The following is a 114,183-nucleotide window of genomic DNA, read 5'->3' as shown; positions in this document are numbered from 1 at the left end:
AACTCGGTTGTATATAATAAACATAATTTATTATATAGAAATTTGAATTCAAATGGTTTAAATATTTCAAAGCCATTTAATAGACTGTTTTTTTTCTCTTGATTTGTGCATTACTATAGAATAGGTTTTGTTATTAAAAATGCTCATAAACATTGATGTCTTCAGGATGTGCAAAGGATATCTGAAAAATCTTGCTTGTTGCATTTGTATAATTGGATAACTTGTAAATACAGCAAGGCTTAGATATAGTACTTTCTTTTTTCTTTAAATGTACAAAGCAATAACTAAACCAACAATAATGTACTTATTAAAAATAGTCACATGTTGACTTAAGCAGAACTATATGTGGCATTTACATCCCTACAGCTCAACAACAAATATAGTTATTTTAAAGCACCATGGAATGTTCATCAACTCATCAAGATTTTTAATTACGAAGATATGAACCAACTAAAAGGGTTTTCATGTTGAATCTTCATTCATCTCAAGTAGAACAAGATTTTAGACAAAAAAAAGAAAAATGAAGATTTTTAAATCTTGGTTAATATTATATAAACTACGATTCTTAAGATATATGATAAAATAAATTCTACAATTAACTTTTATTTCAAAGAAAGTGATTTATATATATTCAGTATTTAAAATAAGGTATAAATTCTACTGTATAGGTGACTACCTAGCGTTAAAACAGGACCCATGTTTTAGTTGAGATTAGGGTTGAAATGGGGTCGAGCGAGCTTTGGAGTGGACTTTTAGCTTGAATAAAGAAAAATTGGGTTAGAGTTGAACCTGAAATTCAAGCTCAAAAATTGGCACAAGACAGAACAAGCTCTGATGCTAATTTAATGAAGGATAGAACAAGCTCTGATACCAACCGATGCAAGACAGAAGGAAGAAAGAGGAGAGAGAGAAGAGGAGGAGAAGGTAGAGATGGAGAGAGCAACTGGACATTCTGTACTACCGAATCTCAATAATGCAATCTATCTTCTCGATTAACATAGTATTGGATCTATATAGATAACATAAAACCCTAGTAAAAGTCTAATCCTAAAGTCCATAAAATTCTAGTACTATCCAAATACAAATAAATTTTTCTAATTTTAATAAAATATTTTTTATAATTTTTATATTTGCCTCTAATAGAAGTGTGCCTAAATTTTTTATTGAATAGTCCTCTATCAAAAATCTTTTAGGGCTCCAATCTAGCCTCAGCCTATCGATCTTGATAGTAGGTTCAGTTTGAACACAAAATAGACGTACTTGTCCCTTCTCTCTTTGCTCGCTCCCTGTGCTTCCTTTCTCTCTCTTTCAACTCTTTCCCTCTATCTCTCCCCATCCATCTCCTCCATAATCTCTCTCTCTCTCTCAGACTCTTCTCTCTCTCCTTTCCCCTATGTTCTCTATACCTCTCTCTATATCTCTTTCATCTTTGTGTTGGACAAGCTTTGAGAAATTAGTCCAATTCGGCTCCGGAGTAGGTTCGAGTCCAAGGTTGGACCGGAATTGAAAAAAAAAGAGTAAATTATAAAAGCCTCCATGAGGTCAATGTTTATTTCACTTACACTTAGGGCTCGTTTGGTTCGCAGGAAAAGAAGGGGGAAAAGTGTGGTCAACGGAAAAGTAGTGAGATGCCTCTTGTTTGGTTGGAATTTTCAAAGGAGAGAGATGGAAAAGTTGTATTCCCATGGGAATATGATTCCCACATTTCATGGGAAAGTCTTTCCCATGAGAAACATGGAAAAAAGAGTAAGGGGCGTAGCGAGAGAGAGATAGATAAACTAGACAGCTAGGGGGAGAAGACAGCTTGGGGGGGGGGGGGGGGGGGAGAGGGTGTTACATGTCGAAGAATAGTATAGAAAACACCCGTTACGCCGACAATTGATAGTGCTAGCACGGAACTAGCTTATCAACGCTGCTGTTACACTAGGAAGAGTCTCTAAGACCTATAGGCCAATTAGACTGAATTAGTCAGTCTAGCGACTACTTGTGAGATATGTCCATTAACTGTTTTCCTTGCTAATGAGAGGTTAACCCGATGGTAAGAAGTGATTGGATGAGCGTGTGGTAGCATGAGAAACATGGAAAAGTTATTTTTATTTTTTTCCAAAAAGACCCTTCAGCATTAAAGTAGCATTAAAGAGGCATTAAAGACCTAATTTTTATTAAGGGCATAATAGAAATTATACATAACTTTCCCAGGAAAGTGGATGGCCAACCAAACATAAGCACTTTGGAAATTTGTCACTTTCCCATGGTCAACCAAACATACCAAAAGTACTTTCCTAGGCATTCTCTTTCTAGGAATTTGTTTCCCATGAACCATATTCCTAGGAGGAAAAATACTTCCAGCGAACCAAATGAGCCCTTAATACTTTATAAAATCTATATTTACACCTAGTTAAATTAATGACGTTAGTAAAACCATTTACTTCAAATAAAAAGTTAAAATTGCCTTTAAGTAGGGAGGAGGATGCTTATTTTTATTTTACAGTCTTCGGTGGTTGACCGGCTGTCATGTCACTTAAGATTATTTTGGTTATTTTTAAAATTTTTTATTTAAAATTAATATTTTGACTAATATTTTGTTAAGTTATGAGTTAAAATGTTGGATAAAAATAAATTGTAAGTATAAGTTATTAAACTATTGTATATAAGTATAATTTATGTTTAAATTTTTTTAAAAAATATAATTTAATTTAGAAAAAAAAACTGGGTATGGACCTAGTCGGAACCTGAATTTTCTTTCCGAGCGAGACCTGGACTCCATACAAACCCAACCTGGCCCGATTCAAGGCGTAGCGGAGACCGGGAGAGGTTAGATGACTCCACATGCGGCGCACGTCATTGCAAAGCTCCCGAGTTGCGCCGCCCGTCCGAAAGAGAAACTAAAACCCTAGAGTTTTCCCTTAGGTTTCTCTCCGGGGCGATCGGACCACCGGCGTCGAGAGAGTAGAAACCATGGACTCCTCGTCGGCCAACGCCGGCGTCTGGTCGGGACCTTCTCCGACTCTAAACCCGGAGTCGCTGTCCTTGCTTCGCGAGGGGATCTCGCTCGTCCTCTCCCAGTGGACCGCGCTGCGGATGGCCATCGAGAACGAGTGGGGCGGAAGAGACTCCCATCGGAAATCGGAGGAGCTCGTATCCACCATCCTCTACTGGTTCACCCAATCGAAACGTTAGACCTCGATCTCCCCTTTTCCTATTCCAGCGTTCTAGAATTTTGCTTTTAATAACTTTTTCTCTGTTACAAATTGTTCCCAAGTTTTTTTTTTTGAAATATAATCGGGTCAATTTCTTCTTGGTTGAAATTTTCACAAGTTTCATATATAAAGCATGCTTTTTTTTTCTTTTTTCTTTTTTTTTCCTTTGAAGAAACTGTTCTTGATTATACTTCTGCCTTCTATCAGTAGATTGGGAATTTAAATCAGACTAATAGAGATATGATTTTTTTTGTTTTTCCGTTAAGATGGCCAATTGTTTGCTAACTCTTCATAAATTTTTTGTTTCAAGCTCCGCTTTATATTGATGATCTGGAAAACATACTAGACGAGAACTTGGTGCTTTCTTTCAACACTGAAATCGAGGATGGCAGCGTCGAGGAGGTATTCTGCTTTTCTCTCATCATTTTTACGTATTTTCATTTTTTTGCTATTGGAGCAAGCTTCTTTGAGTTAATGTGCTGTCTTCAGAGCGTAGCCTGAAGTGTATAACTCGAATTGATGCATCCTATGGGCAATACCCCATACTGAATGATGCAAGTAAGGAACCTGATTTACATGCTATATGATTTGAAATCCATGTAAAAAAAATGTTGAAAGAAATGAAAGAGCACACAATTTGTATGCATTATATGCAAATCATTGATTGCTTGTCCAGCTCATATCTCCTTATTTCACATAAATTATAACAAGCAAGCGTTGCTTATAAATTTGGTATATGCTCTTCAGTATATGCTCTTCACCATCCATATACTGAAAGTCTTACCCTTTGTCACGTTAGTTTCTTAAGAACCATTTGTACAGCACTATATTGAATTTTTGCTAGCTATCCTCCGCCCTCTATATTAATTTCTGCACTTAATGCAATATGAACGTCTGCATTTCACCTCTCGGTCTTCTTTTCTGCATATAATTCGAACTCTTGCCTTTCAGATGTGGACATCGTCCTCAACACATTCCTTTCATCTATTCTATCTTGTATCTATGCATTGTGTTTTCATCTGCGTCAAATATTGTCAGTTGATTCTTCGTTGCACTTCGTGTTTTGTTTATATTTCTTGCCTTTATATGCTGTATGTAATATGAGCTAGGTTGTCAGGAGGTAACTAAAGCTATTCCCGAAGTTTTGAACTTTACATAATGGTTAAATATTTCCAACATTTTCATAAACAGGTAGCTGAACATTTGATGATTATGCATGAAGATTGTCTTAAAGGTAATTTTGAACCAATTGAGAAGCTGAGGAAGTTGGGTCCTGGGACAAATGCTATTTCTCAAAGTAGACGGGTAACTTATTTTTGACTTCTATTTTCCTTCCTTCTGCAGTATACATACGAGGAACTGTCTTTGATTGGACCATTTTTACATGACTTATGTCATGCCTGTGCTGGCAAGGGGGAGAATTACATGTTATCACAAATTATGACTATATCAACAGATGTCTAGGATAATTTCAATATATATTTTGGAAGAGGGGGGCAAAATGTTATCATGATTAAGTTGTCCTGTGATACTAATTTTAAATTGAATTTCTTTTAAATGTTACATTGAAGCATTTATGTTATAAAGGAAGTTTTTTTAATATTCCACAGATGCAAAATACAAGCATTGGTTCATTAAGTAACAGTCATATCATATGTTGATGAAGATGCATAGAGAGTTCAAATTCAAGCTTCCTATCTCTTGTCTAACTAGATCTTAATATTTGTTTACTATTAATCAGGAGAAAATGCTCTCATACTTTTGCTAGTTAACAGCTACATCACGTATGTGGCACAAATGCCATGACTTGCTAAATAGGATATAATTTATTTTTTTTCACACAAGAAGATTTGAAGCACAATATGAAGTTTGTTTTGGAATGTGAAGAAAACAGTTATGTTTTGGGATGAGAATTTAGGTTGTGTTTACTGGGTTTGCTTTGTATGGAATTTATTGTTAGTTTCTTTATGCCATTGGGTGATGCTGGATGGACATGCTATTGATATCATTTGAACTGTTGCTAGACTAGGTTAGATCTGCATGAATGACAAGATATGATAAATAAAATTTTACTCGTCATTTTGAATAATCTTGGTTTTCAGTCATAGGCACGAGGCTGTTCTCTCTGCTGCGCTCATTTTTTAACTAAAGAGCGGTATGTGGTAAGGATGCTCGATGGTGTTTATCAAAATTAATTTTGATCCATCGTATCGCTTGCCCATGGTGTTTAAACATAAGAAAAAATTACAGATATGGAATGGAGCACATAGTGGTCTTCTGTAAATGGTTTCGGAGCAAATGAGAATAGCTTTATATCCTGTTCATATTTTGTACTGCTATGTTCAGTAAGTTCCATCCCTACCAGAATGATGATGCTAGAACATGCTATTTTTAGCTGGGAACTTGGTCTCATTCTAATCACATACTTAAACAAAATGTTGAAATTACAATAAAACTTTTTTTTCTCGTCCAGATATTTTTTCAACTAGAGTTTATTGCTGAGGGTAAGAGGGTAGGCCTTGGCGCAATAGTAAGGTTGCTTCATTATGACTTGGATATCATGGGTTTAAACTATGGAACCAGCCTCTCCATAGGTAAGGGTAAGGTTGCGTGCATTTGACCCTTCCCAGACCCCATAGTGGTAGGAGCCTCATGTATTGGGATGTCCTTTGAGGTATTGCTGAGAGTTGTGCATTTGTTTTGTGAGGTTGTTATGGTTATCTATGTGGACTAATTGTTTCAATTTTGGAGATTTTAGGGGTGCTTTAGCCATACGTAATTTTGTTGAGGCAAGTTCTTAGTGTGCTTGCATCTCTTCATCGTGTTAGAATGACTTGTCCTGGAAGATATATTTGCTCAAAAATATTCAAGAAGTGGCTTTATAGCTTATAAAAATCTTTAAATGATCACACAATTGACATTCATGGGTTGATTTCTGCTATTAAAACCCTTTTCTTAATCTATCTTTTTTTTCTCTTTCTTTTTTTTTTCTTTTTGACATTTCCTAACCTTACAATTGATGGTTAACTTCTGCACAGTGATTTTAATAGTGCTGACATTGGTTAGTTTGTTCCTCATGCTACAGGTGATTGATGACAAGGAAGATGAGAGTTCAGATGAAGAAATATCAGATATGATGGTGGATGAGCCAAAGCCAAATGAAATGGCTGTGGATAAGCCAAATAAAATGGCCATGGACGAGCCAAAGCCAAATAAAATGGCCATGGACGAGCCAAAGCCAAAACAAATGACTGATGAAGAAGGATGGTCTGTCGTCCCTCCCAGGCGTAACAGAGGTAAAAGGTCGGGGTAGAATAATCCAGAGAATGCGAGCAATCATATCAACGCCAGTGCATGAAAACATGCAAAGCTCTCAAGAAGAAGCATGAATTGCTGTAATCCGTGACCTGATCTTCCCTGTCATTCATGAATAAATACTCCGCCAATTTTGGCTAATAGACTTGTTTCTCTCCTTTATCATAAAAACTAGAAAACAGTGGGTTGTATTTATTCAAAACGCGAGCAGCTGTAGAGATGTGGAGGATGGAAATGCATGAAGTCGATTTTGTGTGTTATAGTAGTAGTAGTAGTTTTGGAGCCGTACATGTCCATGGTGAATGCTTTTGTTTCTGGGGCCTCTGATTGCATCTCTTGCTATCCCGCTCCCTCTTTTCTTTGATGACAGTAAATTTGTTGCCATTAAACTCCTTTTGCAGTTCCTTGAGTTCAATATTCATTTGAGCAAATATATCTACAATTGCAGCTCTTGTATTGAAGTTCTTTTACAGGAGGTTGCTTGTTCCAACTCAGCTGTGTTTCTTTGCTGCTAGTTTATTGTTTGTTTGGAAAGTTGCTGAACAATGTGAGAATCACCCATAGAGACCGGGCTGTGCTCGTTAATATGTATTAGGTGATAAAGGATTGAACTAGTTAACTTGCCAGTGGAAGTTAATGGAATGTAGATTAATAGAATCATGCAGGTTTGTTGCAACCCCTCCCTCAAAACAAACAAACAAAAAAATGAGAAAAGAAAAAAAAATAAGCAGCAGCTTATCAATTGTGCAGAGATATAGCGCATCAGTTGTTTGTTGTGGCTGCTCGATCCGCCATGGTGGTTCATGAAAATAAACAAAAAAGATCATTTGAATCAAAAAAAATTGATAATTATTTATTGCAATCATGCATCTGTCTTTAGCTGTCCATGTTGGGCTACCTTCCTGGTGGAACTTCTAAATTGTAGCAGATAAAATTCTCGGAGACTAATGTGTAACAACTGACTTCAGAACCTGTAACACGTTAGGTTGTTCTTTTTTTTTTCAGGACGGAAAGAGACCCAATTTTGGTAATGGAATTATAGCAGATTAGTTGTGTGAATCCTCAACTTTGGTTGACAAAGTTGCGACGGAATTATGCCTTGTGGGTGTCACGAATGTCATAAAGTCGGCAGCGCCCACCGATTTTACGAGGGCCCAATCCTCCCTCCCTCTCCCTCGCCCCCCGCGCCCGGCGCGACTATTGAGGGCTCGATAGGGTTCTAAAAAAAGCAATCCTGGTCTCTCTTTCCGGCGATTCGGGGGCTCAAAATCCAAGCCTTATAGGGTTCAGGCGGCTGTTGCAGCCGTTAGGGTTCAAAAAGAGCAAGCCCTTCTCTCTTTCTGGCGATCCGGTGGCGGAAATCCGAGCGATCTAGGGTTCGGGCGACTGTTGGCAACTTCGTCGTCAGGGCGATCGATTAAATTCGGTGATGGGCTTGAATAGATTGATACCCCTCAATCTTCTTTTGAGATTCACAGTACGTCAGTCCGGTTCTTTAAAATTTGGAATTTTTGTGGGAGCAAACGCCATAAACTCGCCTATAAGTGCATTAATGCCTCTTTTCTTGATTATTTTGGGGCAGCGGTCGAATGCCATCAGAAGATATAGCGCAGTTGCTGGCAAGGATCCTTCAATTGCCGGTATCGAAGATATCGTTGCTGTTGCTTCGGGGAAAGGCGGCGTTGGGAAGTCTACCACGGCAGGTCTTATTCCTGCATTCATTCATTCTTTTCCTTTCCTTTCCTATAAACATGAATTTTAGCCTTTTTTTTCTTCTAATTAGATTCTTGGGGTTTCCTTACGGTGTGAAATGACGGTGGGTTGATGCTGATAGGCTTATGACATTATGTGTTGTCTCATCAGCAAAAGAGATATCCATCAAGAAACGGGAGGAAGAAAGAAAGATGATTCAAATATAATACTCACTTAGATGTTTTTAGAAAGAGAGAGATAAAGAGAGAACCATCTTGTATGTTTTTTAATTGTTAAAGCATGATAATCTACTATATGCATGTCATCATGGATTTAGTAATTGAATTCCAAGTTGTTAGATGGACGATGAACCACTGTGATTTAAAAATCTGAAGGTACATAATAAATCCATAACCATTAAAACAAATCCCTGCTGCTTGGTGGTGGCTTTGTGATTTATCTTCTACAACTGTAGCCTGCATTCATTGTTGGTGTCAGCCTTTCTGATTCCTTTTTGGTAGTGGTTATTTGTGTTATTTTTAGATCCATCCTCCAGTTTTCTTCAATGTTAAATGCAAAACTAACAAGCTCAAGAAAGTGACATTAAAAGAGGCACCATCCTGTTGAGATTCCATCTCTTTATCGCCTCTTTGAATACCATTTTGTTGAAGGGCAGAAGTGAACTGGACAGTTACCATTCCTTTGTTCTTGGATCAATTTTTCCTGAAATGGACCAGAAGTTCATTTGTGATGCTTATCTCGATAGCATGTCAAAGGGCAAAGAACATTTAATGGTAGTACTGTATTCTCTCTTATTAGTTATTTATTTTATATAACTGTAATTAATCTTAACAACAAATATATATCATATTTATGCATCTATGCATACAATTGAACTATTTTGACCTTAGATGTTTGGCTATGTGTTATCTTGGTGCACATTCGATATTTAAGCATTTTTCTTCTGAATCTACAGTTAATTTGGCCGTTGCACTTGCGAAAACATGTCAGCTCAAGGTGGGTTTACTGGATGCTGACATATATGGGCCATCTATTCCTACAATGATGGATCTATGTGGAAAGCCAGAAGTGAGTGAAGGTGTTGTTCTCTTGTTCTCCTTGATAATTTGTGTATCTTAGATTATTATACTATAGTCATGTCGTTGAAATCATAATATGTTGGAATGTGTTTTTTGATGTTTTTGTGTTCTATACTTTGCATTCAAATATTCATCATAGTTATTGTAGTACTTGATTGATATGGTTTTGCAAAATGAGGTGTTGTGCCTATATGTGCTTGTGTTTTGCATGCATGCTTGAATCTTGCTAGTGTAAATTAAATGGTAGCTACACAAGTTACATATTGACATTTTTGACGACGATATTCAGCATAACAGTGGCACAAATGTTGCAAATCAAATGTTTTCATAGTTTATCAGTTATGTTTCAACTGGTTGTGAAACAGTGACTTTTCAAGGGCAACATACAATGATTTTATGAGATTTCTGCATTAGAAGTAACCCAACATACTAAATTTGGTCCATATGTATTTTATGATGTGTACATCATGATCCACAGTGCAAATTTTTGATTTGTATGAGCTGTGATGCATTTTCCTGATTTATCATAGTTTTTACCATTCATATGAATAGATAATGGTAAGATCTTCTCGCTTAAATTTTTGGTACTCTGATTTCCTCTTTTTCTCTTGTTCTCATTCTATTACATTTGAAGAGAAGAACTTTTAGTAGAATTTTATTTTTTACATGAAATCCAGAATCTATTTACCTTATTTGTGTTATTCTGTCTGTGTCTGTAATTATAAATATGCATTATCACTAAGTAGCAATGCATTTAATGTTTGTCTAACCAGCTATATCAGTGATTTTGCTGGCCCTGCTAGGTTATTTCCATAATTTCAAAGCTTTGTGCCCACTCATTCTGGACAGTTTGGTCCTTTTGAATTATATTTTGTAATAATTCATAACCAGCTTCTTTGGGCTAGACTTTTTTCTTTGTTGCTTTGGCAACATCTTTTCGATTATAACTGCTCTCTGTTGACTGAGCATATCTGAAGATTGGTTCTATCGAAATCCATGAGAGAATTATTAGTAGAAGAATCTTTCAACAGAAAATGTCAGTTGAATCTACCTTATATGCTTTTAATTAATATATCTGTTCTATCATTTGGACTCATGGTTGAATTATTTGCCTCATGTGGGCTATATTTTGTCTTGTAAAGTTGAAGCAATTCACTTCTGAGGATTTTTGGCTAGAATTTTTGCTTTTTGTTTCTTTAGCCACATTTTTTGTAAATTTAACTAATGTCACCTTGCCTTAGCAGATCTGAAGATGGTTCCAATTGAGAACCATGGGGTCCGATGTATGTCCATCGGGTTTCTTGTTGACAAAGATGCTCCAATCGTATGGAGAGGTCCTATGGTTTGTCTTTGGCATGTGTCTTTATTTTCCCTTATTTTACTCCATTCATTGCATAATTATGATATGTTTTTTTATATCTATCATTGTTTCCTATTTCGCTTCGATCTGTTAAATCATCTTTATTGAAGTATTAGTTTTTGATGACTAATTTGAGACTATTTCCATCTGGCATCCTGCCATTTCCATCATATCAGTTAATCAACATGATATTTTGCTAGTTCTGTTTCTCTTTCCATCACCTGTTGTGATAGATTGACTCCCTGTAATTTTACAATGTCAACTGGAATATTATATTATCATGAGGGAGCAACTGTCTAGTTTGCTGTTAAAATATAGTTTTAAAAAGTTGTACCTTGAATGTTACATTGTTTCTAGGCTATATGAAACTTCTCCTGTCAATCTTCCAGTCTAATGATGATTTGAAGAGATGAACTAAATTTACTTAATTTTTTTATTCTATATAATAAAAAACAACAGAACCCAAAAAATGTATGAGAAAGCTTCTTTCGTCCAACATGGATTTCATTCCCATATCCTATAGGTCCATTTTCTTTTTCCCTAGAAGGCTCACAGTCCCTGATGTTCAACCTAATTCAATTTCAGGTAATGAGTGCTCTTGAGAAATTAACAAGGGGAGTTGCTTGGGGAAGTGTTGATATTCTAGTTGTTGATATGCCCCCTGGTACTGGAGATGCTCAGCTGTCTATATCTCAGAGACTGAAGTTATCTGGTAATCAGAAAGGACTAAAAAGCTCTCCAAATGAATCATGCTTCATTTTCTCTCTCATTTTCTATCTAAATGGCTGGATTCCAAATTCTGGATGCAGACTATACGAATAAAATACTTTATTTGTTCAAGATGATTATAAAGTTCTGATAGAATCAATATAGAGAAATTCAAATAAATTTGCACTATTGCAATTGTATTGGTGCTTGATATGTCTTTTATTATTGAATTTAAATTTGAAGCAGCAGTTTTAGTAAATCAATGCTAAGTGTACCTTTACATTTTGTTCGCTGGACATTGCTCATGTCTTGTGGTTTCTTTTTTCAGTATGAGCAGTTTCATTTGCTAATTCATCATCCATAGATATATGTCTCAAATGTCTGTGCCGAACCACATAATATTTCTGAAAGAGATGAACTGTAAATATTTCTATTACTTGTTAGAGAACTCTATTATAATACTATTACCTGTTACAGGGCTCTCTTCTATTACTGAATAAAATGCCTAGGAGCTGGCAAGGTAAGAACTTATCTAACACTTGCTTAGTTGTTGGGAGAACTCAAGGCACAAAAGTTTTGAGGTTACATATTGAAAAACACTAAGAGCGGATTGTAAATAGTTTTCAATTAAGAGACAAGTAAAATCTTTCTAGAATTTATATTAGTAATAACTGTGGAGTGCTGGTCATATGCGGCATGTTGTAGACATTCCTCATACTAGGGGCTCATACTCAAGTGTAAGTTGATCTGATAGTATTTGCCAGCAATAGTACAGATATTACTCATGGAATTTTTTTCTTCCAGAATTGTAATTTGAAAACGCAATTATCTACTTTCAAGTGTTACTTTAAAAAAATTTCTTCTATTGGTAGGAAGCGTTAATTGCATGTCTGAGGAGAATTGTGTGACTCATATTAGGACCATTTGTTAAACTTGGGTTCTTTTTCATAAAAAGCAAATCCAGGCATTTAGTTTATTTTCTTAAACTTATATATCGATGCATGTGAAATTTCTTGTCATAAAATCTTGATATATTTGCACTAGTTGATCCATCATCATAGTAACTTAAGAGAGTGGATACATCCTGTCTATCCAATCAAGAATTTTCAGATCTGAACTTTGTCTTTTTGCTCCACTTTGGCCCCTGTTCACAGTATACTAAAAAAAAGTTTTATGGACTTTATATGAGCACAAATCAAGGAAGATATATCGGTACAAACAATTTATTGCTAAATCTTTTAATTAAGTTGTATATGCTTGTATCTTGGTTCTAAATAATTTCTTGCTCATTGCTACAGGTGCTTTGATTGTTTCAACTCCTCAAGATATTGCTTTGATTGATGCACGAAGAGGAGCCAACATGTTTCGTAAAGTTGAAGTTCCTGTATGGATATCTTTTGGAACTATCTTCTGTATAAATTTATAGATTGAAAGTTTGTTGGGGCTTGAACCTTTAAATGAATGGTTGTATCATATCTTTTGAATACTGGTCAACATGTTAAAGTGCATATCATGCCACCTCCTATGATATATCTTTCAAGTATTTCAGTTAAGAGTTTTTCTGATATCAATACTGGATTATGCGAGTAAAAGATATCATTCCTGCATAAGAAAACCTGCACCTCATTTTAACCTTGCTGCCTCTTCAAATTACCTTTGATTTTATTTATGCAAGAAGCTAGCAAGAGGAAGCTTCCGGTTGAGTTAGTTAATTAATCTCTAAATTATTTTCAGGTATATGAGCTTGGTCTTTTCTGCTAAATTTTAGTTAAACTTTCTAGTAATAGACCATTGATCATTTAATCTTGGTAAGTTCTTAGAATTCTTAGGGCATATCTGCAATAAGATTCTCTGTTTATGTTGACTCTTTAGTTTATTTCGCAACTTCAATAATTTTTCCATCCGTGGTCTCTAACATGACATCGGAATCCTTGTGTCAGTTTCTATGTGACCTCAATTCAGTTGTGAAAGCAATAATGATTATGTAGTGAAATTATTTTAAAGGAATGCTCCAAAGTCATCACAAGGGTCACCACAACTTATGTTCTAGTAAATCATGAGACCCTTGCCTTATCCATTCAAAAGTTCCATTTCACGGTGCAAGCTCATGAACCAAGTGGGCATATAAAGTGGAGAAGTGCCTCTTTATATCTGCTGCCTAGTACTTCTGGAATATCGTTATAAGATGGCAAGTTCTGCTGCTCAGATTAGAAGTTTGGGCAATGAACGTTGCACATGAACAGGAGTCTCATAAACAGGAGGATGTTGAGGCGGATCTGTGGTAAAACTAGGAGAGATAGACTTACAGATGAGCTTATTGGGGTAGACTAGTGGTCATACTGAAGATGAAGGGAGTACTGTATGTAGTGTTCTTCCATGTGCCATTTCATGCTAGAGACAGGTCCAAAGGAGGGGGTGTCTTGTTTCCAAGTCATGTGGAGTAATATGTATTATCTTTCTTGCAAGTGAAGATATCATTTCAGATGCTCATTTTCACTTCTTTTAGTGGGATTGAATTCTATGTGTCTGTAATAATAAACACTGAGCCTGGTCCAAGCCATAACTTTCTGGCAGCTGTTCCTATAATGATTACTCTTTCATTTATATGAAAAAATTGGACAGTCTAGTCCTATAAACACTGAGCCTGGTCCAAGCCTTCTATCTGGCCTGACATTTTAAGCTGTGTTACATCAGGCTGTGAATTTCTTTTCCTTTCTTGAATTTTTGCCCTGTTGAGTTGCTTAAAAGTGTTACATGAATTATTATCAGAGTGCTTATAATTATGGACTTGCTGCATTAAGATCTGTGAAAGGTGGACTGTAGTTTTGGGCGGCAAAGTGGTCGAGTTCTACAAATTGTTCCCTTAAATATGCGAGCATGTGATCTTGATAAAATTTGATGTTTGGATATTGGCATATATCTTTGACATAGCTGCTTAATTTTCTTACTTTATACAGGAGAGGCAGTTTAATAACTTTTATACATTATTAAACTGCCATTTCTGTGTAAAATACTTGATATTCTTTTGTTGCTTAAAAGTTATTTTCTGGAGGTTTAAGTGAAAGTTACATAAGGACTTATCATTATCAATATGGTTCAATAGATTAGTTGAACCCTGCATCTTATCTTTTAACGTGACATTCAAATTTGGTATTTTTGCAGATTTTGGGTCTACTTGAGAACATGAGCTATTTTAAGTGTCCTCATTGTAGTGAGAAATCATATATTTTCGGACATGGTGGAGCACAAAAGACAGCTGAAGAGTTGGATATGAAATTCCTTGGTGAGGTATGGTTATTGTCAAACTCTATACGCTATAGTGATATTTATGCAGTGTAATGTGCATTTTGGAGTTAGCCATCTTGAGGCTGATTGTTGCTTTATCGTCACTGTCCAAAAATTTGAATATTTCATTCAAGTTATTATGGGAGAACAATTGAGAATCTCCTAGTGCCCATCATATTTTGGCTTGATAGATGGTGGGTCCATGTTGGTTTTGAGTTGTGTCACTGCTGCAATCTGCCTCTAGCCCACGTATGGTTTTGTTTGTGTATTATGACATGTCATGTGAATCATGGTTTATGGTACGGGACACCAGGTGTATCAACTCATACTGATATAGAACCAATATTCGGTACATTCCTCATATCAAGTATCAGTACCAAGAACTGGACCGCACCAACATAGTAACAGTTGGGGATATTGGTATAGATACCAAAACTGGAACTGTAAACCTTGATATGAATCAGTTTCAAACTTTAGGTTTGGCAATCACCATGTTCTCTTACAGTATAGTCACAGTGCACAAGTTGCAACATTGATATTGAATTCAATTGCTACTCTGTCTTCCAGTTCTATATACAGTATTGTTCGTTATATGTGGTCCATTAAGCTTGGTTTCTTTGTTAATGGCGTCCTATCACCACGCATTTCTGGTATCTTCTAGGGCTAGGCGCTCTCGTGAGATGATTAGCCATGAATTCGAGGAAAGGGGCATATGATATAGACATTATGGATTCTTTATGGACATACTTGTGAAGTGTATTAACTATGAACTTACATACAAAGTGATGATATACCCTGAAAAATTAATTTTTTTCATTATTACCCTTTTCTATAGACTGAATGTTTGGCTCAAGTATTCTTAAATAATTGATTTAGTCAAGCAGTTTTCAAAGATTCACAAACTGTACAAGTTGTTGATATATTCCATGAAGATTCGTGGATTACAAATTGATGATGCAAACTGCTGTTATTAGTGCTGGAGCTTTTGTATTTTTTTGCAGTTGTTCCCTCTTCCATGATTCTTCTTTACATGAATATGTGTATATATATGATGGGTTTGCATTCTCTTGTTTATTATAAATTTCTGATTCTGATATTTTGGTGAGTTTTCTGCTCAAGTTTATAAAATTTCATGCTTATACCAGATACTGCTTGGCAATTTTACTGATACCTCATTGTACTGTCTCAACATTTAGCACATCAGACGCTTGCTTTATGTTTCAGATAAATGCTTGATTCTTATAAATATTTCATGCACAATAAATCGTCTTGTATTTTCATTTGTAATCCTATTAAACATCATAAAGATAAAATAGTATATTGTATTAACTAATCTGGATCAAAAGTTATCAGCAGAACAGTTGGGAAGCAAATTTTACAAAATTAAATTCATCATAAAGATAAAATAGTATATTGTATTAACTAATCTGCATCAAAAGTTATCAGCAGAACTGTTGGGAAGCAAATTTTTCAAAATTAAATTTCTAATTAGTTTGGGTTTGACATGTTCATTGAAATGTGCTGCTGAGGGGTTTGTTTGACTGATTCGTGTCATCAAACATAGTGACATTGGTTCAGTAGATCAGTGAAATAATATATATTTCAAAAGATATGGAGCCATGGAGGGCATGTATTGCATTGGTGAGGCGCTGTTTTATATGTAGTTTTGTAATCCATGCATTACCTCTTTTTCCCCACATTTAGTGGATACTTAATTCAGCCTTTCTACTGAAACGTCTCTCTTACTTTAGCATCATGTTTGACGGGACAATTTTCCTCTTTATTAGCAAACATTTGTTTTTTTGTTTGCTATCGCATTTTGTTTTTCCTCTTTTAGATACCTTTGGAGCTAGATATCAGAAGCAGTTCAGATGAAGGCTGTCCAATAGTTATATCGGCCCCGAACTCTTCCGCTGCAAAAGCGTACACTGATGTGGCTGAAAAGGTGGCGCACAGACTAAAGGAGTTAGCCGAAGAACGACAGCAAGGTCCGCAGATCATGTTGTGAAACTGGGCAGCCCAAAGGGTATCGAAATGACTTTAACTTTGTCTTATAGACGTATATCAAGATTTGCCATGCCATGGCCATCATTTACCTGATCGGTACTACTGGAAATCTGGCACTAATCATGATGCCTTAATCTGACACCAATCTTGCATTATGTATTAAACTTCTATCTTTGTTTATTGATTTCGATTCTTCCATTTTTTTAAAAAAAAGTGGGGGACCGAGAGAGCTTATTGATGTAGATTTAAGAGCGCCCTGATATCGCCAGAAGAGCCACAATTGTCAAGAAAATAAAGCAAGATTAGTTGGTATTTTAGGTTGTGTCGTGTCTTCCTACATCCTCTATGAAGCAAGATTAGTTGGAAATGCTTCCAGTTTATCCGGTGAGTTTCACCAGTGATATGGTCCATGCGACACGACGTTTTCGATTAAACTACGACGGCACGTACATCAAACTGACGGGAGTTACGATAACACAAAACAGAGTAAACCAATTGGGTTACTTTGGGCTTTCCATCAACAATTCCAATATCAAAAAAATCAGGCATGTCTTTTTTGGCCAGAAAATGATTAGTGTTCTTAGAATGCTACACGTATTAGCGCGATTACTGAAGGTGATGACAAGAAGCTCTGTGCCTTCGATGATCTGCCCTGCGTCAGGATCCTTGAGATTGCAATCCGTACATAGTAGCTAAAGCACCTACTTACCGGAAGAACACACGTCACAGAGGCTTACATCAACATCGAATCTATATAATGCACAAATTCTGACACATTGTAGATTATAACCGGAAGCAAAGCCATAATATCGTTTGCTAGTGTCAAGTATCATGACGTGGCACGAGCCTTCTGGTGTGCAAGGCATTTTGAACTAGGAATTTGATGCATGCCAACTAGGTTCGATATACATGACGACGCGAGTAACGCGCCGCGGCCGTGAGATGGGTCAGGGTCCAAACTGACCCTCCCACACCCTAATTTCCTATTACAAAATGCCCTCCTAAGGACGGAGAAAAATAGGCGAGTGGCATACCCTTCACTCCTCGTGCGACTTTACCCACTTATTTCAGCGACATGCAAGCCCCTGACTTGCATGATATTTTATTGCCCTTCATACATACAAATTTACATTTTTAACCTCCAAGAAAATTGCCATTTCACTTTTAATCCCTAGACATTCACCGATACTCCTTTAAATTATCGGTTGTGACATGATAACAAAATCAAGTTTTTACCCTTTAGGTCGGTTGATATTAATTGTTGAGCATGCTATGGAAAAATGGATAAGATATGATCTTAGACTCAAACAGTGTTCCTAACTTAGTTTGGATCCAACTCACACGATCTTGGCATGAAAATAGTAGCTCAGACTCATCTTAGTCAATGCTTATTTCAATCTATCATTTAATTTTCTATTTTTATACGAAGTTAATAGTTTCCCAGTAAACTTGCAGCAAAATGTAAGTTTTCTATGCTCGGAATACCTTTTAGAAATTATTCGGTATCATGTTATGATTTTTTTTCTACTTTAATAATATCCATGTACCAATAAAAGAGGTATTAATCTATCAAATCGACCTATTGCACCAACATGATGCTTATGCCAACTTGGCGTTTGTTTATGTCATTCTAGAAATTTAGCATCTGAATACACCATAGTAAGTTGACTCTTGTTGGCTATTTAAAATGTGAGTTATTTACAATAGTTTTTAGGTTTGGAAATAAGCGCAACACAAGAAGTGAGAACAAGAAATATTTGATGAAAATTTACATAATTCAAAAAACAGAAAATATTATATGAAATCATAAAATTATTAATATATTTATTTTAAGGCACAAGAATTATATCTTATAAAGTTTTGAAAAATTTTAAAATCTTTAAAATGGTCTACATCATCCTTTCCTAACCACCGCACAATACTTTAATGTAAAAGATAGAAGAAAAATTCGCCAAAAAAAAGATCAATAAAAAAAAAAATCTTTCTTCAGCTTCTTCCCCATGTGTCTTTTTTTTTTAAAAAAAAAATCATGCAAAGAGGGTAAATATATTTTTCTTTACATATAGTGATTAATAAATTTTCTTTACTTAAATATGATTTTATATTTGTAAAACTTCTAATCAAAGAAAGAAACTTGAACAAGACTCTTGTATGAAGGGGTATCTCAAAACTCTGGAACGGATTTTTTCCCCGGGGATGGGACCAAAGCGTAGGGGGAGAGAGAAAGAAAAGATGGTGGGACCCGATGTGTGGATAAGCATATACTTTTTTCTCATCCAACTGGGAGAACACGAACATAAATTTAGGTATCAAACTTAACTATGAAGCATGCCATGGCAAAACAAATAAGATAGCTGTGGTTCTGGGTTCAACCAGCATTGCTGAATCGCTAACTTAATCTAAATCCAAGTCGCATGTTCTTGGCATCAAAATACTAGGGCAAACTCATCTTTATCCAAAGCTTCTTTCAACCTAACTACCATTTAGTATCTATTTGTACAAAGATAATAGCTTCCCAATAAAACTTGTGAGAATTAGAAATTATATTGAGTGTCATTTTTTTGATTTTCTACTTTAAAATGTGAGTTAGTCACATGGTTGCTATGTTAGGAAAGAGTTCAAGAAATGATAAAAAAAGAGTGGAAAATAATTGATCAAAACTATATAATATGGAAAATGGAAACCAGATAAATTTTTTTCATATATTAGTCTTTAGTAGAATAAACAAGAAGTACATCTCACATAGTTCAATAGAAACTTGTATCTTGGTGAACATCATTCCTCCCGGCCGACATAAGAAAATTCAATAAAAAAAATACATGAAAAATCCTCTAAAAATGGATATCAATAAAAAATCCTTCTCCACTCATTGCCTATGGATTTTTTTTGTTTTTTTTAAAAAAATAGAAGGGGTACATACTTTTCTTCATTTTTTTCATGGGTATGGATATTTGCTATAGCTTCACGCATATTTTAGTAAATAATAGATTGTTTTAAGTTAAAAATTTATATTTATAAGACTTCTAATAAAGAAAAGAAACTTGAATAAATGTCTTATGTGGAAAGATAACTCATAAGTCATGTCCATCTAATATTTTTCCCTTACTTACTATACAAGATGGGATTGAGGCTTACTGAAAGGGCAGGTGGAGAAGAGAATATAGGAAGGATGGTACTTGAGGGCTAATCTTAGTCCGACTCGAGAAAATTTTGGAAACCAAGGTGCGTAAGGAAGAGAAACACATAGAGCACATATTTTTTTCTCACCTGGGTCTGCAAACATGTTTTCTGCATTTCTTAAAATATGCTTCACATTTCTTTTCAAATTTAATTTCCTAGCAAACCTTTTTGGAGTAAGAAATAGGATTCTCAGCATCTAAGCTTAGTTAAGCTATTACAGAGTAAATTGATTTGACGAGAGTAATAATGGTCGATTGCTTTCTTATTATAGATATTGCTATTATTTTGAACATTCCATGAACATAATGGGACATATAAATCATTGTGTTTTTTTATTGAAAAATATTTATGAAAGTGGAATGCTTGCTTTTTTCTTGTTTCAGATATGAATATAGAAGGAAGTGGGTTTATGGCTTCCAAAATTTTGCTTCTTTGGTTTTCTAGTCTTACATGGAATCAATTTAGGTGGCAATATATTGTGACCGCAATCTCTTCCTGAATATCAAATATGTGGATGCGAAAAAATCTAATGTCCAAAAAAAATACAATTAATAGGGCTTAAATTTTAAGTAGAGATTAGTGCCAAATTTGGGCAGTTGTAGTGAGAGTGTCCTAGAATTTTAAATCATTTTTGTCTCGGAGAACTAAGAGATGTATTGATACTGTTATTTTTTTTCTTTTTTGGTATTTTAATTGCATTAGGATTTCATTAGAGATATTATTAATCATGACCTCTCAATTAAAAAATTTTGGCTACAAAAAGATAGTGTATAAATAAAAGAAAAGTATGACCATAGTAACTTTTTCCATCAAACTAGTATGGCTAGAGAGAGATTCACACACAACATAATTCGTGTGCGCTTTCTATTATCGAAATTGGACACATATCAAATCTCATTTAATTTATGCTAACGTGGCATTTCATGCAACACGAGAAGTTCATATGATAGAAGAAGAAATATTATTCGTCATACATGATAAATTCTTAATTGCCTTGTCATTTTCCAACTCGTAGAAATTTAAACTAATTGGCATCAAAAGTACAATGCATAAATTAAGAAAAGGTAAATCAGCTTGAAATATTGAACCTTAAAGCTTGGTACAATTGAGTAATTTTAATTCTTTGACTAGTTAGCAAAGCTGATATTCTTTCTCAAAAATCTTAATTATACTAATTTGGCTTAACAAATTAGTATTCCTCTAAGTATCACGAAGTTAGTATCAAATCTAGTGAAATATCCTGGAATTTTAGATCATTATTTTTCATGCACAAGCATAACTAATTTGAAATTTGATGTCTAGATAAAAAGAAGGCCAGTCACATATTATCGTAGCGGATATAGAGATCACTTCAAAATCAAAGTTTTACTAAATGTCCGTACATTTCATCGATCTCATTTGCTAAAAAAAATAAAAGGTCAAAATATTAGATTATGTATCATATTGTTGACTCCTTGTTAGCTAGCTTTTATCCACCCATATTAGATGCATTGAACTCTAGCTTTATAATATTGACAAAAAACCCACCAATTTTCAGCTATTTTTCTCTATCAAGATGGTCCCACCATCCTAATAAAAGCTCCTATTTACTAATCCATCCAATCTCAATCAAATTGTCAACACACAAAAAATCAAACACCAACTTTGCTATAATTAGACCATGGATTAGAGGGTAGCATAGAAAATTAATGTTAGAATTGTTCAGATTGTGAAGGGCAAAATGGTAATAAATCTATAGGAGATAAGGAGGCGATTCGCGAGGTTGACCTAAATACCCTCTTTTTATTCACCGCCGCGGCCTCCCTCTTCCTTTCCCAAACCCTCTTCTGCCCTTTTGCCCCTGCAACGCCTCCCCATCTCTCTCCTCCTCTCCTTGCCCTTCGCCAACTAAATCTCTCTCTCTCTAATTCTCACTGCCCCTCCTTCAAATCTCTCCCTTCTCTCCCAGCACCCGCCAAGGCCAACTTCCCTTCTCCCTCTCTCGGTTCAAAAACAATCTCATCTTCGGCCTACTCAAAACCTAGTTCTTGGTTTCTTCTAGATCTCTTGCTCCTCCTTCCTCCTCCCACCAATTCGTTTCTGGGATTCGTTCCTTGAGCTCTCTGCCACTGTTTCCCCCCAGAAATCTCGTGTTCTGATATCGGGTTTCGCTGCGGACGGGGTTCGCTCCTTTACTCCATAACCGAGGTATGGTTTCTTCGTCGACTTTTTTCCTGATGAACTTTGTGGACTCTTTCTTCACTTTGTCGTTGGTTCTTTTCTTTTCTTTTCTTTTTTCCTTTCCGCGAAAGGTGGAATTTTGCTGTTTGAAATGAGAGAAAATTTTGGACTTGTGTGAGCAGGTTTTGTGTTTTCTTGCCTATTTGTTTCTCAGTCATGTCGAGTGGAGCATAAAAATTTGATTTTTTTCTTTTCTTTTGCTGGTTTGCTATTCAAGGATTCGGTGATCGACGAGGCTTTGAGCTAAAGGTTGTTTCTTTATTGGATAACTTATACATCGCCACCAAGGTTTTGAGCTAAAGGTTGTTTGATAATTTATATATGGCCAACCATGATCTGGTTCTCGGACAGAACCCTGATCTCGCCCTCGGGCAGAGCCATGACCTGGTTATCGGGCAGGGCCACGGCCTTGGCCTGGGGCAGAGGCATGGTCTCGGTCTGGGGCATGCCCATGACCATGAGCTTGGTTTACGGCAGGCACATGAGCATGATCTTGGACTTGGGCATCACCATGACAGCCGTTTGGTTCTCGGCCACCACCATCCCCATGACCATGACCATGATCACAGCAATGAACTGGCTCTGGGTCAGAACCATGATCCTGATCCGGATGCCCTTGCTGCACAGAACCATGAGCTGGGTCTATCAGACAACCATGAATTGGCTCTTGCTGAAGGTCATGATCTTGGCGTCGAACACAACCTGGACCAGTTGTCTGTTGAGCAGGCTCAGGAGCTTGGTCTCCAATCCAGCCACGATATATCACAGGCTCACATGTTAATTCCTCAGGTCCTGCAGTCTCGCAGGATCATTGTGAACCCCGAACAGCAGCTCACTGTAGGCCAGGAGTTCCCAGATGTCAAAGCCTGCCGGCGGGCGTTGCGGGATATGGCCATTTCTTGCCATTTTGAGATACAGACAGTGAAGTCGGATAAGACTCGTTTCACTGCAAAGTGCGCAGCTGAGGGTTGTCCATGGCGTGTTCATGCTGCCAAGCTTCCTGGAGTGCCCACTTTCACAATCAGGACTATCCATGAGAGCCATTCCTGCTCTGGAATTAACCATCTTGGGCATCAGCAGGCGTCAGTTCAGTGGGTTGCAAGTTCTGTGGAGGATCGGCTTCGGGAGAACCCACAGTATAAGCCCAAGGAGATACTGGAAGAGATCCACAGGGTGCATGGAATCACTTTGTCCTACAAACAGGCATGGAGAGGGAAGGAACGGATCATGGCTTCTGTCCGCGGGGCCTTTGAAGAAGGCTATCGTCTCCTACCGCAGTACTGTGAACAAGTTAAAAGGACAAATCCAGGAAGCATTGCATCAGTTTATGGAAATCCAGATGATAATTGCTTCCGCCGCCTTTTCATCTCATTCTATGCTTCCATATATGGTTTTGTTAATGCATGCCGCCCACTTATTGGGCTCGATAGGACTCTCTTGAAAAGTAAATATCTCGGGACCTTGCTCCTTGCCACAGGGTTTGATGGAGATGGTGCTCTATTTCCTCTAGCATTTGGGGTGGTTGATGAGGAAAACGATGAGAATTGGATTTGGTTCTTATCTGAACTGCATGCTCTGCTTGAGGCCAACACAGAGAATATGCCAAGGCTCACAATCCTGTCAGACAGGCAGAAAGGAATTGTAGATGGGGTAGACTTCAACTTCCCGACCGCCTTTCATGGGTTCTGCATGCGCCACCTCAGTGAAAGTTTCCGCAAAGAGTTCAACAACACTATGCTTGTCAACCTCCTCTGGGAAGCTGCCCATGCTCTCACAGTTATTGAATTTGAAGCCAAGATATTGGAGATTGAAGAGATATCACAGGAGGCTGCCTTCTGGATCAGACGCATTCCTCCTCGTCTCTGGGCTACAGCTTATTTTGAGGGAACACGGTATGGGCACTTGACAGCAAATATTGCTGAGTCACTAAATAGTTGGATACTTGAAGCCTCTGGGCTTCCGATAATTCAGATGATGGAGAGCATCCGACGGCAGTTGATGACCTGGTTCAATGAGCGTCGCGAGACAAGCATGCAGTGGACAACAATCCTTGTACCATTGGCTGAGCGGCGTGTATCAGATGCCATAGAACGGGCACGGGGCTATCAAGTAGGACGAGCAAATGAGGCGGAGTTTGAAGTCGTCTCCCCTCACGAGGGAACAAATATCGTAGACATTCGCAACCGCTGCTGTTTGTGTCGAGGGTGGCAGCTCTATGGTTTGCCTTGTGCTCATGGGGTGGCAGCACTCCTCTCTTGTCGACAGAATGTTCATAGGTACACTGAGAGCTGTTTCACCGTTGCCACTTATAGAAAGACCTATTCGCAGACAATACATCCCATTCCAGATAAGAGCCTTTGGAAGGAACTCTCAGAAACAAATCACAATGGAGGGGAAAAAATTGAGATAGTCATAAACCCTCCCAAATCCCTCAGGCCTCCGGGCAGGCCAAGGAAGAAGAGAGTTCGCGCAGAGGACCGTGGTCGAGTCAAGCGAGTCGTGCACTGCAGCCGGTGCAATCAAACAGGTCATTTCAGAACAACATGTGCAGCACCCATATAACAGCTGCCTTTGGTGGCTACATTCCTGTGGAAGTGTTTGGTGTGCTTTTCCTATATGAGCTTCCAGTGAGCAGATTCCTTGCAGATAGGGATAATTTTTTATCTTCTTTGTTGTGCCTCTAGGAAAATGCTCTTGGTTTTAATTTCTCAGAATGCTTTGTCTTAATAATGTTGTGATCTTCAGTTTCCGATCAATTTGGCAGCATCTGACAGTGAAGTCATTGTACAGTATAATATGAGATGACCATTTTGTTCTAAGTGGTTCTTGATTTTTTGAGTCTTCGTCGAACTAAAAGTTATTTCTTAGCTTTTTCTTCATCCATTTTCCGCTTCAGATTTTGCTGAGTTGACGATATCCTACAATATAGGCATATAAATCTTGTTGTGTATTGGTAGTTTTTAGCCTGTTTATTGAACTTTATTTCTTACTAAATATATTAGAACTACTGCATAACTGCTCTGCTATAATCTATGCTGTTTGCTTGTTCCATTGGCTCTGTTACGGAGTTAAGTCCTACCTTTTCAGCTGCGGTATAATATGCTGAACTACGAGGAAGATAATGACTCTCTACGCTTACTTTTTGATGGGTACTGATTGTACCTTCAATTAAAAAAGGTTTATCAAAACAGAGTAATGGTTTCATCGCAGGTAGAGGACATGCCCCAGCTACCTCATTTTTTTCCTTGTCATACGAACCAAATGTATCTTCTCTCATCTGCGCTAGCTAAGAATATCTGCATGTTTATAATATAACTGGGAAAGTTCAGCAGGTGCTCTTTTAGTGGAACCGGGTAAGATGGAAGGCCTTATTGAGGTTACATACTGATGCTTTAACACTATTAATAGCTGATAGCTATTATCTTGCTTAGAAGTAAGACGGAGGTACCATTGTCAAACCATTCGTCCTGCGCTTTAAATCATCTATTAAGATCATTATCCATTTCTCCATCAAAGCTTATGGATGTCATGAGTATCTGTTAATCTGTGTGAGAGAGAGAGAGACTTTAAATTCCAATCGCTCTCTCACATTTTAAGATATTTACTGAAATGTCATAGATAGCCACTTCAAGGTGCCAGCCAATATATCTCGTCAGATCATTTAGTATCACAGAAAATGTATTTTACTGTCACTTCTTAATGTGAAAATCACCAGGGCGACATAGTTTGATCTGCTTTTTGACCTTTCGTTACATCCATAGATCAAAATGGTATTTGGATGGTCTGAGAGGCTATGGACTTCACTGACAAGGAAGACCTTAACGTATCTCTTTGATCAGATCGTCCATGTCTGAGGTTCAAGCACTTGCTTTTCAGATTTCAAACCAGGAAACTGACCAATATCATGACCAGCAACTGCATGAAACTCATTATGCAACCCAACCGCAAAGTCATCAGGCTGAGCTCCACCACTTTGGAAATAATCTGCAATCTGCATGGCAGACGAAAAACCATCAAGCACATCAGCTATAAACAACATACCGCCTGGATTTGAGAAATATGACCTGTTTCCCCTATATTTACAACCAAGCACTGTTCTTTTTTTTTGGTGTAAATTGTAAGTAAACAAAAAAACAAAAGGCTACTAGGCCAATAACCTAGTTGCTATTGCTTGCTAGTGAGGTTTGACTCCCATGAGGTTGACTTCTGATTTGTCTTCTTTTTTTTTTGATTGTAGGGGGGCTGCTGAGTGTCAAACACAAGTAATCTGTTGTAGACTGTTATTAATCACAATGCAGTGCAGCTGCACAAGTCATGGTCATGGGTGTGATATCCTTGGCTCCACCGTAGTTCATGTTGGAGTAGTTTTTCACCTTTTCTTTTCTTCATCACTGACAAGAAAAACTTCTAAATCTGTTTATCCTTTCTTTTGGAAATAGATCTATTTATCTTTTAAATAAACAAAGAAATGAAATATAGTCTTCCCACAACTGAAGATTTTAACACAGGTAAGATCAATACTCTAGATGTAATAATCATTAAATCATGAACATGCCTTTTTCAACCGCATATCAAATCATCAGATGACGTCTTATTCTAGATAAATGAAATATAATAATATCACACCATTTTTATTAAAAAGCCATTGAATTAAATGACCCAACTTGGATTCCGGTAGAAGTATTACCTAAATTAAGTACAGCAGCTTTTTAATGATCCAATCCACATAAACTATGCATTTTGAACCAGCGTAGAATAAAAAGATATGGCACTTACATGATTTGCAAGAGACAATCCACTAATAGCTGCAGCTTCCACACTAGACCCAAGTAGCCAGTCACCACAAATTCCTGCCCGCCCATGTGGATCGAAGATACAAGGAATCCCAGGAGTGTTGGTTGGAAGAGCAGCACCCCTAAGAGAACCAAGCATAGAATATCAATAAATCCTTAGCAATCTTATATAAAGATTCCATGAACAACTGTGAGAAAAGAATGAAGCAGACCATAATTGGACTCGTGTATAAAATGGACACTGAAGTGATCCCTTAGACAGTCCAAGAGCAAATTCTACATCGTTAAGCAAGTCCTCCTTTACTTTTTCTGCTGTGACTTTAGGGATATTCTCCTGATGAACATGATAATTTCCATTAGAAAACACCTAAAACATTACCATGGGATTACAATTTCTCAAAAATTCGCAAAACACTAGCATTGCAGGATTATGGATTTTTCCTTGCCATTAATTGTTGTAAAATAAAAGGAAAGATTAGTAAATTGCCAACCTGTGGCACTTTATTCCTTTTTCCATAAGCAGCCGTGCTGAAAAAAGTCCAACACTGAGGCATGTCACTGTGTAAAGGAAAAAGTTTGCTGGTGTTGTTGGCCATCCATGAAAGAGAATCAACACCCTTTACAAAAGCTCCTTCAAAGTCTGTAAAAGCTCCATTATGAGGAATTGAAAGTGGATCTTTAAATGCTGCAAGAAGTGCCCAGACAGCACTCAGTTCCAGCCTCTACAAACACCAAAATTAAGTTGAATCAGAAATATTTGTTTATTCAGTTTGAACGCCTGTTTAACCCTAATAGTTTGTAGTATCAGAATGCTTCCAGTAAGTTGTATCCTTAGAAGCTAAGTACCTTCATCTGTCTTGTTAGCAGTGGCAAGCCAGATGTCGAAAGCAATCGATTTGCACATTTTCCTGGTGATGAAGAACGAGAATGATCAACTATCCTAACATGCATAAAAAATATGAAACACTATTATAGTTAATAATAATTCGAAGAAGGGAAACAATCATATATCTAAATTAAGCAAGTCTACGTGGTCCAATGGTAGTCTGATATGGTTAATCTCAACAAGCAAGCATTCAAACTTCTGCCATGAAGTAGAACAGTAGAAGCACAAAATTGCATCAAGGATTGTACATAAACATCAGTTCATAGCACATCGGAGGTGAAGAGAACAAGGGTCAAGATGAGAATTAAAAAAAAATGATACACTCCTGTAATGTGCATGAAATGTGAATTGTACAGACCTGTTAAAATTACTTTCATCATTATAATGAATTCAAGGAAATAAATTGAAAACAATCTAGACAACAATTTTCAACAGCAGAGGGGCGCACACGTGGGGCTGCATCAACAATTAGCACCTTATTATGATAAAATTGACAAGAAAGAGACTTTGCTGGAAAAATCTCCTTCCCCTTTGAATCTTTTCCAATTATATAGAATACAAGACTTAATTACAGCTATAGAATCTCCTCAATCTAAGCATCAATCTAAGCATCTAATAAATACAGATCTAGCCTAAGAATGGAAAACGAAAATACAGTTCAACCCTATTTACAGCATACAATGAATGTGCTAAATCAGATCTCTCGTTTTCAGCATACAACAAAGATGCTAGCCTGTCGTGTAACAGCTAGCATCGACAAAAATGCCTTGGTTTAAGATAGTTTCATGACTAGTCCAAAGATTGTAGTTAAAATGACTTTAGTTGGGAAGAATGCATGTGTTAGCAATTAAAATTGCAACTTACATGAGGAAAAGCGGAATCTAAAATTAGAAAAAAAAAACAAATGAAATTAGTCTCATTGAAATCATTTTAGTCAAAAGCCACGTATTTAAGTGAAATATGTGCTCATGTCCCACATGCACATGTGATAAACAACACCGCACCAATTTTAACTTAGAGCTTTTAAAACTGAGATCCAATATGGTTTTTAGTCGTGACAAAACTCAAATTCCACTGCTGAGTGGTGAATGGAATTCATGTTGTAGCAGCCAACAAAACCACTCCAGCCAAACATGCCCCATTCCAAGAAACCAGAATGAGTTGTTAAAAAAATGTTTCAATGTATTTTGCACAAGGAAAACATCAGAAATCCTCTTCACCAGTGATGAAGAAACCGAAACCACACTACAGAATCAACAATTATAATAGTAATAATTTGATCACTTAAGATTCTTGATGATACATATAAAAGAAATCCAAGAACATCTATAGTGAAATATAGTTACCATTGTGTGCAATAACTATTGCATCAAAGTGGCCATGGGGTTTCTCCTTCTCAGTTAAATACCACATCCCATTAAATGGCTCAAGCTTACTTATCCAGCAAGGCCTCACAATGTTAACCCAACGATTCTGCACTTGCAGTTGAAATGCTACTTAGAAAAGTGGTAGAGGCATACCAACCTAGCACGGAGTGCTTAAAAGAAGGTATTAAATGAGTCATAGAAAGTCAGTCTTGCTGAATCAACAATTATAATAGTAATAATTTGATCACTTAAGATTCTTGATGATACATAAAACAGAAATCCAAGAACATCTATAGTGGAATATAACTACCATTGTGTGCAATAATTATTGCATCAAAGAGGCCATGGGGTTTCTCCTCAGTTAAATACCACATCCCATTAAACGGCTCAAGCTTACTTATCCAGCAAGGCCTCACAATGTTAACCATACGATTTTGCACTTGCAGTTGAAATGCTACTTAGAAAAGAGGTAGAGGCAATGACAGAAATCGAAGTGCTTTAAAGAAGGTATTAAATGAGTCCTAGAAAGTCAGTCTTGCTGACATTCTTGGTAAATACCATCTATGCACAAATGATTATTTGAAGAGAAGATAAAGTAGAAAAAGATAAACATTGATCAAATTTGAAACTCCAGATTGTTGTTCGCAGTTAGTCTCCTTTGATGCAGATTTATCTGATGTTCAGTATAATATTGTTTTTGATCATTATATTCTAGGACCATTCAACACTTAGTAACTAAGAATGATTTAGACTAACAAAGATTTACAACTTCTAATATGAATTAATTGTTGATGTGGGACCATTGTTATAGTATTCTCAGATTTTCTCCCCCTTCCTGGTCTCATCTGTGAAAAAAATGTTTCCATGCACTAAGATCAATCATTTTCACCATGAATAAACATAGTTACAAACGAAAAGGTAGAATCACTGTATGAACATGTATGTTTCATATGCATGGCCGTGCACTTTAAGGCAAGATGTAAATAGTTTTTTTTTCTGCTGTGTAGAATTACATAAGTTTCATGAGTGAATACAATAAGATCAGAGAAAACAAAACCTCAAAGTCATGCAGTTAAGCATCATTGTGAAGCTGAGTGGAAGGCACCCGTGCTGATTAATAATTTAATAATGCCGACAATCCAGGTTGTATTCCCAATTCATCAATGGAAAGGCAAGTCTAGGACTGAAAGAATTAAGAGACAAGAAACTGGATCTTTTTCACTTCAAACTCATGCAACATAAACTCTATAACTATGATAAGGACATTACAGTGTGCTTTGCCCAAAAAATAAAAAACACTTCTAACCTGGCATAGAATTGAATCTGCAAGGGGACGCATTCCTTTCATGCCTATATATCTTGCAGTAGAAGAAGATATAGGAGTAAAACGACCACCAGCTTCAAGCTCTCCTAACAGCCCCTTCCATTGGCGTACCAACCCTTTCTCCAACCATCTGTCAACCAGCTTCTGAAACCTTGGATCACTTGCAGTAAAGAATTGAGCTGCATGATCAAATACAAGTGGCTGGGGATCAATCATTCTTGTCGCCATCCTACCACCTAAGCCATGCACACCCTAGACAGGACCAGAAAATCCAAGGCAAGTCATTTCTTTCCTGATAATAGAAATAACAACACTAAAATTACAATGATGATGCCCTTACATCTTAATAACCTCAAAATGAATGCTCGCTTTCTAAATTCAAAACAGAAGGAAACAATAGAAGCGAAACCACCGGCAATCAGATATAGATCAACAAAGTTATGTAGCAAGACATTGCAATCGAAATTCGCATCTCAAATATGTTAGTAATTTTTGTTTAAAATAATTTAACATGCAGCAAAAAAAAAATCAATAACTTAGTCGAACATTAAATCTCGTGGTTGGTCGTTTTCAATCATATCTTGATCTCAACATGGCTGTCTGAAATGCTCTGGCTATCCATTAAACGCAGATCTTTTGGATGAAAAAAATGGAATCTTTTCGATTAGCTTAACTTCATAAAGACAAAAATGCACCAAAGACCGATAAAAAAACCTCATTTTTCTTGTTATAAGTTGACGAAAGAAACAAGCCCTAACCGTATCAAAGACCGTGGAACGGATCCCCCTTTCCTCGAGGGTGGAAGCACAGATCAGCCCCGAAATGCCCCCGCCGATGATGGCGACCACGGGGTCCTTGGCCACTGGGGTGGCGAACACGACCTGCTCCTGGGCGAATGACTTCTTGATGACCGACCTCCGGGAGGTCCCGTACGAGCTCTTTCTAGGGTTTCTTCTTCGAGGGGCGCCGCCGCCGCCGACCTCCATGGAGCTCCTCCTTTCGCCGCCGCCGTTCTTGATAGGTCTGGGCTCCGCCGCGCAGATAGTGATTGAGGAACGGGGGATTCTAGGGTTTCGGTGGAGGCGGGGTTTCAAGGGTTTGATGGGTTGGAGGACGAGGAAGGAGCCCAACAAAGAGGCAGTCATGGGTTATAGGAGAGGAAAGGAAGAAGAGAGCGCGCGAGAAGCTCTCCGTCCGCGAGCAACGGCGCTCGCCTAGTGTTGCCATCTCAATCGTCTCGAGGACAACATATACCGCCGCTGGGACACGTGCGTGATTTACCAATGAAGGTTAAAATGGGGAACCCCTTGGTCTATGATTATATACCGGTGCTGAGACACGTGCAATACACGTGATTTACCAGAGAAGATTAAAATGAGGAGCCCCTTGATCAATGATTTATTGCCTTTCCATAAGGAAACTCTTTTCTTGTGCTGCACAAGTCGGTAAGCCAGGTTCACATTGAGCGTGTGAACAATCATTTCGAGGCTTATTCCAAGCATGTCAGTAGTCGACCATACGAAAATATTAGCATTGGTGCGGAGAAAGTCGATGAGTTTTGCTTGATTCTCCTCGTCCAGCTATGAGCCAATCTGCACAGTTTGGTTAGATTCTTCCTTTACATCAACTCTTCAGATGGCTCGCCTTACTGCTTCTTCAGCTCGTCACTCATGTCCAACCTCTCTATCAGCAATGTTTCCACTAGTTTTTTTTCTTTGAATGTGTCCATATAGCATTGACGAGCTAATATCTCGTTGCCTCTGACCTCTCCTACTCCATTTTTTGTGGGAAACTGCATGAGCATATGGTAATAGATACTACAACTCGAAGAGAATTTAGACTAAGCCGACCTAAAATTGCATTATAAGTATAGGAGACTTGGACCACTAGGAAATCCAACCTCATCATGCTTTGCCGAGGCTCATGTCTCATGGTGACAGGTAGGTTGATTACACCCTCCACAGGAACAGAGTCTCTCGAGAACCTGACCAATGGTGAATTGACTTTCTTCACATGTTTAGGAGGTAACTTCATTCTTTAGAAAGAATCGTAGAATAACACATCGGTTGAACTTCCATTATTAACCAAAATTCTTTTTACATCATAATTTGAAATCATAAGAGAGATAACTACAATATCATCATGAGAAGTATAAACTCCTCACAGGTCGGCATCAGAGTAAGAAATAATGTCTACTCAGTAGTGGCCTCTCGAAGTGTTCAGCTCCCCACCAACACCCCCAGTAATAGTGTTGATAACCCCCACCGTTGGCCGGTTATCAATCGACTCCATAGGTGGACGTTGATCCGAGGCAGGTTCTTCTCGACCTTGCCGATTGTTAACATATTGATCTAACCGGCCACATCGTATGAGTGTTTCGAGCTCATCCTTCAACTAGATGCACTCCTTGGTATCATGGTCGTGGTTCTGATGAAATCAGCAGTACTTCTTTTTATCTCTCTTATTTGCCGGCATCTTCATTCTCCAAGGAGCCCGCAAATAACTTTGGCTCTCGATCTCCATAAAAATTTAAGCCATTGGTGCATTGAGAGGAGTATACCTCTCAAATATCAGAAAAGGGCTCTTCAGCCAATGAGAACTTCCTTCATCTCGGTGAGTGTCCCTTCCTGGAGCATCCCTTTTATCTCGTCTCCTCTTGCCACCTTTGTCGGGCCTATCCCAGGCCGAGTCTCGCCAAGATGCCATAGCTTTCTCCATGTTGGCATACTTTTCTGCTCGGTCCAATATCTTTACAAAGTTCGTGCGGAAGCACTTCTCCAAGAAAAACAGAAAATGAGACGACTTCAATCCACTCTTCATGGATGACATCGCGATCGACTGGTCTAGGTCACAAACTTCCAATGTCGCCACATTAAAGCAATTGACATAATCACGGAGGGATTCTCTTTCCCTCTATTTAACGTCGAGCAGAGCATCGGAACCTTGGCACTATCTTCGGCTGCCGACAAAGTACACTGGGAAGAAAATCCAAACTGCTCAAAGCAGTGAATAGAACCAGGTCAAAATTCTAAATACTAGAATCATGCCACTTTGCGAAGGATAGCTCCATGTAGCATCATGAGAGCTTTGCAGCTCTCCAAATGGTCCAGAAGGTCCGAGGTGCCATCATACGGTTTCACTTGAGGCATTTTGAACTGAGGTAGAATCAGCCCTCCATGATCTATCAACAAAAAGGGAGATCAGTAATGAAATTGAGGTCATCATTAAGCCTCGAGGTCTATCCTTTCAATGCCTCAATCTGACGTCCCATCTCCTCGATCTTCCAAACGAGGTCAGCTTCTTGCTTTGAGGCATGCTCTAACCAACAAGGTGATGAATGCCTCAAAATGGAATCTTTGTCGGAATGGGGACTAGGAGCGCGTCGCCTTTTGTCCCAATCAGCATTTCTCTATCAGGTATACCAACTTTGCCTGGAGCATTCGGGACTTTATGGACCCGACTGATGACTAGGGGACGCATTTGGTGCATCAGCTGTCGAGAATGCTGACTTGGTTGAGCAGGCACGGGCTTCTGTTGGTTCATCGTCGTCCATTAGAGCCCTTTAACTACAACAGTCAAGGCCTGCACCTGTTGCACGAGCATATTGAATTGCTCGAGATTGATAGGCACAGTTAGTTGTGGTGGATGTGACGGGTTCTATAAGGAAGCATGTAATGCGGGTTGAGCTTGTCGTTGTGATGCATTAGAAGCTCCATGACTCCCCTGAGACTTCATGGTGATTTGTTAAGTAAGGTAGTCTACTCTCTTCCTTCCTTAGTGTGGGTGTAAAGCCCTTCCTTTAGTGCCAATCTATTGCCACTAGATTCTAGATTGAGGTCGGATTCTGCCTAAAGTGTGCTGAGGTCAGTCAGAACCGAAGATCGGGTGAGACCGAGGTACTCTGAGGTCTGTTGAAAGCGAAATGGAAGACAAAATCAACCTATAAATAAGTCTACTTGCCGGAAGGTTTTCGGCGGAAGACCCTTCGATGGTTAAGTCAGAGATCTAGAACAACAGTGGAAGAAAGAGAATGAGTAGAGACAAATAGTATATTGCTTACGTAAGGGTCCCCAAATTATTCTTATATATAGAGGATGAAATTAGTATCCATTACCTAGTTTATCGGACAATGCTATAATTGCATAATAACAACCGATTGTGTATTAACTGCATAATAACAGCTTGCCATAGTTAATACTTGGCGATAACTGTGCGGATCATGTGTCAATAGTTGTATTGATACAACCATTACTAATGCCATTATTGCCATTTATGCAATGATATTTGGCATCATTCTTGTGCCGGTCAAAAAGGTCGGATAAACCCGAGGTTAGGATACCCAAATTCTCCCCCATCGTATACAAATTTAAAAGTTTAAAAATAATGAGACAAGTGACCATAGCCGTTCATTCCTCTTCGCCTACGCGTCGTAGTGCCAAAACTTTTCCTATTTTACATTTTCAAACTCCCACGCGAGGGGCCGTGCGACATCCATTTCTCCATGGAAGAGAACAGGTCGGCTTGGTAGACTGTAATTTCTTACAGGAAAATGCTTAAAGATCACTCACCAGATCACGACTCAATTCACCAATTAAATGCAAAAATTGTTAATAGATTAAGCGGTAGGTGGGGTCCACTGGTACCATCTGATGTCACCCTGTACTGTGCTAATTCCCAATTAGTACATCAAAACGGGAACTAAACAGTGATCTGACAAGTCCTTGCAGCAGAACTCTTTGGTACGATGCGAAGATATTTAAATAACTGAAATTGCCAGCCACGGAGATAGGCTATGGTAGATCCGGATGCTTCAAGAATGCCGACCACTAGCAAGGAAACTCCAAAACCAAAACCAACTGGGTTTCAAGTGATGATAAGCGATGACATATGAAAGCCAGTCTGAAAGTATTCAAATGGCTGAAACTAAAAATATGGTAGATCCGGATGCATGCCAACTACTAACGAGGAATACCAAATTCAAGATCAAAATCAGTCGGTTTCCAGTGATGATAAGCGACGACATGAAAGCCAATATGAACGTTGGTGGGTTGGTATGGTAAGAAAGCAATCAAATAGTTGAAACCCAGTGCAACTAGACAGTTGTCTCGTACTCGATCGCTAGGCAAAGAAGAGAGATAATGTCACTGAGGTGATAGCTCAGTAGAACGAGGCCTTACTTTTAACCCTGTGATTTCGAATTCAAAATGCGCAGGCATCGATTAAATTGAGGAGACTGGATGCTCCCTGCTCGGACACGTGGATTGGAAGGGCTCATTGGTTCGCTGGTAGTCTCGGTGGTGCTGGGGTGACGTACTCACACGTGTATGTTGATCACAGTGGAGGAAGCCCACGAGTCAGAGAGGGCATGAAAAAATTTGCGACCCACATTAAACATTTTTTGATGGAAGGAAGACCCAATAGAGTCTTGGGTGGGTTCATCCCTTCCCCCTCTTCTTTTAACCAAAAATTAAAAAAAAATAAAAATAAATAAAAAAAGAAGAGAGATAATAAATATTGCCGCTCCCTTGCCCGCTGCTGACGTTGTAGTCATTTTATTTTTTTAACAGGGAACAGAGCGGTGATAGAAGCTTTACGCTATCAACCATTCACAAAAACAGACCATTTGGTGTGCTTTGTTGGTAGTCGCACTGGTAGGTCTTCTTCACACTATAGCTTTGTTGTGAAGAACTATTTGTGCCTAATTAATGGCAAGCTGCTACATGAAATGCTTAATAACCGATAAGAAATATAAAAGGGAAAAGCAATTCGAATCAGAGAACCCAGTTCCATGGAATCACAACACCAAGAAGCATCGTGCTTGAGGCATGAACAAAACCCAAATGACTTGCATCGTTATTAGAAGACTAAATATTTAGATCATTCTGCCAGCAGCATTTAACACCTAAATATTTAGATCGCATCCATATTTCTGTAACAAATATTTATACCATGAAGGCGTCAAGATGGAGGGATTTCCCAGAATTCTTGCGTTAAAATATGACATAAAGCTTAGAGACTCAGCCACACTTTTAAAGAAGAGTCACTCCAGTTTTTACATAATTGCAGAATCAGTTGTTACATCACACTTTATAACTTACAAAATTTACAGCATGATACATTATAAAATCTCAGTCACGAATTTCTCACATGGGGGGGAGAACTTTTGACAAACACGTGGATGTCCTGGATAAAGTAAGGGCCATTCGTGTTGTAAGATAAAATTATAATTTAAAGAACATGAAAAAAAATTAACTCATGAATCAGGTTTCCACAGTGATATCGGCAGCTGTCTGCTCTGTGACCTCCTCAGCGAGAGGCTTGGAACTATTCCTCACAGATTTTGGCCCCTGTTTCCCTTTAATTGCATTTCCAGCCTTAGGACTACTCTGTAATTTGTTGGTAGCTTCTTTATAATTGCCTAGACTGTGGCCTTGCAACCGATCGCATACTCCACTGCTGTTATCTACTTGGGATGGATCGACTGCATCGCCATAACTCTTCCTTCGACCAAACTTGGGTGATTTTGCACGAGTTGGGGGCACCTTTTGTACAAATAAAAAAAATGGATTAAAACAAGACAAACTCCAGAATCTAACCAATGCCAGTGCATATGGCTATCAAGTGTTGCAGTGAGGAAAATCCAAAGCAAGGATTACTTTTTTTTCTGTCAAATACAATCTGATTGATAAGCAAATTGACATATTTCATAGGAACAGAAAGATGGAATCTAGAAGTAGTATCACTGGGGCTGTGCCCTTTTCCTCTTTTCCTTAACTGGATCTGTTCTGAACCTGTTTCATGTGTCTCGCTAGGGATCATCTCGGCATCACCACTGAATCAGAACATCAGAGAACATCCAGGCAATACTAAAAATATCTTAGAGGATTACATGCATCAGGAACTTAAGATGAAAAATCCATTAACATTCTCAAATTGCATAATGAAATTGACAAGTGCTGCAACTGCAGTTGAATCGTTAAAAAAGGTGCCATAAATCAGAAAAGAAAATATACTAGGAAAGTACGAACGCACTTACACTGAAACATCAAACTCAACAGTAGGCAGTCACATGTGCCTCTGCCTATAATGTACCAGACAAACACAAAACTCAGGCTTTCCGAAACTAAATAACCATAAAAGTGGTAACAAGTCAAGCATTACAGCCTGATGAAAACCACATTTTCGTATCATGTATTTATGTCTAAGTTGAACTTTCTGGGCCTTTATAATTTTTTCATAGATAACAAGGCAGGTTTAACATAATCAACCATATAACCACATCTACTAGATTCTAGCCACCACTCTGAAGGAAAACTCCCCATCTTACATGGAATATGTAATTAGACCCAGTGGATAAGCTGTTAACGACTTGCTCAACCACCAATATTGGCTTGTCGACAGCCATAAAAAGAAAGTATGTTAAGCTTTCATACATTTAACTTGAACATAGCCAGCATTAGAAAAAATTCTAATTTAAAAATAGCAAATTAAGTAGAAGCTCAAGTAGATTACCTTCTTAAGTTCCACTTTAGGAGGAGGACCCTCGTGGTAGAAGCTTGGCATTGGGTTTGCTTTGAAAATCAAGTTCTTCCTTAGTTGCTTTAAAGCTGCCTCTTCCTCTTCCTGGAATTGATGGGAACCAAAAATATTAGTGATGGATTTCACTTGCCATGTCTGCAACAACTTGATTGGTTCAATTTTACAAAAGCCACTTACAAGCATGTCATGATAAAAGTATAATGCATGATGCCAAAACTGCAATACAATAAGTGACTATCATCAAGCATCTCAATCTTAAAGCAAATATAAAAACCTGTTCTAACATAGTACAATATATGAGTCCTTCTTTACCTTCATCCCCATGAAGTACAACACCCTTTGTTACTATAAGTTTTGACATATTCTAACTCAAAACTTTCAAACAAGTATCACTAAATCTTCTCCCCCCTTGTTTAATCCTACAAGAGGCCTTCTTATATAATGCCACCTCTAATCTACTTGTGGATGAACATAGTGTCACTCTACCATTCATTAGCTATCAAACTCCTTACTTTGCTTACCAAACTACTATTTATCAATCCACAACAAAAATTGATGTGTCAACCACTTTAGAGCCTGATATTCCAGATTCACAACATTGTCAGTCTTGCCACTATTGATCCACTTACTCTCATCATGATGCGGAAAGGACAACTATGCCCAAATCCACCTACTCTAATTCCAATTGGATATTTTCCCTACATCTGCTTGCTACTTCCTCAATAGCCCAAAATCTGTTTGTTCCTTTCCCAATAGATCAGAATAAAACAAGCGGTTACTTTGTTATGTTTTTTGGCCATCTTTTATGAACGGGGCCTCAATGGAGTATCCCCAATTTCTCACTAGATAAATTGTAATGCAGAATGTAACTAAAAGCAATGTCAAAAAAGACTGATAGGTCCAACATCTCTGGCTTGTTGGGGAAAAAAATGTGGTTATCTTATTGCAGCAACTACCAATAATGTACCAAATTGAAGGGGCAAAGAATATTTGTAAGCCAGAAAGAAGCTCAATGACCTAATCTAATGGAAAAAATTAGACAGCATAAACAATTCAAACAATGACATCACAAACTTGAAATCTTATGGCAAACACATGGATAGCCTGTTCTGAAGAAAAAATCTTAAGGCTCATATCAGCAATCAAAATGGGCAAGGTATCTTAAAGAAGACGCGGGGAGGGGTGGATATTCACAATTTGAAAAGGGGCAACGCTTTGTGACTTTGCAACATAGATATTTGGTAAGTTCTTTTAACAGCAGTATCTGGAAATTTGTTGCGGAGTCTCAGTTTTAATTGCAAGGTCTTCAAATAATGTCAAACTTCCAAATGACTAGTGAAATAAATCGAACAGGGAATACATTGCAAAATGTTAACCTATTTGCTGGATATCTAATTTTCAGCTGCAACCTCACTAACAAATTGTACTGAACAATAATGTCAGAGATTTGGGTATTGCACTTCAGGCATAACCTTTGATGAGTACAAGAATTTGAAGCAAATATACTCTTATTCTTTCCAGCAAAGAAGAAGGCATAAAGATGCAAACAATGGTAGAAAGACTCATCGTGAAAACATTGTACTCGATAGCCCATATCTGGGACTTGAAAAGCTAGGCAGTGAATATCAATCAGGGAACTGAAGAAGATAAAATGTGGCATCCAATATTATAAAACGAGCATAAACTTGGTCGGTGCTTCAAGCCTTCAACACAATAGATTAAGAATCTTCATTCAACATGAAAATGGTACTCGCATTGTAGAAGACTACCATAGTAAGTTCTAGCAACATGGCAAGTGGGAGGATCCTTTTGAACCATGCATTGTGAAGCGACCAGATACAAGAGGTCTCAGCAATGTCTGCCAAACCGGGCCAAACTGCTCGGTTCGGGCAATGTCGAGCCGACCCGATTTCGCACCAGGTCGGTTCGTCTAATAAAATCGGTTCTGGCTCCGTACCGGCCAGAATCCCTACCGAACCGGAACCGGCCGGTTCGGTGCAAACTTGGAGCAAACCGGCCGATTCACACCGAGTCAACCGGGTTCCAAACTGAGTTGTTTCTGTGGAGCCACCTGATGCTTTTGAAGCATTAGGTGACTGTTGGGAAGGCCCGAGAATAAGGTTTCACTATAGACTTTAATGGTGAAATACCATGTTCAGAAATTTCCACAGAATATGTAATGATTGCAAAAGAAGATAAATTCAAGGTTCAACACCAAATGGAACACCAAGATAACAAAGGATGGGCATGAACTTGCAGAAAGCTGAACTTTCTCATGCACCATTAGTCTTAAGAATTGATAGAAGGAGAAAAGGAAAAGACAAAAAACATACCCTTGTCCTAGCTTCACAATGCAGCCTCTCTGCCTCCAAAGCATGGTGCTTCTCTTCTAATTTAGAGTAAAACTAAATAAAAGAAGAAAGGCAATATTAACCTTCTCGTTGAGGATTTAGAAAAAACCAGAATATTTCATACAGCAAGAAAAGGCAGTACCTCTTTCCGTTTCTCGGCGCGTTCACTGCATTTGAAAATAGGGGCAGTTGGCACTGTTGTCCTAGCTTTCGAAATTCTTACAGATGCTGCAGTTCTATTCATAGTTCAGGAAAAGTTGATACCATCCCATGTAAGACAATTAACATATCCATAAGCCCCACAGAAGTATAAAAAGGATACGAAGAAGCCACAGAGCTAGAATCCTCTTCATCTGTGTGTACTGTATTATCAGAATGGAAAGGCTTCCTTGATGTGAGAGGTGAGTTTCCCTGTAAAGCAATGCAAAAGTACAACCATCATAATGGATATACCACGTCTGCTAAACAATTTTTCATACCAACAAAATGCTTTTAAAATAAGTCACTTTCTACCAGAGATTCAAAAGCTATAACTTGCAACCTTCCAATAAGATTCAGAAGAAGGTGGGCATTCTGAAAGCCTTCTAAGAGCATACCATGAAGTTATGCAAGTTAGGTTGGTGTTTCAAATCCAATAATATAGAATCAACAACAACTAAGGGGCTTGAGGATGGAAGAAAGCCCTTTATCACGGAATAAAACAAACATGAAATCTAACATCTATTAAGATCAGAAGTAAAAATGGAAATGTGTTGACTGCAAGAAGTATTTTTCGAAATAAAAAGACAACAAAGCATGTTAGCTGACAGATGTATATATTGCCACAGGACTGGTGTTTATATCAACGAAGACATGACAGATGAATTAAAAGGAGTCAATACAAGAAATGAGACAACAAAGCATGTTAGCTGATTGCAGATTATTTACCTTAGCAGCTTTATCTCCATCACCAGCTGCATCAGCTGCAAACTCACGACATCCACTGGCAGCACGCTTTTCAGTTGCAAGCTCAAATGGCTGAGGGACAGTGTAGTTAAGCCGTACTTGTTTCTTATGATTTGGTGACTTCTGAGCTTCATGGTTCATGGGTTTATTTTCAGGTGTGTCATTATCCAAATTCAAGTTTCCGATGCTAGGTACTTCTTGCCCATTGTGAGAATCCTGAACGTCATTTATAGCCTCATCTGACCCATCATGTGTGGAAGTTTTACAGGAAATATCATCAGTTCGATCAGGATTGCCATTAGATGCACATATAACAATATATGATTCTTCATCTGTGGACATTTCTAAAGCTTCCTTACCCATTGCACTGCAAGAAATGAAGCAGATATATTAATTTTATTCCAGATGAGGAACTGATCGAGAACAGGGAAAAAAATAATATAAATGAAACATAACCAAATATAGATAACATATTTCCCAATTGCACACAATAAGAACGAAAGAATTGAGTCGTAGAAGATCAATTAATCAATAAATGGGCTGTTTGGATGCTTGAAAATTGACACAAATCTTACACAACCATAGATAGCATATTTCCTAAACACATATGTATACACAGACAACCAGTTAAGGGGTAGAAGATAGATTAATTAATAAAGGGATTGTTTGGATGCTTGACTAACAGATACTAGGTCACCACCCACAATTTGTGGGAGTTGGATGAGAAGTGGGAGCAGGGGAATAATGTAGCTAAAACTGCAACACCAACAGACCAGATCCAAAATTTTAACAGATACCAAAATCCAGCTAAAAACATGTTTTTCAAGCATCCTAAATTGCCTTCATATTGCAGGAGTGATCAGACTCAAGAAACTCCAAAAGTACTGTCTCTTTCTGCAGCTGACTCCCACCTCATGGGAGATATCCTGCAAACATGACAGCTAACCACTCAAACAGGCATAGACTATGAGGTCATGAAATGTAAAAAAGGTTTTTGTACTGCCCAGTAGAGAAATTGCAAGAGCCTAACAATCTGAAACACCATAGCATATTGCATCATTTGAATGTTGCAAACCTCCTGAAAGATCCCATGCTTGCTATTTCCTCAAATTATGATCGTAACATGTAAAGAAAGTGTCTAACTTAATCAGCAGATTTATGAACTCAGAACAATGCAAATGATGCTGTAATTAAATTTCTGCAGTTTGACTTCAGTTAGAAATCTAAGGCATCTACCTTTACCATGCCAAAAACAAAATTGTAATCCCTCAAGACTAAATCCTCAAACCCCAATATAATAAGAAGTTTACAAGGGTATCTCAATGTTCACCTCTAGCTTGTGTAAAAGTAAACAGTCATGATCTTCAAACAGAATTTATTCCACATATGTTTTTTCTTGAGGGAAAAGTAAATTATGCATAACTTTGTACACAATAAAAATGTAATATAAACAATGCTGTTGACCCCCCATACTTTTGGGTTGGCATGAACTACAAATTCCCATTAGTATGGAACCTCCTTTCCATTCGTGCAACTCTATCAAATTGTTTCATGAAGGTAGTTGGGTTTCCATAAGCGACGGCAGTCTTTTAAGACTCGTAACACTGAGTAATCAACATTTCTTCACCTCAGAACAATATAGTTGTGAGGGAAAAAAAGGGCTGCAGCAGAGGAAATACCTGTTAATACTCTAATCTAGTGGAACTACAAACAGTTGTATAGAGTTTGCAAACTGAAAATTAAGAATGTTTGTGATTAAATTTAGTCAAGTAATTAAAAGAATGTACTTCAAAGAATTTAGTCCTTATGTACATTCATCATGTGGCTCCGTACCATCCAAACAAGAAATAAAAATGAATCAAGAAAATTTATGAAAAATAAAAAGGAATTCAAAGACACAACTCATTGGGCAAGGGATAATTATTTTTGAACCTGTAGCTATATGCAGCTTCCACAAAACATAAGATGACAGAGCATATTCAACCCCTTCATGCACAGGGGCTTTATACGTATAACCTATCTAACTTGTAACTGGAATAATTGTTGACCAGAACAAAATATTAAAATAAGATTGAAAATGGTTACATTCAATTGCAGATAATCTAAAAATACTGTTGTATGTGACTGAAGAATTATCCAAAAAATGTACACATCATCAATTGTAAACAAAACAGGTCCAACAAGCATGGTGCCTATCACATCACATTTAAGATCTCCTCATTCTGAAACATTAAATAATCTCCAGAGAAAAACAAGATAAAATCCTAATTCTTCTTTTATACTATCATAACTTGACTTCATCAAAACTAGCATTTCTTTTCTATGAGGGTTTTTCTGAAGGGAAGTTAAATTAATCAAAGAACCGATGGCCATCCAAGAATCGATCAAGAACATGCAATCATTCTTTCATAAAAGAGGCTAAGAGCATTGCTAGACGAAAACATCACGCTGAAAGCATTACCTTAACAGGAACCACTTCTACATGGATCCGGACAAATAGAATGCAAAGAAGAACAGTGTATAAAATCAGTCTGATGAAAATAACAGCTCATGCATCCATTTATTTAAAAAAGAAAAAGTAAAAAACCGATGAGGATGCTTGAATTATCACCTTATTTATTATAAATACAGCAATCAGGAGAAAAAAAATGGATACAATATTAAACGGGAGGCAGCGAAAGGACACAACTGGCATTACATTATTTAATTTTTTAAAGGCAATAACAGACTATGTCATATTGAATTATTATATTACAAAGAAAACGACATTCCAATTGAAAACATTCCAACTGAATCAACAAAAAAACTGATCTTTATCAGATAACAAAGAATCAATCAGCCCCCCCCCCCCCCCCCCCCCCCCCCCACCCAAAAAAAAAATATATATATATTAATAGTGGAATTCAAAAAACCTAACTCACTTCCCACCAACCAATCAAATATACTGAAGATTTTTTTTAAGAAAATAAAAGAATAATGGACGGGAGAGAAAAATATGAATTTCAACCTAATTTGCCTGTAACACCAACAAAAAGCATCAGATCCCAAACTTCCACCAATGGATTTTCCACCTTTTTCTTCATCGAATCGCTCGTGCATTGCGTTATTTATCGAATTAAACAGATCAAGAACCCAAAGACAACGATAGTAACAGAAGAAATCGCCACGGAATCCTTACAGCTCTTCGAATCTCCAATCCGACAGAGATCTCGAGTTCCTCCGAGCGATCACGCGATTCCAAGAACCCTCCCCCTCTGCCTCCTCCTTTCTCCTCCGCCCGCTCCTCCGCGTCCGCCTCCTCGCTCCGCCGCCCCCGGAAGAACGACGGTCCCTGTGGCCGTGTCGCAAAATTTATAGCTCCCCGGCTCTAACGCCGTCAACTGACGGCCAGTCGTAGGCGTCAAACCGTAGTCGCTTGGTCGCGCCCGGTCGTGCGCTCGAGTCAAACGGTGCTAACCCGTTTCTTGCGCAGGTTAGCTTACCGTCTGCCGGACGTTTGCATTTGACAGACTTCTGGTTGACGGAACGGAGGTTAACTTCCTGTGATTTGTATCCCCCTACTAATCCGCCGGATCACCCGACACAAACTAACCCCACTTAACTATTTTAACGCACGCCATCTCATCCTCTTAATCGTGCCGGAAACCGATCAACTTCCACCAAAATTGCTAAAATACCCCTTATTTCCTTTACTCGTACCCAGATCATACCCGCCAACCGCCTAAAATTAAGTAGATCAGAGCCGTCGATAGATACCCTCTCTTGGTTCGGGGATTTAGATATGGACGTCTGTGGTGTACCAAACTGGCTGGCGGGAAGTGGAGGCCGTACGATCGTGATTAGGTGGGACCCAGCTGTTGCTGAGGGAATAGGGCAGCCACGTCAGCTGCAGGATGGGGAATCGTACGACCAGTGCCCGCCATACGGGGGAAGTGGATAAATTTCACCTGGGCGCCGTTTTACCGAGCCCACACTTGGGTCTTCGATATGAAGCCCGGTGTGAAAGCGATTTCGCCTTATCGTCTGCCGAAAGCTCCTATGAGGCCACTAATTGGACCGTCCCAGATTGAAATGGAGGTCTGGAAAAAACTCTAAAACGTCAACCACAAATATTGGTGAAACAACAGGTGCAGGTTCGGAGAGTAGAGGACTGCGATTGGTCGCCGTAGTTATCCCGTGAGAAAAAGTGATGGCCGTCTCACGGCGAAAGGAGTCCAGCTTAATAATTGCGCACCCATCTTTGATTTGTTCTTGCTAACCTTTTTGACAAAAGAGTTTCACCTCCGTGATCATACCCTAATCTCCACTTTTTAGATGGGAGGTGTTTTCTAAGGCAAGTGTAACCTGCTCATCCATCCAGTTCAGTCGAATCGTACCTAATAGACCGTCCTGGGCTGGGGGCAGGAGTTGCTGGACACCTAGATTGCGTGGTTTGATGATGTTATCCTATGCAAATGCTGTGATGTTGATTGACACATGTTTGACAAAATTTAAATCCAATAAATAATTATCAATCTACAATTTAGGAGTCACATGTCCCTCATTAGAGTCATCTGCATTCCAATTAGGTGCAATGGAATGGTGGATAGCACCATGATGATGCTCTAGGTAGTACCTAAACTTCATTAAGAGTCTGGATTTTGATTTGGAAATTACCATGCGCCAGGAAATATACTTGAAAAAGATATTACTTAGGGTTTTTGGAAAATTTTCGATGGTTAAATTTGCTGTTTGGCATGTTCTAGGGCATACATAGCAATGATCTTTGATTTATACAAGTTTGTTTGATTCTATGCACCGCAAAACTACATGCCATCCAATCTAATGCCTTTGCTGCTTGTTACATCCGTTCCAGAAACAGAGTGATGTCCATGTCTGTTGCACCCATCTGCTTTCTGTTAAGGATGCCGCAGTGATACAGTCCAGAATATGCTTTTTCCTATCCGTTTTCGTTGGAATATAGAACAGCATTCTCATCAATCTAGAGATTGGTTTCATGATATCTATCACTCTTCTTCAATCAGAAGCTGTGTTTCATGTTCCTGGATTCCAGTCTCAGAACCCATTCAAGTATAACTCAAAAAAACCAAGTTTAGTTTCCAATGGATGTAAACGGCCAGCTAGTATTTATTTCATCATGCACCTCAGATTTCGGTGTAACACCCGAAATGCAAAATTGCTAGTTTGCTACATGCCATGTACTACAGAGTTCTTCCAATGTAATCTAAATTCTTACATCCATTAAACATATATATGCAGGTGCTATGCGGCGCCACAATATGTAGCTAGTGATAATTTAGCTAGGGTCAGGGCTAATACCTTGACCCCATTTGCGATGTCATCGATTGAGGCATACTCTTCAGGCTTATGGCTGAAACCTGCAACAAGCAATACTACAGGTCATGAAAAAAATATGGCTGCAACAGGTGCTTTGCACTGTTATTCAATGAGCTTGAGAAACTAGATATGGTAAAGCCAAAGCCTCCAAGAAACAGAGCTAAATTACCCTGCGGTAGAGAATTTAACCATATACACATCCTCCTGCATACAGGCAGTCAGGCACATACACCAGTATACTAGCATGTGCAATCGGATTTTGGAAACATAAAGTTTGACATTTATCAACAATATAAATAAGTACACTTAAAAAAAGTTTGGGGAGAGAGGAAGATTGGTTTAACTATGAAAAGGTAGTTAAGCATATTCTCAAAATGCAAAGGTAGTTAAGCAGCTGATCTTCTTTATCATTTTCTTATATCTTCCCTAAGGCTAATTAAAAGGTCTTTTGTTAACCCTGTGCTTCCTTTTGTTCCCTTGGAAATTTCTAATGATACATCTATTCATAATGAGAAAAATAATGATGCAAGGGGTGGTATAGAGTGCAAACCTTTATAGCATGGAATGAAGATCATGCCCATTGGTGATATTCTGCAGGTGCATTCGTTGCACAGTTAGCTTTTAGCAAGTACATAGAAACCATTAAAAAGCATTAACAAGAACACTAGATCTGCAATTTTCACATACATTCCAAAACATCTGCTAGACATTTAAACACATCTATGCTTCTTCTCTAGAAATGATGTTGAGAGTAACTTATAAGCATAAATTTAATGGGAATACAGAATTATCTCATGGCATTGTTCATTACATTGATTGTTAAGAATCAGCTGCCTGCAGTAACTCCCAAGCGATTGCCCATATATTCCAAAATCCAGAGGCAGTTTGCTAAATGCATAGATTGCTAAGTACCAACAAAAATTAAGCAGGAAAGAGGGGAAAAAAGAAACAATAGATGCATTCAAAGGGAATGCTTCTACATAACAATACGCTTGGACATTGATGCCTGTGTTATGCGTCCAGGTAATATTAACCCCAGAATTTTTTCTTGTAACAAAGCTGCACTGAATATTTTATTTGCTAATTTAGTCTTGCAAGTGGAGCAGAGTGACCCCAATTGATGGTAAAAATTTGTTTGTGATAGTTTATGTCATGATTGCTGCATTGGAAATCTTAAATCCATGTGTCAATATTCACTATTGGAGAGAAGAACCTTTAATTAGCTTTTTGGAAAATTCCATACAAGCAATTAATATTTCCGTCAAAGAAGATATTTTCTGCGAACTTCTAGGACTACTAGAGAATAAGGTAATGCATTTAAAAGATTCCTTTCCTTTTGTTCTATTATTTAGCCAGCGATATCATAGTTGCAACCTCTCTGCCTTTCACCTCTTTAAGTGATGATTAATTCTACATTGGCACATCTTATAAATTCTTACTCCCACATGGTTTTACTGACACACTGGCCCCATAGGGGTTGCAGGTCATCGGTAGTAACTTGTTGATAAGGGAGTCCAATAATAGGGGATTCCAGGGTCGGATCTACTCTAACATTTCTCTAGAAACATGAATTACACTGCCAAAAAATGAGACAGATGTGAACAGCTAATGAAGCAGTTGAATGGAATGTGAGAACATTCAAGAAAAATAAGTGGTCAAACAAAATTTAATTACTAGCACTAAGTTAGTTATGCAGTAACTTATTTCAAAAAGGAGCAAAAGTAACTGCAAGCATAGGTTTATCTACCTGGCCATGAAGAGCGAATCATGGTAGGCTCTACTGATCATAAGCTTGTGACTAAGATTCAAATGTTGCGCTGCAACCTCCATGGCATTGATTATTGATTTCTCAGAAAGGGCAGGAGGATCCTGATTTATAATTTGGAATTCTGATAATTTAACTCTGCGATTCTTAGCTATATCAATTGCAGATTGATGGATTTTTTCAATTACAGAGTTTCTTCTCTTCTCGTCAATGTCTCGTGTATCTGGATAAAAGATGAGGACATCAATCTCAAGATATTAGCAACATTTGAGATATCAAATGAGGGGGGGAAAAAAAGCTAATTAGGTATTCAAAATCATTACACAGTTCCCTTCAGTCATAACATCTAAGTATGACAAAGGAAACATACATGGGATGAGTAATTTCACTGACCAGAAAATGACTTAGAACACCAGAGTAAATGGCAGAACTTGGATATAATTTCAAGAAATACTCCTTTATGGAAAAGAAATGTATGAGCGCTTGCTAATAATTAACGCACTAGAAAGTACCTGGATATCTTTCTTGCTTTATTCAGTTATGATCATTTTGGTGTTAATATAAGGTGCCTGACCCAGGGTCATCTATGTGGCATTAGAGGGTACTATCTAAGTCCAGCATGCTTGTTAATTCAACATTTACCTTCCACTACTAAGGTCATGTTAAAAAGAATTACTGTACATAAAAAACAGCATTGATTTAGTATCTATGGTTCTGATGGCTTAAAATGTGTTTTTTTCTTTGAATCATTTATTAAGCAAATTAGGTAATATGTAGTATACTTGAATTTCTGTAGAACACTTCTTGAACAAGGTTGTTATAGTGAGCAATCTAAAGACAAAATTTGGTACTGCTCATGTTTCTGTAGGTATCGCATTTGGCATCATAAAAAAAATCAGATATTAGGATTACTCAAAAGAGCTTTAAAATTGCTTCTTCAAGAAATTCTGTTGCAACATAGTGTAAGAGAGTTTAAAAGTGCAACATGATAGAAGAAAGAAAGAGAACAAAAGAAAAGAAAACACAAAAGAAAGTACAGAGAAAGCCTAAGGGGGCTATAAGGAAAATGTAATAGCATTAAATAAAAGCTGATCAGGGTATACGCTCAAGAAAAAAACATCAACATTTTTCTAAAAACAGAAGAAAGAAATATTATTATATTGAATCAATCAGTGACAGATATATCTACTAAATGGAGGGGAATACCAATTTCTAAATGTGATTTGCTTGGAATGCTGTTGATTGCTCCTGGATGCAGCTCCAAAATACCTTGAAGAAGCAGAAGATTTAGAAAAGACGACATAACATATCAAAACTTCCACCAGTGATTCTATAGATGACAATTTAAAAGACAGCTCTGCATTTGATAACAAATTGCAGAAATTAGGAATATGTTTCCAAAATCATGTTAAAGGCACATACCTACAGTACCTACAGTGTCTATAGATCCAGAGTCTAGCACATGCTTCTCAACAGCTAGTGCCAACTCCGCCGCTGCAAGTCCTGCATCATTTCTGTTAATGATGCAATCAAAAGATTGTTAAATTTGTTATATGCATCCAAACTAAAGTCATATAAATAGACTTGAAACAATGGAGAATATTTTTCTGTATTCACAATTACTAGCACTTCAATTAGCAGAACATATACGAATGGGATATGAATAATTCCACTTTTAACAGCTCAGCTTTAAGGAGACCTATAATTTTAGTCACAGATGAGACTGTAAGTCTCCTAGGTGAAACTATAAACATATAATATTTTGAAGTAGGAAATTTTGACACCAAGTAACTGAGAGGGAAAAAACTTGAAGATTTATCAGATTGCAGAGCATAATTCTTTTTCTAGCGAATGTGCAAGTAACTACCAAAAAAAGGGTCTGCCAAATACTAGATAAAAGTATATACCTGTCAGAAGAAAAAATAACATAAAAAATGGCAGAAGTCCTGAGTATGATAAGGAAGTTCAATTATCGCCAGAAAAAAGATAAGGAAGTTTGATTATTCTCCTAAGCATATGATGTACAAAATTACTTACAACGAGGATACGAAAAGAAGATACATAAACCAGCCCTTCCTAAAATCTACAGTGGATCTTACCCATGTATTAAACAAGTAGATCATTAAGCACACAAAAGCAACATAATTCCTTTTACATGACTGTAATGGATAAGTAAAAAAAAAAAAAATCATATTGCTCTATTCATATGTAGTACATCCCACACTGATTTCCATAGGCATTTAGCCCTTTCTGTTTAAGTAGCACTATAGCTGTTCAGGTACAAATTGTCAACATATGAAGATGAAATCTGACATATTTGACTAGCCAAATAAGCTAAAGAATGTTATTTTATATCTTCCGTAACAGCTATCGGAATCCACATTAGAATGAGAAATGATTATATTGTTTTTTTTAAGAAGATGGGTGTCAACTAATACAGCCTTCAACTGAAAGAGAACCATCTACTGCAACAACTGTTGTAATATCCAAGCCCAGCTGAAGATGAGATGAGAAGGGTACAAGGAGTAGCAATAGCTGGTGTTCTGAAACATATATAATTAAGAAAATTTCCTTACTCGTGAATTGTGAATATAAAGCATAATCTAGTGACAATAGACAGGAGCTTCACAAGATTGCTGAGATGATAAGTCAAAGCATGGGACTGGAAAATAATTCATCATCCACTCTGGGAGCTTAGCACTGAGCATAAACGAGTCCTAGCAGTCTTCAGGTAAATCAGTTAGACAGAAGTAACAGGTCCTGAAAACAATTATTAAGTGGGAACTTAAATCACAAGACGAAAATGGGGGCCTCAAATCTTTCTTTTTGCTCTAGTGCATGATCCCTGCAGTTGCTTATCAATATAAGTAAAATTGCCTGAATATAATAAATGATACAAGTTTGATGATTTTCTATGGACTGCCCTATATAGATGGAGAATACCTGTTCTCATAAACAATAATATTTATGTGAAAATGAATGCAACTAAAAGAGACAATGACTTCAAAGAAGAGAGATAAGACGACAAAAAAGAGCTTTTCATTGCAACAGTATGGTGACTACCTGATTTGCTTTCTTCATGTAAAAAATGGGGCATGGGCAGATATGCTGCTGGCATGTTACCAATGTACAAGTATGCCAATCAATGTGTAATAAGCAATGTCATATGTAACCCTTTGACCAAGCCTACCATTCACTGGTTATTTTGGAACACAAAACGGTTGGAAGAAGATGAAAGCATGCAAACCTTGCTGGCATAAGGACAGCTCCAGCATGACCACCATTGCCTTCAAATTCCACGTTGATACTTGCAGGTGCAGCAATTGCAGTGACAATGCCAATTGAAACACCTAACATCAAGGTAAGCAATTAAGAGGATTAACTGGAGCCACTAGCTATATGGATTTGATTATTGAAGAACCCAACCTTCGTCTTCCAGAACAGGGCCTTGCTCTATATGCAATTCTAGAAAAGCGAAATAACTGCCTTTCTTCAAAAAGACATTTGACAAGTGTTCTTCATGTATGTTGTAACCAGCAAATTTAGCAGCGCCAAAGAAAGATATATTTTGACCATCAACTGTTTCTTTAAGAGCATTAGCTAATGTCTCACTCCCTGACAATAAGCGGCTGCACATTTCAAATATGGAATGAGATAAATGTCAATTCATTGCAAGCCTTCAGATGTCACATTCTCAACTCATGCAGCAAAGCCATAAATGATGAAAAGAAACAGGTTTTGATGTCAGCAAAGCCACATTTTATGGATATTAGAGTTCTTGAGTCTGCAGACTGAATACAGAAGAACATGACCAGGAGACTTATCTTATTATTCCCAAAAGGAGAAAGTTCAGACCTGCCCAAGCAACCAATTCCAAAACGTGTAGGCTCCTCGGATGTGAACATAATTACCTCCAATGATCTCTTGGGCTGGAAGCCAGACCTGTTAAATATTCCATAGAAATAATTTATAAGCTAAACTAATTTGCTGAACAAAGCAGACTGTGTCTCAGCCTTGATAAAGAACTAAAGTCAACATCAGTAATATCAAAAATAGTATAAATAATTTAATGCACATATTCTTGTTCCAATTTGAACTGGCCTCAATTTACATAGAAAGTTCAGCAGTGCTTAGAGCCCCTCCTATAACCAAAGCTAATACCCACTCTATATGTCAAATGATGCAAGTATTATTGAATGTCAAATAAGTGCGAGAATCCAGCAAGGTGAGGGATCTAATAATTGGGTTCAGTTTTCAAATACAAGTTCATACAACTGAAGTCAATTCTTCCCATATGAAAGCAGCTTTTATAGCTGCTTGATACTTAGAGAAGGGAGATTAACCAAACTCTTTGTACTAGCTTCAAAGACACCATCTGAGCTTCAGCTTCTCATGGGATTTCTCTTTTATTGAACTATAAAAATCTTTCCAACCCATCATAGTTTTCTGATCGCGCTTGCCATGGCAAAGTTATGTAATATTCCAATAAAATCCAAAAATTTTCTTGCTAATTAGATGACAAAAAGTTTGTCGCAACATATAGAGCCTTAGCTTCAGTCCTGAGTCTGTCATTGCATCTTTGATACAAAGCTAAAATTGCCTTTCTTTTTTGTCGGTTTGTGGTGAATTGGGTCAGTAGCAATTAGCAATGAAACAAATACATCCAGCTAGCTTCCCTGACTGAAACATTTCAAGGCCTGAACTCTGAAGCCATTGAAGGGTACATATATGTATGCCCATTTTTCTTGCACATGTGAATTTGGACTACTTTGCTCAGGTTTCATAGGATCTCATGTTCCACTATTAGTTATCTATGAGTCTGAAAATAGCCTAACCAAGACTATCTACCTAGATTCGGATCATGTTTATCCATGGTCACTTATTTTCATTCATCTTATTCTTTTGCCTTGCCCCCTTACGACTTCCTTAATATCCTTTCACGATTTCTGTCCAGATCAAACCAAGTCTGTTGATGTTCCTTCATTTGTTGCAGATCACATCAAACTCCATAGTTGGCATCTCGATGACCAGTAATATTAATAGTGGTTTGATGCATATCTTATCAGTTTTTGGTTATTTGTTGCTCTGGCTGATATGTCTTGAAATTCAGTGGTAATAATTATGTTTTTAAAGCAGTAGTTGATAGAACTCCATCATGCCTTGTTGAAACAACTTTTAGACATGCCCTTGTTTTCAGCTCAATTTGAGGCTTGAAGGCCTCTTTCCATTATCATGACCCACCACATATTTGACATGTGTTGCTGTAAGGTCTTTTCCTATTATCTCTAGCTGCAAGTTTTCTTTTCTAAAATTTATTTCTATGTCATAATTTATGGACCTTCATAATGACCAGATCTCTCTTCAATCAAGTATCATGAAAATACATGCATTTTGATCTGGAGATTATAGACATGACTTATCTCCATAATTTTACATGCTGGAATTTGAGATTCCATCCACATACCTCAAAGAACCCTAATTTTGAATATCTTGCAATCAAGATAAGCAGACAACCATTTCAAGAGATAAAAGAAAAAAGAAAAGGAAAGATAGCCAGCTCATAATGGTCCAGCATTTCTATTTCATCTTTCAACAACTAATGTGAGAATAAATCAATCAGGAAAATTGCACACCTTTTTAGCAAATTAATTGCTTCTACTGCACCCAAAACACCAACAACCCCATCATATTTTCCAGAATATGGAATGGCGTCGATATGAGAACCAGTAGCAACTGCTGCAAGTGCTGGCTCAGAACCGCTCCTGGAAGGAAAAAATAACAAAAATTTGATTAATGAGTAATGCATTTAGCAAATACAAAATCAGTGCAAGAGAATTTTAAGATGTAGATGGAAATATATTTCTTCCAGATAAAATGATGAAATGAATTTTTGACCCCAACTTCCAATCTTAAATACAGCAATGAGAATAAAAGAACTTTTATGGTGCAACATAGACTAAGAATTGCCCAATCATATCGAGCGTGAGAAAGTGTAAGTCCACACATCAAGAAGCACATATACATACATGCATGCATGCATATGTAAATGCATATCTATGTAATATATATATACATACATGTATGGAGCTAATATGGGGTGCCCACAAAATAGCTGTAATAAGGCACTCCTTACTGGATGACCAAGGGCCTAACACCAATGATCCAAGCCATTGGATGTGATCTACTGTATCTAAACTGCTTAATATCAAAAATCATATGTTTTAGAGATTCTTAGCCAAGGTATCTAATGCTCCAAAATTCATAATTCAAGCAATGCATATTTTTTTACCATTGGATGCATAGGCTAGAGATCTCTAAATCATATGATTTTTATGACAATAAGCAATTTAAGGATAGTAGACCACATCCAATGGCTCAGATCATCAGCATCGAGATCCCAAGTTATCCGGTAGAACTAACCTTATTGCAGTTGTTGCGCAGGCGTCCATACTAGCTCTACTATATACAATACATGCATGTTGTATCCTTATTATATAAAACTGAACAATGACCATCCAGTAAATAAACGTGCTTTATACAAACTTATGAGATTGAAAGCTATGGAGCATGCTTGTTGGCTATTGAAAGCAAGGGATAGCATGGGTAATAAAAGAGTATGGAAATTGATCTAAATTCATGTTTGGTGGTAATGAAAGACCCCACTAGTAGTGGTAAGGATATGATCCAGTTATAACTACAGGGATTCAAAGGAAGAGAAGAGAATGCAACACCAATGTTGAAGGAGAAAAAAAATGATCGGATATTTCTCAAAAGCTGCAACATGGAAACAAAAGGAGTGAAAGGGACAACATAGAAAACATGCTCTTAAATTAAAAATTAGGGAGAGAACAGTAGGGAGATTTGGTAATGAGAAAGAGAACGAAGGACTAAATAGCCTGGAAGTATGCATGATAGAGAGATCTAAGGCACTAAGGCAGCAGAAGGGTTAGTGTAGTGTGTCGCTAATCAGAAAAAAGTGGACAGAGATAAGAAGATGGTAGGTAAATGGGGTCATAGCTACCATAACCTTTGGTTCTTATTGTTGGAACAGAGGAAAATGCACTTAGTGGCCACATTGAAGTATATTTTAATCATCTCCTTAGCAAGTTTGTCATTTACAATTTATCCAACTAGAAGCCAATATTTTGTGTAGAAGAACAACTAAATTTGGCGATTGTTGACTTACATGACTACAGAAATCATATTGTTATTGTACATCAACTAATGCATATAGATGTGTTGTATTTGTATTTGCAATGTCATCTAAATAGTAGAATGCGTTCAAATCAACCTTGTTGCTTAGGACGGTACAAAGCAATCAGGAACAGCACTTAACAGGAGAGTAATGTAAACAGAAACTGTAAAATGTATTCAAGACAAATTTATTGTTTGCATTGCTTATGGAAAGAAAGTTATGTCCAACAATTAGTGTTAGAGCTAGCAGAACCTATTGCAAGGCCAACAGTTTGGATTGAAACCATCTTCACCCTAGCAAAAAGTGAAGAGGAAAATAAAACGAAGAAGAAGAAGAAGCTATTTGAAATTTTAAGCATTTTAGTAGTGACACTCAGAAGTGCAAAAATTGCTATTCAAGTCTCCACTGATTAGTAAGATTAATCATATAAGCTTTAGACATTGTAGTCTGATTTCATTTGTTACAAAATACAAACTTCTCTCTGTTGTTACATTCTAAGATGAGCTTTTCTATCATTAAATTTGAATGGGATGAATAATATATCATCGAGAAAGGGAAACATCAGGTTTTCATAATAAGAAAAATTTTCTTATGTTTGAAGTTCTAAAAGCAAGTTAATAAGTCAGCAGGAAAAAGGATAACATTTACTCTGAACTCACCATTGACCAAATATGTTACCCACAGCATCCTCACGAACAGAGAGACCAGCTTGCTCCATCAGTTTTTTGATATACCTGCAGATAAATTTGAGATTGACTTCATTAAGAGCCAACAACAGAGTATACGGATAAAGAAAAGTATGCATCATTGGAAGTATGTCAACATGCACTATACTACATAAAGAAACAGTTACACTAGTACAGAAACCAAATAAAAATGTCTCTACTATTTACCATTTTTCTATACAAAAATAACACTCGGAATTTGATGAATTAAGAGCCTTAAGTCTCTGTATAAATTGGAAGTTGTGTCTTCTTCATTCTATTTTCTTCATGGGCAAAGTAATTAGACACCATACTTCTTTCTAAAGGCCAAGGGAGTGAAGAGCCACTGGAAAAGAGTGGTTGCAGGAAACTTGGAATGGATTAAAGAGATGTTAAGAGCCGGGTGTGATATTAAGACATGTTGGAGTGAGGATTGGACCCTAAGATAGAGAAGCGAATCATGCATGCAGAAGATGGATAAGATGGTCAGCATAAGATATATAATGGACCAAAGATGGAATGCAGCATCTGCTGATAGAAGTCTAAATGAAAGTGAGCATAAAATAGCTAATATGCATATTTCATGAACAAGAGATGCAAAGGAGTCGGACGGGAAGTGAGCAGGTTGGATTCGGAAGATTTGGGTTGGGGGAGGAGGTTTGCTGATCAAACTACATATCAAGCCTAAATTTTGAATTTAAGACTTCCAGTAACTTGTTTCAAAAGAAGAAGAAAAATCGTTGACTTTCAAGATTACATCTTAGGCATGTATCAAAATATAAGTCCTGAGCAAATACAAACAGAGATCAGGTTTCCTCCTTGTTAAAGATCTTTATTGCATTCATGATCCCGCCAAAATGATATTGTAAACATAATTCGTGCCAGAATAGTATCACACTCCTTTGACTTTGGTTTTTATGAGATTTTGAACAAAACTATCTACGACATTTCATTAAATTATGATTTACCAGACCTCCCAGCCCCATTCTTACCTTGATTTACACCTCCAAGTTATGCCCAATAAGATCCCCTTCTCTTTGCTCCATGCATACCCCAATAAAACCCAACAAGGATTTCCCACTCTTAGAGAACCAAACAACTCAAACGAGCACAAATCAACTAATGGAGGGAGCTGTCGTTCCATTATTACTTGGAGTTCAAAGCAGTAGCTCCAGCACATAAAATGAAAGCGAGGGAGAGAGTCTGACCGGAGAACAGGTTTAACAGCAAAATTCTGTTATTCCTACTCAGATTTCAATTGCTAAATCCTCCACGTAGTCAGTAGAGGTCAGAAGTCTCCACATCAGCAGATTTACCATTACCATCTCGCATACCAAGAACAAGAAAGAAAACAGTTTCTCCAAAAAAAGCCAATAAGGTTATAAAATAAACTGCAGCTCTAACTATTTTTCGAATGATTTCAAATCACGAGTTGTGGCCTCACGATCATCCCAAATATACATCCAATCCAGATGCCAATGATCATTTGACGATACCTTCGAGCCAAGACATCCTTCTCGCTGTACAAGACACGAGTCACTGATGGCGCAGGAGTGTCAGAAAAGGTCGAGAGCTCATCTATCTGCAGAACATCCAGAATCAAATGAAATCCACTTCCGAAGCTGTACTCACAAAATTTCAGCGAAAAACCAAACATATACTCTCCGAATACCAAATAAATTTACCGACACCGATCCCTTTAATGGAATATTTGGAGTGAGATATAGCTGTACTGATTCTTTGCCATTCTTACCTGCCTCTGCACGCTCTCCTTGTCGACGGACAATGAAGAAGGGGAGAGAGAAAAGAAAGAGTGAGGCGGATCAGTTGGGTAGCCGGAGAACTCCTCCATGGTTCTCCTCGTTGGGTCTTCATGGCTCGCAGCGAGCATCGAGGAGAGAAGGAGGGCGAGGATCGGTAGATGGAAGGGTTGGGAGAGTTTCGGGGCCATGTCCTGGGTTTCCGCGGTCTCGATAGGATCTGCGCTTTCTTGCGGGGAAGTGGGAATCCAGCGATGATACCCCCGCCGCCGGTTAAAAATTTGCGAGTGGTCTGCGGGCTTTTATTTGGATCGGGCGCGGGTTGAGCTTATGGGCTCTGCTGTTGCCACGGAGAACCGATTCAGGAGTTACCGTGACCTATCCTCTCCTTCCAAAATTTTTGAGGGGCAAAAAATAATTTTTACTCTCTAAAATATTTTTAGATAAATAAAAGTATTTGATAAATTTTTAAAAAATAGTTTTTTTGGGATAAACTTTATTTTGGACTTCGTCGAAAAAAAACACTTTTAGAAATTATCAAAAAGCTATTTTGAATTATAATATTTTTTAACCAAAATATCTATAGTAAAATATAATAATTACACAAAATGTCTATTTATACCATTATTATTATATCATACTATAAATATAATATAATATTATATTATATCATAATATTAATATGTTATGTTAAATAATTTAATATTATGTTATATTATACCATAGTTATTGAGAGGATGAAAAATTAATTTATGCTAATAATTATAATATTTTATATCTTTATTATTGTATTATACTATAAATATAATATTATATCACATTATATCATAATATATTAACATGTTATGTTAAATAATTTAATATTATATTAAATTATTATGCTATAGTATATAATATTATATTACTATATTATAATAATATTACATTACATTATATTAATATTGTACTATATCATATATTTATGTATTAATATATATTATATTATATTATGCTATGTTGTATAATACTATATAATGTTCTTTACAGTTATTTTGTTATACTAAAAGTATTTTTTTGTGAACAGCCATCTATCTTTTGACAACAGCCTATATACCGTACAGGATGAGAGAAGGATCTTAGCACGTGTGATGCGTGAGGCATTTGGGAGGAACAAGTACAAGAATGTTGGCGCACTACGCAGCGAACAGAAAGTAAGAATGCTGCAGGGGTTGGCTTTGTGATCAGAAACCACTGTGGTAGAATGTTTGCTGTAGGTGGGCGCCGGACACCTGGGCATACTGTTGTTGTGGCAGAGCTGCAGGCTGCATAGGAGGGATTATCCTATGCCAGGCAGGTGCTTGGTGTGAAGCAGGTGCACTTTGAGGGGGACTCAACGGTGGTGATCGACTGGATCCGAGGGGCGGACAGGTATGGTGATGGTCATCTCCTTATCCGGGAGACACGCAGGATGGCTTAATCGATGGGTGGCTTTCAGGCAGTTTATGTGTTTAGGGAGGTGAACAGGGCTGCAGACTGGATCGCCTCCTTTGTCGTCCGGCACTCCAGAGATTTTTTGTAGACATCCGGATCAGATGTTCCTTTTGCTTTGTTGTTTTTACTTTTTCATGATTTAGATGGGTATACTCATGTTAGTAGGGGTGGCAAAATATGACCCGACCCGCCAACCCGACCCGTGTTCGACCCGCCATAAACAGGTTTGGGTTTGGCCTAAACAGGTTCGGGTCGTAAACAGGTCGATCCGTTTAACCTGTTTATTAATTGGGTCGGATACGGGTTTTAGATGTCTGACCCGTTTAAACCGTTTAACCCGTTTAACTGTTGGGCAGGTTAAACAGGTCTAAACAGGTTAAATGGGTTAAATAGGTTAAACGGGTTAAACAGGTTAGACAGGTCTAAACAGGTTAAACGGGTCTAAACAGGTCTAAACAGGTCGGGTTGGGCAGGTTAAACAGGTTGGGTTGGACAGATTAAACAGGTCTAAACAGGTTAAACGGGTCAGGTTGGGCAAACAGGTTAAACAGGTCGGGTCGGGTCGGGTAAACAGATTACCTGTTTATTAAACAGGTTAAACGGGTCGGATCGGGTTACCTGTTTAATAAACAGGTCAGGTTCAGGTTTGTAATTCCTGACCCGTTTAATAAACAGGTCGGATTCAGATTTATAGTTTTCTGATCCGACCTGTATTTGACCCGACCTGTTTACGCCTGACCCGACCTGATTGCCACCCCTACATGTTAGGCTTATATGAATAAGCAGCCGCTTTTACCAAAAAAAAAAAAAAAAACAGAAAGCTGCAGCCTCGAGTGCAAGATTTGCTATTTTGTCACGAGTTCGAGCACAGTGAAAGAAGACTTTGAGACTCGAGCAGATAAAAAATTCAGGCTTGAATATGACCACCTTATTAAACAAATAATCTAACTAAATTTCCAATAAGTTGAATTAAGTAAAATGGAAAAAACGGGTTAAATATTGCCATCCTATGTAGAAACAGTAACAAATATTGGTCTATATTTTTATATTAATTTTTTTGCAAGAAAAATAAGAGGCTCCAATGCCCTGTTACAAGGTTCAGCACAAAATAACTCAACTGCATAAACTGATTTGATATCCAAAATTCACAATACCCTTTTTTAATATCTATTTCTTGCTTTCTACGATTAAGAGAAAATAAAAAATATAAATAAAACAACACCTACAAATATATTTAGGCCCTATTTGGGATTGCTATTGGCAGTAGAGCTTTCAGAAAATAGAACTTTTGAAAGTAAAGTTTTTATTAAAAGCTATTTGCTGTTTGATAACTATATTTCTAAAGTTCTATAAAATTTTAGTAATCAAAATAAGAAAGTGCTTTTCATATGATAAAATGACAATAAAAGATATTGCATAGTGGAGTATAAGACAATATAATATTGTATATTATTAAATATTAAAATATTATTATTTTGTATAATATTATTATGATATAGTGTAATATAATATTGAATACTACAACATAATAATATAACATAATATGATATGATATAGTAATATATTATTAATAGTACAGTATTAATACAATATAATAATATATACTTAATAATAATATAATACTATTATAATATAATCATATAATAGAATAGAATATAATGTAATATTATTATTATATATACTTAATAATAATATAATATTATTATAATATAATCATATAATATAATATAATATAATGCAATATAATCTAATATATTATCATTTATATTATCAATCATGTATTACAATATTATAATAGTAATAATATCACATATTATCATAATATAACTATAATAATAGTAATGATAATGTAAAATTATGATTGTAGTAATATATATATATATATATATATATATATATATATATATATATATACACACACACATATATATATACATACATACATACATATATATATATATATATATATATATATGTCTATATATACATATATGTATATGAATATATATATATATGTACTTATTTATATGTATATAGATATATACTTGTACATATATATATATAGGTATATATCTGTACATATATATATATATATATATGTGTGTGTGTGTGTGTGTGTGTGTATGAATATTATTACTATTATTAGTATTGTTAGGGGAAAAACCCTAAGTCATACATCCACGGAGGCGCTCGGCCGAAGAGCGCCGACCAGAAAGCTGCTCGGCCAAGGAGTGCCGACCGGAAAGCTGCTCGGCCAAAGGATGCCGACCAGGAAGGCGCTCGACTAGAGGGCGTCGACCAGAGCGCGCGCCAAGAGGTGCCCCACCCAAAGTAAGCTGCTCGGTTAGAGAGTGCCGACCAAAGACAGCGCCAAGGCGCTCTGCTAGAAGGTGCTCGCCTAAAGGGCGCCGACCAGGAGTACTCAAAGTAGCCCCGTCACAGGGCGCCCCATTGGGCGACCAGCTCGGCTCGGCACCCTTGCCGAGCCGATGCCTTAACCAAATGTTCCACCTCCGCCTAAAGTCCAAGGGACTTGACAACTCCTACGGCTTGCGACCTGCCACTATCTCCAAGCCATCAAGGCATAAGATCTCTGCAGGCATTCGGCACGACCTGCCATTAATGCACGAGACTCCCTCAAGTCTCCGATGCACTCAGGCGTTTAATGAACACGGCCCAAGACGATCTCCGGATCACTGAACCATCAGAGCGCATGGCTCTACCTGACCGTCGGTTCATTCGGTAATAAATGCACTTACCATCCACAGACCCCAGGCCCGCCACGGCCGGCGGTTCAACCACTCCAACAGGTCCGATCGACCGTGACAACTCCCTGGTTCCGGTCTGATTCGGCCCCGTTCTCCACTACGCCATAAATGGGCCAAATCGTGCCCAATTATTACAGACAGGGACAAATCCCCCGGTCACCTCCCAGGTAACGTAATCCCCTCCTATAAAAGGGAACCTGGGGAGAACCAAGGTGGGGGGAGAACAAAAAACGGAAACAGATCCCCGGGACTGAACCCGCCGGGAAGCACGGACACAATTGAGGACATCATCCTCTTCGTCTTCTTTATCTTATCCAAATGTTCTTGCTGTCTTCTCCATATACTCTCTCCCCTGCTCTCTCCACATACTTGCCCCCTCTGACTTAGGCATCGGAGGGCTGGCGCCGGAGAGCCCGGCCACCGGTTTTCCTTGCAGGACTTGCACACCCCCGCGGCGGAGGACGCAGCCGGCCGGCGCACCGCCGTCCGCCCCCTGTAGCAGCGGAGCTCCTCCTTCCCCGGCTTCGCGGCGGCCCCCGGGTCCAATTTCCAGCAACAGTTGGCGCTAGAGGAAGGGCCCGAGTTCGCTACCATGAAGCTAAGAAGCAAAGGGGCTTCCAACGCCTCTCGGCGTCCTCCACCAAGCCCAGAATGTTCCGTTCGGAACTCACCACCCCCGGTTGAGCCAGCACCTCAAGTTCAACCGGAACAATTTAATGCCCTGGTGCAGCAAGTGCAGGCGTTGGCTACCGCCGTCCAAAGCTTGCAACCCAGGGGCATTCCAGCAGCACCGCCTCCCCCGGCTCCAGTCCAACCGGAGCCCCCTACAAGCGGGCTTCCTCTCCGAGGTCAGGACTCTCAAGTCCAGGCCTCCCTCTGGAGAGAGCATCCAGTCAGAGATCACGGAGGCTGGCCACAGCCTTCAGAAGCTGAGTCGGTTCCAGGGCAACCTGCACCCGGAGGAACCGCTGTAGCGATCCTCTAGAATGATGAACTCGACAAGAAGGTCGAAAAGCTGGAGCGCCAAATCCAGGCACTCCACGGGAGAAAATCGGGACGTAACGGCGACTTCGAGTTCAATACGAAGTCGCCCTTCTCTCAGGAGATTGAAGATGAACCGGTTCCCCTCCGGTTCAAGATGCCCCAGGTGGAGCCTTACAACGGCAAGGCTGATCCCTTTGACCACCTGGAGAGTTACCGGGTCTTAATGGCCCTACAAGGAGCCTCGGAAGCCATGATGTGCAAGGCTTTCCCGGCGACACTCCGAGGACCAGCCCGGCTTTGGTTCACCGGGCTGAAGCCAAGTACTGTCTCTTCCTTTGAGCAGCTCGGCAGACAATTTGCTGGCAACTTTGCCGCCAGCCAGCCCCAGCGGCGGACATCTGACTCCCTCCTTGACATCAAACAAAAGGAGGGAGAATCCTTCAAGGAGTACTTGGACCGGTTCACCGCCGCAACATGGGAGGTCCGGGAGCTTGACCAGTCAATCGCCATGTCAGCATTGAAGACTGGAGCCCGGTCCTACAGATTCCTCTTCTCGATCGAGAAGAATTTCCCCACGGACCTCACCGAAATGTTCACTCGGGCGCGGAAGTATGCCAAGGCAGAAGAGGCCGTGGCAGTTAGGCGGGGTGGAACCGAGCAGAACCCCAAGAAAAGACGCCGCGAGGAGCGCGGCCGACCCAGAAGCCCGTCTCCACGACGAGCTAAGAATCCGCCCCGCCCGAATAGTCCACCCCGACTGAGGGGACCGCCACAGCAGAGGTCACCACTCCGCCCGAGGTTCCCACTGCAGGCCCGTGCACCTGAAGGGAGGCATGAAAAGTATACTCCCCTCAATGCTCCTCGGGCTGAAATCCTCATGGAGATTGAGAGTCGGGATTGCATCCGGCTCCCCCCTCCAAAGCCAGACACCAGAATCCGGCGTGATCTCCGGAAGTATTGCCGTTTTCACCGGGATCACGGCCATGATACCGAGGATTGTTATCAGCTCCGAAATGAGATCGAAGCACTCATTCGCCGAGGGGTGCTCGATCGGTTTGTGCGAGGCCGGCGTGAAGGGAAGAAGCCAGCCGAAGGAGCAGCACAACCTGAAGGTTCCAATGCCAACAGGCCCATCGCCGGCGTCATCAACACTATCCGAGGAGGGACCTCGGCTGGGGAAGCCTCAGGGGAAGGAGCCTCCTCGAAGCGCCCGCGCACCTCTGAAGCCATCTCCTTCTCAGATGACGATCTAGAAGGAGTCGAAACTCCCCATGATGATGCCATGGTCATCTCCATGATCATAAATAAATTTGATGTAAAACGCATCCTGGTTGATAATGGAAGCTCGGCGAATGTTTTGTATTTTGATGCTTATTGTAAAATGGGGATGACAAAAGAACAGCTACGGAGGATGAATGCTCCGCTAGTTGGATTCACTGGGGATTCAGTCCCAGTAGAGGGCGAGATCGACCTTCTGGTCACAGCCGGGCTCGCCCCTCGTGAAAGTACCGTGGGTATGAGCTTCCTTGTGATACGCCTGCCCTCGGTTTACAACGCCATCCTTGGAAGGCCAGGACTCAACGCCCTCCGAGCAGCGGTCTCAACTCACCACCTGCTGATGCGATTCCCCACCAGCCAGGGAGTCGGTGAAGTCCGAGGGGACCAAATGGTGGCAAGGCGATGCTACCTAGCGACCCACGAGGCAAAACAACCAGCCGAGGTGCCCGCCCCAACGACTGACCAGCCCTCAACTGAAGTTATGGAGGCACGGGTCAACCCCCAGAAAGAGCGGGTAGAGCCTGGTGAGTTGTTAATTCAAGTTTCCTTACGAGAGAACTTTCCCGAGCTAACCGTGCAGATCGGCTCTGGCCTTGGCGAAAACGAGAGGAGTCGCCTCGTCGACTTCCTACGGGACAATATGGATGTCTTCGCCTGGTCGCCTGTAGACATGCCGGGGATAGACCCGGAGGTCATGGCCCACCGGCTTCAGGTGAAGCCGACCTGCAAGCCCGTGCGACAAAAGAAGCGAGGCGCCGCCCCTGAACGACAACGAGCAGCAGCCGAGGAGGTCGGCAAGCTCCTTGAAGCCGGCTTCATCCGGGAGATATCCTACCCGGAATGGCTCGCCAATGTGGTCCTCGTCAAAAAAGCTAGCGGGAAGTGGCGTATGTGCGTGGACTACACCGACCTGAATAAAGCCTGCCCGAAGGACAGCTTTCCACTTCCCAGCATCGACCAGCTCGTGGACTCCACCTCGGGTCACGAGCTGCTGGCATTCATGGACGCCTTTTCCGGATATAACCAGATCCGCATGGCGCCAGAAGATGAGGAAAAGACAGCCTTCATCACCGACGGGGGAACCTACTGCTACAAAGTGATGCCATTCGGTCTAAAAAATGCCGGGGCGACTTATCAAAGGCTGGTCAGCCGGATCTTCAAAGACCAAATAGGCCGAAACATGGAGGTCTACGTGGATGACATGCTGGTGAAAAGCAAGGCGGCGCAAGACCACATAGCCGACCTCAACGAAGCATTCTCCACACTCCGAAAGTACCAGATGAAGCTCAACCCAGCTAAATGTGCATTCGGGGTCACCTCCGGCAAATTCCTCGGCTTCATCATTACACAACGAGGAATCGAGGCCAATCCAGAGAAGATCCGAGCCCTCCAAAGGATGACGCCTCCCAGGACGGTCAAGGAGGTACAGCGGCTCACGGGCCGAGTGGCAGCCCTCGGGAGGTTTATCTCCCGCTCAGCCGAGCGCTGCCTTCCATTCTTTGCAGCCCTCAAGAAGCCGAAGAACTTTTTGTGGTCGGACGAGTGCCAGCAATCTTTTGAAGAGCTCAAGCACCTGCTGGCTTCCCCTCCCCTACTCACGAAGCCTCAACAGGGTGAGCTTCTCTACTTGTATTTAGCTGTCTCCCCTGTTGCGGTAAGCTCGGTCTTGGTCCGAGAGGAGGGCAAACTTCAGAAACCGGTGTATTACACCAGCCGGGTCTTAAGGGATGCTGAGACCCGATACTCCAAGCTTGAGAAGACCGCCTATGCTTTGGTCATCTCAGCTCGGAGGCTCCGACCCTACTTCCAAGCTCACACAGTGGCTGTGCTGACTGACCAGCCGATCAAGCAGATCCTGCAGAGATCAGATCGTGCGGGTCGGATCACTAAATGGGCCATTGAGCTCGGGGAATTCGACATTGAGTACCGGCCCAGACAGGCGATCAAAGCACAAGCACTCGCAGACTTTATAGCCGAGTGCACCATACCAGATGAGGTCGAGCCTGAACCCGAGCCACCGCTGGAGCGGACCCCGAGTTTTACATGGGCTCTACATGTCGATGGCTCTTCAAACTCGGGGGGTAGTGGAGCAGGATTTATTCTCACCAGCCTGGAGGGGGTGGTCGCCGAGCAGGCCCTGCGCCTCGAGTTTCCTGCTTCCAATAACATGGCGGAGTATGAAGCGCTCGTCGCCGGGCTTAAGCTAGCCAAAGAGCTAGGAGTGAAGGACTTGAAGGCCTTCAGTGATTCTCAGCTCGTCGTCAACCAAATTGTGGGCGACTTCGAAGCCAGAGACCCGACCATGCAGAAGTATCTCCAGAAGGTACGGGATCTCGCCTCGACCTTGGACTCTTTCCACATTCAACATATTGCCAGGTCGGAGAATCTCAGGGCCGACCAGCTATCAAAGCTGGCGTCCTCTCGCATGAGCGAGCTTCCCAAAGAGGCAGTCCTGGAATATCTCCAAAAGCCCAGCACAGACGAGCCCGAGCAGACCCTCTGCACCGAGCTTGAGCCAAGCTGGATGGATGGACTCATCAGCTATCTGCAAGACGAAACCCTCCCTGCTGATGTACGAGAGGCTCGCCGAATCAAGTGCCTCGCCACCCGATACATACTATACGAGGAAAAGCTCTATCGGAAATCCTTCACCTCTCCCCTTCTCAGATGCCTTCGCCCAACGGAAGCTAATTATGTCCTGCGCGAAGTCCACGAAGGAATTTGTGGAAACCATCTGGGAGGACGAGCCTTGGCCCATAAAATTCTGCGCCAAGGATATTATTGGCCGACACTCCAGAAGGATGCTATGGATTTCGTCCAAAGATGCGACCGGTGCCAAAGGAACGCCAATGTTCAGCGCCGGCCCTCGGCTCCTTTGACTTCTATCAGCTCCCCTTGGCCTTTTGCCCAGTGGGGAATTGACATCCTCGGGCCATTTCCTCTGGCCACCGGGCAAAGGAAGTTCCTGGTCGTCTCCATCGACTACTTCACTAAGTGGGTGGAAGCTGAGCCCCTCGCCCGGATCACCGAGCAGAAGATGCGGGATTTCGTTTGGAAATCCATCATTTGCAGATTTGGGCTCCCCCGCATCCTTATCTCTGACAACGGTCGCCAGTTCGACAACATCCATTTCAGAGAGTTCTGCTCCGAGCTTGGCATTGACCACCGCTTCACCTCGGTCGCGCATCCTCAGACAAACGGAGAAACCGAGGTAACAAATCGTACTATTTTGCAGGGTCTCAAAACCAGGCTCGACAAATCCAAAGGACAATGGGTCGAAGACCTATACAATGTTCTGTGGGCTTACCGGACTACGTTCCGCGTCCCCACCGGCGAGACTCCCTTCAACCTGACATATGGGACGGAGGCCGTCATTCCACTAGAGATTGGGCTCCCCTCTCCAAGAGTCGAGCACCACGATGCTAGCTCCAACTCTTCGCAGCTCAGAGGCAACCTCGACCTGATCGAGGAAACAAGGGAGGTCGCCCGAGTGCGTATGGCGAGGTACCAACAAAAGACAGCTCAGTACTACAACGCCAGGGTCAAAGTCAAATCTTTCAGACCAGGGGACCTTGTCCTAAGAAGAGCTGAAACCTCCCGACCAACTGAGCGAGGGAAGCTGGCCCCGAATTGGGAAGGACCATACCGAGTCACGCGCATTCGCCGACCCGGAGCTTATCAATTGGAGTCTCTAGATGGGACTCCCATTCCGCGGAGCTGGAGCTCTGAAAATCTCCGCGTGTACCACCAGTAGAACCCTAAGGGGTCCCTCATTATTCAACCATTAAATTTCATTCTATGAATTTCACTCTATGAATTTCATTTCACGATAAACCGATGGTTTGCAAACTTATTCCGAGCTCACCAATTTTCTTGATTATCTCATGGCATCAGGTTTATTCTTCTTCCCCAACCACGGTTGGGATGCCCTGATACCTCGGGATGGAGTACCTGCGTGGACTCCCTAAAGATGTCCATGAGTTTATGGTGCGCTCTCTATCAACGAGCTCGGCTCGTTCTTCTACCCTGGCCACGGTCAGGATGCCCCGAGACGTCGGGATGCCCCGGTTACCGGGAAGCTCGAGGCGTCGAGACACGAGTAGCGGTCCTCTCTGACCGGACGAGCTCGGCTCGTGCTCCATCGACTATTGAGTAGCGGTCCTCTCTGACCGGACGAGCTCGGCTCGTGCTCCATCGACTATTGAGTAGCGGTCCTCCCTGACCGGACGAGCTCGGCTCGTGCTCCATCGATTATTGAGTAGCGGTCCTCTCTAACCGGACGAGCTCGGCTCGTGCTCCATCGACTATTGAGTAGCGGTCCTCCCTGACCGGACGAGCTCGGCTCGTGCTCCATCGACTATTGAGTAGCGGTCCTCTGACCGGACGAGCTCGGCTCGTGCTCCATCGATTGTTTAGCGGTCCTCTGACCGGACGAGCTCGGCTCGTGCTCCTACCCCGACCTCGGCCGGGATGCCTCGAGACGTCGAGATGCCCCGGTTCATCGGGATGCCCCGATACGTTGGGATGTTGTCTTTATTGGCCAAACAAGCTCGGCTCATTCTTTACTAGCTTCAACCAACGAGCTCGGCTCGTTTCTCGCTGGATTTCTCTGCCGACGTCCTCGAAGAACGGAGTCCGAGCAGAGAAGCGTCTTCGGTCGCCTCGGCGCCAGGACGCATACGGTACAAGAACGGAGTCCGAGCAGAGAAGCGTCTTCGGTCGCCTCGGCGCCAGGACGCATACGGTACAAGGTACCTATTTATTTAATGTCTTTACATTACCTATTATTGGATTTCTCTGCCGACGTCCTCGAAGAACGGAGTCCGAGCAGAGAAGCGTCTTCGGTCGCCTCGGCGCCAGGACGCATACGGTACAAGGTACCCATTTATTTAATGTTTTCTACATTATCTATTCTGCTTTTGGATTTCTCTGTCAACGCCCTCCAAGAACGGAGTCCGAGCAGAGAAGCGTCTTCGGTCGCCTCGGCGCCAGGACGCATACGGTACAAGGTACCCATTTATTTAATGTTTTCTACATTATCTATTCTGCTTCTGGATTTCTCTGCCAACGTCCTCGAAGAACGGAGTCCGAGCAGAGAAGCGTCTTCGGTCGCCTCGGCGCCAGGACGCATACGGTACAAGGTACCTATTTATTTAATGTCTTTACATTACCTATTATTGGATTTCTCTGTCGACGCCCTCCAAGAACGGAGTCCGAGCAGAGAAGCGTCTTCAGTCGCCTCGGCGCAAGGACGCACACGGTACAAGGTATCCATTTATTTAATGTTTTCTACATTATCTATTCTGCTTTTGGATTTCTCTGTCAACGCCCTCCAAAAACGGAGTCCGAGCAGAGAAGCGTCTTCAGTCGCCTCGGCGCCAGGACGCACACGGTACAAGGTACCCATGTATTTAATGTTTCTGCATCATTTCATCTATTTCTCTGCCGATGTCCTCAAAGAACGGACACCGAGTAGAGGAGCGTCTTCAATCGCCTCGGCGAAGGAGTGCTCATGACACCGACACATTATTGTACTAAATCCGGTGAATCCCCGTCACGAGCTGACGAGTATCCAATCCATTTGCAAGAAAAGAATCCGGTTCGCCCCGGCAACCCGAGGCTCGGATTCGAAATTCGCCGCATTAAGAAGTCCCAAGTCCTAACGACCGCCCTAGGGCTTAGTCGAATTCTGGACTAGGCTCGGAAAAACGTTCCGAGCCCAAACCCTTGGTATAAGCACAAGCGTTGCTATACCATTAGTCGAAGAACCGAGCAATGGAGCTCGGCAAGCCAAACTCTAACTCAAAACCCTGTGGCGGAAAAAGCTGAGGCCCTAGAGCCCATATCCTCGGAACCTAAAACGGATCCAAGCAGAAAAACTTAGGCTACGACAGACAGAGTTTTTTTAAAAAAAAAGAAATGGATATTCATTTCAAAAAGGCCCGTAGGCTAAGTACAAAATCCGGGTTTGGCCCTTACAAGTATGGGAAGCCATCCCGATTTTACAAGAAATAACAAAAATTACATCGGAGGCTCAAGCTCGACCACCTCGGCCTCGGCAGTACTAGGAGTGGTTGGCTCGGCTGCCGGGACCTCTTCGATGGCCTCGGCGGCGACCTCGGGGGCAACCTCGGTCACTTCGGGGATAGCTGCGGCCGCCTCGGCCCCCGAAGTTTCTGCCTCCGCCTCCGGGGTTTCTGCTTCTGCCTCCGCCCTCCCTGCTCCCGGCTGAAGCAGGTTAACATCAAAATCTGGGAGAAGCCGCCGCAACTGATTGCGGAAATCCCGGAAGCCTTGGATCAGCCCATTCACGCCCTCCTCAGCCATGAGTTCGTGAAACTCTTCCGACTCACGGAAGAGCTTCACTGCGTTTTGGGCGTTCTCCCGGGCCTCTATCTCCCGGGCCTCGTGGTAAGCGGCTCTCCGCTCGAGGCCCCTCAGCTCCTGCTCGAGCTCCGAATGTCGGAGGCGGGCATTTCCCACCTCCTGCTCGCGGGAGGCCAATGCCTGCTCGGCCTTTTAGCCAATCGAGCCTCCGCGGCGCGCAGCTCGGATCTTGCCAATGCGTGCGCGCCCTTCTCTTCATCGAGCTCGGCGGTCAGAGCTCGAATCCTTTCATCGGATGCTCCGACCTTCTCTTGGAGCACCCGTTGTTCGGCCTCAGAGGCCTGGTACTTCTCTTCGGAGGCTTGGTACTTCGCCTCGGCGGCCATGTACCTTCTCTGGGCCTCCTCATAGCCGCGCTGGCACCTCCGGGCTTTCTCCCGGTATTCTTGAACTAGGTGCATCAGCATCTCCGTCTCGTGCAAATACTGTAAAGAAGACGAAAAGGAAAACATAAGACGCCGCTAGTAGAAAAACAATACAGATTACTCAGGCGAAAAATTTTGCTTACCCGGACGGAGTTGCAGCGCGTAGCGTCCATAAAAGCGTTGTAGCTCATGGACTGCATTATGGTCCGGTCGGCCGGGAGCAGCGCGAGCCGAAAAACTTCGCGCGCCACTCGCGGGTTTTCGAGGGCCGAATCGCCCTCGAACACCGACCAGGTGGGTGCGAAGGGCACCCGTTCTTCCGAGCTCAAAGGGCCCGGGAGGCCAGCGCCATCTGGCCTAGGTGGAGCCGACCCCGAGGCTCCTTGACCGCTCCCCGGCTGGGAGCTAAGGGGCTGGGGTCGGGCGAGCGGCTGGTCTAACCGCCGCACAACTACAGCGGGGCGTGCAAGCACGGGACCCGCTGAACTCCTCCCCTGGTCGGCAACTGGGGCGTCCTGCCGACCAGGGACTTGCATCAAGGGTGCCGGGCATGGGGGCGCCATCGGGGTTCTGGAGCCCGAGCCCCCGGAGCCCGTGCCCTCTCTCCGATCAGCCTCAGGGCGCGCGGGCTGAGAGGGCCCCGCCTCGGAGATAGCGGGGCGAGAAGGCCCCGCCTCGGGATGTGTAGGGCGGGAAGAGCCCGCCTCGGCCACCACTGCCGCCGAGGGAGTCGAGGTTGCCGAGACCTTCTGCTTCTTCCTCGGCTCCGCAGGCTCCCCCGAGAGCTCAGCTGCCCTCTTCTGGAAGCGGGCGTAAAGGACTTCGCTCTTGGTCACCATTTTTGCGATGTCTGCAAAGATAAGCAAAATTAGAACATTAGAACAATAAGGAGATAAGAAGTTGCTGTAACTATCCTTACCCTGAGGACGTGCCGAGCTCAAGCCCACGTTCACCAGGGCGTCCTCGCTAATGAGGCCGTTCAGCAAAATCCCGTCCCCAAGGCTGCGGATGGTATCGAAGATCTCCTGCTCACGCGGAGAAAGCTGGGGGAGCCTGTTGATGGATTTAAGTTGGGCCGGCCTCCACCTGGGGTCAAACCCCCAGGACCGTTCAGAGCCCAGAAAGAAGAATTTCTCCTTCCAACCATGAATGGATGAGGAGGCACCATGAAAAAGTGGCCGACCCACCCGGAGGGCGATGTAGAGCCACTCCCCGTCTCCCGGGTTCGACTTAAAAATAAAAAGTCGCCGGAAGACGTTGACAGAGGTAGGAATCCCCTGCAGTAAACACAGTGACAGGAAACCCATCACTGTCCTCCAAGCGTTTGGAGTGAGTTGCGCCGGAACTAACTGGCATACCGCCAGCAACTCATTCACAAAGCTGTGAAGAGGAAATCGGAGACCGGCCCAGAGTGACTCCGAGTGCACTCCGATCCGGCCTACCGGAGGATCGGTTACCCGATCCCTTCGCCTGGCGGGTTCCAAACGGAACCCGTGAAGAGGGAAAAACCACTCTTCGGTCATCTCGACCTCCAGGACACTCATGGTGGACACTACTTCGCTAGGCAAAGAACCCATTACAAGAGAGGGAAATCAAAAAGAAGGGGGACCTGAGAAGGAAGCCGGAGAGAAGGGACTTCGGTTTGAGGAAGACTGGGAGAATAGGAAGCTGGAAGCAGAAAGCAATGGAAAGAGAACAGGGGGCCGGGGGAGAGTTTATATAGGCCTCCCCAACGGCCCGGATCAGCGAAGAAAGCGCTGCGTCCTGGTTAGATGATAACACGTGTCGGTCTAAAAGACAGAGCGACGCATTTAATTAGGGCTAGCGCTTCGAACATCGAAGCGCCCCATCGGATCGCGCAGAGAGGCGTCCGCAATCGAAGATCGTGCGGCCCCATCATGAGCCCACAACGCGAGGACGCTTCGCAAAAGGTGTCCCAATAATGAGGCTCTTCGGGAAAGAAGAGACGCCGCCTATTAAAAGCACCTTGAAGCGTTCGATAGCTCAAAACGCACAGTAAATCGAAATTTTCGGAATTCGTAATAACCCAATTAAAGCTACTTCCCGCGCTCCAGCTGATAGCCAACTGGAGCTCGGAAGTCGGGGGGTAGTGTTAGGGGAAAAACCCTAAGTCATACATCCACGGAGGCGCTCGGCCGAAGAGCGCCGACCAGAAAGCTGCTCGGCCAAGGAGTGCCGACCGGAAAGCTGCTCGGCCAAGAAGTGCCGACCGGAAAGCTGCTCGGCCAAAGGATGCCGACCGGAAAGCTGCTAGGCCAAAGGGCGTCGACCAGAGCGCGCGCCAAGAGGTGCCCCACCCAAAGTAAGCTGCTCGGTTAGAGAGTGCCGACCAAAGACAGCGCCAAGGCGCTCTGCTAGAAGGTGCTCGCCTAAAGGGCGCCGACCAGGAGTACTCAAAGCAGCCCCGCCACAGGGCGCCCCATTGGGCGACCAGCTCGGCTCGGCACCCTTGCCGAGCCGATGCCTTAACCAAATGTTCCACCTCCGCCTAAAGTCCAAGGGACTTGACAACTCCTACGGCTTGCGACCTGCCACTATCTCCAAGCCATCAAGGCATAAGATCTCTGCAGGCATTCGGCACGACCTGCCATTAATGCACGAGACTCCCTCAAGTCTCCGATGCACTCAGGCGTTTAATGAACACGGCCCAAGACGATCTCCGGATCACTGAACCATCAGAGCGCATGGCTCTACCTGACCGCCGGTTCATTCGGTAATAAATGCACTTACCATCCACAGACCCCAGGCCCGCCACGGCCGGCGGTTCAACCACTCCAACAGGTCCGATCGACCGTGACAACTTCCTGGTTCCGGTCTGATTCGGCCCCGTTCTCCACTACGCCATAAATGGGCCAAATCGTGCCCAATTATTACAGACAGGGACAAATCCCCCGGTCACCTCCCAGGTAACGTAATCCCCTCCTATAAAAGGGAACCTGGGGAGAACCAAGGTGGGGGGAGAACAAAAAACGGAAACAGATCCCCGGAACTGAACCCGCCGGGAAGCACGGACACAATTGAGGACATCATCCTCTTCGTCTTCTTTATCTTATCCAAATGTTCTTGCTGTCTTCTCCATATACTCTCTCCCCTGCTCTCTCCACATACTTGCCCCCTCTGACTTAGGCATCGGAGGGCCGGCGCCGGGGAGCCCGGCCACCGGTTTTCCTTGCAGGACTTGCACACCCCCGCGGCGGAGGACGCAGCCGGCCGGCGCACCGCCGTCCGCCCCCTGTAGCAGCGGAGCTCCTCCTTTCCCGGCTTCGCGGCGGCCCCCGGGTCCAATTTCCAGCAACAAGTATTATTATTGTGATTAGTGGTATTACTATTTTTAGTATTATCACAATTATTAGTACAATTACTATTATTAGTATTATTACTATTATTAGTATTATAACTATTTTAGTATTATTGCTATTATTAGTATTACTATTAGTATTATTACTATCACTAGTACTATTACTATTATTAGCACTATTACTATTATTAGTACTATTAATATTATTAGTACCATTACTATAATTAGTATTATTACTATCATTAGTATTAATACTATTATTGGTATTGTTATTATTTTTAGTTTTATTACTATTATTAGTACTATTACTATTTTTAGGCCCTGTTTGGGGGAGCTGTTGGCAGTAGAGCTGTTGAAAGTAGAGCTGTTGGAAGTAGAGCTGTCTGAAGTAGAGCTGTTATAAAAAGCTGTTTGTTGTTTGGTAACTACATTCGTAAAGTGCTGTGGTACTTTATTTTGTGTTTGGTAAACAAACTGAGAAAGTACTTTTATATGACAAAATTACCATAAAGGACATTGCATAGTGTTATACAACAGAACATAATAAAACATAACATAAATCAATACATAAATATACGATATAATATAATATTATTGTAATATAAAATAATATTATGTTAATATAGCATAATAGTAATATAATTATTAGAGTAAATTAATATTTGGTAATATAACATAATATTAAATTATTTAACATAACATATTAATGTATTATGATATAATGTAATATATATTATATTTATAGTATAATACAATAATAAAAGTATAAAATATTATAATTATTAGTATAAATTAATTTCTCATAATATAACATAATATTAAATTATCTAAAATAACATATTAATGTATTATAATATAATGTAATATAATACAATATTTATAGTATAATACAATAATAAAGGTATAAAATATTATAATTAATATTATAAATTAATTTTTCATAATATAACATAATATTAAATTATTTAAAATAACATATTAATGTATTATAATGTAATGTACTATAATATAATATTTATAGTATAATACAATAATAAAGATATAAAATATTATAATTATTAGTATAAATTAATTTTTCATAATATAACATAATATTAAATTATTTAACATAACATATTAATGTATTATGATATAATATAATATGATATTATATTTATAGTATAATACAAAAATAAAGGTATAAAATATTATAATTATTAGTATAAATTAATTTTCCATAATATAAAATAATATTAAATTATTTAACATAACATATTAATGTATTATGATATAATATAATATGATATTATATTTATAGTATAATACAAAAATAAAGGTATAAAATATTATAATTATTAGTATAAAATAATTTTCCATAATAATTTTCCATAATTTCCCATAAAATAATTTTTTGCGGTCCAGGGGCTCTTCTTCGTGGTCCACGCTCGAGGAGGACCTCAGTGTGGGTCGCGAGGTTGATGATAAAAAAAAAAACAATAGATTGATTTTGGAAGGTATGAAAAAGGATTAAAATTTTTTTCTTCTAAAATGTGGTTCAAGAGATGCATACAAAAATTGAAAAGAAAAATACATTTTCTTATGGAAGGGAGTCTGACGGCTTGGGTTCTTGGCTCCAGCAGATTTTTAGGTTTATATAGGGATAAACTATGTAATTATGTTATTTTAATATGGGCATTTTTGTCAAAAATACAGCTTTCCAAAAAAGCTGAAACAGCTTCCTCCCAAAAGCTCCAAATTGGAGTTTCCTTCCAAAAGCTGTTTTCAGCTTCCCGCAAAAGCTGAAACAGCATTTTGAAAAATTTACCAAACACAGTTTTTCATCTAAAAGTACTTTTGGAGGGCCAGAAAGTGCTTTCTGGGCCTCCAAAAGCTCCCCCAAACAGGGCCTTAGTAATGTTATTAGTACTATTATTAGTACTACTATTATGATTACTATTATTACTATTTTTAGAATTATTACTATTATTAGTGTTATCACTATTATTATTACTATTACCAGATTTTACTATTATTAGTTTTATTACTATTGTTAGTATTATTACTATTATTAGTATTGTTAGTATTATTAGTAGTATTATTATTAATAGTACAATATTACTACAATGTAATAATATTATTATAATTATAATATATAATATAATATGTTGGGGTTGAAATTTAGCCTGAGTGTGACTATGCTGGAGGAAGCTGAGAAGATGCCGACCAGGATGGAGAAAGAGGGCCACCTCCTGTGCTCCGGGGTACCTGCACAAAGCCTTAGCCGGAGATTCCAGCGAAGGCCCTCCGATGGCTAAGTTAGAGTTGATCCAGCATTTTTTGGAAAAAAAAGTTCCTAAGTGTTTTTGATATGGCTTATCTATAGTCCTCACAAGGGTGCCCAAGTGGCTGTGATATGGTCCATTCTCATCATGGGAGAAGATGGTCTTGGCTAGGTGGCATGTAGCCAAGGTCAGGGCTCGCTTGAGGCACACAGTTTAGGCAGTCCTTATGCACAGTATGGTGTTGGTTGGTGTGGTAGGGTATGGCTCTTGGCAGGTGTGGCAGCCTGACAGGGTATGGCTCTTGGCAGCAAGTATGGCTGGGGCAATAAGGCATGATTCTTGGTTGGCATGTCATGGTGTGGCCAGCAAGCAATGGTTCGTGGAAAGGAGCTGGCTAGGCTAAGATGTTCGTTTACATGTGCAAGCGTGGGCGCGCGTGCAGGTGCGGCTGCGAGTGAGTTCGGACAGGCTTGGAGGCTGCGGCATGTGCTTGGCGAGGTCGGCTCGGCCTTCGGCGGAGGCTAAGGTCAGCCTAACCTCTGGTCAAGGTCAACTCGGCCTTTGGCAGGGTTCGAGGTCGGTCTAGCTCTCAGCGGGATTGAGGCCTGGCCTGCTCGGCTCTAAGGTTTGCTCGGCAGGAATTGGGTGGTTCCATGCTAGAGCAAGACGATCCATTTTGCCTCCCATCATTTGCCCCTCGACTTTCGAGTTCGAGTCATTTTTTTTAGCTTGAGTGAAGGAAGTAGCCGAGTTGTCGGTTGTCTTGTGCTACAGCCAAATGTTCGTGAAGGTGTGTATGCCGTGTAGGGTGCACCTCTTGTATCATTAGAGCTAATGCTTCAGGCTGAGCTTCTCAAGCCGAGCTTGAGAGAAGCTCCATTTTGGAGCTTTCCGAAAAAGCTATTTTGAGCTTTGTTGGAAAGCTATTTTTGACCAAAATACCCATAATAAAATATAACAAGTACATACTTTGTTCCTTTATAAACCCAAAAATTTGCTGGAGCCCTAACGATGAACTCTAGCCGTGGATCAAACTCCCTTCCGTGCAAGAAAATGTATTCTTATTTTTATTTTTGTATACATCTTTTGGATCATGTTTTAGGAGAATTTTTTTTAAATATAATATTATATTACATTATATCATAATACATTAATATGTTATGTTAAATAATTTAATATTATGTTATATTATGAAAAATTAATTTACGCTAATAATTATAATATTTTATACCTTTATTATTATATTATACTATAAATATAATATTTTATTACATTATATCATAATACATTAATATGTTATGTTAAATAATTTAATATTATATTAAATTATTATGCTATAATATACAAAGTTATATTACTATATTATAATAATATTATATTACATTATAGTAATATTATACTATACTATATATTTATGTATTAATATATGTTATATTTTATTATGCTTTGTTGTATAATACTATGCAATGTCGTTTATGGTAATTTTGTTATACAAAAGTAATTTCTCAGGGGGCGTTTGGTATGGGGTGATCGTCTCAGGATCAATGGTGATGTGGGTGGAGGTGATGAGATCACCGCGTTTGGTTGTACCACGGTGATCCTACGTGGCGGTGATCTTAAATCACTTCCACTCCTCAAATCACCCCCCAACTCAGTGATAGGATATCCGTTCTTGAGGTCGGAAATCCAAGATCACCCCAGGGCAGTGATCCTGGGTTAAAAGTTAAAGATAAAAATACCCCTCAAGTTAGCAAAAAAATTGATATATCAATATACCATCAACATATTATGTCAATGTTATATATATATATAATATTATGTTGATATTATATAGTATATTAATGATATAAATTATATTATAATATATTACTAATCATATTATTTTGCTATTATTATTGAAGGATAATTTTAAATTATAGTAGAAATATATTATTATATTTTATATTTATATAATGAAAATATTTAATATATTACTATATTACTCCTTTTTACCTTATTTTTCTAATCAAAATAATTATTAGTATTAAAAAAATCTATTATAAGTATAAATAAAAATATTGATTCTATAATGAAAAATAACATATTTTTATAAGATAAATAATTTATAGGAGTAATAAATATATTTTTATAGAATATATTAATAATTAATATATTGATAAATATATTAATATTTTATTATAATATATTTTATATGATTAATAAATATATGATAAGGGCTACTAAAAGTAGAATATATGATAAAATTATGGAGCTATTATAAAAATTAGCATATTGACTTATATTTTTAAATCATGAGAATTAAAAATACATAAAAAATCCATCTAAGATATATTAGGGGTATTTGTGGTATTATGTGGTCAGTGATTTTGGATTTCCGTACCATACTAAACAAGTTACTCATGGATATCCGGGGATTTTTAATCACTAGACTATGGCCTACCAAACATATTGATCTTAGATCACTGGAGATCAAATCACCCCAGTATTCGAATCACCGTGGTGATCCTGTTGGGGTTACCAAACGCCCCCTCAATTTGTTTAGCAAACACATGTTAAAGTGCCACAATACTTTAGAAATGTAGTTACCAAATAGCAAACAACTTTTTATAAATGCTCTACTTTAGAAAGCTCTATTTCTAAAAACTCTACTACCAACAGCTCTCCTAAATAGGGCCTAAGGCTCCGTCTGGAAAAGCTTTTGGAGGGCCAAAAAATACTTTCTGACCCTCCAAAAGCATTTTTAAATAAAATTGAGGTGTTTGGTAAAATTTTTGGAAAGTTGTTTTAGTTTTTTCAGAAAGCTAAAACAACTTTTTGGGAGAGGCTCCAAAATAATTCAGAAAGGTAAATGGAGCTTCTCTCAAAAAGCATTTTTACGAATTGTCGAAAAACTATTTTGAGTTATAATATTTTTTTGGACCAAAATACCATAATAAAATATAATAATTACACAAAATATTTCTTTATAATAATATTTTATACCTTTATTATTGTATTATATTGTAAATATAATATTATATTACATTATATCATAATACATTAATATGTTATGTTAAATAATTTAATATTATATTAAATTATTATGCTATAGTATATAATATTATATTACTATATTATAATAATATTATGTTATATTAATATTATACTATATTATATATTTATGTATTAATATATTTATATTTTATCATGTTCTGTTGTATACTATTATGACTATATTTGGGAAACTGTTGGCAGTAGAGCTTTTGAAAGTAGAACTGTTGGAAGTAGAGCTTTTATAAAAAGCTATTTGCTGTTTGGCAACTACATTTCTAAAGTGATGTGGTACTTTAACATGTATTTGGTAAAGAAACTAATAAAGTAATTTTGTATGACAAAATTACCATATTATTATAGTATTATATAACAGAGCATAATAAAATATAACATATATTAATACATAAATATATGATATAGTATAATATTACTGTAATGTAATATAATATTATTATAATATAGTAATATAACATTATATACTATAGCATAATAATTTAACATAATATTAAATTATCTAACATAATATATTAATGTATTATGATATAATATAATATAATATTATATTTATAGTATAATACAATAATAGGAAATAAGAATATCTTTTTTTTGCACGGAAGGAAATTTGATCCACGGCTAGGATTCTTTGTTAGGATTCCAACAGATTTTTAGATTTATAAAGGAAAAAAGTATGGAATTGTTATATTTTATTATGGCTATTTTGGTCAAAAAAACAGCTTTCCGACAAAGCTCAAAACAATTTTTTCGGAAAACTCCAAAATGGAGCTTCTCCCAAAAAGCTATTTTTAGCTTTCTGGAAAAGCTAAAATAGTTTTTCAAAATTTTTAGCAAACACCTTTTTTTTATCCAAAAATACTTTTGGAGGGCCAGAAGGTACTTTTTGGCCCTCTAAAAGCTCTCCAAACAGGATCTATGTAATGTTCTTTGTGGTCATTTTATCATACCCAAAATATTTTCTTAGTTTGTTTACGAAACATATGTTAAAGTTTCACAATATATTAAAAATATGATTACTAATTAAGAAACAACATTTTGTAAAAGTTTTATTTCTAAAAATTTTATTTAAAAAGGCACTACTTTCAAAGATTCTACTGCAAATGGCTTTCCAAATGGGAATAAGTCGTAATTAAAAATATTTTTGTTCACGCGCACGACACAACTCTACCCAAAATAAAGGCGCTTCAAAGCCGCACCGTGAACCCGATGTCGAAAACGCAAGCCGCCGGTTGTTGATTTTTCTGAAGGGCACCAAATCAACAGACGAAAGACCTATAAAAACAGACAAGAACCACTGGCTCTGGAAATCCAGCTGCGGCCGCCCTCTCACCCCTGAAACCCTTCCTACCATTCGTCGTGATCGCGTGCGGCCCCGCCATCGACAGCACCTCTCCCAAAACCCGTAAGTATCAAGAACCCAGAAGAAATTTCCTGGCTCGTTCTAGGGTTCTGTGGATTTCTAGGGTTAAAATTTTAATTTGGGTTTCGGCAAGGTTAAATAGAGATATCTAGGGTTTGTTTGGCGCTTTGGTGTGATCTTGCTTGTTGTCTTTCTATTTCTTGATCTTTTCTCGCACTGATTCATGTTTGGTTGGTTTTATGTGGATTAATGGGTCAATCTTTGGATTCATGGGTTTTTTCTCTATGCACAGTGTTTTATGTTAGAGGTTTTAGATTTGTATTGCTTTCTTATACTCTAAGATGCTCTCTGCCTCTGAAAAGATAAGGAATATACACCGAAATCATATACAGCATTAATTTCACGGTTCCTGAGAAGCCAATATAAAGACTGAATCTTGGATAATGTTAATCAAGAACAAGAAATAATTGATGAAATCTGCTAACAATGCGTAATTTAAAATTTTTAGGGTCAAAAAGGGTTATTTTTTTTGACCTTACTGATGAAATCTACGATGGTTCATTGGAATATCAGGTAGTATACTGGTCTTTATTGAAAGAGTAGAATAGGCTCATCATCTGATGCAGAACCGATGCAAGAGGGATAAAATAAATGGGAAAAGCAGGGATTCATAGGTTTCAAGAACTAGTGGAAAGGAAAGAGAGGTCTATGTCAATTTAGGCCAAAAACTTCTCCATAGGTCGTGGACTTGGGTTCTGGTTTTGGTGAACTACTCGTTTCACCTAATGCTTAGCATTACACTCCGCATCCTAATGGAATTCATCACTTGTTAACAAACGTATAGAAAGAAAGATGATGTCTGGCTTATTCTGAAATACAACTTTGCCAAGCCACGTGGTCAGACCACGTTTGTAGACAGCTGCATGAAACTTGTTCAATATTTTCAATTATAATTATTTGTACACTCCGCATCCTAATGGAAGTCATCACTTGTTAATGAACGTATAGAAAGAAAGATGATGCCTGGTTTATTCTGAAATACAACTTTGCCAAGCTATGTGGTCAGACCACACTAGTAGACAGATACATGAAACTTGCTCAATATTTCCAATTATAATTATTTATTATGCCGTTTCAGATATTTCTGTTGTTAATGATATCAAATTGCTCAGAAGGAATGAATGTTTAATGCAGCTGGAAGCTTTGATTATAAGCAGGTTTTTAGCATGCTATGGTGTTCTAGCATCTGACTTGTTCTGACAAACAATTCCCCAAGTTCTTATAGTGCATATAATTCCTCCCTATTGTTTGATATTAGATCTATATCAAATCCTTTTCTGTGGCATCTCTGATACCGAGCCTAGTTTGATGGGATCACATTGCAAATTCTTAGATGAATGAGAAGCTCCTAAGTTTTGGGTTATTCTACAAGCAAGAAATGTCTAGGTAATTCACATGAAATTCATGCTGTTTCTAACCAGTCTTTGCGGTTGGGCAAGATTATGGAATTGTTACCACTTTTCAGCCGACAATATCCTGTATGTGTCATAATTTGGTTATTTTCCCTTTTTTTGTTTAATGTTCAATCAAGGATGTATTAATCCATGACATATAAAGATGCACCTTTCATGTAACGACTGATATAGGTAGGGGAATTGAGAAAATCATGAAGAAACTAGAGGAGATATAGATGGACAATATGCATAAGATTTGAATCTTCTTGCTAACTTTTATGATGCAGTCTTGATTAGGTATGAACAGAGGCTGGAATTATATATTGCAGTCCTGCATTAGCTGGGGGTTGATGCTTGTAGATACCCGTATGGTTTATAGTATTTTAGTGAGTAGTGATTATAAATATGAATAGCTGTGCTAGCTTCTTCATGTCCAATTGCTTATTGATTCTTTTAACAAAATCAGTAATTTTGCTTTGCAATTCCTGGCCAAACAAAGTACAGAACATATCTTCATCAAAATGCTGACCATGTTGTCCTCTCCGGGGGCTTACATATATTATGATGAAAGGTCTAATGATAAAAAAAAGTTTGTAATAAGCACGAATAGTTTCAGTCTTTTTCACATCCTTATGCTTATTGGATTTTTCCTGAGACTGTTCATATTTTGGCATGATCTTAACTTTGGAAGCATTGAGCAAAAACCAGATTTTACTTTGAAATTATTATTTTTAACTTGTAATTATTCACTTTTTTTTTTGTAATTGCAAATCATTAATTGATGAGAGATATCCCTCTTTCAGCTCCAAACATTATGGATGCACATGAGGAAAATTTGGCTGAGCAAGACATGGCTGGAGCAACTGGGAACTCGGACAATGAGAATCAAGGACAGGTTGATAATTTGGGAGCTGAAGTTAGTGAAAAGAGGTGGCCTGGGTGGCCTGGAGAGAATGTTTTTCGAATACTAGTTCCTGCTCATAAAGTAGGTGGTATAATTGGCCGCAAGGGAGAGTCTATCAAAAGAATGTGCGAGGAATCAAGAGCTCGTATAAAGATTCTTGATGGTCCTCCTGGCTCACCAGAAAGAGCGGTAAGTGACTTGGTTATATTTCTGTACTTGAGTGGACAGTTCTATACTTATTACGAGCATAGAACTTTAGTTTAGTCAAATAGAGGCCACAAAGGCATCATTGCAGTCTCTTCTGCAAGACAATATTTCAGACCCTTATGCAGTCAGTCAATGACCAGTAAAATTGAGTTTGTTATATGGAAAACTTTATGATCAAAAATTTCAGCATCCATTCTCTTTTCTTTTTGTTACAACTTTAGAATCTTTCCGTTTTGCACCGTATAATGAATCAATCACCATATGCACTTTAATACATTCTAGATATGGAAGGAAAATGTCCTTTTATTCCTTGTTGCCTGCTCTATGATTGTATAAAAACATGCATCATTAGATACACATAAAACAACAAACTACATATGTTTTAAGGCCATGATTTTATGCACTCACTATACTTGGTGATATGCTTATGTCCTTATGCTAAATATGGTTTTTTTCCCTCAATTCACCAATAATTACCTCATCATCAAGTTGATTATATTTGATTCTCTTTTTGCATGTGAGAATGCTCTTGTGGGGGGACACAAGCTAGAAAGTTCTCATATCTATCCTTTCTTATTAATCGGGCAAGGATATCTTGTCTCTCAGTTTATCCTTGTTGAAAAGTTCACAAGTCTCTTCTCACTGTGTTTAGATATTATAATGAGTTTGATTGTTTGCTTTAACATGATGCAAATCTTGCTGAAATGAACTTGAATCACAGAATTCCATGGTTGCAAGAAACTTTAAGTTACAAATTCTGAGTATACATTTAATCTGACACAAGCAGACTGATTTAAGTCAGTAAATTGTAAAGATGTATTCTTTGATTTATTCATTTTTTTATTATTTGTGGACTATAGGACAACATGAATAATTTTTTAGGGTATTAGATAACTATGGCTGGTGAATGAACTCATGGAATCAGAAGGATTTTTTGATGTGGAACATGACAATTTAGTTTCCTATGAGCTTTGCGTAGTGAAATTTGAAAAATTTAGTCTGATTTTGTTTTGGAAGGAATATATTGTTAGGAATTTTTCTATATTTTTTGCTTAGTCATTTGTCTTTTTTTTTTTTTTTTCAAATTCCCAGATTTCTTGAATTTCACCTCTCAAAGATTTTGCTTGGTTTACACACACACACACACATATATGTTTATATAATGATTGTAAAATTCATTGTTTCCTCAAATTTCTGGAATGAAATATCTAAGTGCTTCAAAATTCAAATGCGTCTCAATATTCACAAAGACAAGTTCTATCTTGTGAAAACCCTTTTAGATGATCTACTATGTCGACGCAAGCGACCTCATTTCTGTTGACTCAAGGAAAAAAAAAGAAGACATCTGTACGCGTTTATTTGCGTTATGACCTAACAAACAGATGCTCAGTAATAGGTTCAAATCAGTTCCATCTGAAATGGCCTCTCTTAATCTTGATATTTTGTTTAAGCTTTTGCTGAAGAAGCTTTAAATCTGGCAAGGGAATTTCTTTGAACTAAAGTAGTTGGGGCCTTCCAGTTGTGTCCAAAAATGACCATTTTATCTTCATTCTTCAGCATTCCTTCTGAAACGCTTTTTTTTTTTTTTACATTTTTCACTGTCAGTGGATCCCTTATTTCCATCCAGCCCTTATCATTCTTTTTTCCTTCAGGTTGTAAGCATTCGTGTTCCCAATTTTGCAACATCTAAACTGGAGCATTTTTTTGATTCTTTATGTGATTTATTATCTCCATTGTCATTTTTTTCCCTTTTGGATACACATAAAGTAGGCCTTCCATCTGGTTTATACTGCTTCATGACATAGAAATTGATATCACAGAATTTGCAACTGATGGCTTTTCATGCGATTAAGGAAAGACCACTACTTTTCTTGAGGGTTGTGCTAAGTAGATTTGCCAGTATGCCTTTTTTTCATATAGCCTAATAATTATTACTACGTGAGAAATGATTAATGATGAGTCTCACAATGAAATGCCAATTATAGCACCTGTAATCTTTCCAACGACAATTGTATCTGAATTTTTGACACAGAAACTAAATATTAATTAACATCTTGGTCCCAAAGTTACTGACTAGTTAAGTTTGTATAGATAAGATATGATACTCAGATGCTTTGTAACCACATTAATAATCAAAAGGGAGAATAATATCACCTAAAACATTCCACGAACATTCCAACTTTACCACCTTCCATCACAATAACGAAATGAATCTTTGCAGGTTCTGTCTGCAGAGCTAAGGCAACAAATCAAATCACCACTGTGAATCCAAAATAGAAGAAGAAAGGTTCAGTTTGCAATGATCAGTCTTTGAGCACCAGTGCTGCAAATTTGGTCTAAGCCCTTTCTATGTTTTGTTGGATGAACATCCTTGCCAAGAAGCTCCACATACCATCTGGTAACTTCAATCCCAGTTGACTAAATTTTTAACACTTGGGCTAATTCATTGAACAAATTTGGTAAAAGCAAAAGGGGCATAATTGCAAGGGAAACTACTTGATGGCATTGTAGATGTAACCTATATATTGGTGGCAGAGATACTTAATATTTACCAAAAGTTTTTTTGTCTTCATTGAGTAAAAATAATAAACACTTAACCTATGAAATAAGAAATGAGAATTCTTAAATGCCATTTATCAACATGCTTTCTATCATTGTATGTATGAGTTTATGCTGGAGATATGGTGTCTACCATGGTCCAAGAAATTTAACAAATCACACCCCCTCCAAAAAGAAAAAAAATACTCGTATGCCTCCATAGGTAAATTTTAATATTGGTTAACTAAGATGATTTAGATATAATCTTCACCGTGTAACTCATGCCCAAAAATATGTAATTAATCAAGTGGGAGACGAAGACCGATCATTTACCTCCATGTCTAAATTGGACATGAATGGTTTCATTAAAGTTTTGTAGAATCGTGGTTCTAGGTATCTCCCATTTGATTTTCTCTTCCTCCTCTCTCTCATCTCTCTCTCTCTCATATCACAAACAGAGATAGCCCTTAGTTAAGTTAAAGGAATCCCCTTTGTAATGCTTATTTGGTCTTCCCATGTGCAAAAGCTGAACAATTAGGTCATCATTAGCTTTATCTCAGTTTTAAGTGGAACCTATTGGTAATGATATTTGGTGGGAGACTTAAACAGACTCTGACAAGTAGATCTTTTGAAAAAAATTGACTGCTTTTTAAACATAAATTGATATCAGTGTTTTCATGGAGTAACAGTCGCTATAGATAATGGAAGAGACATTATGACTGCAGTTTCATATGCCATATCTACCAAGTGATGTAGCAAGCTCATGTATACATTTGTTTCAAGCTTGTATTTTCATCTTTTTGTTGCCCATACTTGTGCTGCTGTTCTCATCTTTATGAAAACATTGAGCTTGAAACTTGGCATTAAGAAGTTTCTTTATTGTTTCTTCATCCTTGCCTTTCAGTAACGTTCTTAGTGGTTAATCAGTAAAGCATTTCGGCTCCCCTCCTATAGTCTTCTGAACTCTTTATTTGCCCACCCAGTTCTTTTTTATCGTTAGCCTCTTTTTATGAACTTAAGGTTTTTCTGCAAGCAGCATCTGCCCTGCTTTTGGCCCTCATAATGATGTTGGTCCTTGTTGATATGGTGTTCCTTTTTTAAATTACAGTTGAGGTAAAACCTTCTTTTTATTGATAACTTTGGTGAGAGTGATACTTTGAGTTTCATGTGCACATGCAAATTGATGGTTTTTTAAGGATTGCACACTCTTGCGCCAAGCTAGCATATTGAGACTTTAGATATTTGTATGTGACCTGGCAGAGTGGTGATAAGATGTCATATTTCCCAGGTCTCGAGATCCTATCAAGTAGGTAATGATTTCATGCATGTTTGCTCTTGTTTTGAGTAATAGTAAAGAAATATGATAACATCAAAGAAGAGTCCAAGAATATGACTGGGTTCATGCTTATTGTGAAGATGTCATATTGAGACTTTAGATATTTGTATGTGACCTGGCAGAGTGGTGATAAGATGTCATAATTCCCAGGTCTCGAGATCCTATCAAGTAGGTAATGATTTCATGCATGTTTGCTCTTGTATTGAGTAATAGTAAAGAAATATGATAACATCAAAGAAGAGTGCAAGAATATGACTGGGTTCATGCTTATTGTGAAGATGTGAAGCAGAGGACGAACCCTTGTCAAATGAGGTGCTAACTCTATTGCTTTTTTGCCGAAGGAGGGATGATCTTGGGAACCTTGTGGTATGCTGCGGTGGAGGTATGGCCAAGCTGCTTATGAAAATCCAATAAATTGAAAGACTCTTTGTCAAATTCTAATGAAGTGGATGAGGTACCATCTGCACAGAATTTGCAAAGAATAGTTTGTACAACCTTTCCCTCTTCTTCTCTGATAAGGTTGGCACTAGTTGGTACTCGGTAGCATTGAAGGCAAAGTTGCCCACGTTAAGGCCTTCTTCAAGATACCATAAGGGCCTGCTTGGACAACCGAGATCCTTCTCATGCCATTAGAGCTTCCAGCAGGGATTTTAGTCATTTAGAGATGTCAGAAGAAAGGTCATTTTGATTGGCAAATGGACACAACAGATCCTGTTTTTGAAGGATAGCTAAATAACTTTGAGAAAAGTGCTAATTATCCCTACAAATCAGGTTAGATGAGAACCAGATTGGCCGTTTAACTCTATCTATCTCCTCTATCCTTTTTTTTTTTATAAATAGAATTTCTCTCTGATCAACCCTTATCATCCTGAAAATGTTTTCCAACATCTAGACAGGCCCTTGTTCAGCTTCGACATCCTACTGCATGATCCTTCATAGTTCTGTCATTCATGAATGAATGGATAAGTAAAGTTTTGTGTCTCCATCTCACTAAATTTAATCCTTTAATGTTTGCTTATAAACAAACATACTGCTCCCCTTAACCAAAAAAAGGAGGAAAAACCTTGCAGGATTTGCATGGAGATACGTCTTCTTGTCATTTCAAATTTGCAGGTGGAGCTTACTTTTTTTGGCCTTGCATTTGTTATCAAATCTCTCCACTTTTTGTCATTTTCTTGTGGTGCTGTCTTGATGCAAGAACTATTTTGTCATTTCTTCACCATTTTTGTGTGAGCTTTTTCTTCACCATCGAAATGTCAATTAAAACGTTAATTTAATGGAACTAAGTTTTTTAAAGATATTTACTAGACATTATTATTATTCAATGTAGTTAACCAAATGATCTAGATATTCCTGGAGAGGATAACAGAGATAAGAGAGATTCATGTAAGAAAACACAGTCATCTGTCGGTGATCAACTGACATATAACAGGAGCTAAGCTATGATGAAGAGGGGAAATGATTAGGCACTCCAAAATGGGGCGTATCTTCAAAGACTGAAATGGGGCATATAAACTAGTTCATGACCCAAAAGCTCTCGTCAGAATTTAGGCACTCCAGTGAATTATTAAAATATCTTAATCATACTCAATCTTCTAAACAAATCTAAGTGGGGAAGTAAAAGTTCTCTATGTGCTTTTAGGCTGTCTTTTGTTGTAGAGAGCGAGGAAAGAAAATTATTTAGAGGGAATCTTCTTTTCCATTGTTTGGCAATGAAAACAAAATTCATGGATGGAAAGTAAGTCAAAAATAGAGGGCCGAAAATAGAGCGCCCTGTCTTTCATGGATGGAAAGTAAGTTGAAAATAGAGGCCCGAAAATTTCTCTTGGGGGATTTAATTTTTTTTCTTTTTTAAAAGGTAACAATTATGAGAGAAATTAATAAAAAGGCATGTGGACCAGAATAACTCAACCCTATCTAAACTACTCTTTTATAACTTCCTCTGCAATTTTCTTAGTTTAATGAAGGACAAGAAAATTTTCAATTTCTTTCTTTTTGTTTTCTTTTCTTGCATGAGTTTATTTTTCATTTCTTTTGTTATATTGACAACCAAAGGGAGCCTAAGGGTGAATCTGATGATCATTTGCTTCTCTGTTCTTCCTTCTCAAGGAAGAAAATTTGACAAAGATTCCCAGTGCATATGTTTGTGTGTGTATATATATGTATGTAGCATTAATGTGCATATATATGTATATATACATATGTATGCATGTATATACATATGTATGGATGTGTGTGTGTATATATATGTATGTATGTCTATATATCTGTATATATATGTACATATCTACGTGTGTATATATATGTATCTATATATATCTATGTATATATATATATACATGTATATCTATGTATATATATATCTATATCTGTATATCTATGTATATATCTATATATATCTACGTATATCTATGTATATATCTATATATATCTACGTATATCTATGTATATGTATATATATGTATATATCTATATCTCTGTGTGTGTGTGTGTGTTGTGTGTGTCTATCTCGAAAGGAGCCCCGTTCATCTTTATATGTGTGTGTGTGTTTGCGCGCATGTGTATGTATGCGAGCATTCAGCTAGTGACATCTCTCTTGAGCCTCATTCTCTAGAAGTAAGGACACAGGAAATTTGGTTGAGTAGGAGAATTTTCAAAATATGGTTTCTAATGTTGAAGACTTTTGGGAAGCAGCTTTTTCACTCAATATGTCTATGATTTGGAGCTAGATAATGTTTCATCAAGAAATTGAACATATTTGACTATTTTCTTTGTTTGGTAACTAAAGTTATCTTCTTGTCTCTGCAGCAATAATGTTCATGTATCATTACAATTCTGAATAAGGGCTACCAATTCTTTTAAAAAAACAGATAATTGCAAGGCTGAAAGATGTACTCAGTTGCATTAATAGTTAATAAGGATGCATTATAAATATGGATGCAGTCTATAAAAATATAAATTTTGAATGAAGATAACGCTTAAACTGTCAGTGACAATGTAGAGAACAGAGGCAAGAACCGGAATCATGTATTTTCAATTTTTTGCAGACTTTTACAAAATATTCTGTTGCAGTGTCGCATACACAATTTGGGGTGAATTATCAGGTTTAGAAATCAAATCTCTTTAGCATACCCTCTTTTTTGCCTCCTTTTATAAGATGGCACTTGACTAAAACGATTTTAAGTGCCATCTGAAGACGCTGTCAGAAACTTAGAGATAGCCAAATTTGGATTCTCATGGAGCACTGTATAGGGAGCCATCAGATTACTTCTAAAACTCAATTCTGACATCTTGAAAACTATTTTCAGAAAAAAAAGAAGGGGGTGGGGGTGGGGAAGAAAAACAGAGAGAGAAAGATCCTGATACTCGATAAAATAGCGGATTTGATAAAAATAACCTGAACATCAAAAACATAACTAAACCTCCTAAACATAGATCCACATGTATCAGCAAGCACTCTCAAATGACTGTTAAGTCTACACATGGAGCTCTAAACTCATGTGGTGGGGTTGGGGTTTAGGGGAGTGCATTTTGCTCCTCATAGCTTGACCAATTTAGGGATCAGATGATCTGAGATGCTAATACAAGTGCATTGACTTATGGAAACACTTAATTGTTTTGTCATAATAATTTTTCATATACAAATAGTGCTAATGAGGAAAGTGTTGATTGAATTGAGGACAGATTTATGTTATGACATGCAATTGTTAAGAGTGAATTTAACATGCAAAATTTAGTGATCATCATGGAATCTAACGTGGAAACTGCTACATAATCCTATATTGGAGGGGCTGGTGAAGTCCAATCGGAAGAACTGACGATATCAAGTACTTAAATACACATCTTTGGGGTTCTGAATAAAATGATTATGCATTGAGATTAAACTAGTGCTCAAAAAGTTATTTGTGGCTTTGTGGAGGGGGGGGGGGGATTCTGATACCAAGGTAGATTTTTTTGGCAATGCTGAGGAAGTGACAGCATCCGGCAAATGTGTGAGTGGTGTGAAGTCCACATTTCAACTTTCACCATGTCATTTAGACATCAAGTTATGCTCATCAGGACTTGGGTTCAAGCTTAACCCTATACAGACTTGCTGCTCTGTGGTTTAGTTGATTGATTTATTGATGACATCAGATCTTGGAGAATGCCAGGCTATGCTAAACAGGAAAGCTGTAGGTAAATATTAGATAAATTAACTTAAGTTGCATATGTAACATGCAACTTCATTGTGATATTTTTGTGTAGATATGGCTTCAGAAAAGGAAAAAAATGGATTAGGTTTTTTAAATGGTTTTGTTTGTTATGTTGCTTGTAGCAATAAGTGTATGAGCATACACCTAACTAGGATTGCTTTAACAATTTTTGTTGCTCTACTTCTACCTATGAATGCTTTTAACATGAAGGAGCTTTCCTAAATTCCGAAGGTTCACAGAATTGCTGAACAGATTTTGTTAATCTGACCTCTTTCCATGAAACGCTTGATGGGATAATGAACGAGATTTATGATATAAGTAATATCCTTCATGAATCAATGTACACCATACTGATGCATTTTGTTTTTGTTATAACGTTGTCTATACCATTATTTTTGGTTTTATTTTTCAAAGTATCTTCTGGGAGAAACTGATGAATTCTTATAACCAATTATGGATGCCTTCATATGCCCCCCCACCGACACACCCCCTCCCCTGCGGAAAAAAAAAACAAAAAAAGGGGTAAAAAAAGGTTAGCCATCCTTTAATAGTATGGTTACTACTTAATACTCGCCATCATATTTATGCCTCTTATCCTTTTAAGGACCTTTCTTTATGTTCTGGTTGAAATCATTTTTATTTATTTATTTATTTGCCTAATGATTTATGCAGATGTGCTCGTGTGCAGGCCTACCTGTATGCATTTGTCTTTGTCAACCTCAGTATGCTGTTTTCAGGTTTTTGCTTCTGCTTGAAGCTGATCTTTTTTTTATTGTTCTTGATTCTTGTGAAGGTAATGATATCAGCGAAGGAGGAGCCAGATGCACCCATTTCTCCTGCTATGGATGGTCTGCTAAGAGTCCATAAATGTATAATTGATTATACAGATGGCAGATCTGCTCAAGCTCTACCAGGTACTGGCAACATGGTACCAACACGGCTACTGGTAGCAGCTTCACAAGCTGGAAGCCTTATTGGAAAACAGGGAGCAACTATAAAATCCATACAAGAGGCGACTAAATCTGTTATCCGTATTCTTGGTATGAGTGCTCTAAACTTTATGTTTTTTGTGTATTGCATCACTGATTTTGGTGTTCATTTGTATGATAAATTAAATTTTGTTTTTACATTCCATGCCATTCTGTTTCCATGACATCTTGCATTTTGTTGTAACTAAATTTGCCATCTTGTCTTGATTGTCGATGTGGCTTATATACTCTTGCATGAAATTGTTCATAAATGATATGATGCAACTACATTTGGCTTGCAAAACAAAAAACAATCACTGAATTGATTGATAATCTATTTCCTTCATAAGTTTTGTTCTTTGTATGCTGGGTATGGTTTTAAGAAGAAAATAAGAGGGAGGGGGGCATGGGTGATTAACCTAGTGAATTTTTCAGATTTTGAGCACAATATCTAAAAATGGATTCAACTTCCACAAACTTGCCTTAACATGTCTAGAGGATATCACAAGAAATTTTGACTCAACATTTTTTTGGTGGTTGAGGGTGAGCTCTGGCGCAACAATAAGGCTGCTTATTATGGATTCCAAACATAGAAATAGTCTCTCTGCATGTGGGGTAAGGCTGCATACACCTTACCCTCCCCAGACCCTATAGTGGCAGGAGTCAGGAGTCTCGTGCATTGGGCCACATTTTTTTTATTTTTCTGGTAGTTAAAGCCTTCTTGTGCCATTGTGAATGTTCTGAATGCACTGCAAAATTAAAATTTACTTGATATTTGTTCTCTCACCCTTTTATTTCTTTGACATTTAAAATAATCCTCATTTGGCATTCTGCCTTTTGCTCAATTCTTATTACCTCATTATATTGGTCTAATCCAATTGTTGGTTCTTATGCTAAATTGTGAAAAGACCAACATCTTTAGGATTGCTCTTAGGCTGCTTTGTGAAAGCAGGGGGATCTGCAATTGCGATAACCATTTCATCCGCCTATATTATTCTGGGAAGCATGATGACTAAGTTCTTTTCTCATTCAGATTTTCCTGTGTTCTTCCTGTATTACGTATCCTGAAGTTCTTGACGTGTTTTCTGTGTACTTGTTGAGCTCTAAAGCCTTTGAAAGCAGAAGTTGCCGGCCTCAGGAGTCAGGACATACCTCTTTGTAGATATTGTTTTTCGTTCCATGCTGACACTTGTTAAATTTGTATTTGGAGAAAGATGCTCCTATCCTTGTGCTCGAAGAAAGATATATCTTCTCAAGCATGGAACAACAGCTATTCTCAAGGACTAATAAATAACATTGCAACCTATTAAAGTCATGATGTATGAAAAGACACCCAATCAGCTCTCCGATTAATGACACATAAGAAGCATTTTCTGACGATATTGTCTCATTTCTGCCAGCATTTTAGTAACCAGTATATTCTCATCTACCTTGTCATATTATAAACCCTATCCTGGTCATCTTCATGTAGGATTTGCCCAACTTTGGTTTGTTGCTGCATAAGTGACCTCCGAGTCACGAAGATACAAGGAACGCAAGCACTTGTCTTTCCATAGGGGAAAAATACACAAAACACAAGCCTGAATTCTCTTCAGTTTATGGTATTTCTAATGTAGAATTGGGAGGTTTTACTGTGATGATGTTGATTCTTTTTTTTTTAACTTACAGCCAAAAGGAAAGTAGTCTTAGTATTGCTGATTCTTGATTGTAAATTTGACTATATTCTTTTCAGTAATCATGATATTTGGGACAGATATTCTTGATGTGGTATTCAGCCCTCACATTCTTGGAATTTCTGCAGAAAATGTACCTCCTGTTGCTTTGCAAGATGACAGAGTTGTGGAGATACAAGGAGAGCACATGGGAGTTCATAAAGCTGTCGAACTTATTGCAACTCATTTACGGAAGTTTTTAGTTGATCGAAGTGTCCTCCCCTTATTTGAAATGCAAGTAAGCTTTTATTTTGGAGCATGGTATGGGAAGAAATGGATTAGGCAGACTATAGTTTGTCTCGGTGAAGAATTTTTCCTGCATGTATGCTAACCTATCAAAGTTTGTTTCATTAACTCTTCGCAGATGTCAATGCCAAATATGCATATGGAACAGAACAAACCACCTCCTCAACCCTGGGTCCACCCTCAAAGCCTTCCTCAAAATCCTGGTGGTCCAGGTTATGGGAGCAATCCTCAGTTCATGCCTCCACACCTGCCTGACAATTTTTATCCTCCACCAGGCCTTCCTCCCTTTGAAAGACAACCTCATCATGGTATTTCTGCGTATGGACAAGATGGACCACTCCTCCGTTCAACTCCAAATCAACAGCCGACAATCTCCCAGGTAGGTTCTGTAAGTAGTTTCTGGTGATATTTAAGACGATGCCAACTAACTCTCCTCCAAGATGGATTTGCTAAACAAACTTTGTTGCTCTCGGTCTCTTGACAGGTCACAGATTCAATGCACATCCCACTTTCCTATGCTGATGCTGTAATTGGGACAGGTGGTGCAAGTATCAGCTATATCCGTCGTGCCAGTGGGGCAAGCGTAACAATACAGGAATCATGGGAATTCCCTGGACAGATGACCGTGGAGATTATTGGGAGTACTACACAAGTTCAAACTGCTCGGCAATTGATCCAGGTATAGTTCTTCCTCTTACAATCTCATGCATACGAGCTTCATTTTACAGAGTTTCAGATATATTTAAACAAATTTGCTCTTAACCATTGTACCACTGATAAGCAGATTATTGTGTTCATCTTTTTTTTGTTCATTGTTTTCTATATATATTGGCAAAAGTAAATATGATTTAGAGTTGATATATGCATAAGGAGACCGATGCCTCATTTTGATGTGTATGCCACGTACATGGATATATCATGCACAAATGTGCAACATGGAGAAAGATGTATTTTTATGTGGCTCAGACTACTGCATATTCCATCCGGTGGAACAACTTAACAAGGATGGGGAAAACATGTATAATGGTAGCAGCAGAATATGTTAAACAAGATGGGAGAAACAAAAAGTTGATTTGGCACAAAATGCCTCATTTGGTCATCAAGGGCAACTAACAGTAGAATTCGGTAACTTTGCTGGAGTCATGAAATTTTGCTAGGAGATACTTTCATCATCTGTTTAATCTGTATCTACAAATCATAGCTGTCTTTAGTCTGTCAAGCAATCTGAAACCCAGGAAATACCACCCTCTAGTGTAGTAAACCATGCTAAATGTTGTTTATTTCGTCATGGGCATTGGCTTTTTTCTGCTGGGGTAGTCACTACAATTTTCAAGCAGTGAAGAATCAAGCGTGTCTTGTATGGATGACTCACCTTAACAATCCATGTCCTGGCTCCACCAATTTGGTCATTTTTCTGTGCGCACCTTCATTGCTGACAGGCATCATTGTTGTTGCTGTTGCAGAATTTCATGGCCGAAGCTGCTGCTCCGGCTTCAGCTCCGGCACAAAGCGCAGCGGCTCCTGTCAATCAGGGATACAGTTCTTACCCATCACATGGGCCCATGTATGGGTCTCCTCCAGTCCACAGTGCGCCTGCCTCCTACAATGCTGGAGGATACGACTCAACCTATGGAGCAAACTACAGATACTAGGCAGTCGAGAAGCTTGTTGAGATGATGACATGTCTATTTGAGATCCATTGTCATGGATTATTTGGACTTGTGGATTTGTGATGAGGTGGATACCAGCTACATTTAGACATCTCTTGCCTGGTCTCGTGTCAGGTCAACACTGGATGTTTAGCATGCCTTGCCCCCCTTCCATTTTGTCCCCTTCTCCTTGTACCTGTGCTTTTTACAAATTCCTCCCTCAATTTCTCGCTTTTTGATTGTTGTGCGCATTCTTTACATCCCGTGATGGTCTTGATATTTCTTGCTGAAGTTTAATTGCCTTTTTTATTATTGCCTGCAACGACAGTACCTGCATGCAGGGCATGTACCGTCCTGGTGAGTAGAGAAGATATGCCTATTCTATTTGGCTATGTAGCTGCCGTTGAAGAGCGAGCTGCTCTGGGTGTTGTTGGGCTTTTCCTCTACCAGCTGCTCGGCAACGAGGTAGATGGGAAGGCAAGCCCGAGGTCATGCGAGGGTCAATTTGGTCCGATGGGATCGGTCCGGGATTCTCGACTTCTCTCCGCCTCTCCGCCCTCTTCAAACCCTGATCCTTGGTCTGTACCGTGTCGCTGGTCACCGGTCCAAGCAAGGCAAAGGTAAGCAGGCGACCTCACCCGCATTTCTCCTCTCTCCTCGTATTCAAATCCTGCCCGTCGATGCTGAGGGGCAAGGGGACGAGGCCCCTTCCAACGAGCACAACTGCCACGGCGCGCCTTTTTCCCGGCCCCGTTCAGGCCGCCCTGTACCGGAAATCTGCCGTCGCTGCTGTTAGGGAACCCAGAAACGGTTCTTATTGGGACGACCAGAACTCGGATGTTGGATGCTGGATATTGATGAGGGAGATGGGGATATCAAGCTTAACCCTTGGCTTCGTGTCATGGAATTTCTTGGTGCGTTCATTGTTCTGTCTTATTTCTCTCATATTGATGATTCCAATGTTTTTTTGATGTAATGCTGTCATGATATACGGAACGAGGGCCTTAGCCCGGTTGGGTTTCGTAAAAAAACTTTCTGGCCTAATGTGGGCTCGAAGGGCGGAAAAGGTTTCGGACCAGACTCGGGTAAGGGAGTAGGCCGGCCCGGTTCAAACTCTAACTTGTGCTTTTAACCCCCAGAATCTTTGCTGCCTATGTGGGATCGATCTTGCAGAGAGTTATTATTATACGAAGGCGCAAAACAATGCTAAGCAATGTACGAATAAACTTGAGTATCCAACCTTTTTTGTATTAAAATATTGCATGCATGGTGCCACCTAGAGATTTCATTAACAAGGTCCATAACAATGAACCATGACCTTGCTTGCCACGGAACTCGCATCGGAGTCATCTAGCTTTTCAAGCTCATGGTATGGACAACTCAATTTAGCCCATTGTAACGCAAGAATGAAGCACTCGCTTTTAGCAACGTACTAGGTCATGAAGACCATCGGCTACGCGAGCTTTGGGAACTTAACTTTCCAACTTTCCAGCGTGAGTTCTGATTGACGCGACCTGTCGATTACCTCATCGATTCACCAGGGATTTAATAACATGAGCTGGGGAGCGAGATTTTTCTAGTCGAGCAATCAAGAAGATCGAGCAATGCAGGTCATCCAAGGAACACGCGCTCCAAATATGACAGCAGCTTGTCGTCAAGTTGATATGGTCCCCCTTGCCGCCCCAGTTTCCCAGGTTAGCGATCGACATCGCCTGTCGTCCATCAGTGTCCAAAACCGCAGAACCCTGAGCAAGATGTTCGACGGCTGCTTGTAAGAATGAGGGTTTGAATCTGGGTTTCCATCGCCATTCTTGCTGGGAGAGGCGCCAGGAGTCTTGGAGGAGAGAGGAAGGGAAGGGGGGTTGATTCGATGGCCTTCCTGTTAGCGACCGCCATTCCCTGCAGAATTGGCTGAAGGCGAAGGAGTCGTTCACGAGGATTAGTTGCTTCAGGATCGAGAAGAGCACGGGTTCGGGGATCTGCAACCAGCAGTCAGGCCGTGGTTTCCCATCGTCGTGGCCGTCGTCTTCTTTGTTCCTGACCTGCCCTGTTCTTTTTATTTTTTTCCTTCGAGGTTTTGCACTCGCCTGGCTGCAGCCTCTTTGCCACTGAAGAGAGTGTAACCATGGAAAAGGTCAGGAAAGAGACACAATAGCAGGAAAAGCCCCGGCCTCGCCCCGCTTTTCAAAGACGTCAATCAGGAACGAAGCCTTCAAGCTCTAGCGGGAAGAGGAAAAAGAGAAGCGTAGGGTTGCTTCGGAAGGAATACGGGTAGTATCAGGAAGCTTATTTTTCGGAGAAAGGAGTATTAGGAGACTAAGCCTAGGGGTGCTTCGGATTGAGCCACGCTTTTTTTATTCCAGCGACGCTTTTCTAATTTTTGGCAAACCAAAGCCATGATTAAGTCACTGGTGTCTTGGCAATTGGCATTTCTTAATTCAAGATACTAGATATGTCTTACAGTAGTTAGGTACATATGTAAAACTAAAATGTAACTTCCATGAACTTATTTAAGCCCGGTAGAACCGGTAGAATTCTCTACGTATATATTACAATCTGAAATAAAAATAAAGATGACTCTCTCGCAAACTAGGGAAAACTCTCCGTTTACTCCCTAGGCAGCCTGGTAATGCACCCATGTAGGGTTGAGTTGTGAAAAAACAACTATTACGGTAGCAATTTGAAGGAAAAGGAAAGAAAAAGGTAAAGAAAGAAAATTACAGAAAGATGAATAATTACAAGTCTTTTTTTTGGCTTGTATAGATCATGTTAGGGTGTATCCAAATTTCTTCGTAGCTTTAGTAGACGATGAACCGGCAACCATCGTAACCTGTGGAAAAAAAAGGAGAAAGAAAAGTTAGCAATGAGTCTTCTAAATATTAAATTCGCGTGTACAGAATATTGTAGAACAGTTAAATTTGAAAATATGCAGTTATAACATCTAAAAGATCATAATGATGTGAGCAACTCGCTCGGAGCAGTAAATTCTTAGGCATGTGCCTACAAGTAGAAAGATTGCTGACCTGGGAGGAGGAAAAAAAATATAGTTAAAAAAAAATACTTTATACATAGTTGGAATTTTTTTTTATAAAAAAGATAAAAAGTAGTTTTTCAAAAAAATAAAATTTTAATATTTTATTAAAAAAATCGATTTGAGATATGGAAAAATTAAATTTTCCTAGTGTTTTTTTTAAAAAAGTACTCTTAAACTTTTAGATAGAATAGAATAAGTTTTATTCTTTTATTAAGAGTATCATAAGTATTTTACATTTTTTTTAAAAAAAATAGATGCTCAACCAAATATAAGCTATTCTGAATTGTAACATTTTTTCATGATCAATTAAACATGCAAAAATTACTTTTTCATGTATTATATACCTATACACCTGCTTTTTAGGAAAAATATTTCAATAAGAATTTTTTTTTTTCCGCAAACCAAATAAGTTCTAAAAAAATCTCAAATCACATATTGCTACCTACCATGATGATGTTATTTAGTTACATCTAAATTGACCAAATTCTCTGCGGTGCGTAGGCTGCACTGCAAAGTGTTATGTAGCTCTCGATGGCCATTATCAGAAGATAGATGACCATTTAACAACATTCACCATGTCAAAATACAATATATGCTCGTGGACCATTCTATTTGATGGTCGTGCATCTCCGATGACAACCCTCTAAGATTGCACAGTGCCCTAAAGTATACCAATATAAATCTTCACTAAGACAGCAAAGTCACGTCCACGGTTGGTACTTCGCCATGTAAAGCGGTTGCCATGCGCCCACCTTGTGAGGAGTTCCCATGACTTCTGATTTTGTGGCATACCAATATGATGTTTTTACTTATTTTGTGTCTTGGACCAGTTTAGTTACAAGCAACTGCCATTTGTACGCAACTAGAATGATGCTTATAGCGTTAATTCCGGCAAGTGGAAAAGCTATTTGGTCGTATTTGTAATAATTATTTAATTCAATTTTCAGTGCTTGGTTAAGTATATATAGCTTAAAAATTACACCTACATGAGGTAACTCAAGGGTTACTGTTGCAATCTCAGTCCTTACCATTTTTAATTTGGCCATAGAATAACTTATTGCGATTTGAAGTTTTTTGATAAGTTCAGTTACATCATGCCTACCAGTGCATCAGTGCATCTATATGGTTATGTGCGACGATACAAACTCTAACATACACCAACTAACAGGGATTCATGCTCAGCCTTAATGTGTTCATGGCCCATTAACTGGTCCCTTGCGGTGTATAATCACTAATTAGCCACTAAAGCAACTGGTTAAGATCTAAAAAAGACCGTTTTCCTATTAATTTTAGTGTTAATTACTACATGAATGCATCACTAGACTTACTTGGATCTTTGGTCACCAGCATGGCAGTTCCTCCAAAATCGCACGTCCCCCCGGTCCCCTTGGTCCGCTGCCAGTAGCTATTAAACGCGAAGGAAGCGTGAGCGATCAACGTATCAGGCTGGTAGCACGACCCATTGGGCTGGATGGAGTCACAATCCGCTCCCGATCCACATGCATAGTTCATGGCCTCTTGGATTATGGGCTCCGGCACGGTGGGCTTTGCGACGCACCAAAGGCCCCGAGAAGGCCCGCCAGGCGCCTGCGGCGGTGCGAGCGGCGGTGGGTATACCACCGGAGGTAGGAAGATTGGTGGTCCGGGCGCGAACCCTGGCGGGCTCGGGACGACGCCCGGCGGGCTCGGGACGACAGGCGTCGGGCTCGGGACGACAGGCGTCGGGCTCGGGACGACGCCCGGCGGGCTCGGGACGACGCCCGGCGGGCTCGGGAAGACGCCCGGCGGGCTCGGGACGATGCCCGGCGGGCTCGGGACGATGCCTGGCGGCGGGTATGGCACATAGATAGGCGGGCTGGGCCCATATGCTGGTGGAATTGGCACGATGCCGGATGGTGGACCCGGAATGTAGGTTGGTGGGCTTGGCACCAATTCTGGTGGACTTGGGGCGGCCTCAGGTGGGCTTGGTGGTGTGGGATATCCCGGCGGGATCGGGGTGAGGACCGGCGGAGCAGTGGAAATTGGTGGCGGAGGCGGAGGCAGAGGCGGAGATGGTGGTGATGGTTGAATGGGGGCTATAGGGGTTGGAAGGGGGGTGGAAGGTGGAAGGGGAGTGAGTGGGGGATAAACACAATAAGGCGGGTTTTCATCGGGGGAGGAGGTAGGGCCCATTGCATCACCAAATGGTGGCAATGAGTCTGGAGAACCTACGTAGTTGGGATCTGAGGGTGAGTAGATGTCCAAACGCTTTGACACTTCAAGTTGTAAGCTTCTATGTGGATATTTCACCTCTTGAAAGCCTAAGGAGTTCTGGGACTGCCTTGAGCTTCTTGCCTCTATTCAATATAAAGATCCCAAAAGAATTCACAAATGTCGTGTTAGTTGCTAAGAAACATAAATTGCGAGTTAAAAAAAAAAAAATGGCTTACCACAATGAACGAAGAAGGTTGCAGTAGAGAAATAGATGAGGAGGAAGCAGAGTAATCCTGTGAAGCCTATTCTTAGATCCATCCGAGAGGCGTAATTCTAGAGTCAATCCAAAGCCACTCTTAAGACACTTGGTGGAGCATGGGATAGTTATAGCCGGTTGAAGTAGCTCTGTGTTGCCCATCTATAGGGAGATGAAGGGGGCTTTGAGAGGCCGGCAGTAAAGTGGAATGCCGAGCTTTATCGCCGATGCTGCTTTTGCTGCCCTTCTTTTGTTCCTTCTTTGGAAGAAAAAGAATTGGCGAGGCTGAACAAAGATGAGCCTGGGAACTTGTTTATGAATTGTTGATGGAGCTGGATGGTCTTGTTATATTTAGGCGAACCTGCGTTTCTCCTAAGCTAGTTTTAGCATATGTGCTTGCTTGGAGCAGGAGAAACTGAAAGAAGGGTGTTTTAGCCTTTCTGTCTTGCTTCTTATCTACTCAATGAAACACATTCTCTCTCATTTCTTGAGTGGGATTGATGGGGTTGGTCAAATTCCTAACAGACACACATCCCTGACAGTTAAATGAGTTGCAGCCAGAAAATTATTTTAGAACACGAATTTAGACGAGTTCTGCTATATTTTTATATGATTTTTTGGTCGAAATTTCGATTTGTATTAGTATGAGACAACGTTGACACAGCATCTAAAAATCTCGACCCTATTATTCCAGCCGATTTAAACCGATAAAAACCAAGATATCAACCCATACATTATAATTATACCAGTTAATATTTTTTTTAATTATTTTTAAAATATTTTTTTTGAATTGTAAATATGAAAAAAATACTTAAGTATAATTTTGAATATTAGATTTATCATATCAGTCGAGATTTTCGGTGAGATTTAGGAGAGCTTTTGGGATATTCGGCATGTTAATGAGGGAGACTAACACATCATAATCAGTCCAAGGAAGAGGGTTTCAAATATAATTTTGATCTTTTCTCACCAAACGATGCTTCGATAGCCTTGTTACTATTCTTTGGTCTATCATCCATTCATGCTTCCTCCGCCTAGTGTAATTATTAGTATTTGATGCCATGCTAATTAATACAAGGGACAAATATAAGAAATGAAGTCCACATAGGGATGCATAAACGTTTGGATGCTTGCTTTTGGAAAAAAAACCTTCTTGGGAGGAGATTAACGTAGTTTTAAAATGAGTAAAAGCAAAGCTGATATCGGATGCAATCAGGCCAGTCCAAAGGCGAGAAAAGTTGACTCTTCTAATGAGTGCTGCAGCAGAACTTCGCCCAGACAACATAATCTGGTCTGCAGGCCCATCTTTGTTTGTGTATATTCCTCAGTCTTTGCAAGTGCTGCCACATATTGCTTTCCATTGCTTTAGAATTATTTATGTTCTACAATGTACAATCTATTAAGCAGAACATTCGGGGATATTAGTATATATATTACATGGTTCGCGAGAAGAATTTTTTCTTACTAGAATATTTTTTGAATGACTATGATGCTTGGAAAAATAGTTTTGACATATTTGGTGGATTATCGAAAAATGATATTTTTCAATCTACTTTCCTATGAAAGTTGTATGAAATAACTATTATACTCTTAATAAAGAAAAAATCTTTACTCATGAATTTTGATGGCTTAAGAGCATTTTTGAAAAAAAATAGATCCCAATTTCTTATCGGTGGGAAAGTAGCTTTTCCATGTCCACTATAGATTTTTTTTTTTTTATGAAATATGGGAATATTCTTATGAAAATGTTACTTTTCTATCTTTCTCTTTTGAAAAATCCAACCAAACAAGAAACATATTTTTTTTTATTTTTTTGTTGGCCAGATTTTTTCTTCTGCATGTTCAGACTCGATGAATGGAAGGATCGAGATGGTTGAGAGGGATCACGTTCCTATTCATATTCCAAAAGGGAATGGGAATTCCATGACCCTTCCAAAATTTAGTCCAGACTCTCCTCTAGTATTCATATCCTTTTCCGATTACGATTCTGATTTTAGTTACAAACCAAATGCATTGGAGAATATAACTATCCTTGTCGATTATGAATCAAAAACACCTGCCAAGACCTTAGAGGGAGCCAAATTTGGATTCTCATGCAGCACATATGGAAAGCCATCAAATTACCTCTAAAACTGGATTATCTTGAAAGGTATCCAGTCCCCCACCTCCCCTCTCCCCCAAAGAAGGGGGAAAAAAATTAAAACATAAAGACAAATACTGTTGGTTGCACCATCATTTCCTCCAGTCCCAGGCCAAGGAACCTTGGGGCAGGCCGCAGGGGTGGGGCGCCAACAAGCAAAGCGGGTCGTCAGCCCGGGCGCAGTGCCAGGAGGGCTCGGCATCGGTGCAGACGTTGATGAAACTTTGCCGGTGGCGCCGATGTAGCTCTCGATGGCATCGTCCCCCACCCTCCTTCTGCTTTCTGGTTTGGAATGGGCTTCGGAGGAGGTGTGGCTAGAGAGAAGGGGGGGTAGCGTTGGCCATTGCTTTTTTTTTTTTTTTGTCATCAGGTGGATGTGGATAAGAGCGAGAGGGAAGGGGATTAAGATCTAGAGTAGAGGACCGGCCGTGGAGAATAGCATATAGATCAGTGGAAGGACCTTAGCGAACGTAGAACATACCTTCCTTTCTTCTGTTTTTTCTTTGGCAGCTAAAGCTTTAAAAGATTCAAGAAGCTCGTATTGTTGAGTACAGTAGCTTGGTCTACTAAAAATCTTCGTAAAATTGCTTAGAATTTTCAGGCAATAACTGCTCTTGCTTGTCGGTTTGGATAATGTTATTTCCTCTTTTGCTTCTTCTTAGGAGCATCAATATTTTCTGTCATGATTTGGTTTGGAGCCATTTACCTTCTTTTTCTCGCATATGTTCTTCTTCTTCTCCCGTGACAATGTAACTCATCTTTGTTGTAAATATGATTAATCTTCAATAAAGCCGGGTGGCTCCTTTTGCCTCCCTTTACATCATCAAAAAAGTTCATATTGTCTGTACGTACATGAGAAAATAACAAACAGGACATCAGCTGATCTGAAACCAGAAGAGTGCAGAATCAGTGCTGAAAAGAGGAGATGCATCTGAGAAATTCCAACCAGCAAGTGTAAGTAGCATCACCTGCAAGGCCGCAGCGAATATTTAGAGCATTAGCCTTCTGGCCCTTCCAGGACCATGATTGCAGCGTGCAGAACCTGGAACCTGAGCCATCCTATTCTTCCTCGCCTTCTCAAACTGAACCTCAAAAGCTTCAGCCTGTCAAATTACCGCGAACTCAGCTGTAAGCACAAGTTTAGCCCAAATGGCAGAGCACCGGGCCGGCTTTTTGCAACCGTGTCAGGGACCAGAAAACCGGTATCTACCACCAAGAACTCCAGTCCACAAGGAGGTTGGATTGCGTATTAAACTTGGCTTCCAGCTTGCATGAGAAAACTTACCTTCTAATAAACAATGAACACACACCAAGAACCTCAAAACTTTGGCTTCCTTTGTCAAGCGATGCGTCCGAAATTGGAGGCAGTCATGCATACATTCACATATATGTCTCTTCGATCCCTTGACTCTTTCTTGAGATCTCGAAGCAAAATGACCAACAGCTACAACTTCGATCTCCATTGCCTTCCATGCAAATGGTGGAAACCAAGTTTACCAGCTTAAGACATTCGCAAGATTTTGTGCCAATTAACTATGCTAATAATTAATAGATTAAAAATATTTAAATTTATTATTAAAAATGAATCTTTAACCAACTAAGCTCTTCCTATTTGATTAATTATGCTCATACTTAAAATGTAGGATTTTAAATTTTTGATGTATGTAAAAATCAAGTATAGGACGGTTTTTATATTTTTGTTGATAAAATATGTTTGTTAATCACATATCACAGGAGACTACTAAATCATATTCTTTTGTAAAAAGTCCAAAGAGAACTCCACAAAAATAAAACAATGCATATAATACAAAGAGACTTTAAAAAAAGTAGAGGTATTATTACGAACAACTGAGGTTACGTTGTTAGAAGTTTTAAATGATTGATTTTATCAGAATTATTAGATCCAAAATAATACGCATAGATCTAATATCATAGTACCCTACCATGCAAATTCTGTGCGGCAGAAGATGTGTTCCTAGATTGAATATGCTATTGCTATATTGTTATATTTCCTAAGAAGATTAAGAATTGGAGGCTAATGATATAGGTGCTAGGTTATTGCTTAATTACGCGATCTTAGGCTATTGCTTAATTAATACAAAAATATCTTGGAGTGCTGGTTCTGATACTTTTATTAATTTTGCAAAAATCTAATAAAAGCATGGAAGGAACATTGCAACAATACGTGATCTACTGTATCCATGGAAGCTAAGTACAGGACTGACAAGAAAAATTCATAACAACAGCTTGCGTACAATGTTATGCGTAGGAAGAATGTAGCTTGGAAGGTGCCAGAATTCACAATGTTAAATTTTTAGCACAAATAGATATTACAAACTAGTATTTTTGTGTATTGTAAGCTTTGCCCTTTGAGCTTTTTTCCTTGGCCAATAGTACGATGTCATGCATTGCTTCCCAACAACAGAATGTACCAAATGTGCATATAAGCTGGATGACATGCACGAGCAATCCAAATGACAAATCTTGCTAAAACATACGAAAATTTCTTGTGTTCGCATGTGAGCTGAAACCATCTTTAGAAAGTCACATCTAGATTAAAAAAAAATTTTTTGCAAAATTTTGTCCGAGTCAATCGACTGATGATTCTTAGTTTGCGATAATTCAATACTCGATGATCTAAAATAACTGTGTTTGGCATGCTCAAAATTTATAAACAGACAAATCTATGGTAAAATTTACCCTTGGGCAAGGTTTGACCTTGCCCCGGGGTTTGGAGCGCTGGCCGGGACTACGGACCGGCTCGACCCTAAGCAAAAGCTGTTTTACACGGTGACCCTTATCTCTGATATTGTTGAACAAAGGGACTTCGCGTTAATTCTGCCACGCAATATTTGAACTGGTCTCGGGCCCTATTTGGGGAAGCTATTGGCAGTAGAGCTTTTGAAAGTAGAGCTGTTGGAAGTAGAGCTTTGTGAAGTAGAGCTTTTATAAAAAGCTGTTTGCTATTTGGTAACTACATTTCTAAGTGCTGTAACATTTTAACTTGTGTTTGGTAAACAAACTGAAAAAGTACTTTTGTATGACAAAATAATCATAAAAGACATTATATAGTATTATACAACAGAGCATAATAAAATATAATATATATTAATACATAAATATATGCTATAGTATAATATTATCGTAATGTAATATAATATTATTATAACATAGTACTATAACATTGTATACTATAGAAAAATAATTTAATATAATTTAAAATTATTTAACATAACATATCAATATATTATAATATAATATAATATAATATTATATTTATAGTATAATACAATAATAAAGATATACAATCTTATAATTATAAGCATAAATTAATTTTCCATAATATAATATAATATTAAATTATTTAACATAACATATTAGTGTATTATGATATAATATAATATAATATTATATTTATCGTATAATATAATAATAAAGGTATAAAATATTTTAATTATTAGCGTAAATTAATTTTCACTCTTCTGATGACCATTTATGTCTCTAACAAATTTTCTAGGTAGGTGATAAAATTGGTTAAATAATTACTAATATTTATTCTTATTTATTTATTTATTTTATATTATCTAATTTTTTTTCAGTTCCTTGTCTTCTTTTCTTTTATTTTTCTTTTCTTCCTTTTCTTTTCCTTCTCTTCTTTCTTCTTCTTCCTTCCTGAAGCTTCTCCCCTCTCCTTTCTTCCTCCCTTGCCTCGCTTCTCCCGCACGGTCATGGAAGGGGCGATCAAGCTCCCGGCGGCGCGATGACGGGAGGATGGGTAGCGAAGCCGGAGGCAGAAGCTTCGGGGGAGAGGGAGAGGCGATCAGGAGAGGGAGAAGAGGCGGAGGGTGTCGGAGGTGGCGGCGGGGGAGAGGGAGCAGTAGAGGAGGATGGAGAAGAGGAAGAGGGCATCGAGGGCGGCGGCGGGGGAGAGGGAGCGGCAGAGGAGGAAGGCGTCGAGGGTGGTGGCGGGGAGAAGGGGCGGCGTCGGGAGAGATAGAGCGGCAGAGGAGGAAGGATAAGAGGGGGAGGGCGTTGTGGGCAACGGCTGGGGAGAGGGAAAGGAGGGGGATGGGTGGGAGAGGAAGAGGAGGGGGATGGGTGGAAGAGGAAGAGGTGGTGGGATGCGGCATTTTGGGATAAAAAAGAGTTTTTAAATGGAAGTATTTTGATCAAAAAATAGTTTACGGACAAAGCTGAAAACAGCTTTTTAAGAGAAGCTCCATTTCTGAAAAAGCTAAAACAGCTTTTCAAAATTTTTACCAAATATTTTTTTTTCATCCAAAAGTAAGTACTTTTTAGCCTTCCAAAAATTCTCCAAATAAGGCCTTAGCAACTGGCGTACTAGGACCAGTTCAGATAAAGCTTAAATAGAACATTAATGAAACTCCTCCTTTTATTGAATTTTCTCATTGGCTCGTCGGTCCTCTGACCTCTTGTCCGGAGCGAGCCTCAAGCCTGATCCGAAGGCCGACGAGGCCGAGACAGCTCCGCTGCTGACCTGCCTCCCCTCCTTCCCTTCAGCCTGGTGGAGATCATCTCGCTGCCTTCCCTCATTGAACGCTAGTGCCTCCCAGGTTTGTCTTCGGTCCCGTGTCATCCCCATTTTACGATCAAAATGCTTGTAGCGTCCCAAAGACGCTCGACGAAATGCTTGAACCGAAAACTTAGAGATGCGTTGGTCTAGATAATATGTTTAGGCTTAAAAGAATGTATGAGTGGACGATGATTTACGGTTTGTGAAACTGGGAACTTAGAACTTGATACTTAACTACCTTAGCCGGCTGGGAATTATGTAGTTTGGTCACAGTATTATGAATTATATCTTAATTAAATAGCACGATACATGCTTACTTTTGCACTCGTTTTAGTTGAGATGAAAACAGACACTTAAACGACCCACAACCACGGCCTACCTCTTTTGCAATAATTTTGTGTTCCAACCACGTCCAGTGTCATGATAATAGCATTGGAATCATGCATATTCTTAGAAGGTCTGTTTTAGACAGAATCAAAGTTATTCATCAGTCGACTCATTTGAGGATCGTGAACATTCTAATAATTATAGTCTATTAGGTGGGACCAATTTAGCTTAGAGATGGAAGAACCACACCAACCAATTGGAACCACATACTGTCGCAGAAGCCGGGGGTTGTCAAGGGAATCCAGCCCCAGGTTTCAAGGCTGCCTCAAGATTACCTGGTTTTCGATTGGGAGTATAGACCATGGATTGCAATTGTGCTTGAATCATGAGCATTCTAATAATTAGGTTCCAGTAGGTGGACCAATTTAGCTTAGAGATGAAATTAAGGATCACACCATCCAATTGCAGCCAAATCCTTTCACAGAATCCGGGGGCTGTGAAGGGAATGCAAGCCTTGGTTTCAAGATGACCCAATATTACCATGTTTCCGGTGGGGAGTACAGACCATAGGTTGCAAGTGTACTTGAGTTATATTAGCAGCTTAATGATTCAGCTATCTAGACTTGGGCAATTTAGTCTATAGGTACTATACTACGAACCAGCCCAAGTGATACCTAGCAAACTTGCTTGTGTGAGGACTTGGTATTGGGAACCCGAGCGTGTGAGATGAAACTTTGGATTAGTTTACTTACATCCAGCAGCTAGGCACTACGAAATTTTTGACAAGGATGAGTTCCAGAAGAGACTTAACCACCTTAAGATCTATCATTGCCATAATGACGTCCCAATCGATGCCTATATATATGCTCAAATTCTTGTTAAATATTCTCCTGAAAAAATTGTTGTTATATAGGAGGAGATTGAGAAGATCCTCATGATATGGGAGAGATTTCAAACAAAATACTCCTTGGTTTCATTACATTCGATTCCTCAGCGAGTCATTTGATTTTGTAACAGTAGGTGTTTGGCTGTACAAGGAAATTTTCTTAACATTCTAGAACCATGAAATTACAATTGTTTACTGTATACAGAGTATTTTGAATTCATAATTTTTTCTTTATCATCAGACATTACTTTGAAGTCTTTCCTTTTACCTGCTTAAAAAAGATCTTGATTTTTAAAAATCAAACAAATTGAACGAAATTAAAATATAAATCATGAGGTTATACTATCTCCAATCCACTTCGGTATTCAGTAACTACGTACAAAGCTGCATCCGAGCCAAACACAACTTGTCCCAAGATTTTTGAAATACCATCTCGTCTCTTATCCTAATGGGAGAGAGAGAGAGAGAGAGTCGAAGGACTACATAACTGCGCCTTGATTAAACTACTGATGGGTTATTGGACGAGGGAATCTCCTTGTACTCTTCTTCCTCCATGGTGTTGTACTCTTCTTCCTCCATGGTGTCGCATATGCTCCTCCCTCTGGTCTCCGGCAAGCAAGCAGCAAACAGCCCGCAACAGCCTATCACCAGCCCAAACACTCCGAACGATAAGAAACTATTCCTCCTTCCTTCTACCACCAAGATGGGAGCAAAAACTCCACCGAGCACAAGAGCCTGCCTCACCAGTGAGATTGCCGAGTTCCTGACACACGTCGGAAATAACTCAATGCTATAAATCAGAGCTACATTCAACGCAGTGCAGGCGCTGAAGAAGGACACAACCTCCACTGCCAACTTTAACCCCTCAATCTTCAGGAAGACACACAAAATGCTACACACCCCACTCAAGGTTGTTAGTATGAGCGACGAGCTCCTCCTGTTGAAGTTCTCGATGCAAAAGAAGGTGATCAACGATGAGGGCAGTTCGGCTAATGCATTATATGTGACACTCAAGTAGATATTGGATGTCAAATTCCCTACATTCAGCGGCATCCCATAGTAGACCATCCCGAGGCCAAAGGCTACCGTCGTGATCGCCATTAACCTTCGAAAAGCCCATCTCTTCTCCCAAAGGATTTTCATGGCGGTGAAGATGCCCACGTTTCCGACATCTTCCGAGGTTACTAGAGTCGAGAAGCTAGAAGTGATCACATTACCATTCGACACCGCGATGCTCTTCAATATATGGATGGCCTCTTCTCTTCGCCCTCGTACTAGGAGCCATCTTGGAGATTCTTGGACTAGAAAATAAAGCAAAATGGAGTAGCAGAAAGAAGGAATCGAGGTCCACAGGTAGAGAGTCCTCCAGGATGATCCTCGATTAATGTAGGCTATAGCCGGCAAAGATAGGAAGCCAAGCCCAAAACAGACGAATCCGATGATGCTGACACCATCTCGCCATTTTTTGTTGACGATCTCCGTCGATAACACGAGGGCGCAGGTGGCGACGGTGGCTCGTCCAAACCCGCAAATAAATCTCAAGGCTGAGTAGACCCATACGTTCGGCGAAATGACGGTCAGAGCTCCGGCGAGCGACATGGTGAGGCATGAGAAGAAGAGCATTTTCTTACGGCCGAGCAGCGAGTCGGCGAGTGTTGCAAGCAAGAGCCCTCCAACGAGGCAGCCAATGAAGTAGGCCGATGCCGGCAAGCCGGCGAGGGCCGAGCGAGAGCACTCGAGGTCCCACTCGGATACTATCGAGGTGTGCGTGGGGAGGTCCCATGCCCATGAGCCCTTGGGGAGACTGCAAGGGTTGCCCGTCGATGAGCACGATGGGTCATCGGCGCGGATGCAGTGCCAACTGGGCTCAGCGTCCGTGAAGACATTGATGAAGGTCTGCTGGGCGTCGAAAACCCATGCAAGGGAAGCGAATAATGCTTGGAAGAGCTGGTACGAGCTGGTGCCGCCGACGTAGTGCTCGACGGCGTCGTCGAATGACGGTGAAGCTGCCTTCTTTACTTTTGGATGCTGGGTTTCTGACGGGCCGTAAGAAAGGAGAAGTGGTGTGGAGTCGTCCATTGCTTTTGTTCAGGTTATTGTGGGAGTGAGAGGGGGGAGAAGGGTCGAGGCGTCTTTAAAAAGAGGAGCAGCTTGATGTTATGTGGGGGGCCGAAGTTCCATTATTTTAGGCTGTTTGGTGAGGGACGTATCATGAACCAGAGCTGCGTCCTCTGAATGTAGTCAAATGAGTGAATTGGATTAGAATCTTCTTATCAGGAGTCGTAATATATTTATCACACAACGGCTGCCCATAGACAATGAATAAGGGCAAGTGGGCAAGCATCTGTTCTTGCGTTTAAGGTAAGTTTTTTCTTTTGTTAATTCTGAATTGATTTCGATTTTAAATGAAAATATAAATTAGATCATATTGTATCTCTGCTATTCTTTTTTTTTTTTCGAAAAAGAAACAATGCTGCTGTCTTTCCAAACCAGTGCACGCGAACATTGGAAAGATTTACTTGAGGCATAGGAGCCTCGGTATGGATTGCGATGAGCAGACAAGTGGGTGGCATTGGATGTCTTTTTGTGGCTGGATGGCTGTGAAGAGGTGATGCGTCGCATGTGAACGGCTGTGGTCGCTATAGATGGTAGAGACAAAAACCAAGCTGTTATTTTTTTTTTAAAAAAAATATATAAAAATCTCTTCGAGTATGGACCATTTACATTTAGGTTTCAAAAATTTAGAAAGATTCAATCAGCCATCAACATTTAAAATTCATTACAATATGGTCTAACCATCTATCTCAATTACAAAATGTTATCGGATAAGGATCGTGTCATAATTAAACTTTTGCAAACTTTTAAAATTGCCCTTCCTATCGACTCAGCAAAGAACTTTTATTTTGGCAGGAATTGAAAGAAAGATAAAAGAGGGTCATGCGGATAGAATGCTTTGAGATTCATGCAAACGGATGAATAATAAATGATAGAGCGATTCAAGATTTGATAGGCAAATGGATGATAAAGAAATGGGCGTTTTAGATTTTTGCAGACAGACGAATGATGGAGGAGTGCTTTATTTTTTATTTCTTATTTTTTTCTTTCTTCTTTCTTTTCTTTATTTTTTGTCTTTTTTTTATTATTTCTCATTTAGTTCATTTCTTTCTTCCCTCTTTATTCTTCTTGGACACGTTTCAGTATCCCCTTCAGTTCCAGTCTCGTCTTGTGGACGGCCTGGATACCTCCATCCGTCGGAAATTGAAATCTTTATTGCATCCACCTACTTTAAAGCCAATTAAAATTCTTGATGTGCAAGAATTTCTTTAGCTAAACCTGGGTGATGATGGTCAATGTCAATCCTACAGCCAGAATAGAAAACATATACAAATTACTATCTAATACGCATGCACCAAACTGCACGTTATAATACGGGTTATCTTTGCATCTTATTGTACTCTAGTACCTAATATAATACGGGTTGTCAAACAAAATATACGTTAAAGAAGCGACCGGATGCCCCCCGCCAGGACATGCTCGGTGAAAACGTTATCTGGTTTAACTGGCACTGAGGTGATGCTGGGGTGACGTACTTATATGTGGGGTGACCCACGGATCGGAAAGGGTATGAGTAAAGATTTCTACCCGCATCGAACATTTCGTGGTAGAAGAAAAGATAAAAAAAAACTTAGCTTTACTAGTGTGAGAACCCGTGCGGGCGTGTGTTTAGTCTCACATCGGTTATTCGCTTGGTAAATCTTGGGTACTTATACAGAATTAAGGAACCCAAATAATACCTTCCGGCTAGCCATTTTGGGTGAGGACCTAGGTTGTGTGAGGATTCGCGCGGGCGTGTGTTTAGTCCCACATCGGTTATTCGCTGGGTAGATCTTGAGTACTTATACAGGATCAAGGAACTCAAACAATACCTTCCGGCTAGCCATTTTGGATGAGGTCTTGGGTTGTTACAAATGATATCAGAGCGGACCCGGCCTATAACTTATGTGAACTAGGGGACACTGCAGCACATATCCATTGAGATTGACCACGGACCGATCGTGGTGTTTGTGATTAGATTTGAATGGATTTGAACCCTTAGCCTGACGAGGACGTCAGGGCTTGAACGGGGGGAGTATGTTAAGACTCGTGCGGGCGTGTGTTTAGTTCTACATCGGTTATTCGCTGGGTAGATCTTGGATACTTATACAGGATCAAAGAACCCAAACAATACCTTCTGGCTAGCTATTTTGCGTGAGGTCTTGGGTTGTTACATATGTGAGGACCCGTGCGAGCGTGTGTTTAGTCCCACATCGGTTATTCGCTGGATAGATCTTGG

At 39.5% G+C, this 114,183-nt stretch overlaps 9 protein-coding genes and 1 long non-coding RNA gene across 17 annotated transcripts; 5 read left to right on the top strand and 5 right to left on the bottom strand.

Annotated features, from left to right (window-relative positions):
- Positions 1–2,795: 2,795 nt before the first annotated feature.
- LOC103724166 (uncharacterized) lies at positions 2,796–6,797 on the top strand. 2 transcript variants are annotated; one of them, XM_008815338.4, is made up of 4 exons: positions 2,796–3,175; positions 3,511–3,602; positions 4,392–4,505; positions 6,286–6,797. In XM_008815338.4, the coding sequence occupies exons 1-4, from the start codon at positions 2,959–2,961 to the stop codon at positions 6,511–6,513; spliced, it is 651 nt and encodes a 216-aa protein (XP_008813560.1). In that variant the 5' UTR covers positions 2,796–2,958; the 3' UTR covers positions 6,514–6,797. The 2 variants fall into 2 exon arrangements, with proteins under 2 accessions (XP_008813560.1, XP_038970166.1); XM_039114238.2 differs by lacking the exon at positions 4,392–4,505 and having other exon boundaries at positions 2,801–3,175.
- Positions 6,798–7,475: 678 nt separating this feature from the next.
- On the top strand, positions 7,476–16,806 carry INDH (INDH1(iron-sulfur protein required for NADH dehydrogenase)). Of its 2 annotated transcripts, XM_008815340.5 has the most exons (8): positions 7,476–7,992; positions 8,098–8,218; positions 9,184–9,306; positions 10,552–10,649; positions 11,253–11,379; positions 12,674–12,759; positions 14,538–14,663; positions 16,498–16,806. In XM_008815340.5, the coding sequence occupies exons 1-8, from the start codon at positions 7,945–7,947 to the stop codon at positions 16,666–16,668; spliced, it is 900 nt and encodes a 299-aa protein (XP_008813562.2). In that variant the 5' UTR covers positions 7,476–7,944; the 3' UTR covers positions 16,669–16,806. The 2 variants fall into 2 exon arrangements, with proteins under 2 accessions (XP_008813562.2, XP_038970165.1); XM_039114237.2 differs by lacking the exon at positions 10,552–10,649 and having other exon boundaries at positions 7,542–7,992; positions 9,184–9,296.
- A 4,810-nt stretch (positions 16,807–21,616) lies between these two features.
- Positions 21,617–24,886, top strand: LOC103724167 (uncharacterized). Its single transcript, XM_008815339.5, has 2 exons — positions 21,617–22,034; positions 22,285–24,886. Exon 2 carries the CDS (start codon positions 22,389–22,391, stop codon positions 24,627–24,629), a length of 2,241 nt encoding a protein of 746 aa, XP_008813561.1. The 5' UTR covers positions 21,617–22,034; positions 22,285–22,388; the 3' UTR covers positions 24,630–24,886.
- Positions 24,887–25,700: 814 nt separating this feature from the next.
- LOC103724171 (FAD/NAD(P)-binding oxidoreductase family protein) lies at positions 25,701–31,729 on the bottom strand. 2 transcript variants are annotated; one of them, XM_039114239.2, is made up of 8 exons: positions 31,196–31,729; positions 30,420–30,689; positions 29,093–29,219; positions 27,707–27,768; positions 27,352–27,582; positions 27,073–27,194; positions 26,844–26,982; positions 25,701–26,058 (listed from the first exon to the last, which is right to left on the bottom strand). In XM_039114239.2, exons 1-8 carry the CDS (start codon positions 31,580–31,582, stop codon positions 25,903–25,905), a joined length of 1,494 nt encoding a protein of 497 aa, XP_038970167.1. In that variant the 5' UTR covers positions 31,583–31,729; the 3' UTR covers positions 25,701–25,902. The 2 variants fall into 2 exon arrangements, with proteins under 2 accessions (XP_038970167.1, XP_038970169.1); XM_039114241.2 differs by lacking the exon at positions 25,701–26,058 and adding an exon at positions 26,284–26,458 and having other exon boundaries at positions 31,196–31,715.
- Positions 31,730–36,464: 4,735 nt separating this feature from the next.
- Positions 36,465–44,595, bottom strand: LOC103703544 (protein WVD2-like 1). Of its 2 annotated transcripts, none has more exons than XM_039114242.2 (7): positions 44,280–44,595; positions 41,255–41,639; positions 40,650–40,738; positions 40,470–40,563; positions 40,310–40,381; positions 37,950–38,060; positions 36,465–36,979 (listed from the first exon to the last, which is right to left on the bottom strand). In XM_039114242.2, the coding sequence occupies exons 1-7, from the start codon at positions 44,369–44,371 to the stop codon at positions 36,698–36,700; spliced, it is 1,125 nt and encodes a 374-aa protein (XP_038970170.1). In that variant the 5' UTR covers positions 44,372–44,595; the 3' UTR covers positions 36,465–36,697. The 2 variants fall into 2 exon arrangements, with proteins under 2 accessions (XP_038970170.1, XP_038970171.1); XM_039114243.2 differs by lacking the exon at positions 44,280–44,595 and adding an exon at positions 42,746–42,883.
- UAH (ureidoglycolate amidohydrolase) lies at positions 36,465–58,337 on the bottom strand. Of its 4 annotated transcripts, XM_088720854.1 has the most exons (18): positions 58,027–58,320; positions 57,770–57,855; positions 56,229–56,303; positions 54,008–54,136; positions 52,230–52,316; positions 51,801–52,003; positions 51,622–51,724; positions 49,797–49,888; positions 49,581–49,643; positions 48,357–48,597; positions 47,160–47,200; positions 46,592–46,650; positions 41,255–41,639; positions 40,650–40,738; positions 40,470–40,563; positions 40,310–40,381; positions 37,950–38,060; positions 36,465–36,979 (listed from the first exon to the last, which is right to left on the bottom strand). In XM_088720854.1, exons 1-13 carry the CDS (start codon positions 58,222–58,224, stop codon positions 41,628–41,630), a joined length of 1,389 nt encoding a protein of 462 aa, XP_088576980.1. In that variant the 5' UTR covers positions 58,225–58,320; the 3' UTR covers positions 36,465–36,979; positions 37,950–38,060; positions 40,310–40,381; positions 40,470–40,563; positions 40,650–40,738; positions 41,255–41,627. The 4 variants fall into 4 exon arrangements, with proteins under 4 accessions (XP_088576980.1, XP_088576979.1, XP_088576981.1 ...); XM_088720853.1 differs by lacking the exons at positions 36,465–36,979; positions 37,950–38,060; positions 40,310–40,381; ... (1 more) ...; positions 40,650–40,738; positions 41,255–41,639 and adding an exon at positions 42,886–42,933 and having other exon boundaries at positions 58,027–58,321; XM_088720855.1 differs by lacking the exons at positions 36,465–36,979; positions 37,950–38,060; positions 40,310–40,381; ... (1 more) ...; positions 40,650–40,738; positions 41,255–41,639 and having other exon boundaries at positions 46,364–46,650; positions 57,266–57,855; positions 58,027–58,337.
- Positions 58,338–81,062: 22,725 nt separating this feature from the next.
- Positions 81,063–96,731, top strand: LOC103724169 (flowering locus K homology domain-like). The gene is made up of 7 exons (XM_039114246.2): positions 81,063–81,315; positions 83,531–83,820; positions 92,699–92,945; positions 94,675–94,823; positions 94,950–95,210; positions 95,316–95,510; positions 96,295–96,731. The coding sequence occupies exons 2-7, from the start codon at positions 83,542–83,544 to the stop codon at positions 96,481–96,483; spliced, it is 1,320 nt and encodes a 439-aa protein (XP_038970174.1). The 5' UTR covers positions 81,063–81,315; positions 83,531–83,541; the 3' UTR covers positions 96,484–96,731.
- Positions 96,732–99,171: 2,440 nt separating this feature from the next.
- Positions 99,172–102,100, bottom strand: LOC103724172 (uncharacterized). Its single transcript, XM_008815344.5, has 3 exons — positions 101,944–102,100; positions 100,843–101,850; positions 99,172–99,310 (listed from the first exon to the last, which is right to left on the bottom strand). The coding sequence occupies exons 1-3, from the start codon at positions 102,023–102,025 to the stop codon at positions 99,279–99,281; spliced, it is 1,122 nt and encodes a 373-aa protein (XP_008813566.2). The 5' UTR covers positions 102,026–102,100; the 3' UTR covers positions 99,172–99,278.
- Positions 102,101–108,495: 6,395 nt separating this feature from the next.
- LOC113461076 (uncharacterized) lies at positions 108,496–113,125 on the top strand. The gene is made up of 2 exons (XR_015977755.1): positions 108,496–108,677; positions 112,761–113,125. It is a non-coding gene; the product is annotated as an uncharacterized LOC113461076 (long non-coding RNA).
- LOC103724170 (organic cation/carnitine transporter 2-like) lies at positions 110,168–112,270 on the bottom strand. Its single transcript, XM_008815342.5, has one exon. It carries the CDS (start codon positions 111,927–111,929, stop codon positions 110,349–110,351), a length of 1,581 nt encoding a protein of 526 aa, XP_008813564.2. The 5' UTR covers positions 111,930–112,270; the 3' UTR covers positions 110,168–110,348.
- Positions 113,126–114,183: the final 1,058 nt, after the last annotated feature.

Source organism: Phoenix dactylifera, chromosome 1 (genome assembly GCF_051530095.1).
Source record: "Phoenix dactylifera cultivar Ajwa chromosome 1, Ajwa_hap1_PhDact_Kaust_v1.1, whole genome shotgun sequence".
In the NCBI taxonomy this organism is placed as follows: domain Eukaryota; kingdom Viridiplantae; phylum Streptophyta; class Magnoliopsida; order Arecales; family Arecaceae; genus Phoenix; species Phoenix dactylifera.
This window is presented reverse-complemented; position numbering and strand designations above follow the sequence as displayed.

What these genes read in the sequence shown, in the direction of transcription:
- LOC103724166 (XM_008815338.4), top strand. Translation starts at nt 2,959, where the DNA reads ATGGACTCCTCGTCGGCCAACGCCGGCGTCTGGTCGGGACCTTCTCCG. An exon ending in CTGGTTCACCCAATCGAAAC is followed by an intron (nt 3,176 to 3,510) that starts GTTAGACCTCGA and finishes TTTTGTTTCAAG; the next exon opens with CTCCGCTTTATATTGATGAT. An exon ending in AGGATGGCAGCGTCGAGGAG is followed by an intron (nt 3,603 to 4,391) that starts GTATTCTGCTTT and finishes TTTCATAAACAG; the next exon opens with GTAGCTGAACATTTGATGAT.
- INDH (XM_008815340.5), top strand. Translation starts at nt 7,945, where the DNA reads ATGGGCTTGAATAGATTGATACCCCTCAATCTTCTTTTGAGATTCACA. An exon ending in ATCTTCTTTTGAGATTCACA is followed by an intron (nt 7,993 to 8,097) that starts GTACGTCAGTCC and finishes ATTTTGGGGCAG; the next exon opens with CGGTCGAATGCCATCAGAAG. An exon ending in ATATGAAATTCCTTGGTGAG is followed by an intron (nt 14,664 to 16,497) that starts GTATGGTTATTG and finishes TTCCTCTTTTAG; the next exon opens with ATACCTTTGGAGCTAGATAT.
- LOC103724167 (XM_008815339.5), top strand. Translation starts at nt 22,389, where the DNA reads ATGGCCAACCATGATCTGGTTCTCGGACAGAACCCTGATCTCGCCCTC.
- LOC103724171 (XM_039114239.2), bottom strand. Translation starts at nt 31,582, where the DNA reads ATGACTGCCTCTTTGTTGGGCTCCTTCCTCGTCCTCCAACCCATCAAA. An exon ending in CAGATTCAATTCTATGCCAG is followed by an intron (nt 29,220 to 30,419) that starts GTTAGAAGTGTT and finishes CTGCAAGTGCAG; the next exon opens with AATCGTTGGGTTAACATTGT. An exon ending in TGCTAACAAGACAGATGAAG is followed by an intron (nt 27,583 to 27,706) that starts GTACTTAGCTTC and finishes TGGTGTTTGTAG; the next exon opens with AGGCTGGAACTGAGTGCTGT.
- LOC103703544 (XM_039114242.2), bottom strand. Translation starts at nt 44,371, where the DNA reads ATGCACGAGCGATTCGATGAAGAAAAAGGTGGAAAATCCATTGGTGGA. An exon ending in ATTGTGAAGCTAGGACAAGG is followed by an intron (nt 38,061 to 40,309) that starts GTATGTTTTTTG and finishes CATCAATTCCAG; the next exon opens with GAAGAGGAAGAGGCAGCTTT. An exon ending in CTAAAGTGGAACTTAAGAAG is followed by an intron (nt 36,980 to 37,949) that starts GTAATCTACTTG and finishes TTTGTACAAAAG; the next exon opens with GTGCCCCCAACTCGTGCAAA.
- UAH (XM_008815310.3), bottom strand. Translation starts at nt 58,224, where the DNA reads ATGGCCCCGAAACTCTCCCAACCCTTCCATCTACCGATCCTCGCCCTC. An exon ending in CCCTGTTCTGGAAGACGAAG is followed by an intron (nt 51,725 to 51,800) that starts GTTGGGTTCTTC and finishes CCTTGATGTTAG; the next exon opens with GTGTTTCAATTGGCATTGTC. An exon ending in GATTCGCTCTTCATGGCCAG is followed by an intron (nt 47,201 to 48,356) that starts GTAGATAAACCT and finishes ATGCACCTGCAG; the next exon opens with AATATCACCAATGGGCATGA.
- LOC103724169 (XM_039114246.2), top strand. Translation starts at nt 83,542, where the DNA reads ATGGATGCACATGAGGAAAATTTGGCTGAGCAAGACATGGCTGGAGCA. An exon ending in ATCTGTTATCCGTATTCTTG is followed by an intron (nt 92,946 to 94,674) that starts GTATGAGTGCTC and finishes GAATTTCTGCAG; the next exon opens with AAAATGTACCTCCTGTTGCT. An exon ending in TCCCCTTATTTGAAATGCAA is followed by an intron (nt 94,824 to 94,949) that starts GTAAGCTTTTAT and finishes AACTCTTCGCAG; the next exon opens with ATGTCAATGCCAAATATGCA.
- LOC103724172 (XM_008815344.5), bottom strand. Translation starts at nt 102,025, where the DNA reads ATGGATCTAAGAATAGGCTTCACAGGATTACTCTGCTTCCTCCTCATC. An exon ending in AACCTTCTTCGTTCATTGTG is followed by an intron (nt 101,851 to 101,943) that starts GTAAGCCATTTT and finishes TATATTGAATAG; the next exon opens with AGGCAAGAAGCTCAAGGCAG. An exon ending in GCTGGTGACCAAAGATCCAA is followed by an intron (nt 99,311 to 100,842) that starts GTAAGTCTAGTG and finishes TTTTTTCCACAG; the next exon opens with GTTACGATGGTTGCCGGTTC.
- LOC103724170 (XM_008815342.5), bottom strand. Translation starts at nt 111,929, where the DNA reads ATGGACGACTCCACACCACTTCTCCTTTCTTACGGCCCGTCAGAAACC.